Here is a 144,179-nt window from a genome sequence, read left to right on the forward strand (position 1 = left end):
AGGAGTGTGTGTGTGTGTGTGTGTGTGTGTGTGTGTGTGTGTGTGTGTGAAGGATTTTAAAGAATTGGCTCAGATGAGTAAAATTAAAAATGTTACTCTAGTGAGGAAAAAAATGTCCACTTTGAACTCAAGGGAGACTTTTTTCCCTCTGAACTGCAATTTCTGTTATAATTAGACTTTGGGACATTTGACCCATATGTATCAATAATTTCTTTTTAAAAAAATACTTTCATTGGGGCTCACACATCTCTTATCACAATCTAAACCTTCATCCATTGTGTCAAGCACATTTGTACATAGATTGCCATCATTTTCGAAGTATTTTCTTTCTATTTGAGCCCTTGATATCAGCTCCTCATCCCTCCCCTCCCCCGCCCTTTCTCCCTCATGAACCCTTGGTAAGTTATAGGGTTAGTAAACTGTTATACACTAATAATAACTGACAATATTTATCACTATTTAGAAGGCAGATTCCATTATCTTCTCAATGTTTCAGACGTATTTGTGTCATTGTTAAACATTAGTCAATTTGCAAAGCATTACCGTTTTATTTGCTAAAATTCTGTTGAGTTGCTATTAGAGACTTCTCTGAGTACTTAGGAAGTAAACATATACCAAGACATCTCGTACACATTCAACTGAAAAGCCCCACAACTTCCATCAGACATTGGATTGCATCTGAATGAAGAAGGGGGACCTGGGGGTCAGCATGTCTTTCCTAGATCTCTGAAAAGAAATTATTAGAACTTCAGAGTTAGAGTTAAACCAGAGAACATTAAAACAAGTATGTCCTTGTAGATATTAATGAGTATCCCATCTATTTTTCATTTTCACCATGAGTTATTCTACCTACTTCGGGTTTTCTACATGAGCTACTCTCTTGACCTTTAGGGTTTTGTTTGGTTTGTTCTTTTAATGAAATATTTATGAATTGAATTAACTGATGAAAGAAATATTTAATGAATTTCAAATGCCTTCAAATTTTTGAGCTTAACACTATAGAGATAATTAGCTTTTTAAAAAGCTTTACTGAAAAAAAAATAAAAATAAAAAAATAAAAAGCTTTACTGAAATACTATCAGTGGCCTACATATGACTATGATAACATTCTTATACCGACTGCCAACAATATTTGGATTTTTTTAGTTTGGGGCTTCTGAGTCAGGAGCCTGTTTATAGTTTTACTTCAGACTACTGAAACTGTGGCCTAAATAATAGTTGAGCCTAATCTGCAGCAGACCTGTGCAGAGAAACACTTTATTTGCTCACGAAGTTGGCAAGATAAGCATTGCCGTCTAAGACGCTGCTTTACCCTACCATCTATACCTGCACGATTTCTTGTTATCTGGGTGCAGGCCCACAGACTAAGGGGAGGACAGGTATGAGGAAAGTGAGGCTTTGCACGTGGAGTTTATGGCTATCCTGGCCAGCGTCAGAATTCCAGGATTGTAACTTGTGCTTCTCAGATTGCTCCTCCGCACTAATCACGAGTGTTTATTGCCAGCAAGGAGGTCCTGTTCTCGAGCACTCACATGTATTAGACCTATTTTCTCCTCATAAAAGCTGTATGAGGACGCCCCTGTGGTGGAGAGGAAACCGAGGTGCAGCTGGGCATGTCACACTGGGAAGTAGCAGGCAGAGCCAGAGTCACACCCTAGCAGTTTGGCAGCAGGTTCTGTGCGCTTGACAGCCATGCTGGAATCACCTCCTCCCACTGCAGCAGTGTCCGTTCTGACCGGTGACACGGTAGGACAAAGGAGAGCTGCCCACAGGGTTTGCAGGTCTAATCTCTACAGGAACGGAGAGCCTCGTGATTCTCCTGGTGCTTCCAACCACACACCTTGGAGTTGGCATCTGAGAGCTTGAATCACTGTGCCACCAGGGCTCCCTATAGGGTCCTCCGTGGTGCTAAAGTTCGTCTCCCACCTCCCACCGCTCCCACACCTTGACGGCTAGACTTTATGTTTTATTAATGCACTAAAATAAGATGAGCTTCAATGTCCATTTACTGAATTGATTCTATAATAAAATCAGTGATGTGAGTGGTGACTGAAATGCAGATGGGGCTTCGCCTCATGCGCTCCCTGCAGTCGGGAGACTGTCTGTATACCAGTGGAAAGGCGCTTGGTATGGACCTCTTGTCGTCCCTGCTATGCAAAAATGGCATATCTCGTCTTCGGGGCTGTTGGCAAGAATAAATTAGCCAGTAGTGCAAGAAAACGGATCATTTGGTTTTTAACCTGGGGACATTCTAGAGTCTTAAAGCTTGATTTTAGGAGGCAGCCAAAAAAGGCCGCTCACTTCCAACTTGGACGTTAGTGTTCCAACTGAACACAAAATGGGTGTGACAGGGCCACAAAAGTCTACAACCCCATCACGTTAGTGTGGGAGGTTTGGTGAGGCACAGATGAGGGCTGGCTGGCGCTGCTGCCATTCCTCCTAAGAATTCACCAGCAAGCCTGTGAGGAGTATCAGTGCTGCTTGCAGGCCAGCTGGACGGCAATCTACTGTGGTCTGCAAGATCCAAATCAGTGAGAAAACACAATGCCATTTCAGTTCGCAACTCTCTCACAGTCTTGATCTCTGAATGCTTCTGACTCATTGAAAGGCAGACATTAAGGTGTTAAATAAGAATGGGAACCGAGGGGCTCAGACCTTAAGAAACACTGATGCAAAAGGGGAAACATTGTTTTCTAAAATGACATCCTTTTAAAGGGAGAACATTGTTCTCTTCAGTATCTGCTAGCTCATGAGGGCAGATGTAAGCTCTCCTCTGTGGGGATACAGCTAGGACAACATGGATTACTTTCACTGTGGTAAAATTTTGTTTCTTTTGAATTTTAATTTGCTTCCCCAGAGAAGTTTGTTTAGAAATCCTTACAATGTAATTTTTAAATGGATAATATTCAGACTTAAAAAAAATCTAACAATTATAGAGAAGATACCTATTGAAAATTCTCTCTCTAACCCTGTACTCCATCATTCGTTTATTGTGTGTATCCTTCTAGAATTTACACAAATATTAATAATTAAAAACACATCAAACTCACTGTCATCGAGTGAATTTCGACTCAGCCACACTAATAGGACAGGGTAGAATTGACCCTGTAAGTTTCTGAGACCCCCTTTTTTTAAGAGTCATTTTATTAGGGTCTCATACAACTCATCACAATCCATACATACGTCAATTGTATAAAGCACATCTGTACATTCATTGCCCTCATCATTCTCAAAACATTTGCTCCCTACTTAAGCCCCTGGCATCAGCTGCTCATTTTTCCCTCTCCCTCCTCAATCCTCACTCCCTCATGAACACTTGATAATTTATAAATTATTATTTTGTCATATCTTGCCCTGTCTGACGTCTCCCTTCACTCACTTTTCTGTTGTCCGTCCCCCAGAGAGGAGGTCACATGTAGATCCTTATAATCGGTTCCCACCTTCCAACCCACCCACCCTCTACCCTCCCAGTATCACCACTCACACCACTGGTCCTGAAGACATCATCCGCCCTCTAGTCCCTGTGTTTCCAGTTCCTATCTGTACCAGTGTACATCCTCTGGTCTAGCCAGACTTGCAAGGTAGGATTGGGATCATGCTAGGGGGGTGGGAGGGAGGAAGTATTTAGGAATGAGGAAAGTTGTATTTTTCATTGTTGCTACATTGCACCCTGACTGGCTCATCTCCTCCCCGAGACCCTTCTGTAAGGGGGTGTCCAGTGGCCTCCAAATGGGCTTTGGGTCCCCACTCCGCACTCCCCGCCCCCCCCATTCACTATGGTAAATTTTTTCTGATGATGCCTGATACCTGATTCCTTTGACACCTCTTGATTGCACAGACTGCTGTGCTTCTTCCATGTGGGCTTTGTTGCTTCTGAATTAAGGGAAATAGAAAACCTCACCTTTCTCCCCTGAGCACCTGGTAGTTTTGAACATGAACCTGGCAGTTAGCAGGGCTCCTAGAGCAAATCACATGGTTTGATTCGTCTCACGACTGTTATACAAAGTTAGAACTGCATACACTACCTGTACCTTGACTTTCCTACCGAACATGTGTCCTTGAGGTCTATTATCATCTACAGGGAATCAGTTACTTATCCCATTTGACGGTCTAACAGCCAGCATTCCATTTCTAGATTACTTTGATTAGTGTGACGAAACATCTGAGCATTCGAGCTTCTCTCTTTTTTTTTAGCAGTTATAAAGAAAACAATGACCAATTTGCTTCCATAAGCAGGATATGTCCTATTATGTATGTAGAAATGGAGAATGCATTCCCCAAAATGATATGACTGGGTGAAAATATCACAGTATTTGCTATTGGGGCGTCTATTGCCAAATTTCTCTCTGTTGGCATTGTATTAAAAAGAGGACTTTTTTTCTTTGTGATTTTATTGTTTATCACATCTTTTCCAAGACAAAGACTACTAATTTCATGCTTGTTCTGTGATTCTTGGCTAATGCGACCAAGATTGCATTCTTCTCAATTAGCTATGCAAATCTAAGCACTCGAGATCTCAACACATTACAGTTTTGGCGATTCTCAGCTATCTTCTACTTTGTGTACCATCATTGCCTCTGACACCTGTCATTTTTAATCATCAATGAGATTTCATCTCTAGTAGGAAGCACATACTTATGTAATTTATCTTTAACAATATATGAGCAGTTGTTTCAGCTGATGCCCTTGAACACTGATGGATCGATAGCCCTAAGATCTTCTGTTTGTTTTCTCTGATAAGCTGTAGTCAGAACTTGTTCTTAGCTACCAGTGAAATCTCTCAGGAAAACCAGTTGGTAATACTAGGGAAGGCCTGCACTTCTAAAGTGCTAGATGTTACAGTAAGACCAATTGTGAATTGCTTGGTAATATCAGTCCCCTTGGAAGTAGCTATTGAAACTCATTGGCTGAAGATAATTCAGATGCTTTCAGAAAATATTTTTTAATCTTTATTTGAATTTAAGATATAAGCATCTTTTAAAAATAGATTTCTTAGATATAGCAAATCTTGCCAGTTAGTTAATAAGCAACAGCATGTCACTAAAATGTCAGTGCAGTTTTTCAAAGAGCCATAGCCATTGTACAACTAAGCTATATCATCGGAGAGATTTACAAAATGAAATAAATATGGAATTGTTTTCCAAGGGAAGGGGGGGTGCAAAACTTTCCTGAATAAAAATAAGAAATTTTTATTTCATCAAATGAGTTTTATTTCAACTTTCCTCAAAAAATATCCGCAAAGGATTAAAGGGTAAAACAGAGTGTGGTGGATAATTTTATGTGCCAACTTAACTAGCCCCAATCCAATTTCTAGAATAAAATCAGTACCAAAAGAAATCCAACTTAAAGGCAAGTGTTACAGTTTCTCTTTTTTTAAAAAAATAACATGACTTAGAAAATATTTGTTTTGCAGTTTAAATGCCTGATGCTTGCAGTTTGAATTAACATGACTGTCATGATATTAATAAATACAAGACACTTTCTAAATATTTTTGAAATCTCTTTAAGAAAGCGCACATAGCATTGTATGAAGACCTCATTTAATGAAAGTTAACCCAGATCACCAAGGACAAAGATTCCAAGGTAGTTGGTCAGGCACATTTCCAGATGGGGTGCACCTGAAACTCTTGTTAAAATACTTTACTGATCTTTTGATTAGAAGAAGTCTAAATCCTGCTTCGGATGAGTAGTGCCTGGGGTCTTCAAAGCTCATGAGCAGTCAGTCATCCAAGGTACAAACACTGCTGTCTCCCCATCCAGGGGAAAGAACAGTGATTAAATCAAAAGACATGAGAAAAGTCAATCCAACAGACTAACAGGCCACACAACCACCAGTAGCCACAAGACTGCCACCAGAAGAACTAGAGAGTACCTAGCCTTGTGACATTGGTTGCAACATGCATACAAATTGTTGGATGGAAAATTAATATGCGCTGTAAACTTTCACCCAAACTAAAACGCCTTTGTTGGGAAGTTCTGGATCTGTGTTCCCTTGTCTATTAGTCAAATGTTCTCTAACATGCCAGGAGCTATATTTCAGAAGGGAGAAGTTATTTGCTAGAGATGAAAAATAACCTTGCTCAAAATGATAGAGCCTTTTATTGTGGTTTCCCGCTGGTGTTTCTAGTAATCACCGTGTTTCATCTTTTCTCACTCCCAACATCTCCAACATCAGTGGGTCTGCTGAGCCCTTTGCAGCTGCTCTGGAGTTCTTTCATGTTGGTGGCCCAACTCAAAGCTGATCCCATATCATCTGAACTGTGGGCTGGAAAAGCTTTCCTAGATAGAGAATGTATTGCCTTTAGAAGTCAAAGGAGTCCTGCTAAGTGTTTTGCTCTCCCCTGTAGTAGAGGACTTTTACTTTGGAGGAGACGTCCCAGCATTCACAGACCCTAGACCCCTGAAAACATTACCAAAGCCTCTAGCCCCAAACCCTTTGAGGAATTTACCTACCGCCTTCTGAAGCACATATATTGTGTCAAGGCCTCTAGCATGCTAGTCATCCCATGCTTATCCTGCCCAGTCAGCATGATGCCATCCTTGTAATGAATCACTGTGATGCTCTGTGGGATGTCCAGATGGTCTGGGTTTATTTGCATTACATTACAGAAGATGGTAGGAGAGTTATCATAGCTCTAGGGCAAAGCTATAAATGTATATTGCTATCTGTTTCATGTAAATGTGAACTCTTTAAGTTGTTCATAATTACATAGAAAAAATAATGGGTTTCTCAAACAAATGGGCACATATCATGTACCTGAAACTATGTTAATTTGCTCAAGCAAAGATGCAAAATCAGCATAGCGGCAGCAATTGGTCCGTGGTTCACAATTGACAGCCTTCCCCGAGCGAGCACCTATCCTGGCCAACTAAATAGAGAGATGATAGACAGTGACACTCCTGCTCTTTAAGAATAATCTTTACATTGTTTCCCACCTCGAGGTGCAAAATTCCTTTTTATCTATCTACTACCTTGGTTAGTAATTATAAGGCAGGAAAGACTGAAGAGACCAAAATGGATGTCAGAAGGGACTCTGAAAAGATATCAAATCATGTATTGTATTGAGCAAACCCGCTGGGGAAGATGTCTTTAAGGATTTAATGAAACAAAGCTGTCGCTTTGATGACTGAGGGGTGGGCCTGGCCCAAGCTGTGGTCTTTTGAATCTCCTGCTGTGCATGTGAAATCTGGCAGAGCAAAGGGCAGAGAAGAATGGCTGACTTGAATGCTGGTGAACAATATGGAAGATACCATGGACTTTCAGAGGAACCAGCGAAAATGTCTTGGAAGAAGTACTGCCATAATGCTCCTTAGAAGTGAAGATAGCAAGAGCTGATCTCACTTTAAGGTGCCATCCGAAGGGACTAATCCCTGGGGAAAAAGAGGGTCAGCAAAAACAATCAAAGTAAGCCCCTCCATGAGATCGATTGGCAGAGTGTCTGAAACATTGAACTCAGACAGGCCCACTATTGGAAGATGGCACAGCGCCTCTCCTGTTACAGAGCATCACTGTGAGTCGGAGCTGACGGCCCAGTATGTCATGTCTTAGCTGGAGTGGAGGCAGTTTTAGAGGTCTGCACACTCCAAGCCGTCACTCAGCCAGGCAAGTCTGCCGATTTCAATTACTTATTTGGGACTGGGTACAATGGCATCCGTGTGCATTTGCACACCCTAATTGGGGTCAGGGCCCCTTTCATTTCCTGCCCGCTCTCTGCTTCCCTCTAACAGGGCCTTAGGGTACCAGTGTTAACTCAGACCCCTTAGCCAACTCTTCGCCATTTGAATGAATGACTCTCCATCTTTTCAGGGAGGCACTGAAAGAATCATTGCCAGACATAGCAACTATGGTATTGTGGGGACTTGGCCACCTCCGGGGTCTAGAGCAGTGGTTCTCAACCTTCCCTAATGCCATGACCCTTTAATATAGGTCCTCATGTTGTGGTGACCCCCAACCATGAAATTATTCTCCTTGCTACTTCATAACTGTCAGTTTGCTGCTGTTATGAGTCATAATGTAAATATCTCCTATGCAGGATGTATTAGGTGACCGCTGTGAAAGGGTCATTTGATCCCCAAAGGGGTCACGACCCACAGGTTGAGAACTGCTGGTCTAGAGAGTCCAGATTTGACAACTGGTTTGAATCCGAAACCGAGCAAGCAATCTGACTTTGCATTGGCACGGCTGCCCTCGCTTGCTTGTCCTTTTATTATATGTGTGAGCACTTCCCCTGGGGGCTACCCGCCTTCTTTGGCCCTAACGATACCATGCTCTGGAAACAGTTCCACACCTCTCTGTGGCTGCAGCTGCCACCCTGACCCTGCTGGTTCTGGAAATGATGGTCCCCCTCCCTTCCTGGCAGGAGAGTGCTGCCACCTGCCCGCTGTTGCTTCAGAGGCCTCATGCTCACTGTCACCAGCGAACCCAGTTCTGTGATGGCATCCTGCCGTCCGTCCTTCCTGGTGTGCAGCAAAGAACCGTTACTGGATTTCTCAGGGAAGCTGCCGCTCTCTTTCCTGCTGGCCTCTGGGAATGCTGTGTCTTCTGGCTCCCCGTGGAACACGCTCCTTGATTCCAGAATGTCTGCCATGTTCTCATCCCGGAGAAGTCTGATCCCATAGTCTACCTTTTGCCATGGGAATGCAGGCTTTTCAACTCCACTCAAGGTGGCCCAGCACTTTCCCAGGCTTCTGGTTGCTGCCTTACCAGAGAGTATGCACTACCCCCAGAGGGCATTAAAGCTGATCCCAAATAGAGTCTCCAGGTCTGTGTTATATCCTAGCCTCGTTGAGCCAATCAAAGCCCAATTTCATGGGCAGTTGCTCTTCTTCCCGTCCCATGCCAGTATGCACTGGCTCGGTCTTGAGCTCCTATGGTGTTTAATCCCTGTGCTCTTTGCTTAGGCCCAGTGTCTGGCTGGGTTCTGCTGCAGTCAGCCCTGGGTATGAGCACCACGGTGAGAGAAGAGAGGAGTTCAGCTGTTACCAAGAGGGGCAACCCCTCTCTGTCGTCTGTCTGCCCCAGCTCCTCATGGTATCTGTCGTCTGTCTGCCCTAGCTCGTCATGGTATGGAGTGGCATGGGTGTAAGGGCTCGGAAGGTTCTAGAAGTTTTTTTGGGGGGGGGTCACATTTCAGAGAGCATTGGCCTAGCTATCATCACCATGAGTCAGAGCCCTTGGCTGTTCCTCCTGGCCCCTGATTTTGGCATAGCAGAACTGCTCTAGTTGAGAAGTCTGTCAGCTTCTCAGGACTCTCCAGAGCAAAGTTCGCCCCTCACGGGAGTCCTGACAAGCTCAGTGGACCACCTTCTCCGTTAGTCTCTGGCTGTGGCTGCCCTGGAAGACAGTGAGAGACCTCGGCTCAAGTGCTGAGGCCAGTCCTGCAGCAGCTGCACCTGCAGCTTGAACCAACTGCTCATCGCCCATGTGACTGGAAGGGTCTGAGTGTCACAAAGCCGTGGCTGCCACCGCCAGTACCTGCCCCCTTCCCACCAGCTCTGGTGGAATGACCTGTCACAGACAAGGCTACAAAACCTGCAGCCAATCAAGCTGTTTTTAGGAAATGATACTTTTCTTCTGTTTGAAGAGGGAGTATCTTTGCAAAGCACAGACCTTGGCTCACTAGCTCCAGGCTGCCTCCTCCTCCTCCTCAGGCCTGGTCTAAGCTTGCCAGTCATCTGGGCCACAGCTCACACCTTGAACAGATAGGCCCTCCCACCCGCCAGCCAGGCAGGAGGAAAGACTCCTGCCATTTGTCTGTCTGTGATCACTGTGTGTGCCCCGAGCTCACACCCACTTCACAGCCCAGTGAGTGACAAGGCACACCAGCCCCGCCCCCCGCGCCCCCGCCTGCACCTGCCCCCTCACACAGTCACGTGCACCACCGTCTGTGGTTCAGTTATGGCCGGCGACAGCCCCACGCCAGCAGGCCAGCCTCGAAGGGAGGCGGCGGCATCAAATATGGACCAAAAACAATTACCATGCCTTTGGTGGGCGTGGTTTGTTGGTGGTGTTTTAATAAAATCAACTATCTTGCTTCAAGATATTTAGGTTAATAGTAGGACTAAAACTTTCACCAACCGAGCAAAGCGGAGACAAATGCTCGTGTGGGGAGCTGTGGGTTTGCGCTGCCTGTTCCTTTCCGCGGGCTCCGCATCTCCGTTCTCTGCTGGGTGATAGGTAGCCCCCCTCTGGCTCGCCAGGTCAGCAGGGAGCCCACGGTGCCCCCGGCCGCCGCCGGGAGAAACTGGACGGGCAGCCCACTGAATTGTCGCAGGCTGCTCCCGTACGGAAAGGGCAAAGGCGAGAGGATGGACGTGTGTTCTTCATACTCTGGGCTCTCAGAGGGGACTGCGCGCCTCAAGAGCGGAATCCCCTGTTTTATTTGTGCACCGTCAGCACTTACAGAAAGATGGGGGGGATTTCCGAGTTCCCATATGGATTTATGGGGGAATGTTTTGTTTCGGGTTTTCTTTCCTGCTGCTTCTCAATGATTTCGTTATAAAATGGCTTTCCTTTCGAACATTTTGAATAGGAGATTTCACTCGCATGCCTTTGTCCGGTTTTCTCCTTCCACGGCCCCTGGCTGCCAGGGGGAAATGGGGAGGTCACACCTTATTCCCAAACCTTTGAAATGATTGGCTTACTACAAGCTTTAATCAGGGGGTCTCTCTGCCACCCCTGCCCCGCCCATCCGTACTCTCTGAAGACCCTCAGTGGCGCTCAGGATGACACATGGGGTGAAAGCATCAGGCTGTCTCCGGCTGTGCCTGGAAAGCGCACTGGGCGGTGTGTGGGGGAGACGGGCGGTGTGGACCCCCAAGAAGAGACATTCTGGAAAAGCACTTCATGCATGCATGACTTGTGAAAAGGCAAAGCAGGGCCTGTCCGCGGCAGCTGTTCACAAGCCGATAAACAAACAAAAAGACTTGAGTGGAAACCAGTTTCATTTCAATGTTGGAGGCAGCCGCTTTGTGAAGAGTTTTAATCCCATGCTGGGGATGCTAATTCTGTAACATTAGACCATGGCCTTTGGGGGGAACAAAGGTAGAAAGGGGGGAGCTTCTTTTGTGCTTTTCAGTGCAATGCGATTCTAATCAGAAAAGACCAGGGTTTCAGCTCCAACTATCTGACATTTCCATCCGAATCTACTTTTTTTTAAGGGGGGGTGGGGAGGATCTAGTTTTTCAGGAAAAGAGCCTCTTTGCACAATCCTGAAACTGATCTTTAGATTTATTTTTCCTTAAAAAAAACTTGATTGCAACTCAACCCTTCCCGGAGCCTAGCACAGGGCGAGGTGAATTTTTGGTCTTGGGAGCAGGGGATGCAGACGTCATTTGAGGGATCAGAAATGATTGGCAGCAAGTAGGCGAGAACTGACATGAATTCCTGTCGTACCTAAATTTCGCCTGGTCTACTGAGATTGTATGTAGCCTTTCTGACTCACTTCCTCCCGTCTCTGCAGAACAGGTTAGTGACTTTTTTGGGTAAATACAGATATTTAAGCGTGTCCTCTGCTTTTCCTGCTTTCTGAAATGTTTTTCTGGGCTCAAGTCGTAAACTTGGGCTCAAGTTGTCTGTGGTCTCTGCTAAGGCCGCAGTACCGTTTTTTGCTTACCCCACCCCACCCCACCCAGCAAAACAGACTAATATTAACATGTGCTTGAAATGTCAATACGTGTGCTTAAAAATCGGAGGCTTCCCATAGAACTCTCACAGGCTCCACATGCACCAATCTTTCAGGAAAGCCCAGCTGAAGAATTATGGTCATTTGGAGAGCACGGGAGTGTTTATTTTTAAGAATGCTGCCAGGAGCGAACTATGGGGTCCATCCCCACACTTTGGTTCTTAGGTGCGCGCATGTAAAATCGAACGCTTGCACCAGTGGCCCCCAGAACAGATGGCAAAGTCCCCCGGGTCAACTGAATGTGTAACCCAGGATGAATAGTAGGGGCTGCAGATGCAGGTCTCAGTGCACCTGGAGGCTGCTGCTTCTTAATTTGGTGAGACTAGAAACTTGCTTGTGCCCTGCATTCTATTTTGATCATAACTCCAATGAGCAATTGTGCTGTGTGATTTTGCCTACCAATCTAGGGTCACTATGAGTTGGCATTTCACTATGAAAAAACAGTAGATGGGGTCTTCTACCATCCGGGAATGGTCCAGGCTTCCAAAGGATGGATGGGCTCCAGGGGTAAACAAAAGCGCCCTGCTGGTGGAAACACCTTGTGTTTTCATCAACCTTTCTCTGACCCTGAGGGAAAGATGTGAGGATTCGGAGAGCTGGGTCTCTCTGAGGACACATGACTGTGTCAGAGGCACAGTACAACCCACATCTGTTGAGACGGACCCCAGTGTGCGGCGGCAGTGGTTACAGGGTTGCTGCTTTGCTCCGGGCCGCTCTGGTTGATGAGATGTCATGACAGGCCCATTTGAATGCTCTCATTACCCTTTGTAGGTGGCTCATTCGCTGGGACGTGGTGAACTTCAGAGGACCTGCTAGCTTTCGGGGAATTGCCACCTGGCTCAGCACTGTTGATGTTATGTGAATTTGTTCTGTGGTAGTGGCGATGTGTCTTGGGATTCGCCACCAATCACACCTGCTGTTCTATTTACTCTGGCAAGCTGGGGATTTTTTTTCTTTTTCTTTTTAAAATTCCAGGATGAATTATTCATCATTACTTAGAATTTGGGTCTCTTTCATCTTCGCACTTGTATGGCACCAAGGTGAGTACTACAGAATTCCATACAGCTCTTCCTTAGCATGCTCTTGAATTGATAATGAGACACCTTTGTTGGAAGCATGATTGTAAGGGCAGGTGTACTTGTGTCAACCGAGACAACGGAAATGTAAATTAAATTCTGTTGTCAAGGGTAAAATACATGAACTTTGAATGATGTTCGCGCTCAACCTCCTCACTTTTCCTCATTTAGGTTTAGATGCAATTTGTACCAGGCTTCCCTGTTTTAATGGAGTAGTCCTTTAGAAGAACACCAATTATTTTCATTAAATGCATACAGGGTGGGTATGTGTGGACCCCGGGCCTGATCATAGATTCTCACTAAGGGATTTAATTTGTGGCAGAGAGTTTAAGGAATGTCGTTGCTTTCGCCCAAACTCGGGAAACGATAAAGGCACTGATGTGGAGACTTTGTGTATTACTGACCTTTTACATGGCGCCAAATTAAAACGCCACGTGAAATAAGAAAAGTATTCTTCTCTGAGATTCTTTCTTTTCCTCCCCTGCAGCATTGCCCTGGGCAGGGGAGGGGGCGCATGCTTGGTGTTGTTCCACTCCCCTTTAGCGTGTAGACAAGATTTTAGACATTCCGCGTGGATCCGAATTGCTTCCACTTGGGTGGCCAACATTCTAAAGCACCTTTCTTTTTCTTGTCTGACTGTTTTTTCTTTTTAGTTCACCTGGTACACGGTCACAGATTTGAGATGAAAAGGCATGTTAGAGATGTACATAGCCCCACTATTGTCCCCCAGTTGAGGATGCTTAAAGTTGTAAAGTCCGCCTATGTGGAACTCCACAGTAGTGGAAGAACCCCACTGACCACAGGCCTCGTCACACGCACGGCTTGTTTGGGAAAACAAACGGTGATGGCTATTGTGGGTTGACTCTAGTTACTAAAGCCCTTATGAACAGAGAGCATCTTTCTTCCAGGAACTCTGGTGCTACTGATAGGCCATGCTGTCAACAAGTTACGTCTTATATAGTAATCGTTTCTGCGGTGGAAATTATCCTCGTTTTTATTAAGCACAGATTTAAGAGTGCATGTAGTCATGGAACACAACTTCCATTATTGACCACACTCATTGCGAGGAGCCCTGGTGGTGTGGTGGGTCTGTGTTGGACTGGTAACCACCAGGGAGGTGGTTCAAACCTACCAGCTGCTCCATGGGGGAAGAAGGAGACTACCTACTTCTCTAGAGCTTTTGACAGCTTCGGAACCCTCTGGAAGCCCGCTTCTCTCTTACAGCCACGAGGAGCTGGAATCGACTCTCTCATTGAGGGGTTGGTTTATCTTTGTAATTTGCATTCTTCTTAGAATTGATCATTTTGAGCTATCCATTCTTTCCCATCCAAGGTCACGAGCTAATGGGGATCCGTCATGAACAGAGGATCTTGCAAACATGTTTAGAGCAGAGAGATACGAGGAGCCGTCTCCGTAGTCACTGGTTTTTGCCTCCTCCTTGAGAGGCTACCAGGGGGGCTTCCATTTCCTAATAAGCAGACCGGCCAACACTGCCCCAAACACTAATGAACCCTTCCATGACCATGATCAATACTCACTGTGGTTTTTAGCTCTTAGCCATATTCTTGAATCTCAGGGGGGCGGGGCGGGGCGGGGGGGGATCCCCATGAAGAAGAAAATTCTGGCAGGACGTGCTCTTTTATCATTTGAGAAAGTTCATCACCATACAAATTTAATAAATACCTACAGTGATGGGTTTATAAAGAGATTCTTGTTATCTCTGACTGGAGAGAACTGGTGTTTAAATACAGTGTTAGGACACGCTTCCTCACCTACTGGCTGCAATATGAAGCGAAGAACATCAGCAGCACGGTCCTGGAATGACACGCTGGACAGCTCTGCTCAAAGTCAAGACTCGGTCAGCAAGATTCTCTCTGCTTCCCTCTGAAATCAACCCTTACAACAGACTCGCTCTCCACCCCAGCAGCCTTTCTCTGGTGGAGACTGGAGAAGCTGGGCCTGGCCTGCTCTCTGGACACTCTGCCTTCTCATTAACTTTCCCCTTGCTTGAAAGCCGCCTAACAGGCTCCCCGCTCCCCGCAGAGCAAGACTGCTCTTGGCCAGGAGCTCAGCAGCCTATCTGCTCCCATCAGCACAAAGCAGGGCCTTTCCCAAGGAGAGCACCCCCCCGCCCCAAGAGGGGAGCCAGTCCTAGCATGCAGAGTGCAGCCAGCAGACCCCTCTAGAACTGTGACCAGAAGCCCGACCGGGACTGGCCACAAGTGGTCCTTCCCTGAAAGCTCTCCAGCACTTTGTTCTCCAAGGTTCTACTTTCATTCAGGAGAACAGAGAGTGCTACCCAAATGCACGTTATTTCGCTGGGTCTGAAACTCAACCAGGCAGACCTCTCCCCTCGCCTGCACCCCTGGGGAAATTGTCCACTTCCTCAGTCCAGACGGGGCCACCCTTTGCATGATTTTGTATGGGAAATTCTGAGAACCAGCTGGGCTGCCAGGAGAGTCAGTGATGCTGTGACAGGAGTGCTCTGTTAGGTCGTGTGATGACTCTCACCTTTGACCAGGGTGATGAGTGAAAACCTTCTCTCCAGAGAGGTCTCCAAGGCCCAGCCTCCCTCGGCCCAGAGGCATCCATGCCTGTCTTCTGTCAACAGGGCTTGGGCAGGGAGCCTTCTCCCAGGGCGAGCTCTCAATCAAGATCCTTCTCTGGCTGGCTGCGACACACCCTCCGACTTTTGTCCCAGCTCCCAGTGGGCTGCATGTCCCTCTTTTATCTGGTTGTCTTCGACAATGAGCAGCAGCAGCAGCAAGGGAACTCCTTCCAGGAAGGGACATGATGGGAGCATTCTTGAGCGGGAAGGATGTTCCCCAGCCCCAAGCTTTTCCCGTGCCCTTGCCTTCTGATGCAGCCTCCTCAGTCACAGCGGGTGAGCAGGCCCCTGTCAGTGCCCCCGAGCTCCTGGCCGGGGCGGGTGTTCTCACCACCCTCCAGCCCTGCTCTCCCTGAAATACAAGGGCCCCGAGAAATGCAGCAGGCATGAACTTTCCCCAAGGAGAAATGCCATCACACCCATCTCCCCATTCCCAGAAGCAGAAAATACTGCACGGTGCATGACTGAGGTTAGGATTCATGGAAAGGCCACCCAACCGGAGTTTAATTTGCCTGGGGTCCTGAAAGAAGTTGGCTCTTGGGCTGGGCGGGAAGCAGCTTTGGCAAGCGGAAGAGGGGCGGTCACCTATCTAACCACCATCTCTCTTGACAGTTCAGCCCAGGGAGCTCATGTATCCATTCTGGCAGAATGACACCAAAACCCCCAAAGTAGACGATGGAAGCTCATCTGAGATTAAGCTGGCCATCCCCGTTTTCTTCTTTGGCGTTCCTTACCGAACCGTCTATGTAAGTGGGGAAGCAGCCTGGCGGCTGCTCCATTGCTGGCTCTCTTTCTGCTGTCTGCTTGTCATACAGGAAAGCTTCCTCAATATCCTCTCCCCAGGCTCTGGGAATGGAGTATTAGCAGCCAAAACAACACGTTCTGAGATTTCACGAGCTGATAGGCTTTATGTTTAAGAAAGTCAAAGGTATGTTTAATGGCTAATGTTCATAGTAAAGGTGTTTCTGGGACAATAAATTGCTTTTTGTGGGTTATTGAACACTGAGGGGAAGCAGACAGTCCCCAGAGGCACAAGCATTCTATCTGCTTCCCGACAAGATACAATGATACAATGAGCCTCTGTTCTTTCCTTGTCCTTCTGGGGAGGAGTGTGTGTGTGTGTGTGTGTGTGTGTGTGTGTGTGTGTGTGTGTGTGTGTGTGTGAAAGGTTTAGGCATTTACATTTCTAGACTTCCTTTCAATTTGGAGCAGAGTCGTGGAACAACGGGGCAGGGGGTACTAAGATATCAAAGCTGTTTGCCGAATTGCCTACCCTCTTTGGGTCTGTAGAAATGCCAGAGGGTCGAGCTTGCATTACGAAATGATACCATTTGCTGTCAAAGGCCACCTGGGCCGCTGTGTTCTCAAATTAGTTCTTTGGGTCAGTGGATGGGCTGCTAGTGAGATTGTTGCATTTGGAGAGGATGGTTCAGAGCGACGGATTTGTCGTTGGCCTTAACCTGTTGTGAGAGGCATGTACCGACAATGACCTATCCGCCCTTACCCCATGCCCTGCCTGGAGGAAGAAACAGGCCTCCAAGCTCCTCTGCCTCTGGCCAGCTCCACAGCTGGGCACGCTATCTTCCCCAAGGTTTGAATTATAGCTCAGGAGTGAGTCTCATTAGGCAATGAGTCCCTCTTCCATTTTCTGAGTCTCTGAGCGGTGCCATTGGTTAATGTGCTCTGCTGCCAACCACAAGGTTGTAGTCCACCCAGAGGCACTGCAGAAGAAAAGACTGGCAATCTATATCTGAAAACTCAGTCCTGGAGCCTCGTTCTACTCTGACACCTATGGAGTTGCTGTGAGTCAGAACTGCCTCCACAGCCACTGGCTTGGTTTGGTCCATGACGCAGCCGGTGCCTCGCACAGCGTGGTCCCTGAGCCTGCAGCATCAGCATCACCTGGGAACTTGCTCTGAATGTCACAGCATAGGCCTCATCCTGAACCGCTGCATCAGAACCTCGGGGGGTGGGGTGGGAGCCCAGTAATCTGTGTCTAACAGACAAACGAACAAAAACCGGATGCTCACAAAAGTTTGGGTACAAGTGATGTTATTGATGTGAGTAGAATGGAATGAAAACACATGTGAGACACTGCCAGCTCCCTTTGCTCGGGTTTTCCTTACGCCTACTGTTGTTCCCTCGCAAACACATGGCTCTGGTATCCTGAGGTGCCCTGCATGCTGTGCTCACTGCAGACCCTCCCTAATCTCTGTTGGTAGTGAGTGGTTGGAAGGTTTGGAATGGGTCAGCCTGATTTTGGAGAGGAGAGGGGAGCCCAGGTCTTCCAAGCCAGCAGCTTTTTTGGTCTCCTAGGCCTTGTTTTACTGAGCGCTTCTTTTCCTACCGTCACACCGTGTGACATGGACTCGGAAGAGTTCCCCTTAGCCCGGGGCAGACTTGTGTGAGCATGCATGGCGTGTTCCCTGGGCTTCCAGTGCTTTGAGGAGTGTACGTTTTCCAAGACTCTGGATTGCTAGTGATTAGATGAAGACAATCGTCTTTTATTCTCGAAGCTCAATCTCCAGTTTCCTTTCCAACCCCATAGCCGTCCTTCCAAAATAGGCTGACATACCCTTGGCCCCGGTTACATACCAGTGAACTCTGGGACCTGGGCCGCTGGTAATGTCTGCGGTATTATTGGCAATGTAAATATAAAGGACAGTTGGAATGTAGAGGGAAACGGCACCCAGCTTTCTGCACTCAGGAATTGCAAGGATTCTTGGTATGAGAGTTTCTGTTCTTGGTATCATGTTAGCCATCTGGCTAGATCGGCCTTGTTGTTTGTGGTCATTTTCTGCCATTGAAACGGCCCCATGGGGCTGGACTGTTGGATCCATACGCTGATTTTTGGAAGTGGATTACCAGACCTCTCCTCCTAGTCCCTCTCGTTTTGGAAACCCTGCTGAAACCTGTCCCGCATCATAGCAACACGTCAGTCTCCATTGACAGATGGGTGGTGGCCGTACATGAGACACTTTGGCTGAGGATCAAACCCAGTGTCCTGAGAGATGGGGATTCTACTACCGACTCTCCCAAATGCCCTCCCATCAGCCTTATTCCAACACACACTTGAGGAGCTGTGGATGCAGGCAGAAACCCGCTTGGTTCCGGGTTCTGTGTAAGCAGAGTATGAATGTATTGGCTTGTGATTTGCAGTAAGTTTATGTAGCGATTGTACAAGGGAGTCCTCAAGCTGTGAGCGCAATCATGGAATCAGGCATCTGTAGGTCTAACCTTCTCCTCGTTCTGAACCCAGCTGTGGTGGTGACATCAGCAGCGATCTTTCCAGTGGTGTCTGCCCGAGTGGGCGCCGGCCGGCCTGTGACAGGAGGGTGTGTTTGATTTCGCGTTCTCTGACATTCCTTTTTGGTCATGTAACAGGGACCTGGCTTGAGTAGAGAGCTTCTGATGTGTAACTCTTGCTGTCACATTGTTCCTTTGTGTCTGATGACTCTACCTCCGTAATGCTGGCTCTCTCTTGACTGCCCAGTTTCCCAATCCCAACACCCCCTCCCACTATTGTCAGTGTGGGTGCGCATGCACACATACACACACACACACACTCCCACGGGCAGCCCAGTAGCAGTTGATGAGTGTAAATAAAGAGAGGCTGGGGGACATAAAAGGCAGGCTGATTATTAATAAGAAACAAAGCCGGCGACAAATTGAAAGTGAGAGAAAACCAATGCGTTTGTCTGGGAGCAAAGGAACCTTTCGGTGGGAGCTGGTGTCGGGGCTCCCCCTCAGCACTGGAAAAGCTGTCTTCATTTGTAAGGTTGCACACCGCCTGCCTCGGGCTGTGCTTCTGGAGCTGCCCCCCTGCGCACTCCCACTGTGCCAAGCCTCTCTTCTGTTTGCAGGTCAACAACAATGGAGTTGTTTCCTTCAACGTGCTGGTAAGCCAGTTCACACCGGAATCCTTTCCCCTGACGGATGGGCGGGCCTTCATTGCTCCATTCTGGGCCGACGTGCACAACGGAATCCGAGGCGAGATCTATTACAGAGAGACCATGGACCCCGTCATCTTGAAAAGGGCCACCAAGGACATCAGGAAGTACTTCAAAGACATGCCAGCCTTCTCTGCCACTTGGGTTTTCATTGTGACCTGGGAGGAAGTCACGTTTTATGGCGGGAGCAGCACCACACCTGTAATCATTCGAATTTCCCTTTCTTTCTGCTTCGTATGCTGGCATCTCATTCCTGTCCATCTTCACTCCCTTCCAGGAGGCTAATGGTTAGAGCCGAGGGCCCTCAGTTCCCTTGAGCTAAACAGCTGAGACTTGCAATCCACTCTCCCGAGAACAGAGGAACCCTCAGGCCTAGCCAGGGCAGTCGGTGGTAATATCTCAGATGTGTCATCCTATCCCAAATCATTATGGGCCTTTCCAAAGAACCCCTCCACAGTCCTCTCGCACGCAGTAGGAGCATTCCTCTTGGGCTGGAGGCACTGAGACCTGGCCTGGGCCTCACGGCCAGCCACCTGGTACCCAGGAACCCAAAGCTCCTTTCTTCTTGACAGGCCTACATGCCTCCTTCCATCCCCATTTTCCATCGCACCCGACATCTCCCCCACCCCCCAAAAAACAAGCCTGGTAGGAAAAGGAGAACAGGAGCCTGGGTTTGGGCACAAATGACCTGGCTCATTATATTATGTTCTGATACTATTTTTTTATTATGGCCAGGCTAAAATGATTCCTACTTGATGGTAATTAGAGTGGGCAGTTAGAACGTTTCATGAATAAAGTTTCAACATCTGCTCTGAAATCCCAAATGAGCAGTCAAATAAAAATCAAATAAGAAAGATTATCACTGGTATGATAGAGGTGATAATTTGCTTTCTACATAAAGCGGCCATGCACCATTTTCAGGTGAACCTGCGCTTCCTTGGGGGGGGGGGTCTTTGGTGGTGGAGATGTTTGAAGTTAATAGACGTATCTTCACCTATATAATTCCCAGTAAACAAAGGTGCACAAAATCTGCCGCCGCCCCCCCCCCCTTCACTTTCCATCTGTCTTTCAGTCTCCGTGGCAATGGGCAAGGGGCTGGGCTTGCAGTTCATAGCTGCAATCTAGCAAGCACATTGCGCTTTAGCATCTCTGGCCAAAGCCACAAGAAGCATTTGACTGCTAAGAGCTTTTGTGGAAGAGAAAGCCACAAGTTGAAAGAGTGGGCCCCTTGACTGGAAATAACCGCTCAAGAAGCCCCACGTTTCCGTCTGTCATGTTATGGACGACTAAGGCCTCGTCCGCTGATGTTTTATGTGCATTTAGCCTCACACCGTATGTGTCAGACGCAGGATGCCAGCAACCAATACATTTTAGCTTCAGGTTGTGAGGGAGGAAGAGAAGAAATGCCCCTTGAATGCTGACCAGCACTCTTTAAAAAACAGACCAAACCAACTTCCACCAGCAGGGAAAAATGGCCAGATAATTATCCTGTGGAGGCCATTTCTATGAGGGTGAATGGACGAGGCAACGGCTAAGTGATCTGAGCTCCTTGGAGAACAAGGCAAGGCGAGGCTCCAGGGCTCCAAGTGTCCCCTGTCCTCGAGTCCTTCGTTGGCCTGCCTCATCCATCTCCCATTCTCCCAGGTTTCCTCGTTTGTGCACGCAGAGGAAACCTACCCCAGATTTCCAGGGTCCTCCGAATGATATCAGGCAAAGGAAACGCTGTGCTTCAGGAATGGTGGGGGTGGGCTGCCGTCTAGTCGGCCCACACATCCTGGCACCCCCAGACATGGCGAGGTCAGACTGTTGAGATCTGAAGGGTTTCGATTGGCCTTTCCCCGCTAACCGTTCTCCACCTGGCAGTGTCCCACTGGCAGCTGCTCGGCATCATGGCAACACCTCCCTTCCACTGGCCACCAGGTGATGCCTGTGCATGAAGAACCCGCATGGAGAGCAAGAATCTACTCGTGAGACAGTGCCCAGGGAGGAACATCTCATAGAAGGCCAACGGAGCGACGAGGGAGGGGGGAGGGCTGCCCCGGAGCCCCGGTGGCATGGTGGATTACGCTGCTAACGGTAACCACAAGTTCAGCAGCTTGAAATCACCAGTCGCTCCACGTGAGAAATATGAGGCTCCCTGCTCCCATATAGATTTACAGGCTGGGAAGCCCGCAGGGGCCATTCTACTCTGTCCTGCAGGGTCCCTGTGAGTTGGCATGGACTTGAAGGCAGGGCGCTGGGCGCTGGGTTTTGCTAGGCGCTGGGTGCTGTGCAGGCGATGCTTGCTCATCGGGTATCCCTCACAGAAACATCCCACGATAAGCATCATCTCAACTTTAATAGGGAGGAAACAGACCCGTTTGGCACGCATTTTCAGGTAATTTAAATACAACCAGATCTAGAAGGAGAGGTTACATTGACCTTTCCCCATTCAAACCCAACACTTTCCCTAGCTGCCTGATACCATCCTGCTGGACGTTCTGCCAGACCCAGAGGAAGACCCAAATCCTTATCCTGTGTAATCAAACTGGGGCAGAGGATCTTGGAGGCCCCAAATCGCGCCATCCCAGACAGTCCCAGGGAGGGAGACGGGGTGCAAAGACAGAAAAGCCCTTTTTGTCCTGAGCTTTCTCCTCAAGCACTGTTCTGCCCACAGCTGATGGCGTTTGGGATACAGCTGCCCGGGTAGATGCTTTCCTTCTTTGGCCTGCTCAACCAAAGCAGAAGTGGGATGCAGGGACGAGGGAGCAAACAGCGCTGGATGGTTATCAGGTCATGAGCAGGGGCAGCTCCAAGGGGCAGCTGCAAAGTCACGGTCACACAGGACTAAAGCTAGACCTTCTTCAGACCAGGGTGCCCTCTGAGGCAGTGAACTGCCATCTTTGGTCCTGAAGCAGTTTAACATCTCCAGATGGTCTATAATGCCCGCACATTGAGACCATCTGGAAGCGCTGGGCCAGGCCCCACTTTCTGCTCCTGGGTCATGGAGGAATTTCCAGCAGCTCAAGTCCCTCAGAGCTCTTTGTTACAAGATGGGACCAGGACACGGACACACACACACACACACACACACACACACACACACACACACACACACACACGAGGCCTGTGTCTCAGAATTGGGTGGAACTACGGCTGAATGCCGAGAATTTTGCAGCTATAAAGTGATGCAATTATGCTCAATTAGAGGAGCAATTTCTCGCCATGAAGTGCTTTTAAAAAAAGCTTTCCAGCTCCCAGTCTCAAAGGGGGAGCCATCTCATCCAGATTAGCGGTGTTCTCCAGGCAGACACAATCCTTATCCCCACTTGAGCGACAGCAGCCCTAGCACAGGCTTGCTCTGGGAGCGGAGCTCCGGGGACAGGTGCTTGCCGCTTCCCATACTTATTCTCATGCTGCCATCTATAGGCACTCTGGCGCCATCGCAAGCCCCGAGCGCGCTGCGGTCGCAAAAGTCAGAGGCTCTAGGCGCTGAGTCAGACCCGAGGTTTCTTCGAGGCAATTTCTCTTAGATGCACAGCCCCGCGAGTTTTGCTTCTACCACTGGAAGCAAGAACAGAGCCAGAGAGAAGGCAGATCTGAGGGCTGGGAGGATCCGTTCTGAGCTGCTTGGGCGCTGGGAGGGGGCAGGCTGAGGGCAGCCACTGTTGGCAAGAGGGCCTCCTGGGAAGTTGAGTCAGGAGAACACCCGTCCCTGCCCCTTGTAGGTGAACACCTTCCAGGCCGTCCTGGTGTCCGATGGCTCCTACACATTCACGCTCTTCAATTATTACGAAATCAACTGGACCACTGGAACAGCGAGTGGCGGGGATCCTCTGACGGGTCTGGGCGGAGTGATGGCACAGGTAGGCGGTGCTCCCTCTCCCTCCTCCCCGCCTTCACAGCCGGGCACCCTGCGCTGATGTTGCTCAGCGTGATGCAGGGATGTCATCAGCTCCTAACTAGAGACGTTGTTCGTCTGCCCTTTAAGTGGGCCGAGAAGCCAGTCGTGCCTATTTGGGATACCTTGGCTAGGTTTGGCATGGACCGCGCAGGTTTTCTCACCCCCAGTGTTGGTTCGTCCCCAGTCACCCCGGGAAAAGGCAGTCTCTTGCCTCAGGGTGTGTGAGAGTCTGAAAGCTGGGCATGTGGGCTAGTGTGTGGGCTCAGAAGACTTGTCTTATCTTGTGCTCCAGGCTGGATTCAATGGCGGAAACCTAACCAATTTCTTCAGCCTCCCGGGGTCCAGAACCCCTGATATTGTGAATATCCAAGAGACCACAAACGTCAACGTTCCAGGTCGCTGGGCATTCAAAGTTGACGGGAAGGAAATTGACCCCGCCAATGGCTGCACCTCCAGAGGTAAAGGCATTTCCTTTTCTCTCCGGCAAAGCCGAGTTCGCCTGGTGGAGATTGACAGGCAGGCTTGTAAGCCCCGGGGGCGGACTTGTTCCGGATACCGTCTCTCAGCTGGGTAATGGAGATCAAGGTAATTTTAGCATGCAGATTCATCACACCAGGAGCTGAAACCCTGCACTTGCTACGCTGTGGGGTTCTAAGTTTTCGCCTGGGCTCTGCGCAGGGCGCCCTGTTCTGAACCTCTCCAAAGTCAACCAGGATCCTGAGTGATTTCTTAGCCGGAGGGACAGACGGAGGCCCTCCTGTTTAACATTATTTTGGTTGTTGTTGTTGCCATTTCTCCTCTTTAAATTTCTCTGCTCATCTTTCCTCTCACTCTGCCATCTGCACCTTGTAGATCCACAGGAGTGGGTGATCGGGACCGTTGCCAAGTCCCTGGGAGGGTAAATCAGCACAACTACAAAGGAAGAAAGAAAAGCACTATATTCTTTGGGGTAGCTTCTGGCCTAAAAGCCTCCCAGCAGCCTCAGAAGAGCTAAGCATTTGTGGCGAATCAAAGCTGGCGTCAGGACTCGAGTGAGCAAGCTGTCATTGAGTGACACGGCGCCGCCTCTGAACGAGCGAAACATCCTTGGTCGTGCAAAACCGCCCAGGACGCTCACAGGATCATGAGAGGTCTGGAAACGCCTATGGCTTTTGACTCCAAACCTATTCAGAAAACAGTTTCTATTACTATTTCTTCTTCCGAGGGTGGAAATGACTAAAATCAGGGAATCGTCAAATGCCCATCCATCCATCCATCCATCCATCCATCCATCCATCCATCCATCCATCCGTGCACCCATCCCAAGTGAATACTCTGAGAGCCCCAACTAGGTACCTTCTACTCTATTAGGTGCTGGAGATGAAGGTGCTTCAGTGTCTGATGGCACTACCATGGTAGGAGGACAGTTGCAGGAACAATGGTGACACAGCATGAGCTCTATCATAGTAGATAATAGTGCAGGGTAGGACCTCTGGTGGTTTCATGGTTACACATTGGGTTACTAAGCACAAGGTCAGTAGTTCAAAACCACCAGTCACTCCACAGGACAAAGACAGAACTTTCTACTGCCATAAAAAAAAAATCACTGGCTGTCTTGTAGGGTCGCTATGAGTCGGGATCGACTTCATGGCGGTGGATCATTTTGGTCTGTTTGCTGTGAGTGCAGGATGCTATGGAAAGACAGAGGAAGACTCTGGGCAAAGTCGTGGGCTGGGGGTTTCTAGGGTGAGCGTAAGTCTCTTTCCGGCATCTGACAGAAAGCCTGGCTTGCACACCTCGGCAGCCCGGGAAAGCTCCAGCATCACTCTGACCCAACTTCACTTTGTTGATTATGCCCCAAAGCCCACATTCTCCTGGTCTGAAGTGCCTCGGCTTTCTGCCACCATGCCATGCCCTGTGGTCAGACTTAACAGACACAGGCATTTGGGAAGACAGCCTGCCTGGGCACCCTTGCCGCGCAGACTCTGCAGTCCCTCGTGTTCAGAACAGCAAGTACAGGTCTTGGAGCTAAGCTGGTATCAAACCAAGGAGGAGAGGTTCAATTTCCAAAGCATATTGGGATATCGGAGATGGTACATCCCTCCAATGTAGCATCCCTTAAGGTCTGTGAATGATATCAACCGATGTGCCAGTATCCTTCTGGTCCAGACTAGGGGGCTGATACGTTAGACTCCTACAGGAACACCTCTCCTGCTGTGTGCCAGCATCGCAGAGCTGACAGGCTTGTGGCTCTGCAGTCTAAGTGCCTGCCTGGTGAGGCCCTCTCACCTGAGTCCTGAGAATGAAATGTTATGATAATGGGATTCATTGACAGGCAGAGCTGTGCAATTGGCCAGGGGCCAGCTGTGTACCAAGTCCCCCTCCCCCCACCCCCTTGACTTCATTCTTTGCTCCTGAGTTATGGGTTTGGGTTTCATAGACAGGAAAAATTCAATATCCTTATTCAGACGGCTGTGCATTTGTATGTGCCACTGGGCATATATCAATCTAATGAGATTGGGAGCTGGCCTGGGTTATAGCAGAAGTGTTGTATAAAGCTGGTTTATTATATTATCATTTCACAAACAAAATTATCTCAGAGAGTCTACCTTTTGGTCCAAACCTCTTCTATTGAAAGACATTTTCCTCTCAGTTATTGGAAGCCTGAAAAAAGGAGACTGGAAATTGTACCAAGTGGAGGTTGTTACACTATCTGCCGCTTCCCTGGCCCCGTGCCAGTGAGCGCTGAGGATGGAGGAGCTTGCTTTACGGATGGATGCATCCAGCCTATTAGGGATGTGAATAAACTGACTATCCCATTTGGGGACCCTATTCTCAATGCACTGGCTGTTGACACATAATCTCTCCTGTTGGACAGGTATAGAAAGGACTGGGGCGTGCGTTAACCTGCAGCGAGGGGCGGTTCACTAGGTACTTGGCTATACAAACACTTGAGAAATTTAAGCCAACTCTTTCCAGATAACTGTTAGTCCAGGACACAACCCTACTTACTGAGGGTCTGTGATACCCCTCTTCAGACTACACGTGCTTCCACCAGTACCAACATGTGCTAGCTTTTGATAGCTTCTCTGTTCCCCATGAGACAGGGAGAAGGGAAAGTGTGCTGTCCCCATTTTATAGAGAAGGGAAACTGAGGCACCTGGAAGTGAAGTCATTTACCTGCGAAGTTGATCACAGAATTGTGACTTTTGGCTCAGTTCTCTTGGGTCCAATCCCAACCAATAACTAGAACTCAGCCTTCAGCCTTGACACACGTCTGTTTCAACAGACAGTTGATATCAACTAGCAAGTTTTAAAATTCAGGGCAGTAGGGAAAGTGTCATTTATTTAGGAACATTAATATATTCAAGACCGAATGGCTATGGAATAAATCATAGCCAATTTTTAAAAATTAGCACATCCTTTAAAACCATTTTCCTATTTTCTGCATTCTCTTACTGTCCTATATTTGTCAAAGAATTCTGTCAAATGAATAAAGAGAGAGACTTGGACGGGGCCCAGGCTGAGAGAGGACAATGTGTGTGGTTTTTAAAGCAGCAGCGTCGTGAGCCCTTGAAGGAAGGGCCCCAGTGTAGAGGCGGAAGGTATTTCCGAAGGTTCCAAGTCAAAGGCTAGCTCTTCCTGAAATCTTTCAGGGGAACCTGCGATTTACACGTGTGTGTCTGACTCTTGACTCGTGCTATTGACCTTTTCTGGTACAAATGTTTGTTGGATGAATAAACAAATGGTTGAGCAAATGAATAAGCAGATGGTTTTGCTGCATTTCCTGGGTGAGCTTGGTCTTCTTTCTGAATCCCCTTCCTCCCATTCTTGGGATGGAAGCAATGACTCCTTTGTCATGGACTGAAGACCGTCTGTCTTTCATGGGGTGATAGTTTAATCACCAGTCGTACAAGCAATAATACAAGAGTTTATATTTGGCTTTCAAACAGCTCTGACTTTGAATCTTGGTCTCCCCATTGAGCTGCGGAGTGATCTTGGGTTTATTTCCCAACTTTCCTTAAGCCCCGGCTCCCTCATTTATAACACGGGGGTAGCCATACCTACCTGGCAGGCTTCTGGTGTGGATTAAAAGGCACGAGGAAACTTAAGCATCCAGCCCTATGGCTGGCACCGAGAGTAAGTGCTCAGTAAGTGTTGGCTCAATGTCATTATTCCCCAGGACAGTTCCTTCGGCGAGGAGATGTGTTCTGGGATGACCTGAACTGCACCATCAAGTGCCGCTGCCTGGACTTCAACAATGAGATCTACTGCCAGGAGGCCTCTTGCAGCCCCTATGAGTTATGTGAGCCCAGAGGCAAATTCTTCTACTGCAGCCCCGTGGAAACGAGCACGTGCGTGGTGTTCGGAGAGCCGCACTACCACACATTCGACGGCTTCCTCTTCCACTTCCAAGGGTCCTGTGCCTACCTGTTGGCCCGGCAGTGCTTGCAGACTTCTAGCCTGCCCTTTTTCAGCGTGGAGGCCAAGAACGAACACCGGGGGGGCTCGGCTGTCTCCTGGGTAAAGGAGCTCTCGGTGGAGGTGAATGGCTACAAGGTTCTCATCCCCAAAGGAAGCTTTGGGAAAGTCAAGGTGAGGCCCTCTGCATGGTTCCCGGGGAGATGGAGACACTGGAGACTGTGCAGCCCGGGAAAGATGCCCCCGGCCTCCTGTCTTGGCTGGTCAGGTCCCCAGATCTCCAAAGAGGCATGGGTCTCTTCCTGCCTTGCAATATCTTATACAATTTTTCTAGGTCAAATTTTATTTTCCTAAGAGCTAACCTAAGCAATCTCCTTGACATGCCTATCTTCTTTAAAACTTAAAAGTCCATTTACATTCTTGGTTACTTCATCAACACTGGGGGCACACATATGCACGCACACACATGAACACAAGTACATGAGCACCACACATGCGCACAGTTTAGAAGTAGCTGACAAGAGAGGTAAATTTACTTTCCCATAGACCTGGCTTAGTAGTAGTAGACCTGTGACCGTGGCCTGGAGATTAAAAAAACAAGGTTAACTGCCCTGTATCATGGTGACCCCATGGCCAACAACAGATTTTCTCACTCATGCCAGGAACCAGAGGGAACACATGTCTCTGCTGGCCTGGTTAGCATATGCAAATGATCTTTGTTGTTGAACCCGGCTTTCAAGCAAGGGCTTGAACAAAAGAGAGAGAGAGAGAGAAAAAGCCACTGGCAATTACTAAATTTGTGGAAGCTCCAATTTTTTTTATAATATTAACGAAAACTTCGTTGCAACCATGTATTAATTCCAGGAATAATAGCCCAGACCACAGGGGCTGATTGCTGCCACCCTGAGCCATCCATCATTCCCATGCAGGGAGGTCATTACGGAGACTACAGACCAGGATGGAAGCCCTTGCCGGGGGCTCTTTCTTTCTTGTTCAATAGGTGATACCGTTTTAATTGATGCAGGATATCCAACAAAAGGCAGGACCGAGAAACGCATACCACTTCCTCTGGCTCTGCTATTTCCTGGTCTGGGCAGCATATCAGTGTCATAATTAGAAGAGTGAGCTATTTATTACTGGGCTGGACATGCCACTTGGCTTTTTGTTTGGCTAGTCTCTCTAGAGACAGGGATGCATATCAAATCAAAGTTAGAGGTCGGGGTGCAATCCTTTGGAGCGTTGCCCTTTTAAATGTCCACTCACTAGGAGTCCTGGTGGCATAGTTAGGCTGCTAACAGCCAGGTCGGCAGTTCAAAATCACTCACCACTCGGAGGGCGAATGATGAGGCTTCTGCTCTTACAAAGAGCTCCAGCCTCGGAAATCCACAGGGGCAGTTCTGTGCCATCCTATAAGGTTGCCAAGAGTCTTAATTGACTCGATGGCAGTGAGTTTCCTTTTGAGTTGGTCACATACTAGGCTCGTCCTTGGAGAGAAAGCTCTCAAGTCAATTCCAACCGGCAGCAACCAGTGTACATCAAGGAGAACTGGGCTCCTTTGGGGTTTTAATGTTTGTGACCTTGGGAAACAGGTTTCCAGATCTTTCTTCCAAGGCACCTTGAGGAGGATTCAAACCACTGACCTTTTGCTTAGCAGAGGAGTAACTTGTTTGCACAGCTGGCAGCCTCCTTGTAGGTTGAGGCTAACATTTCCAGCTAGAAAGAGCTCCACTAGCTCTCCCCTACTTGTGGTATAGTGAGGTGATGTGCCTGGTACCTGCAGCTGAAAAAGAAAGCCTCATGCTTTAGTCCTATTTTCCGTTTCGATTAACAGTATTTTTCACTCACAGGCAGACACACACGCCCTCTCCTGCCAGGACAGGGCGCCGTCATTTCTTTCAGGCCCAGCAGCCCTGCTAATTTTGCGAGGCTCTGTTCCATCATCCAAGTACAGGGCACGGATCCCTCAATTGTCGGCAGCAGCAGGGAGATGTGGACGTGAATGCAAATGGTCCCCAAAGAAAAGATTGTGTGCCTCCGACTGCAAGCTAGCAATGGCTTCCTTTCCTTCCTGCCAAGCATCTTCCAAATGTCTCTGAGCACACCTGCTCTCTGCTGGGGTGGGGGTGGGGGCCAATGCAAGGGAGTGGCCTGGCCCAGGGCGGAGTGAGGGCGGGGCTGCGGGGAGCAGGAAGGAGTCAGGTAGGCCTGGGAGGCAGCTGACTTCTTCAGAGACTCCCTGCCAGGCTGGGCATGGCCACTAAGACCTGTTCTTCTACACTACAGACCCCCGCTCTCCACCCCTTCACCATTTGCTGGGCTCCGGCCTCCTCTGCAGTACACACATGTAGGACTGTACATGCCAATGGGGGTCAGCCTGAGCCTCCGACATCCATTCACGGCCCATGCTTCCTCCCAGCTGATGCTTCCCGGTTTTCACAGTTGCTCCTGGGCTCGTTGAGGGTGCCGAGTCGTCCGGCACATGGTGGAGGAGAGCTCCGACGCTGGGGTCAGAGCTGCAGCCACTTTAGGGGCGTCTGTAAGCACCACTTCATCGGTGGGTTGGGGGTGACGGCCTCTAAGAGGTGGGGTACTTGAGTGTAGTCTGGACTCGGGGCTGGGAGGGCTTTGGGGAGCCTGACCGTGGAGACAGGCCCTGCCACCTGCAAATCATCTAAGCCCGGGACTTGGCCTCCCTGTCCGTAAGACTGGGGGAGTGGTAAGGGGCTCATAAGAGAGGGCTACACAGGACAAGTGAGGGCACGGGGCCTGTCGTAAAGCCTGGCATGGTTGCACTCAATCCGCCCTGGCTTCCCTCGCACTCCCACCCCGCCTGTGCTTCAGTTGTAAACCCTGTCCCCCTGTGAGTCCCCTTCTCTGTCCGGACACCTGGGAGAGGAGGGAAATGACCAGAAGGCAGAGAAAAGAAGGGGACGCAGAGGTGAAGCTAGTCAGCTGATTTCTAATCAAGAACTGATGGTACGAATTAAGGACTGAAAGAAGGCTGTAGGACGGGGTGGCGGCGTCCACGTCCTCGCGGAGCGGCTGTCCTCCGAGTTCTGTGAGGGCAGTGACTGTGTAATTTGCCATTCAACTAGAAACAGGTACGAGTGAAGGGTGGTGGATAATTGTTAGCAGGTATGTCGGGAAGATAGGTTCCAACCAGGACATACCCACGTAGGGCAGCCCAGGTGTAAGTTGTTCGGTCGGAGTGGGATTGGATCAGAAAACCAGGTGGGGGTCGTTACAATGCCCAGATGCACTCGACCCTCTCGCTTCTGCTTTGAGATGCGCAAGGCAGTGCCCGGTTAGCTGGCGCACGGATGAGCGAAGGGGGCGCTGCACCTGGCATTTGAAATATCACCCAGGGGGTAAATTTTGCTTTCTATACCTCAGCAAAGATCCATATATAAATATTGTTCAGTATTCCTGCAGCTAGCTGACCTTCCTGAAAACTAAAAAGCCACTGCCGTTGAATTGATTCCAACTCACGGCCACTTTGTAGGACAGAGTGGAACTGCCCCTGTGGGTTGCGGAGGCACTAAAGCTTCCCGGAAGTCACCTCATTTCCCCCGCCGAAGTGACGAGTGTGATTGACCTGCTGACCTGTGGTTAGCAGCCCAACTCGTGACCTACTGGGCCACCGGGCTCCCGGCTGTCCCTTTTTGCCCATGATTTTTTGAATAATTCTCTACATTGGAGATGAAGATAAATTAGCCCCTTGGTTTTTTGTTCTTATTCCAGCTCTCTGAAGAACAATTTATCTTCCCAGCCTAGTTTTTTTCATCCTTGTCCCCTCAAAGTCTTACCAATCTCTGGAAGCAGAGACGTACACTTGACGCCTGCCATGGTGATTCTTGGGAGAGATGCTCAGACAATCTAGTGTCTCACCTTCTAGACAATTCAGAAAGTCGTAACCGTGGTGGCAAGTACGAGCCTTGTGCTCATATTCCAGAATCAGTCTGGGTCCAGGACAGTTTGAAGTAGCTGAAGGGGCTTCAAAAAGCTCGTGGGAAAACGCCATTCGTTAAAATTCCACTTTCCCACAAACTTTCTGAACCGCCCCTGTATATGTTGCTCATCAGCGTGCCCAGCTGGAATCATTCTGAACTCTCCATTCGACCTTAACCCGAAAAATGTGAGTCTCTCTTGCTATTAGAAAACAAACAAACAAAAATCCATCTTGGAGGAAGTACACCCGGAATGGCCCTTAGAAGCAAGGATGTTGCGATTTTGTCTGATGTACTTTAGACGTGTTCTCAGGAGACAGACCTCATGTCCCTGAAGAGGGCCATCGCACCTGGTCATGCGGCAGGTCCGTGAAAGCGTGGAAGACAAGATGAGCTGACACGTGTCTGAAACCATGGACTCAGTCCGGGTGGGCTGTAAGGCTAGTGCAGGCCCAGGCTGTGCTGCAGGCTGTTGTGTGCACGGTGCTGTGGGGGGAACCTACTTGCAGGCAACTCCCCACCACAAGTCGTAGCCCTGGTGGTGCCGTGGGCTGCGCCCTGAGCTGCCAACCAGAGTCAGCAGTTTGAACCCAGCTGCTCCACGGCAGAAAGATGAGACTGTCTACTCCTGTGAAGATTACAAGCCCCAGAAACCCCAGAAGGGTTGTTCTACCATGTCCTCTAAGCACTGCTATCCCTTGGAACGACTCGATGTCAGTGAGTGTGGCTTTGAGTTTGAAGCACAACAACAGCCTGGCGCTTGGCGTGCTAAGGGTGAAAAAGAAGAAAACTCACTCCTGTTATGGGCTTATCAAGCTACCTATCAACATGAACTAGGCTACCCGGGGCTCAGCCTGGATCATCATTAAGGCAAAAGGCTCCAGGTCCTGTGGAGCTTCCACTGCAGATGTGTCCCTCCCTCATTAGCTCTCACCTCGGTGTCTGGGTTCGTTTCTCCGCCTCCTTTGCCCAGCTGGACCTCTTGCAGCCACAACCTGTCTGCTTTCTCTGCTTCTAATCTTGCCGGTTTCCATACACGCGCGTGCTGTGTAGAATGGATGTTCTGAAATGCAAATGCGGCTATGCCATGCGTCTACTTAAAAACGTTCGGGGACGCTCCTCACAGACGAGAAATCCATGTTTTGTTTGCTTGGTGTTTAGCATGCTATAAAAGATCTATTCTCACTCCACACCGCGGGCAGGGCATTTCTGCTACAACAGAAGCCAGACTATGTTGATCCTTCGCCTTGACAATGGTCAACAAGGCCGCTGGGATCCCTCGGACACCACCCACTGTTGTCCTGCCCAGCTCCTGCTGCTCCCCTCGCGCTGTCCTTCTTGATGTCCTGGAACGCCCGGGCACACGCCTGCCACCCCCAGAGACCTGGCTGTCCATGTCGCTCTTCTCATCAGGCACACGCAAGACTGGCTGCCTCCTTGACATGCCCCTTTCCCAGGGATGCCGCCCCTCACCATGCCATTACATGCTAGAGACCCTCTTCCTCCACACTCCCTGCTTTATTGTTCTCCAGAACGCTTACATACTATGTGTTTTAAGTTGCTGGGAGGTGGATTGAAGCTCAGTGAGCCTGTGTGTGTCCGAGCAGCCTTGTGTTCGCTAGCGTTTTCAAGAGCCAGGCTTTTCAAACAGTCTGCTTCTCGGCAGACTTGAACCTCCAACCTCCCAGGAACTCCATGAGCTCATATGACTTGATGCATTTGACTTATCTATTTCATTTGTTACAGCTCTCTCCACTTAGAATAAGGCTCCACAAAAGGGAATTCTGTCCCTTCTCTTCCGGTCATGGCCAGTCCCCAGGTCCTAGAGCAGTCGGTGCTTGGCACAGAGAAAAAGGCTAGCTAAGTCTTTTTCACTTTGCTCATGTCTCCTGCTGTCTCTCTTGTCACCCTTCCTTCTACAGCTCAGTAGCACCCCGCTGACTATCAACATCCACAACAGCTATTTCAAATTATCGTGCTTTATTCCCTTGCCCTCGAGTTCCCTGACAAACTGACAGCCGAGTGGTGGAAAGCCCCATTTTCCTTCTTTAAAGTCGCAGGTCGCACTAACCTCTAAATTCTTCCCTGACTGTCCCCGCTGAACATCACTTACTGGTCTGCGCCCCCTCCCTAATCTCCCCCCACTCCCAGCAGCATCCATCAATTCATCTATAAAACAGCAGGTGATAAGTACCTATTCAGATCCACTCCCTCAATTGACCTACACCTCATCATAGACCAACAACTCCTCGAGAGGCAGAGACAGATATTTAAAAAAATCCTTTAGTTCTCAATACCGAAGAGAGTGTTTGATACCCGGTGGGTGTTCAAATATTTTTTGGTGGTTGAATGAAAGATGTTACGCCATCGCTCTGATGTCCAGGAAGCTGCAGAGCGAAACACTCGGAAAACAAAACCAGGGCCGCTGCCAATGTTAGCGGTGCCGAACAGCCCGTCCCCACATTTCAGCTGGGAAGAGGGTGAGGGTGAAGGAAAGGGGCCATGGAAAATGTGTGACTCAAGCAGGGAGGAAGGAATGCGTTTAGAGGAATACAGAGGGAAACCCTAGATGCCTAGGCGTCCAAGAAAATACTGGAAGCTAGCCCTGGAGTCATCCGGGAAGGGTTGACAACCACCTGGTCCCAGAGGACTCTCTGGGCTGGGCTGGGCTAGGCTGACCGATGGTGGCCCTAGAAATAAATGCCAAGTCCACCATGGCTCTAGTGCATAGTGTTCCGGCCCCTGCAACTGATCTCTAGGGATCTTCCCCAAGCCTTGGCCTCGGTAGGAGGCTGTCCACTGGCGTGGGCATTTGGGGGACTGCTCTCTGCAGCGTTGCGTTGCTTTGCCCCTCTCCTGACCTCTGCTGGAAACCATTACCCTGGCGCCTGCTCACCTGCCTTTCACTGTTACTGTTGTTGGCAGGTTAATGACCTAGTGACTTCTTTGCCCGTCACCTTAGAGTTGGGGGCGGTGAAAATCTACCAGAGTGGCATGTCTACTGCCGTGGAAACGGATTTTGGGCTCTTGGTGACGTTTGACGGCCGGCACTATGCCTCCATTTCCATCCCAGGCGCCTATGTAAACTCCACTTGTGGGCTCTGTGGGAACTACAACAAGAACCCGCTGGATGACTTCTTGCGGCCCGACGGCAGGCCGGCTATGTCCGTGCTGGACCTGGGAGAGAGCTGGCGGGTCTACCACCCTGACTGGAAGTGCGACTCTGGCTGCGTGGACAACTGCACCCAGTGTGACGCCGCCACCGAGGCCCTCTATTTTGGCTCCGACTATTGCGGCTTTCTCAACAAGACAGACGGCCCCCTGGGGGAGTGCGGCCCCGTGGTGGACCCCACGGCCTTCATCCACAGCTGTGTGTATGACCTGTGCAGCGTGCGGGACAATGGCACACTCCTTTGCCAAGCCATCCAGGCCTACGCGCTGGTGTGCCAAGCCCTCGGCATTCCCATCGGAGACTGGCGGATCCAGACTGGGTGTGGTAAGCTGGTGCCCCGTCCCAACAAAGGGCCTTGCTGCTGCGGGGTGGGGTGGGCAGGGTGGGGGTTCTGTGCTCTTCAGAAACGCCCTTACTAGGACCCATTGGCCAAGAGTGAGGCTAAGGTTGAAACCGGAACTGTGAGAGAGGATCCTTACTTTGTACCCCACCCAAGATCATAGCCAGATTCCCCTAAGGTCATAGCTGATTCCCTTAGCGGGTCTGGAAACAGGAATGCTTGGCAGGGGGCAGGCCCTGTGGCAGGGGGTGGAAGGGATGGCCGTCGCAAAGCTGAGAGGGGAGCGGGGTCTGGGGGTGGCTACCTTTGCAGCTGCTAAGCCACTGCAGAAGCCCGCCTGGGGGATCGCCACCAGCCTGTGGGAAAATACTTCAGCTCCCAAAGGGAGCCTGCAACATCGATTCTTTAAGGGTCTTCCTCTGCCCCGCCCCCAACTCCTCCTCCTACCAACTCTTAGGAACGTTCAAATCTGTTCCCTTGCTGGGAGCATTCTGCTGACCTGATCCTGGAAGGAGAAAGATCTACATGCAAACCCACCACCATCAAGTTGATTCGAACACAAAGTGACCCTATAGGACAGAGAAGAACTCCTCTTAGGGTTTCCTAGGCTGTAAATCTTTATAGGAGCGGCAAGTTTTATCTTACTCCTGTGGTGTCCAGTGGATTTGAACAGCTGACCTTGGATCTAGTAGTCGAGTCTTTAGAACCAACCATGCCCCCAGGACTTCTGAGGCATACCGTCCACCTGGAAGGCAGTCCTTCCTTGGCAATGCTCCGTGGTTAGGACAGTGAAAACCCACTTTCTTTTGAATTACACTTCTAGATAAATGCTTTTTATATAATAATTTTTATATAATTTTAGCTTAAATTTTTTCCCTTCTACCTCATTTAAATCTTTCTTTTTCTAGTAATGGAAACTTTAAAAAAAGAGCATATAACCAATAGTTTCCTTAAATTTTGTTCCCTTCCTGGTCATTGGTTTTTACCATCTAGGTGAACAGAAAATGCTCCCAGGCACATTATGCAGATGAGAAGATAGAAAGATTTCTTTAAGTTCCAAGGCCAGAGGACAGATTTTCCCCTTATCAGTAGGAGTCAGTGTGATGCATAAATCATCATGTATCAGATTTATGCTAATTCTCAGCTTATTGGTCGAACTATAAGGAAGCATGCATTTTTCTTGCTGGGTGACTGACAGCGTCCGTATTCTGCCCAGAGCATCCCCATCCCTGGGCCTGATAGAACCTGGCTTCTTTTAAATCCTTAGACAATCCACCAGCATCCACAAAGCTTAACGACATTTTAAATCTATAATCTCTCTACTTTTTCTCCTGGTAGTCCTTTCCATTTTCCACATTTTGTCCCACCTTAGCCTTTCTCCACACCCCGACCGTCTTTCCTGGGATGTTTGTTTCTGTTGGACAAATTTTACGTATTCCGATAGCTCGCCACTTGGGCCTCTGAGTCCCTGCATGTCCCATTCAACCATGGATTGGAACGTTTATGTGGGCTTGGCTATTCTTAAACTCAGAACCATGGGTTTCTCAGGCCTGAGGACAGCTAGCTCAGACCCCGCCTCCCCGGGGCAACTGGCACAAGCTTTGCTTCATATAGCAAAGGCATATTCTTATTTTATATCCCGGGGAATTCATTCCCAGTCTTCCTTGGCAAAATACACCCCGCCTCCACGCCCCCAAAATTCCACTGCCCTCAAGTTGATTCCAACTCATAGCAACCGCCTGGGGCCGAGCAGAACTGGTCCTTAAGGCTTCTGGGGCTGTCCGTTGCTATGGGAGCAGACTGCCACATCTTTGTGCCTAGCAGCTCTTGGTGGGCTTCCACGGCGGACCTTCGGTTAGTAGGCGATACACCTCCTTGCTAGACATTTCAGGTTTTGTAACTTCTGCTTTTAAATTTTGAATGTCCATTTCTTGCCAAAGCTGCTTTCTCTCCCTCCCTTCCCCTCCCCTCCTCCAGTCCCCTCCCTTCCCAGAAAGGCCCAGGCTCTGTAAAAGCAGATCAACTGATTATGCCCATCAGTTTTAAGTTTTTAAAATATCCTGACAGTTGTAGAATTCCCAACAAGGACTCTCCCTCTCAAAATCAGTCTAGTCTTTTTAGGATGGCAACTGTAAGGGCGATGTCAACCTATAACGGGGTCCCCCCACTTATTTGGCTTACCACTCCCTTAAAAAAAAAAAGACTCAGCGCCCACCCTCCGGCCCAATGACAAACGTTTGTCCGACAGCCCAGAATCCAGGATAAAGTGTGGGGGTCTGCTTATGCATTTGCAGCCCCCGCCCTCCCTTGTTCCCAAAGGAACCCTGGGGGGCGGAGGGGAGTGGGCGGTGATGACGTTTTGGGCGCGGACCTCCAGGCCCGCAGTTCGAAGCTCAGAGGGGGAACAGAGGAGATTAGAGGGACAAACTCGGAAACCCACGGGGGCAGGCCCAGCGCATGACTGTGGTGAGTCTCGTTTGTTCGTGTTTCCCTGGACCGTCCGGCGCCCCCACCCCCCCACTCTGGGAAACACGGGGCTAGGCTCCGATCGATGGAGGAACCAGTCTCACCGCGGTCGCTGCCTGCTCCGTAGTTTGCAGAGATGGGTGGAGCTCATTCCCTAGGCGCATCGGCACCCCTCCCACCTGAGGGGGGGCAGCTTGTTGCCCCCCCCACCCAGGAGAAGGGCCATTTTCCGCTGAGCCCTCTGCACGCGACAGCAGGCGGGCCCTCACGTGTCACCGTGCTCTCTCCCTCCCCCGCGCCCGCCAGTGTCCACGGTGCAGTGCCCGAGCGCCAGCCATTACTCGGTGTGCACCAGCAGCTGCCCGGACACCTGCTCCGACCTGACGGCCTCGCAGCGCTGCCCCAGCCCGTGCACGGAAGGCTGCCAGTGCGATGACGGCTTCGTCCTCAGCACCAGCCAGTGCGTGCCCCTGCACAAGTGTGGCTGCGACTTCGACGGCCACTACTACACCATGGGCGAGTTCTTCTGGGCCACGGCCAACTGCACGGTGCAGTGCTTGTGCGAGGAGGGCGGCGACGTGTACTGCTTCAACAAGACGTGCCGCGGCGGCGAGGTGTGCGCCGTGGAGGACGGCTACCAGGGCTGCTTCCCCAAGCGGGAGACCGTGTGCCTCCTCAACCAGGTCCAGGTGCTGCACACCTTCGACGGCGCCGCCTACGCCTTCCCGCAGGAGTTCTCCTACACGCTCCTGAAGACGTGCCCCGAGCGGCCCGACGCCTTGGAAATCGACATCAACAAGAGGAAGCCCGACGCCGGGCCCGCGTGGCTCCGCGGCCTGCGGATCCTCGTGGTGGACCAGGAGGTCAAGATCGGTGGCGTCGGGGCGACGGAGGTCAAGGTAAGATTCCGAGTTCCTGGATGATTCGCGACAAGCGGATGGGCTTCACTCGTGCTCACTCGCTCTCCAGTTTGCCTCTCCGCCTTTGACCGGCAGTGGATTCCAGGAAGGGGCTCGAAGCACCCACTGTCAGGTGGAGAAATGGAGCGAAGCTGGATCTCTCAGGAGATGGCTAGGGCAGCTGTTCGTCTGCAGAAGAGCAAGTGGTTCTAGCACATACACCGTGTGCCAAGCACTCTCCCAAGCCCTGATAGGTAGGGTTACCTTTGGTAAGGTAGAAAATATTATGATCGTCGCTTTTCCCATGAGCGGACAGAGGTGCCGACAGGTTATGTCGCGCCCAGGGGGCTGCACAGCTGTGCACTAGAATTCGAGACCAGGCAGGCTGACTCCACAGTATGTGGTGCCCACTGGCCCCTTGGGCTGGACGAGGGCCTTCAAAAAGTCCCAGGAATATGGAATGAAAACATCATCGATTTCCCCACAAACCTTTTGAAGTCCTCTTCTGTATAGTGCATATAGGACTCACTGCCACCAAGTCCCTGCCGATGCAAAGGGACCCTTTAGGACAGAATAGAATGTCCCCTGCGAATTTCTGAGTGTCTAACTCTCTTTAAAACTTTTAAAATGTAAAGATCATTTTATTGGGGGCTCTTACAGCCCTTATAACAATCCATACATCAGTGGTATCAAGCATGTTTGTACATATGTTGCCATCATTATTTTATAAACATTTACTTTCTATTGAGCCGAAATATTAGTTCCTCCTTTTTACCTCCCTCCCCCCACCCTCATGACCACTTGGTAACTTACAAATTATTATTATTTTCATATCTTATACTGAATGCTGCCTTCCTCCCCCATGGTTTCTGTTGTTTGTCCTCCTTGGCATGGGGAGGGGATGTCCTTATGTGTTGATTGTTGTGATTCGTTCCCTCTTCCTTCCATCATCTCCCCACCTTCCCCCTACCCTCCTGATATCTCTACTCCCATTCCAGTTCCTGGATTCCATGTGTCATAAGCTCTCATCTCTTATCTGTACCTGTTCTGTGTTCATGCTCTGGTCTAACTCACAGTTAAAGACAGGACTGGGATCATGCTACCAGGAAGTGAGGTAGCCACAAGGAACCAGAGGAATACTGTGTGTTTCATCAATGTTATACTGTGCCCTGGTTGACTTATCCCTTCCTTGTGATCTTCTGTAAAGGAATGTCCCATTGCCTACAAGTGGGTTTAGGGTCTCTACTCCGACCCTCTTCATTCTCAACAATATAGTTTTTGTTTGTTTGTTTGTTTGTTTGTTGGGTCTTTTGATATCTATTTCCCAATCCTGTCAACACCTCCTGAACACACAGGCTGGTGTGCTTCTTCCATGTGGGCTTGTTGCTTCTCTGCTAGATGTCTGCTTGTTTAACTTCAAGCTTTTAAGAGCCCAGATGCTATATCTTTTGATAGCCGGACACCATCCTCTTTCTTCACCACGTTTGGTTATGCACCCATTTTGTCTTCAGTGATTGTGGCGGGAGGGTCAGCATCACAGAATACCAGATTGTTAGAACAAAATGTTCTTGTGTTAGGCAGGTCTTGAGCAGAGGCCCAAAGACTGTTTTCAGGAGTTGAAAGCCTTGTCTTTCTCCCGCAGAGCTGCTAGTGGCTTTGAACTTTGGACCTTGTGGATCACAGCCCAATGCTTAACCACTAGGGCGTCTCCTATATGTATACATGTGTGTACACACGTGCACACACTGAGTCCCAGTGGTATAAACATTGGGTAGCTAACCAGAGTCAGCAGTTGAAAACCACCAGCCACTCCATGGGAGAAAGATGAGGCTTGCTCCTCGCATAAAGAGTTACAGCCTCAGAAACCCACAGGGATAATTCTGCTCGGTCCTGTAGGGTCACCATGCGTTGGAATTGACTTGATGACAGATATCTATCTATCTATTTCCTATCCTACCCATAAATGGAAACATGTCAGGTGCTATAAGAGGCTTCTGCCACAATGCCACCTGCTCCTCTGATGTGGTCTAAAATCCCCATTACTGGGCATCCAAACTCACAGACAAGCGGTGATAGACAGAATCTCAGACATTGCCTAGTGCAACTCCTTGTTTTTCTATGAAGCTCTCAAAGGCCAAATGAAGTGGAGCTAGGTAGTCAAGGAGCTGGGGTGAGGTGGGCAGGTTCCCGCTCCCAGCCAAACATGCATTCCATCATATCACATCCATTCTGACTTGTTGTCGTTAGGTGTCACTGAGGCACTTCCACCTCATAGTGACCCTGTCTGTGGACAACAGGATGAATCACTGCTGGGTCCTGCACCTCCCTCCCCATTGTTCTGGTGTTTGGGTCCATTGTTGCAGCCTCTGGGTGAATGCGTCTAGTGGAGGGCCTTCCTCTTTCTTGCTTCCCCTCCACTCGACCAGGCGTGCTGCCCTTCTCCCCAGCACTGGTCTCTCCTGACAATATATCGGAAGTACAGGAGGCAAAGTCGCCATCCTTGTTCTAAAGTACAGCATCTGGCTGTACTTCCAAGACAGATTTGCCTGTTCTCTTGGCAGTCCATGGTGCTTTCAGTATTCTTCTCCAGCGCCATCTTTCAAACACATTGATTCCTCTTTGGTCTTCCTTATACAATATCCAATTTGTGCATGCAGTTGAGGCAATTGAAAATTCCATGCCTTCAGTCAAGGACACCTTCATCCTCAAAATAACCTCTTGCTTTTCAATATGAAGTATTTCAATATAAAGGGGGCATGTGCACAGGAGCAAACTAAGAGGGACGGAGAGTGAGTGGAACACATCCTGGCCCACCAAGCCCTGAGGCAATATTCCTGCTCAGAGCAGCCAGTACATAGAGAAGACCATAGGGCCAGCCCCACCACGAGACTCGTCATCCCTCACTGACCCCCCAATAGCACTACGGGGGACAACACTGGAGACACAGTGGGGGAATTATGCCCGATCTGACCCCATCACACAGGGGCAAAACACTAAGGGCATGCAACAGAGCAGCAAGGGGAGCAGAGCAATGAAGGCCCTGGGGAATGCCAAAAATAGACTTTGGGGACAGAGTGTGGCACCCACTCCTAAAGGTCAGAAAACAGACTTGGAACTATTTATAGGCTTTTCCTTTTTTTTTTTGACATTGGTTTACTTATTTCTGCTTTGTCTTCCTTTGTTGTCGTGTCTGGCTTTGTCTTATTTTTGCATTTATTATTGGCTCTGCGGGTCTGTCTAGATAAGATAAGCAAGATAAACAATTTGGAGGAGAAAACAATGAGACCGATCATTCCTGGGGGACATGGGAGAAGGGGAGGTGGGAGAAATGAAGGGGGGTGTCAACCAATCCAGGGAACAACAAGTGAACCAAAATCGATGGAGAGAAGGGTGTAGGGTGCCTGGTGGGGCTTAATCAAGAACAGTGTAACCTCAAGGAATTACTCAAACCTGAATGATGGCCGACATAATGGTGGGACAAGAGGAAAGCAAAAGGAAATAGAGGAAAGAACTAGGAGGCAAAGGGCATTTATAGAGGTCTCAATACAGGCATGGACCCATGTAAATATAGTTATATATGAGGATGGGGAACTAGGTCTATGTGCATGTATTTGTAGGTTTAGTATTAAGGTAGCAGATGGACATTGGGCCTCAACTCAAGCACTCCCTCAATGCCAGAACACTTTGTTCTAATAACCCGGCATTCTGTGGTGCTCGCCTTCCTGACACAATCGCTGAAGACAAAATGGGTGCATAAGCAAATGTGGTGAAGAAAGTTGATGGTGCCCAGCTATCAAAAGCGATACTGTCTGGGATCTTAAAGGCTTGAAGATAAACAAGTGGCTATCTAGCTGAGAGCAACAAAGCCCACATGGAAGAAGCAACCCGCCTATGTGAGATCACAAGATATCAATGGGATCAGGTATCAGACATCAAAGACCCAGATCCAAAAAATCATATCAATGTGAATGAGGGGGAGGGAGTTCAGAGTGGAGACCCAAAGCCCATCTGTAGACAGTTGGACATCCCCTTACAAAAGGGTCACAAGGAAGAGACTAGCCAGTCAGAGTGCAGTATAGCACTGATGAAACATATAATTTTCCTCTAGTTCTTTAATGCTTCCTCCCCCACCCCTCCCACCATCATAACCTCTATTCTACCTTTAAAATCTGACTAGACCAGAGCATGTACACTGCTACAGATAAGAGCTCGCAACACAGGGAATCCAGGACAGATAAACCCCTCAGGACCTATAATGAGAATAGAGATATCAGGAGAGTAAGGGGAAGGTGGGGGGAGAAAGGGGAAACCATCACAATGATCTACATATAACCCCCTCCCAGGGGGGATGTACAACAGAAAAGTGGGTGAAGGGAGACAGTGGTCAGTGTGAGACATGGGGGGTGGAGATTATAAATGTATACATTATCAAGGGCTCTTGAGCGCGGGGAGGGTGGGGGATGGGAAAATGAGGAACTGATACCAAGGGCTTATGTAGAAAGAAAATGCTTTGAAAATGATGGCAACATATATACAAATGTGCTTCACACGATGGATGGATGGATGGTGATAAGAGGTGTAATGGCCCCTAATAAAATGATTATTTTAAAAAGAGAACGTGTGCAGCAGTTACCCAATGGAATGTGCTATTTGATCTCTTGATTGTTGCTCCTGTGATCGTTGATTGTGGAGCCAAGCAAGATGAATCGAGAACACAAAAACCACAGGTGTGAGGAAAACCATATAGCCCCCACCCACCAACGGACAGGGCTTGGTTCTGGTTCCCACGGACATGGCAGAGACACTCTATGGAAAGAACAGGTGGGGGGGGCGGAGACTGCTAGCTGGAGAATCAAACACCCACCACGTGCATTCTGGGGCGGGGCAAGGGGAAAAACCAGAAAGGTTGGGAATGTGGGCCTAGTCTGTGAAAGGTCCCCAATCGAAGGGCCCAGGCAGCAGGGAAAAGCCACAGATCGAAGACCATTTTTCTCACGCGTCAGTTTTGTGTGGGGCTCACTTTGGGTCTCGCACACGCATAAATAGACGGCAGATGTGTTGACTCGGGGCCGTTGGTCAGAGAGAAACAAAGATGCCCACTCGGATATGGCTGGTGTTTATCTGTGAAGCTTGCGTAGACCTTCACCAGCTTCTTGCCATTTCAGCCAGGGAAGGCCCAGGAGAAGAACCAGCTCTGTCCCGGCTGCCTGGGGGTGCGGGTCCTCTCTGTGTATCTGCCCCCTCATCATAGTGATTTGACTTTGCAGTTGAATGGTCAAGAAGTGGAATTACCCTTTTTCCATCCCTCCGGGAAGCTGGAAATCTATCGAAACAAAAACAGCACCACGGTGGAATCCAAGGGTATTGTGACAGTGCAGTACGTCGACACAGGCCTCTTGTACATCCGGCTGTCCACTGCCTACTTCAATTGTACCGGGGGGCTGTGTGGCTTCTTCAATGCAAACGCCAGTGACGAGTTCTGCCTCCCCAACGGCAAGTGCACGGACAACCTGGCGGTGTTTCTGGAAAGCTGGACCACCTTTGAGGAGATCTGCAACGGCGAGTGCGGGGACCTGCTGAAAGCTTGCAACAACGACTCGGAGCTGCTCAAGTTTTATCGGAGCCGCTCCAGGTGCGGCATCATCAACGACCCCTCCAACAGCTCCTTTCTGGAGTGCCACGGTGTCGTCAATGTCACCGCCTACTACCGCACCTGCCTCTACCGCCTGTGCCAGAGTGGGGGCAACGAGTCTGAGCTGTGTGACTCCGTGGCGCGCTATGCCAGCGCCTGCAAGAATGCGGATGTGGAGGTGGGCCCCTGGAGAACCTATGACTTCTGCCGTAAGTTGGGTCATGGGCCTATGTGGGGGTGGCCAGGGAGGGGGGTAGGAGCATGGATTTTCTTCCTCAGGGCTGCCTTTCCTGCGGGACTGAGCTCAGGACAATCTGCTGACTGCGTACCTTTCCCAGGCTGCGGTGTCCTCCAGAAGACTCACTCCCCAAACCGCATCATTTCTTTGTTTTTATTTTGCAATTTCACCGTGCCCCCTTTTGGCAGAACAATTAGCCCTCTTATTGACTTGTGGTTTATCTAGCATAGGGGAGAGCAGCCTTTTCCATGTCAAAGGAGTAGGGTGGCCAGCCCCCCAGAATGCATGGAGCTCTTTATAGGAGCTCCCTTCACGCGTTCGCCTTGGTGAAGGGTGATAGATCAGTCATGCGCTTTCACTGTCCACCAGTTAGCACCACTCCTCAGGGCACACCTGGCAGAGGCTGCTGAGAGAGCCCCGTGCTGCTGGGTCTGGGTTTCCATTGTGTCCCCACGGTTTCTGACCTCTCAGCCAGGCTGTGGCCATAGTGACCAGCGTCATTGCTTGGAGGATTGACGCCCTTGATTATCAGGGAACCTGCCGGGAGGAGGAGTTTGGAGGTCAGAAGACGCGCCCTGGCTGAGTGGGCAGACTTGGGCCTGGATGCCAGCCAAATCCTCTCCCACCGAAAGGTGGGGCCACTACCGCCACCATGCAGATTCCCAGCTCCACACCTGCTTGTCTGCCGTCCTTTACATTTACCTGCTTATGATTGCTTTTTAACATCTCTCATTTGAAATGCTTCAATGTTACAGAAGCAATTCAAGCACACCTGTATACCCTTCACTCTGATTAACCCATTGTTAGCATTCCCCACCTTTGGCTTAATCACTGGTTGTTGCTTTTGGTCTGGGTCTTTCTGTCTCTCTGTCTCTGGGTTTGTCTCTGCCTCTGGAAACACTTATACTGAAAGTTCCGAAGCTTATTTGGCTTACCCCGCGTGTCCCCCTTTCAGAAACACAAAGTACTCAGCGTCCCCGTGCCACTCCTGACAAAACATTTGCACTCCAATCCAGATAAAGTATAGCCCCCTCCCCCACGGCCCCCTGGATCATTCCAGTGGCCCACTTTGGGAAACACTGGTGTGTGTACACAGAGAGACATATACGTGAACCATAGGTTGTAGAAATACTATCCCTTTATCCCTAAATATTTCAGGGTGTATGTCTTCAGAATAAGGACATTCTCTTACATAATCATAGTATTGTGATCTCCCTTAGGAATTTAACATTAGTAATTTAGTAATTTAACATCCATATTCTATTTTTTTTCAATTGACTCAGTAATGCCCTTTATTTTATATACACACATATACATGTGTATATATATTCCATGATCTTTTACGTCCATTTGTCCATGAACTTTTGAAACTTCCTTGTATATGTGTACATAGTCCTTGTATATGTATATTTATAGTTGTTTGCTTGTTTTTAATCTCAGTATCAGAGCTAGTCTGAGATCACATGTTGCTTTGTCATGTCTCGTTAGTCATGTCTCATTAGTCTCCTGAATTCTGAAACAGCTCCTTCACTCTATGTTTTATGACTTTGACATTTTGGAAGACTACAGCCTGCCCCGCCCCCTCTGCTTGTGAACTGTCAGACAACTTCTTGCTTACTGCAGGCTTACAGTTTGCTCATGATTAGAATCAGGCCGTGTATCTCTAGTCAGTATCCTGCCTCAGGGTGTGTCTTTGTCTCTTGTGTCCTGTCATGTGTGGAAGCACCCTCTCTCTCTCTCTCTCTCTGTCCCTCACTGGCTGTGTTCATTTTGATCCCCTGGTCAGGGAATTATGTCCACTCTTTAGTCACTATTTTTTCCTCACAATCAATAAGCAGTCCGTGGAGGAAATACGCAAATGTCTTGCTCCTCATCCAAATTATCCCCTTCTTGCATTTTGCCTGAGTCAACTTTTACCATGATGTTGGTAAAGTGCTGGTTTCTGAATGGTGGTCTCTCCATTTTACCAGTTAGCAGTTGCCATTCTCCTGTCAGCAAGCGTCTCAGTCTCTCTCTCTCTCTCTCTCTCTCTCTCTCTCTCTCTCTCTCTCTCTCTCTCTCTCTCTCTCTCTCTCTCTGTCTTCCCACCCACCCCCTATCCCTTCCTCCAGCTATCATCTGCCCAATTTTTGTCACGATTCTCACTACATTTGTTGGTTATGTGGATGTTACAGTCGAGGTCCCTGGAAGCAGACTTCTCCGTCCTCTGTCATGCTCCTGTCATTTAGGAGCCCTTAGACTTTCTGGAATAACAAGATGCTCCACACGCACAGCCTGTCCTCCCTGCCCCGGACTAGAACCAGCCACCTCTCCAAAGAGCTCTGTTCTTTTTGGTGAGGAAGGTTATTAGAAAACGAGGCTTGGGTGAGGTGTGCTCCTTGATATGAGAGTGCCTTTGCTTTGCTTCTAGGATGTTCTGACAGACATAGCTAAGACACACGTGCGCGTGCGCGCACACACACACATTTGTCTTCCATTGATTTGATTGGTTTTCATTTACTTTATACAAATATTTAATTGCCTTTACTTGGGGTGGGGGCGAAGTCTTAGGTTTATAGAATGTTTGTGGAGAAAGTATTGAGTGTCCATATACCACCGTCTTCCTGTATACAGTTCTCCTGTTATGACAGCCTTGTTAAATCGAAGAACCAATGTTCAGACAGCGGAATTCACTAAAGCCTGTGGTCTACGTGAGGCCTTTGACAAATACGTGATGCCATGTGGCCACCACACAGTGGTACTCGCTGGCTTCTGAGCTCGACACTCAGAGAAGCACGTGGAGAGTAGGCCGTGGTCAGCTCAGCGAGGGTGGTTACATCCCCAGCAAGTCTTAACCATCTCACTGCTGTTGAGTTGATTCTGGCTCACAGTGACCCAACAGCACAGAGTGGAACTGCTTCTTAGGGTTTCCAAGAGTGTTAGTCTCTATGGGAGTAGAGAGCCTCATCTTTCTCCCATGGAGTGGCTGATGGCTTTGAACCGCCAACCTGGTGGTTAGCTGCATAACTCTTATCCCACTTTTCCACCAGAGCTCCTTGGTGAAGGACTAATCGCAGATGCTATTCATCCTAAAGCTGGAATTCTGGGAGCATACAGGAACCGAGAGGGCCTAAGGCTTCCCTCGTTTGCTACTCCTGGTGGAGCCTGCTCACACATTTGCAAAGCCTTCTTTTAAACCCTCTCCCAGCATCCTCTTCTGTCCTTTCGCCAGCTTGTCGAGCCTGATTTCTGTCCCTGCTCCCACACTCGCCTTTCTGGATGTCTTTACATCTCTGCGGGATTGCCAAGTCTCCCTGGAGCAGGCCAGGGCAGTGCCCTCCTTCTTGACCATTAACCTCACCAGCCCGGGGGACTCTGGGTTGTTTTGTACTGTTCTGGCACAGTTTGGTGGCACTGTGCACCGCAAGCACAGGCCCTCACTCTCTGTGCCCAGTGGCCACAGGGAAGCCCAGAACACCATCCCTCAGCCGGGCTAGCAGAGTTGGTGGGAGCGCTGGCCATTAGAGAGAGGTGTGGATAGAAGCAGCTGCCAGAAGCGTGGCAATCTCAGGCAGAGGGCCCGGGCTCCGGCTGGAGATGGCCGCAGGAGGGCTCATCTGGACCTTCCAGATGTGAGTCTGCAGGGAAGGTCTAGGAACATGCCCACTTGGCTCATCGGCGTTCCTGTTCGAAGGGGTTAGTGGGGTTGGGCTCTTCCTGAGGGAGGACTGGAAGGGGCGGCAGCTGCCCAGCAGGAAGGCCATCTTCTTTGAACTTGGAGCGAGAGGACCACTGCTTCCACGTTCAGGTATTTTTAACCAGCCCTCTCCTCTCCTGACTGAGCCAGGCTGCCCAATTAGATAATAGCACAGAGGCATTCCAGGGGACGGGGGAAGTTTTATTACTGCTCCAGACTTTCAGACACATTCCGGCAACACAGTGAGTCATAAAGCGGGAGCCATTTAAATAAGTCATGTTATTTGCTATCACCATAAACCCGCAGTCAGTGTTCTAACATTCATAATTTAGAGAGAAATGAGAAAATCCCTCTACACAGACATATTTAATTAGTGCCGAACTAGCCTTCAGCTCCAAAGCCTGTTGTCAGTGAGGAGGGCAGTGGGAAGTAGAGACAGTTCTTCAGCCTAGAGAACACACACACACACACACATACACACACACACACGCACTTGCTTCTAGTACACAGTGCAGAACTATTGAGTTGATACTTGTGAGCAGAACTATAATTGGCCTGCGATTTATTTCTTTGTAGTGCCCTCATGTCCTTGGGTTGTAAAACACCATTGAGGCATGAGAGTATGTATGAGAGCCAAACAAACATTTAGCAGGCAAGATCTTATTCTCCCAGGAGACTGGAGTGGGGAGGGGCAGAGGAGAGGGGTCCCTCCACAGTATCTCGAGATTTCACGGCCTTGAGGGTAGATATTTTCTGGGCTTCTGGATTTTTTTCTTCTACGCTTCTTGTTTGACAAAACCACCTGACAGAGAGATGGGACAGTGACCTACAACTGCACGGTGCATGTGCTGTGTGATGTTTGATGGAGAGGTTTGCCCGAGCAAGAAAGGCTTCTCAGTAGATATGCAAATAGCAATGAAATGGGGGTGGGGGTAGGCAGGGTTTGGTTGGTGGGAGGGTATTTTAGGCAGGGAAAGAGTGGGTGGGAGTGGACCTGGTACAGAGGGTGAGAAGATGACAGAGATCTCCCAGAGGACACCAGGAGCAGAGAACTGAAAGGCAAGAGACAATGAGCCAATTTCTAGCATAAAAACATTCCCTCTGTGTAATAAAGAGGCAAGAGGCATAGTATTGATTACGACTCTAGTATGGGTTCAATGCATGAGAACATGAATCTTCATAGCAACCCTTCCAGGTAAGGATTGTTCTTATTTTGTAAAAGAAGAAACCGCAGCCCCAAGGTATGCTCAGATCTCTGACCCCCACTACCTCACATGTTTTCTCCAGTACAACATGTGGCCTCTGCAGAATGTCCCGACAGGAGGTTGGGGTTCAAATCCCAACTCTGGATCTTTACCTTACCCTCGGCACTTCAAGTTCTTCTTCTAGAAAATAGGGATAAGAAAGTGACCCTTACTTTTCAGGTTGTTGAAATAAAGCACACGAGGATCCTGGGGACAGCGCCTGGCATTAGCACGTGGTCGGCACATATCCATTGAATTAGATGCCTCTACCGGGCACTTGGGGTGCACTAAAGGAGCATGTGAATAGGGGGATCTCTGAACCTTTGATCACCCCAACTGAGGAGGCCAGTGGTGCTGATCACATGACAATCACTGGCCTCCCTGACCTGTACAAAAAGGAGTACACACACACACACACACACACACACACACACACACACACATCTCTGATTGGTTTTCCTTTCTCACACCTATTTTCTCCTCCCTCAGCTCTGGACTGCCCAGAGAACAGCCACTTTGAAGAATGCGTGACGTGTACGGAGACCTGCGAGACCCTGGCCCTGGGCCCCATTTGTGTGGACAGCTGCTCGGAGGGATGCCAGTGTGATGAGGGCTATGCCCTGCAGGGCAGCCAGTGTGTTGCCAGGAGCGAATGTGGCTGCAACTTCGAGGGGCAGCAACTGGCCACCAATGAGACCTTCTGGGTGGACCTAGACTGCCAGATCTTCTGCTACTGCAACGGCTCCGACAACAGCGTCCACTGTGAGAGCGTCCCCTGCAAGGAAGACGAGTACTGCATGGGGGAGGGCGGCCTGTACTACTGCCAGGCCCGCACAGACGCCTCCTGCATCGTCTCCGGCTACGGCCACTATCTGACCTTTGATGGCTACCCCTTTGACTTCCAGACCAGCTGCCCACTCATCTTGTGCACCACAGGAAACAGGGCCGGCCCCGACACTTTCCCCAAATTCATCGTCACAGCCAAGAATGAAGACCGGGACCCATCCCTGGCCTTGTGGGTCAAGCAAGTGGATATGGTTATGTTTGGCTACAACATTGTAATCCACCGGGCCTACAAGCACACTGTGCTGGTGAGTAGTCACAGGGACAGGGGTCCAAGGACACCGCGAGCTGAATCAGGCTAGGCCAGAATCCAAAGAACATCACGAAGATTTGAGCAGAGAAGAGTCGGAGATTTTATGTCACTTAATTTTATAGGAAACTGAGGCACAGAGATAAACACTATTTGCCCCAATCAAAGAAACCTAATTAGAAACAGAGCCAGCATCAGTCGTGGTGGCTTTTGTGTCGCAGCTGAGTATGCTACGGAGATCACAGACTGCGGAGTCACCATGTCTAGAATCCAATTCTAGCAAGGCTCCTTCCTTGGGAACGGTGTTAGTCTGGGTAGACTAGAGAAACAAGTTCATAGACACTCATGTGTGTGTAAGAAAGAGCTTTTGATAAAGAGTAATTGTCCATTAAGAAAACATCCCAGCCCAATCCAGATCAAGTCCATCAATCCAATATCATCAAGCCCATGTGTCCGATACCAGACTATAAAGTCCTCTTCAGACTCACAGAACACATGCAATGATGCCAAATGCAGGAAGATCACAGACCAGTGGGTGAGAAGGCTTATGGATCCAGTGGCGTTGTAAGCATCTCGGCGCTGGCAGGGGTTGCTATGTGACTCCTCCAGCTCCGGGCATTAGCGTAGCTCCATGTGTCTTGTCAGCTGCAATGTCTCCCAGGGAGTGAGCGAGTGTCCTGCCTCCAGCTAGCTATTTATCTCCTTAGTGCCTCCAAATGAGGTCATTAAGCTGTGATCTGATTGACATGTAAACTCCACCCCTTCGCTCTTCATGTGTAAGTTTCAAATCAACAATAGATCATGTGACTACTACAGGAACCAAGCCAGCCACTTACCTGCCAGCCTCAGTCACTTCACCTGTAAAAGCTGAGCAGGACTAGTGTCCTAGTTACCTGCCAGCCTCAGTCACTTCACCTGTGAAAGCTGAGCAGGACTAGTGTCCTAGTTACCTGCTTCCCTCTTTTGATAGCAGAATTATACACACCTGTTTATGCCCCTTTTGTGACGTCTCAGGGGAGGGGGAGGGGGAGGAGGAAGGGGGGAAGACTCCTAACCAAAAGGTTGGTGGTTTGAATCCATTCAGAGTCACAATCAAAGAACGATCTATTTCACACGCAAAAACAAACAAACAAAAAACAAACCAGCCATTGAAAACCGTGTGGATTTCTATTCTAAGATACATGGCATGAACCAGAAAAGACCAATTGAGGGCAATTGGGTAGTTATGCTTTTATTATTTGGCCTTCCTCTACTTCTTTCCATCCCACAGTTGGTTCCCACAGAATCCCCGAAGTTCAAGAATCTTGCCTTCATTTGGAACAGTTATGAGCTCTCTATGGTCTGACCCTGACCACCCAAAGCGCATGACCTTTGTTCATGAACACAGATGCAAAGTAGGGATGGGGAAATTCCATGGGCTCTTTGCCATCCAACCAGACAGGATCAGCCCAGAAACTCAAATCTGTAAACCAGCAGTCTCTCGTCAGCATTTTGGATGAGTTGATTAGGGTGTTGGCCATGCAACCGGTATTGTCATAGGGCTGTGTCATCCTCCAAGGAGCTTCCTTTTCAACTTGTATATTCTCTATTGGAGTTACCTGGGCAACAATATTGATTTCTACCTTGGGATTTCTGTGCACCCCATCTAAAAGATTAAAGCCTAGAAAATGTTAGGGAGTGTTTCTGTGACAGTAGCATGGGGTCATTATGAATCAAAGCTGGACTCCGCAGTACCCAACAACACCAACTTTTATGACAAAGAGAACTCACCAAGATTCTAGAACCATCTTCCCTTTGACATCTATTGGAAAATCTGCCTTCTGAGCATCTAAGGTGATACCTTATGATGCTCATTCGGGGCTTTATAAATGTATATAACAAGAACGTAAACCCCTGATTTAAGGAACGCTGGTAATGTAGCGGGTTAGTAGCTGGGCTGGCAACCATAAGGTTAATGGTTCAAACATACCGGCTGCTCTTCAGGAGAAAACAATGAGACTTTTGGCTCCTGTAAAGATTTACAGAGCACCCACAAGAGTAGTACGGCTCTGTCCTATAGGGTCGCTATGAGTGAGAATTGGCTCAGTGGCAGAGAGTTTTTTCAAAGCCCTGATTCTTTCCCTCTGTCTTCTCCTTGGAGTGTGTCCCTGTCGCCAGCATCTTCGTTAGGTTGTCTTTCATCGTGATGGATGCCTGACTGCCTCGATATTAATCACTGGCTTCTTGCGGGAGGTGAGAAAGAATGCACGTTCAGTGATTTGCACATAGGGACACTAAACACATCTTGTCACCTGGGTGAATGAGGTGATAAGACAGCCCCATTCTCCCAAGGTTCCTGTCCCCTTTGTCTGCACTGGTCACTTCAGTAATTGGGGAAATGAAATGGCCATTCAGGCGAGTTAGCGACGGCCTGGGGGCTTTGCTTTGGGCCACATCTCATGTCCAGCAGGTGTCCGGACAGGTGCAGTGCCCATCACCATCGCGGTCCTCGATTGCATTTGTACCATTAGTGTCCGGACAAATGACTCAGTCCCGCACTGTCCACGTGGCTTCACGCCATGTCTGTCTGTTTCTTCTCATTTGATGTCTTTGGACTCTTAGATTTGAAGATTTTCTTGCATTCCTTGACATGATCTCCTTGACATTTCGCACTTGTTGGCCTTTCTACCTTACAGACTTTGTTTCCTTGAACAATTCCGTCTCTTCATAGACCTTGTCCCATGATATTAACATGCAGTCACATTTTCTGCCATGTGTGTAGACAATGTAAGTACATGGAAGTCCCGGGGTGGTTCGGACCACCCGCTGTCGTGTTGGCTGCTAGGCCACTGGGCTCTCCCGCACACTTCCTGTCCTACCACTCCCTTCCTTCTCTGTCCTTCATCCATGCCAGTGTTGCCCCACCCTCTGCCGCCATCAGCCTCTAGTGCAGTGTTTCTCAACCTGTGGGTCATGATCCCTTTGGGGGATGAATGACCCTTTTACAGGGGTTGCCCAATTCATAACAGTAGCAAAATGACACTTAAATGAAGTAGCAACAAAAATAATGTTACGGTTGGGGGGTCACCACCACATGAGCAACTGTATGAAAGGGTTGCGGCCTGAGGAAGGTTCAGGACCAGTGCTCTAGCTGGTGGGCTCATCTTGCAGGCATATATCCTACTCCGGCCTCAGGAGAGGCGCCCATGGCTGGAGTCAATCGCCGTGAACCACATGAAGAGGGGAGAGGGGTGGGGTAGCAAGAAGGGACCCATGAACGAGGTGGAGATGCTTGCAGCGATTCTTCTTTCCGAGCCGCCCTAACAGCCTCAGGGCCCCAGCTGGGAGCAGGACATGTCACCTTCAAATCCTTGACCAGAAGGCCAAGTCCAGATGCACTGGAGGCTCTTCTTGTTTGGGGCCTGGGAGGTAGATTTAGCAGTTACTTTGAAATATCAATATGCATTAGAAGATCTGCGTATTCAATGATTTGCATTTGTTTTTTTCCATGATGTTCTTATTAGTCACCATCCATCTCTCTCTGAGACAGAAGAATAATAGCAATGATAATAACAGTGTGAAATTAAGTGCAGGCTGAACACAGCCCAGGGCCCCTGGTCACTGCCTGTGAGCTCAGCAGCAGAGGGTGACAAGGAAATGACGCTCTGGGACATGGTGTCCCCTGTGGCTCTGCCCATTCTCTGCGCTAAGCAGCACTGCAGTGTGAGAAGTGCACAGACCCGAACAGGATGGTGAGAGAAGAGGAGTCCCCCGTGGGGGCACTGTGGTGCCCGCAGCTCTGCTGTCTGCCGTCAAAGCTCAGGAGCTTCTCTCCTGCCGTTTGGCTTCAGTACAGCCAAGAACCTCATGACTTAAGCCCAGGGGCAGGCCTCCAGCCTCCGCGTCTTCATGGTACATCAGAGCCGTGTGGAAGTTCGAGCAGCCCTGTCTGGTTCTACAAGCTGCACTGACTTCTACTCTGTGTCGAGCCCTGGGCCACAAAAACGAATCGATCATGGCATCTGGCAAGAGACCTCAGAGTTCAGTGGGAGGGAAGACCATGCTCACAGGTAGTATCCCTGCAGTGTGAAGGGCTGCCCAGGTGTCACCCACAGGAACCACACCCTGGGTGCTGTCTGAGCCAGGCTGCGAGGCTTCAGGGAAGGCATCCTGGAAGAGATGATCCAGAGCTGGGCCCCGAAGTAGGGCCTGAGCCAGGCAGAGGATGAAGCCAGGGCACTCAGGAAAGTGAGACCGAGGGAGCACACGAGGCTCAGGGTAGGAGGGGGCCATCAGACCATGAAGTCAAAGGGTGGAGAAGTGACCAAAGAGGTCATAGAAGTAGACCAGGATGAGTTTCGTCCAGGGAAGAAGCAAACCTGTACTAAAATTGAATCCATGGAACTGCCTCTCCGCACATGGCCCCTCCCCGTGTCTTCCCTTTCTGCAGGCAGGTCCTCCTCTCCCTATCCAGCTCCGTTTCCATACCAACCTCTTTCTTTTGCTCTGACCTCCTCTCCCTCAGCTCCCTCTGTTCCTGCCTCTCGCACTCACAAAGAGAACCAGGCTGGGGCTGTGGGGATGGAAGCTGCTGCGTGGGGCTTCAGAGACCCAGGAACGGAGCCAGCCTGGGGAGGGGGGGGGGGTCCTTCCTTTTGCAGGCTTCTCGCTAGCAATGGCAAAACGGGCCAGCCTTTTAGCGTTAATCCAATTATGCTGGCCTCCCCAAAGCATTGCTTCCTGCCTGATACCCGGTAGCGAAGAATACAGCCTGTCGGGACTCCGTGAAAGAGCAGGCTGGCACGCACCTTCCGTTGCGCACAGCACGTTCAGTGGATTAGCTGTGAGAGTCCCCTGGGCCTTCCCTTCTCAGGAACCTGCTGCCTCTGTGGCCTATTCTGATAGAAATGTCCACATCACTTGTCGCCGGGCCTCCTGGGTGAGGCATTGTGCTCTCCAGGGACCGTCTGGCTCCTCTGCCCACCCTCCCCACTCCGGATGCCTGGATGACTGGATGGCAACATCGTTTCCCGTCCAGACCCAGAGAGGGGGGTCCTCTTTGCCCCAAGGCCATGCTCCTCCTCTACTGGAGCACTACTGCTTCTGCCTTCTTGTCGTCACCTTGTTCTCCCTGGTGTTCCAAACGGTCCCTCTTAGGGTGTCCCTCTGCTGTGCTCATTCTGAAGCATTTTTAGAAACTTCGACCTTGATTTTCCATGAACTCTGGTCCAATCTCTCTCCACTTCCTCCTCTTCAAATCTCCCTGAACGAATGGGCCCTGCTTCCTTAGCTCCTCTTTCCCACGAGACCGCTGCAATCTGCTCTCTGCTCTCAACAGTCCGCCGAAATCCTTCCTTTGGCGAAATGAGTTGGGGGTTGCCAGGCTTTCAGGGAGACGCTCTGCCCTGGGTGGCATTGTAGAGGCCCTGCCCATGTTTCTATCTCCATCTCTGAGATTCCCAAACTTACACTTTCTGCTCTAAGCAGCGCTGAGTGCCTGAAAGTTTTTGAAGTCATCTTTAGTCCCTCTTTAGGCCTTTCCTGTGCCCTCTTATTGGAATTCCCTTCTTCATTCCTCTTCTTTGATTGGTCCACACCAACTCATCCTTTAAGACCAGGTGTGGGCGTCACCTTCTGCAGAAATCCCTGTGCGCGTGTTCATCTGCTTTTCACAGGTAGACTAGAGTCAGTGCTACTGAGCCCATGCTGCCTCATAGCGACCCTCATAGCACAGGGGAGACCCGTCCCTATGAGTTTCTGAGACGGGAACTCGTTACAAGAGTAGGAAGCTCTGTATTTTTCCTGCAGAGCAGCTGGTGGTTTTGAACTGCTTACCTTGCAGTCCACAGCCCAATGTGTAACCACTACACCACCAGGGCGCCTCTTTTCACAGATGGCGCCGTTCATTTCCGTTTATGGACTTGTCTCTGGCCCTGTGCTTTCTCCCAGCACTTGGTCTCTGGTGCACAGTCGTACCAACTTCCTGTCTACTGGACAGAGACAGTTCTGCCTAGGAGAACGTCCATGCACGAGGAGATAGTTGAGTTTTGAAAGCTAAGTTTTGCCCAGTGGGAACGGCAGCAGGCAGGGCATCCTTTCTATTCTCAGAGTCATTTTGAGGAAACTGACGGAGACAGTGCAGGAGAGGGGATTAGAGACCTCCTCCTCCACATCATATTATTATTGACTACACATAAGAGGACTTGGCTGAGACAGCCAGAGCATCCACCACGTGGAGGACAGCCTTAGAAACCACGGGGTGAAAGATGCGGCCCTGGCCATTCCAGGGCTGTAAATGGTGGGGAATGGTGGGAGTGGAGGGTCCCCGAGGCGTGGCTGGCTGCTGGAGAGCCCTGTGTGATGCTGAGTGTGTCAGCCAGGGAGAACGTTTGCATTTTAAAAGATTGAAGTAGCACAGTGAGAGAACACAGAAGGGTTTGGAAGCCAGGATGATAAAGGAGGGATTATTCACTTGTCAAAGTCAAAGGTGATGAGAGCCTTGCAGCAGCAGCAGCAGCAGCAGCAGCAGCAGCAGCAGCAGCAGCAGCGGCGGCGTGAAGGAAGGCAGGAGAGAGAATCAGGAGGTCAGGAGAGAAGCCATGTCTGGCCAGAGAGCAGCAGCATGAAGACACCCTACCTCTCTCTCGGGGAGACCAGCTCCCCTCGTAGCTCTTCCTGCAGTTCTCAAGCGGGGAGCAAGCAGTCTTTGCGGTGCACATGCACTTCCCAGCCAGCAACTACGTTCATGTGACTCAAAGTAGTTCAAGGGCATTGCAGTTCTGAAGTTTAACAGTAACCCATAGCCTGGCTAATAGAATAAAAAAATAACATGGGAGGAACAAAGTTCCAGCGCCTTCTGTGGGTGAGCCACCGAGCTGGGCTGGGGTGGGGGGTGGGAGGGGAGTAAGGGAAGGGTGCATGTAGAGGTCAATAGAGTGGGCTCCGGCACTCACATCGCTCCTCAACTTGTAGGTAAGTTAGAAAGGCACACAGCCAACCAGGGTCTACGCAGGTGTGAGACGGGCTTCAAGAGCATCGTATGCACGTTTGGACGCCGCCAAAGGGGGGAGGAACAGAAGAGCAGTATAAATAGCCTGTCCCGGGCGTCCAGACGAGGGCGTGATTAATTCCGACCACGGGCTTGGGAAGGCAAGCTTTGCACACGAGGCAGCGTTCGAGCAGGAGCTGGAAATTGAGCGGGATGATGATGGGTGAGCAAGGGCATCCTAAGGAGAAGGAGAAGCAAAGTCAGCTCACGCTTTCAGGGTACAGAAGAGGCCTTCAAGAATTAATACATCGAGGCTTGCCTAAAATAACTCCACAGCGGAGCTGAAAATAGAAACACAGGCATTGTAGGTTGTGGTAATTTTAGTCTAAACTTTGATTGAATTCTTATTGCCCTTTCATTACCTTGGAGAGGACTTATTGGAGCGCTTGCTATGTAAACAGAAGGCATTGGAATAAGTAAGTGTATTCGTGTACAAAAGATAGCTATTTAAGTCTGTTCAAATCCTAGTGCTCACAGTCATCTGACACACGTGACACTCAATGCATGACACTACATTCAACCTGCTCACAGCCCCCTCTGGGATTCCTCTCTAGCAGTGATTCATTAGGAGACGAACTGGGGAGTGTTTGGACCAACTGCCTCTCTCCCCCTCCCTCTTTTTGTCTTACAGGTCAACAACGAACGACTGTATTTGCCCCTGAAGCTGGGACACGGGAAAATAAACATCTTTTCCTTCGGCTTCCACGTGGTGGTGGAAACGGACTTTGGCCTGAAGGTGGTGTATGACTGGAAGACCTTCCTGTCCATCACGGTCCCGCGGAGCATGCGGAACAGCACGTCGGGCCTCTGCGGCCGCTATAACGGCAATCCCGACGATGACCTGGAGTTGCCCATGGGGCTGCTGGCATCTAGTGTCAATGAGTTTGGGCAGAGTTGGGTGAAGAGGGACACCTTCTGCCAGGTTGGCTGTGGGGACCGCTGCCCTTCCTGTGCCAAGGTGGAAGGGTTCTCCAAGGTCCAGCAGCTGTGCAGCCTGATCCCCAATCAGAACGTTGGCTTTGCTAAGTGTCACAGCAAAGTCAACCCCACCTTCTTCTACAAGAACTGCCTGTTTGACTCATGCATCGACGGCGGCGCAGTGCAGACGGCCTGCAGCTGGCTACAGAACTATGCGAGCACCTGCCAGACTCAAGGCATCGCCGTGACCGGCTGGAGGAACTACACGTCTTGCTGTGAGTTCTTCTGGTTACCGCTCCTTCGAGCTTTTCCTGATTCTTGATGGGTGGGGAGGCCAGCTTTTCAACTCCATAGAAGAGAGACAAGTTGAGCAAGGGCAAGGATATGCACTTCAGAATTGTTTGCTATGTCATATAACAAACCTAAACTCCCAGAGCCTCAATTTCCTTATCTATAAAATGAGTGAAGACCACGTTATCCCATGAGATAAAATGAGAGCTCATCTATAAAGCAGGAGGCCTTGGTGGCTCAGTGATAAAAAAAAAATCTTGCCTTCCAGGTGGGAGTTCTGGGTTCAACTCCCAGCGAATCCACCTGCTGCACAGCTGTCTGTCAGTGGGTGCCTCTGTGTTGCTCTAATAATGAACTGATTTCAGTGGAACTCCCACATGGAGACAAACTAGAAAGGAAAACCTGCTGAGTGACTTCCAAAGACCCTCCTGTGAACACACCGTGGGTCACAATGGGGCAGCGTGGTGTCTGGAGTTGCCAACTCACTGGCCGCGAAAAGCCCAAACAACCTTCAGAGCACATGGCGTTTGGGCTCCACTAGTGAAGGACACAGCGCTAGCAAGCGACAAAGGGGGAGAGGGGATGTGGGGCACTTGGTTCAGGAAGGTCACGAGCCCATCCTGGTGCTGATCGGAGTGTGTGACGCAGTCTCAGTCACGCAGGCCTCACGAATGGGAAGAGCATTCAGGACACCTGCATTCTAGCTGTGGTCTTGTCTGAAAGGTCTGCGTGACCTTGGAGCAATTCCGTTTCAGGCCCAGGTCTCAGTTCCCCTCTGGAGAAGAGTGCTAACGCTGCCTACGCCATGTATGGTACAGACACTTCAGGAGGGTGGACTTAGGTCGCGGAAAGCAGAGCTCTGTCCACGCATGCTGAGTGGTGTCGTCATGCTCGTGGCTTGCTCTGAGCCAAGCCACTGTGAAGCACTTGATCTTGTCGATTCTTCTCCGGAGCCCAATCAGTCTGGGGGAAACACTCACGGGAGCTAAGTGAGTCGCCCCATGCCATGCAACCTCAGGGCAAAGTCGGGATTTGATCTTCTAACCTTCAAGTCCATGCTCTCGATCCATTAACTACACGGGGTCCCAGAGCATCACAGAGCAATTTGCCTGCACATCAGACCAGGGGAGGTTGGGAGGAGAAACCACTGCTGGTCTTTGGCCAGCCTGCTTTGGTCTAGTTCCCCATCTCAATCTCATTCAGCAGAGCAAATTTCCTTAAGAAGACCTGACTGTAGACAAAGGCTACAAATTGATGCTGAACGCATAGATCTCAGAATGAAAGATTCAGCACATTCCCAGAGAATAAATTCCACTTTCATGCCGGAAATGGGAAGTTTGGATGAACAGCCCGAAAGAGTGTTGGGGTTTAATGTTCGCAGTCAGTTTACATTCCACATCATTGGATTCCTATAGATCAAAGCAGGGTGGGGGGAAGTGGGGGTCAGGGGAGAGAAGCCAGCACGATGGTCCAGGCCAGGGGTTGGGAGGGAGGGAGGAGGCCAGCAGAAGTGACCATCCAGACTAGTTGGCCTCCGTTGGTCACAGAAACGCAAACATGCCTTTAAAAGTCGGGGACTTGATGGAGTCCGTGTCCCTTTGGATTTAGGGGGTCAGCACAGGGAGGCTAGAAAGTAGGCCTCCCCGTACATCAGAAACCCAGGCTCCACAACCGGAGGCTTGCAAATGGCGCAGGATGAGGAAACAGCTTTGGCAAGGGAAGCCTGAGCCCTGTTACAGGGACGTCTGCCTCTATACCCGTGGCTTCACACTGTCTCAGAGGCGGCTGGGATTGGGAGTGGAAGGGTAGGAAGGAGGCGGCCAGAGGGGACAGACCTCGGATGTATCCAAACCATTGTTTCTCTCTGAAGTGCCCCAGAGGGAAAGACATAGGGAGGAGCCATCTCAGATTATGGGTCTCAACTCCTGTCAGCCAGGAGAGAGTTGGCAGGTCCCACAGCCTGACCTCTGAGGTAGAAGGTCCTCCGACAGCTCCGGAACTTGGCCAGGCTTAAGGAACTGAGGGTGATCTTCCTGTCCTCCTGCCGGAACCTCAGGGAGACCTCTTCCTCAAAGTTCTGTCCAGATGTTGGTTGTATCCTCTCTCCATGACCTCCCACCTCTTCAGGTGGCTTTGGGCATTCGGGACAGGGCCAAAAATACAGAGAGCACCTGAAGAGGCTGTGGATATGATTGGGAAAAGTTAAAGGTAAAATCACTGAACAGCAGATCTTCTTTAAAGATGGCTCATGAGTGTGGATGGGGAACAGGGCACCGCTGGAAGTGGCTTAGTTCCCCCCCTGGGATTTTAGACATAGGAAAAAAGCCACGAGACACCAAATCCGAAGGCAACCAGCCAGTCACCTGAGAGACCGGAGAACACAGAAAGCCCGGCTTGAGTGTGGTTGCCTGTAATTGTGTCTGAGGTGACTTTAACCTCTGAGAATTGAGGGCAGGATGAACACCCTTCCCCCCGTTCTACAAAGAACTAATCCAATTCAAGGTCCACAGGCCCAGATATGAAAAATGGTCCTTTCGAGAGAAAAGGGCTCAACCGGAATTGCCCATTAAACTTGTGCTTTATTGGTTACAAAGTAGAATGTTGTTCTTTTTGAAGATATTGGCTGTTCCTATCAATGAGATAATGTATTACTCAGTTGCCTTATTTGTAAATGCATTGGAAAGCCTCTGCACCAAGTTGAGCAAATAGGCTGAGAGGGGAGAGAAAATGAGTTGTCTTAATTGCTGACTGCTCCTTAAGCTTTGTTCATCGAGTCCCTCAGCCTCCAGTCTCTTATTGGGGGCCGTCAGTGGGAGAAATAGATGTGGAGAATACAGTAAGAGGAAGAAACGATAAACAGCAGGTGCTTTGCTCCTAACTGATCCGCACATCGACCTGTAAAGCAGGTTTTGTTCACAGGTCCATTTTATGGATGAGGAAACTCAAGCTCACAGAACCTGAGCGGTTTTTCGACAGATACGGCCCCCGGCTCCAGAAACAGATGCTGTGCCTCGGGGCGATGCGGCCTCACTGCTCCTGCTCAGGCAGCGTGCCCAGGAAGTTGGGAAGTGCCCACCTCGTGCTGTGGGGGACACACAGTTCTATGAACCTTCTATCCTTGCCAGGCCCTGTGGGAAGTGAACTTTGACAATGTTTCATAAACCAGGCCACCCTGAACCTGGCGTGTGGGGACGAGGTAGTCAGAGTTGGTCATCGTGGACATCCTTGTCCCGTTTCTTTTGATCAGAGCTGGTTCTTGGCCGAGTCCTGGCTCTAAAGTCTGGGAATGCCTGCTTTTCTTACAGATGCTTCTGAAATGTCAACAGATACTGGTAACTAAATGTAGACTCCTCCATTCATCTTCCCGTTCACGTGGAGTACAGTGCTGTCGGTCCACAGGACACTCAGTCGTGACCACGGGAGAAATGAATCCCGGGGCAGCGCCCATGCCGCTCCCTAACTCTCAGCATTCCATCGGGGAGATGCGCATGTAAAAATATCTTTCTTTGGGATATAAAGTTTGTTTGCATAATTCGAATGTTTCATTACTGCCTGCCACATGCTCAGCGCTGGGCTGCATGACATGGACTTCCCACTGAAGTGGGAAATGAAGTTGTCCTCTAGTCCAGGAGAGGGCCCGCACACCTGAGACCACCGCACCACGCTAAACCAGAGCAAACCCACTGCCATGGAGGTGACGCCGCAGGTAGGACAGAGGAGAGCTGCTCCCTAGGGATTCCAAGGCTGCAAATCCTTGGTGTTAGGTGCCGATATGTCAGTGCCGGCTCATAGGAACGTCACACCAACTGTCCACGACGGAGCCATCCTCCCAATGCTTCTCTTTTAGCCCAGTGGTGCGGTCACTGTGGCAATCCATCCAAGCAGCATGTCCTCTTCCCCCGACGGGTCTCCCCTGATAACATGGCCAAAGTACATGAAATGAGTCTTGCCCCTTAAGGATCAGTGAACAAGGTGTTGCTACAAGATCGCAGGATCCTTTATGAAACAAAACTCTGAAGCTATTGTTCCTCATTACATCCTCCATCTAGGTCTCAACAAGTTTGAAGGCAACATTTCCATTTCTGACCCTTCCCAGAAGAATTCTTTGTTCTTCCCGTGATACCACATCTACATGGCAGTTGAATCCCCAAGGGGCCCCGATCATGATCCTGTGACTATTCTTTGAGTTTGGGGAACAAAAGGAAGTCTGAAGGGGTGAGATCGGGCTCGAGGGTGGATGGGCTCAGGCTGGACAGTGACATTCCTGTGGAACAGCCCTGTTGCCCTGGAAGGACGAGCAGGGACGTTGCCGCAGTGGGGACACATTCCGTAGCACAGTTCTCCCTAAGCTTTTCTCACCAAGGAAGTCTCACATCTCTTAAAGCTTCTTCCTGATAGGCCCACGTGGTCATCCTGGGTCCTGCAAGAAAATCTATCAAGATAACCCCTCTGGAATAATAATATTAATAGTACTTAAACAGTAGCTATAAACATTCTGAGCTGACGTCTCCGACTTGAATTTAGCTGGCTCAGGAGACCCCCTTGGAAGCCCCTGTGTTGATTGGACCTTGCTCGCTATATCATATTGGAAGGTACAAGACTTGTTCCTAATTAGGATTCCTTCCATAAAATCACTCTCATTACTTTTGCTCTTGCTTAAAAACCATGATTTTTTTCCCATAAACTTTTAATTTTTTATTATTTTAAAAAACATTTTATTAGGGGCTCATACAACTCTTATCACAATCCATACATACATAAGTTATGTAAAGCACATCTGTACATTCTTTGCCCTCATCATTTTCAAAGCATTTGTTCTCCACACTCAAGAGAAGTGTGGTACAAAGATCAGCGAACTCAAAGAGATGACATATTCATGGGAGACGTCGGACAGAGCAAGACATGACAAAATAATAATTTATAAATTATCAAGGGCTCGTGAGGGAGAGGGGAGTGGGGAGGGAGGGGGAAAATGAGGACCTGATGCCAGGGGTTTAAGTGGAGAGCAAATGTTTTGAGAATGATGAGGGCAATGAATGTACAGATGTGCTTTACACAAGTGATGTAAGTATGGATTGTGATAAGAGTTGTATGAGCCCCTAATAAAACAATTTTAAAAATTTTTATAAAGAGTTGTATGAGCCCCCAATAAAACGATTAAAAACAACAGCAACAAAAAATGAAAGAAAGATGGGTAGACTCTCTCCACACACATACACCCGCGGAGTAGGTGAGCAGAGGCTGGGAACAAAATCACTTGTGGTGACTTGTGATCGTTCAAGCCTCGATCTGTCCCTTCTGTTCCAGCTGTCACCTGCCCTCCCAACAGCCATTACGAGAGCTGCGTGAGTGTCTGTCAGCCGCGCTGTGCAGCCATCCGCCTGAAGAGTGACTGCAACCACTACTGCGTGGAGGGCTGTCAGTGCGACGCGGGCTACGTCCTGAACGGCAAGAGCTGCATCCTGCCCCACAGCTGCGGCTGCTATGCAGATGGCAAGTACTACGAGGTATGCCAGGCAAGCCTCGCCTGTCCTCCGGGCTAGAGAGGCAGGCCAGAGTCACTTAATCTCTCCACCTCATCACGAAGGTCGTGGTGCTCGTTCACTGGGAGCAAGGAAGATGCGTCGGGACCAGATGAGGCTCTTACTCAGGGCACATCAGATTTAGGGCAGTCTGGAGTCTAGCCTTTGTCCCTCCCTGGTGTCTGCACGGTCTCAGGATGTCACGCCTCTCCTCCTCATTCCTATTGTGTTTGTCTCTCTGCCGTGCTTGTCCCAAGAGCCTTCATGGTCAGTTACTGTGGTGTTGGCACCCAACTCATGGCACACCCATGCACTTCAGAACGAAACCCTGCCCACGTCCTGTGCCAGCCAATGCCCAGTTGAGGATCACGTTGTTGTGATTCATAGAATTCTCATTTCTTCCTATCCTTCTTAGTATAGAAATTCCACTGAAACCTGTTTAGCACCTTAGCAACCAACGTGTAAGCCTGCATTGACAGACAGGTGATGGCTGTACACAAGGAGCACTGGGCGGGAATCGAACTGAGCCTCCTTGACTAAAGGTGAGAATTTGACCGCTGACTCACCATTTCCCACCACTAGAGGCTCGGCCCCTCCTACTTCTCCTGTGGTAAATCCTAACTTGGGAGGCATCCGGTGTGGTTAGTTTGGAAGTGGGGTGGCTGTGAATCTGGCATTTTTGGCTGCCTTTAGCTCAGGTCATTCTTAACCAGGAAATATGAGGCCGAGAGGGGTGGCCTTTCCTCTCCTGGCTACTGAAGCTCTGTGAGATTGAGCTAAAGCTGCCATCTCTCTCCACATCTGCCCTTTGTCACTCCAGCATTGTCCCCAGAGAGTTCTGTCTGGACAGCTTACTGCAGTGCCCTTGTCCTGTGCGGTGCTTCCTTCTCACTCTGGAGGGGCTTAGCATAGAGCTAGCGAAAGTGCCTTTCTAGACGTCCTTGCCAGTAGAGCAAAAGGCTCACAGGTCACTTTACTGTCGGAGGTTGTGATTTTTCTCTATGTACCATACTACCAAACTAGAAAAACATCTTGCCTGAAGAAGGCATTGAATCCATGGCGCTGACTCATTGTCTGCCCAAGCCACATCAAAGCCCCTTGTTGTTAACAACTACAGATACCAAGCATCTGATAGTGGCACATCACGGCTCTGGCAGGCTTGTGGGGAGATGAAAAAGAAGTCTCCCTGCCCTAAGGAACTTTAGAAATCTATGGGAAAGCAAAACCCAACCCCGTGCATTTTAAAGAACAAGGGTGCATCTACAAAGTAACATCAACAACTGAAAAAATCATACCCTAGAGAACTAATCAATCTTAAATGGGAGCAGCACAGCAGTATTTGGCGACGGGTGGGGGGAGTCTAATTGAAATATCTGACTTGGAAGTGAATGAGGCAAAAATAAATAACGCCTTTCTTTGCAAAGAACCATTGACTTATTCAAGAACGATGACGTCACCCTTACTTGGAAGGTTATATGAGAGAAAGTGAACGTGGAAGTTAACTTCAATTTAATTTCCCGTGGCGAGTGTAATTCAATTTTATAAGAAAGCCAGGGAAGAAGTTGAGTAAAATAGTGGAGCTAATCAAAGGAGACTTCTTGGAAGAGGTGGGTTTGGGAGGCAGCTCCTAAACTTCATGAGTTGAAAGGGAAAGCGGAGCATGTGGGGGGGGGGGGAGCACCGAGCCAATTGTCTCATGTGCTCGTGTGCAAGTTTCAGCGTCACTCTCTTTATAATATAGATAGTAACACTACCTGGGAGGGTTGTTACGTAAGTAATCGATGCCCAGCCTGGCACCTAGCCTGGGGCAATTGCTCCATAGCTGGTAGCCACTATTAGCTTATACTGGTAACATACTGGGCTGCTAACTGCAAAGTCAGTGGTTCTAAAGCACCAGCCAGTCCTTGGAAGAAAGATGAGGCTTTCTGTTCCCACCAAGAGTTACAGTTGTGAGTCACTCTTGGCTTGATGGAAGTGAGGTTTGGGGGGGGGGGGGTTTGGCTACTAGTTTGCTCACCAGAAGATTGGTGGTTTGACTCCACCAGCTACTCTGAGGGAGAGAGCCAGGGCAGTCTGCTTCTATAAAGAGTACAGCTTTGGAAACCCTCAAAACAAAATAAAACAACAAAACCCAACTCACTACCATGGAGTCAGTTCTGATTCCTAGCAAGCCTGTGGGAGTGAGTAGAATGTCCCTGTGGGTTTCTGAAACGGTACCTCTTTATGGGAAAAGAGAGCCACCCCCCCCCTAGAAACCCCAGAGAACAGTTGTATGTTCTCCTACAGGGGTGTGGTGATTCAGAATCAACTTGCTGGCAATGGGTTGTTGTTATTGTTTGGTTTATTGTTCTGAAAATGGCTTGTGCCAGACCACTAACCTAAAGGCTGGCAATCGACACTCACCCTGCAGTACTGTGGAAGAAAGATCTGGAGCTCTGCTTCTAAAAATAGTTCAACCAAGAAAACCCTAAGGAGCAGTTCTACTCTGTAAGACGTGAGGGCGCCATCCGTCGGAATCGACTCGCTGGCTATGCTGCTGTTGCTTTTCATTATTGCTGTTCTGTTCTCTTGAGAAACATTTGGCTGAAAAACAACAACAACAAAACACACAACCAAACCCAGGCGTGTTAATGGAACGATGCGTATAAAAGCCCTTGGAGCCCTCAGAGAAAGCACGCAACTGCTCTCTGTAGCCATCAGTACCACAGACATGATCATCCCGTGTTCATCAGAAAGTCAGTGGGTTTTAACAACAGCTTATGGCTGGGAAATAGCACACTCACAGAACAAATAATCCACATCCACTTGCCGCCGTTCCAACTGGCTTGGGGGCTTGCTTGCACAACACATTTCTTTGAATCAAGAGAGAGAACCTCTCTATCCATTAGCACGCAGGGTAATCACCCAGCTGTCGCTGTCATAGCTAATGAAGGCAGAGACAGGGGTATCGGGCAAGGCACTTTCCTGTGATCAAGTTCTCCTATGAGATGAGTTATTTATCCTTGATCGTTGTACATCAGGTTATTTTTCTGATTCCACCAATGTAATGTCTGACTTCTTATCAGAGAGAGGCCAGACCATCCACTCAATTATTCTGTAAATCTGATAAGGGGAATGAAGTCAATTTGTGAGTCTGCTGGCACCAAGAATATTTTATAGGCTGGAAAGAAAGAAGACTTCGTTCCAAAGAGTACTTCACTTGGGCATGAAGAGTCAGCAGTGGGTTGAGAAAGCATTTCCTGGAAGATCCCCCTTTTATCTCTTTATCCTTGTGTCTGAGTCATGGCTGTACTTGATATCCAGGCGTTCCAAAGGCTATAGTTATAAGTGCAAACAGTGACCAGATGGAAGGGGGAGGCTAACTCTTAGTGTCAGGAAAATGCTTTTTCCAGAAAGCTTGGGCTGGCACGGTGAATGAATGCAGTGGGCGTGCACATCCTAAAAATGTAGTCTGCTTCTTAGGGTCATGACCCAACTGGATCATCATGACCGATTTCCCAGAGTCCCCCAGGATTCTTGGCCAAGAGCCAGTCAGCAAAAGGCAGCGAGTGGTGTTGTGTCTGCAGAGAGAGTAGAGAACAAATAGGTGCTGCCAGTCGAGGGTAGGAGTCCTGGGGGCTGCAAAGGCTGAAGATGCTTGACTATTAACTGATCAGTCGTCAGTGCCAATTTACCCAGTACACTTCAGAAGATAGTTCTAGCAGTTCACTTTTTAAAAATCAGCCATTGATAACCCTGTGGTGGCGTACAGCGGTACTCTAATATCCATTAAGTCACCATGAGTTAGAATTGGCTTGATAGAAGCTGAAATTTTTTATTATTACTTTACTATCCGAAAGACCACAAGTGGTTGTTCTGAAATAATAGCAGCAACTAGGGACGAATTCTCACCTTCCACACTGGAGACCGTGGTTCAGTTCCTGGCCAATGTTCCGCAAGCCCAGTCACCACCCATCTGCCGCTGCATGTGGCAATGGTGTTCAACAGGTCCCAGCCGAGCTTCCAGACTGAGACAGACTAAGAAGAAAGGCTTAGTGATCTCCTTGGAAAACCGACCAATGAAAACTCTATGGCTTCACAAAGAGCCAGTCCTGCCATGCATGGGGTTGCCAGGGGCTGGGAGCCAATCTGATGGTGGCTGACACCACCACCACCACCTGTCTCTTGAGAACCTACTCTGTGCCATAATATAGACTTTATGCACTTTATTTAGTATTTGCAACTGCCTTGAACTCCATTATTATTATTATTGATTTATTGATGAACACACTGAGACTGGGAGGTTAGGCAAAGCTCCTCAAGATCACACAGTTAAGGTTGGGATTAGAGCCCCAGCTTCCTTTGAGCATAACCTCACTGTCCCCTGGATCCTTCGTGTTCAAGACCTATAGGAATGGACGGACCTGCCATACAGTGTCCTGGTAAGGAAGCTGCCCGGTCTTCATTGGTACAAACCCACCAGCTCTCAGCGGGAGAGAGCTGGGCTAGCTACTCCCATACAGTCAGAGCCTGGGAGGCCCTGGGTAGGGTGCTGTGAGTCGGAATGGACTTGGTGGCTGTGGTCTAATCTTTGTGGTTTGGCACACCAGGGGGAGAACATGGAACGGTGAGTTTGTGATGCGTCACAATGGTTCATCTTAAGACTTGATGATGCTTTCAGGCTTCACAGACCCCATTGGTCATGCAGAAATGAATCTAAATGTAGTCTTTGAAGTGGAAGTGGTCCCTATAGCAGAGTGAGTCCTCTGGAAAAACCACACATCGACCAAACGGTTCTCTCCTTGTCACCTAGTTCCCCCAACAGCTGCCTGTGCAGGCTGTCTGTGACTAGCTCTACAGACCACTGGACCCCAATTGCATATTGTCGGGCCATATCAGTTGCATGGAACTGTGCCCTTCTGCCCGGGTGCAGCCTTCCTACCACTCCCTGTTACAGATTCCAGCCCCATAAAACCAGCTAGCCTAGCCTGGCAGAAGAGGCCATATGGGCTGGGCTTTGGGTCCCCCATCCCTCTCCCCAGCCCGAGTTTAATGTAACCCGGTCTCTTCCAGCCCAAGCAGCTGTTCTGGAACAGCGACTGCACCCGGCGCTGTCGCTGTTTCCGCCGCAACCTGATCCAGTGCGACCCGCGCCAATGCAAGTCAGACGAGGAGTGCGCCCTGCGCAACGGCGTGCGCGGCTGCTTCAGCACCAAGACTTCCTACTGCCTGGCGGCTGGCGGCGGCGTCTTCCGCACCTTCGACGGCGCCTTCCTCCGCTTCCCCGCCAACTGCGCCTTCGTGCTCTCCACCATCTGCCAGAAACTGCCCGACGTCTCCTTCCAGCTCATCATCAACTTCGACAAGTGGTCGTCCCCCAACCTCACCGTCATCTCGCCCGTCTATTTCTACATCAACGAAGAGCAGATCCTCATCAACGACCGGAACACGGTCAAGGTAAGGACCCTGCCCTTGACTCTGCGCCCCACCAGGCCCCATCTTAAGACAGGTGCCTGGACCGAGGGCTGGCTACTAGACTGTGCCCTGTGGCGTTTCCCTGGTCACGTCACACACACACACACACACACACACACACACACACACACACACACACACACACACAATCTTGAAAGGATGTCCACATGCCCGTGCCCCTGCCTGCAGGAAATTTACTAAGGGCCAGGCCAGCAGATAAAAGTAGTTCTTCTTAGATTCATTTCCAGAATGCATTTCCTCGTCCATATTGTTCAGAATCTTTGAAGTTGTGCTTAGTTCTGCCCATTTGTACCCCTTCATCCTCTGCCATCTTTTCTGGTTGCATTAACCTTTCAGCTCAGAAGATGCCTGGATTTGCCAGTAAAAGGAGTGCCCGCCACCGTCAGCGGCCCGAGCCCCAGGGTGACATGTCAGGGGAAAGAAAAGGAGAGGCCACACGTGGCAAAGTCCTCGTAGGTCTGACCTTCCCTATGCTGTTGCCTGGTTTCTGTGAGTCTGGTTAGCTGCCGGGAGTCACACTGGCTCCGACTCACGGGGACACAGGGTAGCAGAGGCAGGCATGAGCGTGGGTCTGCTCGGTCCTTTGTTCCGCTCACTGTAGTTTGAGCGCCTGACAACCTACGGCCTCATCCTACAACATTGTCTTGGGTGATGGTCTGTTCCGATCCATGATGTGTTCATTGGCTAATGATTTGGAAATAGATCACCAGGCATCTTTCTTCCTAGTCTTTAGTCCACTGCAACCTGTCTTTTATGGGTGACTCTGCTGGTATTTAAAATAGTCCAAAAAACCAAAATCACTCCCATTGAGTCAATGCTGACTCATAGTGACCCCCTGCGAGTTTTCGAGACGCGAACCAATTACAAGAGTGGAAAGCCCAGACCTTCTCCCAAGGAGCTACGGGTGGTTTTGAACTGCCAACCATTCAGATTGCAGCCCAACGTGTAACCACTCTACCATCAGAAATACTTTTGGAGCCAATAAAAGTGCCCGATAGATAGAGAGATAAAATAAAATATTCGTGGCCTAGCTTCTAGCATCTTAGCAACACACAAGTGACCACAGACAACAAACTGACGGGTGCGTGATAGTTGAGGCTCTTACACGTGTACATCAAAAATGTATGCATGTCAGGTTCAGCCCTCGTGGCCACTGTGGTTTGTGGACTTGGATTTCTATTGTCCTCTCCATTTAAAATTATCTGTGCGGGGGTGGGGGGGGGTCAAACTGGGCTGCGATGCTCCGAAATAAAATGAAAACAGAAAAAATTGTTATCAAGAAAATGGCACCTAGAGGAGATCGAGGCAATGCCGTGCACAAAATTCCCTCGTCAACCCTTTAACCACTGAAGACGAGTCTACACGTGGCCCAGTGCCTTTCCTGGGGGCCTGTGGACGTGTATAAACGCGCTGACTCAGTTCCAGCGACGTTTGGAAGTGATATGTCTGCCACTCTCAGTGTCATGTAATATAAGCAGATCTCCATAGAAAAAAGGTTAAAAAGAGCACTCTGGGTTGTGCTGTTATGAATCATACCTGGCGGCAGCGCTAGCTAACAGTTTTAGAGGGAAGCCATTATTATTGTGCATCACGTTTGTCAGCTGTCCAACATTTTGTGCTTTTTATGAATTACTTTGTTATAATTTCCGGTCACAACATAAGAGGTAAGTGAAAACTCGTAGGGGAAAGGCACTGGCAAGTTTCGGATAAAAGAGAATAATTTTAGTTTAATAAATACATTAAATAAAATAAATGTTCACTTAAAGGCAATTATATAGTATTTTAATTATCCATATTCCTGAATCCTCACTTCAAAATATAAATTTAAGAAAATCTGTAAGTATGATGTGGCCCGCGTGCATCTTGCCTGTTGCACCAAATGGCCCGCGTTGTAATTGAGTTCGACCCCACCCCCGGTCTACACTGATATCCTGAGCTCTGTAGCTAAAGCAGACATCTCAGAGCCAGTAGGATGGAGCTGGCCCTCCGTGCTGGGAGCCCAGGGAGGAAAGGACAGAGCACAAGGACGTGCCGTGAGCATTGTTTGGAATTGAGTGTCATTGTGAATGTCTGCTTTCCACCATGAGCTGAGATCACCAGTGACTGAAGGCCTATGTGCAGAATCAGCAAACAGCTCAGTAATATGGGTCAGGCAAAAAAGTGGCAGCATTTTGCAAACTTAAAAAGAGGAATCTGGATTTTAATACTAATTTTAAATGTTGATGAAAGCTTCTGTGGTTCTTGATGGTCCCCTTCCTTTTGCACATTGGTCCACAAAGACAACCACATGGGTCCAGGGTCCAGGCACTTGAGAAAAAATGCCTACCTGAGAGAGGAAAACCGAGAAATGGATGAAATGGATGTTGCAGCTGAATCGCAAACACACACACACACACTCCTTCCCGAATAGTCAATAAAATGTTTCCTCCTTATTTCCCCCTCCTCTTCTTAAGAAACAAAAGTTTCTAATAACCTGGGAGGCAAAAATGAAATCTGTTTTTTAAATACAGGAAAAGCATGTTATATTCTTTCCCAAGAGCTAAGAAAAGAAAATGTCAAACAGGAAAATGACAAATGCAGAAAATACGGAGCCTATAGGCCCTCTGGGGGAGGGAACTCGGGCTGAACATCCTAAGAAAAACGGTAAACATGACAGTGATCCCTTGATTTGCTTTACATCGCGTTCGATTCCTTAGCCCAGCATGGGGATTTCATTTTTGGCAATTGGCTTATACTGTCATTTGTTGTGGGTTATGTTTTCTGAATTCCCCACCACGCTCGCCCCCATTCTGCTTCCATCTTGTGCCTCCTTTGGGGAACGATGGACAGCAAGACAAGGGGGTGCCCTTACACTCTAGGGCGGGGGCGGACACGCTGTGGCCTGCTGCCAGATTCACTGACTGCCGGTTTTTTTGTATCTAAAGCTTTGTTGGAAGATAACCACACTTGTTGGTTTCTGTCTTGTCTCCGGCGGCCTTCTTGCTTCAAGGGCAGAGTGGAGTGGTGGCAACACTTGGCCCACAAAGCCTAAAATATGTACTTGGGACCCTTTCAGGAAACGTGTGCTGACCCCCTGGCTCTAATGGTGATTTCTTCCCTCCCCACTGCCCCTCCCGGCCCCCACCAGGTGAACGGCACACAAGTCAGTGTTCCGTTTATAACTGGCTTAGCCACCAAAATCTACAGCAGTGAAGGGTTCCTGGTGATTGACACGAGCCCCGACATCCAGATCTACTACAACGGCCTCAACGTCATTAAGATCAGCATCGGCGAGAGGCTGCAGAACAAAGTGTGTGGGATCTGCGGCAACTTCAACGGGGACCTGACCGATGACTACGTGACCTTGCGGGGCAAGCCGGTGGTGAGCAGCGTGGTGCTGGCCCAAAGCTGGAAAACGAACGGCATGCAGAAGAGGTGAGGGTGTCCACGTGGCTCAGGCCACTGGGCTCGGGGGGCCCAGCCCTCCCAAGTGCCCAGGAGGCGCAAATGAGGAAGGTGCCTTCCACAGTACAGCCCCCGCTTTCCTACAAAGAGTTCAACGGCAGGGCTTTGGAGTTTGGATGCTACAAATGGGGACACCAGAGGCCCCCGGAATTTGCAAAGGGAGGAACTGGGCTTGGTTGATATGGTCCTAAACATTCGGGCTCCCCCGCCCTTAGAGAATCTGAAGCGTAAGACTGGGGTTAGAACTCGGAAACCTGGGCCAGCTGCCCGCCTGGGACACAGGCATCCCTGCTGGTAGTGGGAGGAAGAATGGATCCGGAGAAGAAGGGCAGTCCTGGGTCTCACTGGGGGTCCTCGGCTCTTACTGAAGGCCTGACTGTGGAGGTACAGGTGGAGGGAATTAGAGGGGCCTCCACAGATGTTATGGAGCCTATTATCAGCCCCATGGCAGCCAGAGGAGAGAGTGAACTAGTTACTCCAAAGGGTTTCAGTTCAGTGTAGCACCCTCTAACCCAAATCCGAAACCCACTGCCACAGCGTGGATCTGACTCATAGTGACCCTCTCGAGGGTGTCGCAGACTGTGAATCTTTACAGGAGCAGGTCTTCTCTTCCCCCCGAGGGTAGTTGGTGGGTTTGAACCAGTGAACTTGGAGTTAGCAGCCCAATGCCTAACCCATAGTGCGGTCAAGACCCCTCTATGCTAATGTTTTTCTGGATCTGCGGCCTGGTTTTCCTTTGTTAATCTCGAGTAAGTCTGCTGTCCTCTAATGTGCCAAGCATCAGCTAAATACCCCGACTTGGGAATGATGCCCTGAATGCCCTTCCACCCTTCTGCAGATGGCACCGGAAGAGACACGGGGGGTTACGGGAGCCAGAGCTAGAAAGAGCCTCGGGGAATACTTAGTGCAGTCTCTGAGCGCTGAGACCGGAGCAGTAAATTATCCGCTTGAGGCCCAGTGAGTGGCAAAGCCAAGGCTGAATTCCAGGACTCCGAATTTCATATGATCAAGTGTCATAATTTGTAAAAGGACAACTTTGGTCACATAAAACTTTCAAGGGTTTCCAAAGATAAGGAACGGTGCCGTTTCCGCTGACAAATTGTCTTTCACCTAAACTGACTTCCTCTGCCTCTTTCTTCTGTCCTCCCTCTTTTCTCCTCTCCCTCTCTCCTTCCTTCTCAAATTAGCAACGGCATGCCCACGAACTTTTTAATTTGGTTTCTGGAAGGTAAACTGGACTAGTTTGCAAGGCTTCTGGGTTTCCCTATGAATCTTTAATTGTACCATTACTACTGAGACTGCCATGCCGCTGCTGAATGGCTATCCCATCCACCTCTGCGTCCGCTGCTGAATGGCTATCCCATCCACCTCTGCGTCCGCAGCTGAATGGCTATCCCATCCACCTCTGTCTGCTGCTGAATGGTTATCCCGTCCACCTCTGCGTCCGCTGCTGAATGGTTATCCCATCCACCTCTGCGTCTGCGGGGCGCGTTGGCTGCAGCTGTTGGAACTCAATCATGGCACTATAAAGGATTGCTGCACCCCTGTCTCCTGGAGAGATTGGGCCAAGAGAAGCTGACTGCCCTAGGGTTACGTAGCTCATGAACCCTGGGTCCAGCCTGCCAGGCTCACTTCTCAGAGCCCAACAGGTGGCAGCAGGGCCTGGTTCGTGTCCCTGGCGATCTCAGCGAGCGCTTTGGCTCTGCTTTGCACCACTGACCACTCTTCTTGTCCCCAGCTGCAATGAGCTGCAGTTTTCGCAGTACGCGGCCATGTGTGACAACGTGCACATCCAGAAGATGCAGGGCGATGGCTACTGCCTGAAGCTCACGGACATGAAAGGCTTCTTCCAGCCCTGCTACGGGCTGCTCGACCCGCTCCCGTTCTATGAGTCCTGCTACCTGGACGGCTGCTACAACCATCCGAAGCACCAGCTGTGCGGCTCCCTGTCCGCCTATGGGGAGGCCTGCCGCTCGTTTGGGATCCTCAGCACAGAGTGGATCGAGAAGGAGAATTGCTGTAAGAGACCTAGTTTACTTCTGCGGGTCTTCCTCGAGGAAGAGAACAGCTCTTCGGGGAGCAGTGCGTGGTCTTCAGGAAGACTGGCCGTGCCCATCTTTGCTCCTAGATCTGCTTCCACTGTTGGGGAAGTGGGGGATGAGGTTCTCTGCGTTGGGGGAGCTCTGCTTTAGGAACTCACCAGATAGAGAGGCCCAGGGTGGACCCCTGGAGGATTTCAGTTCCCAAACTCTCATCTCCTGTAACATGGTCAGAGCACACCTCAAAAGAAGGGCAGGGGTGGTGGGCACCAGAGCAAGTGAGTTGCAATTTAGCTGATTACCTCTGCCTGGATTGAATGAAGCTACATTGGACTTGCAAGGTGGTGATGGTGGTGGTGGTGGTGGTGGTGGTTATAGGTGGTGATGGTGTTGATAGTGGTAGTGGATGGTGATGTTGGTGGTGGTGTTGGTGGTGGTGATAGTAGTGGGTGGTGATGCTGGTGGTGGTGGTTATAGGTGGTGATAGTGGTTATGATAGTGGAGGTGGTGGTGGGTGGTGGGTGGTGATAGTGGTATTGCTGGTGATGGTGGTTGTGGTAGTAGTGGTGATGGTGGAAGTGGTAGTAGTGGTGATGATGGTGCTGGTGGTGCTGGTCGTGGTGGTGGTGATGCTCATGGTGGTGATGGTGATAGCGATGGTGATGGTGGCTAGTTGCTGTTAAATTAACCTGGACTCATTGACCCCAGGTACAATGAAATGATTTGATGACCACCCTGTGCCATACCATGATTGTTTTCTGATCACAAAGTTACGGTCCATAGGGTTTTCACTGATGAGTTTTCTGATTTTCTGAAATTGATCACCAGGCCTTTCTTCCTAGTATTTATAGTCTAGAAGCTCCACTGAAACCTGTTAAGAATCATAAATCACATCAAGTAATTGCATAGATGTAAAATAGTTGATTACATAAGGCTCTATAGATGGCTACATTTTTTTCCTGTGGTAAGAAAATCATTTTAACTTATTTTTCCATTATTCTAGTTGTTCATTGCCTCACTGGTAATCAAAGAGATGAGAAATATATATATATATATATATATATATATTCAGATATAAATGTATCATGCATCTCTGTGCATCAGTATACATAACTGGTCAGTCTGTTCCCTGAACAGCAGAATGCTTTGGCCAGCAGAATATGTGTGTGTTAGGAACCCACAACCTCAGGGCCACACAATGTAACTCAATATGTATATAGATACCATTGTGGACATGGGCCCATTTCAAGACTGTGAACTTTGATACATTTGCAAACTGGATCTGAAAAAGTTAGGAATGTATTTAATTCAGAGTCTAAAAACAATGTAGTTTATTAAAATGTGCATTCGATGGGTTTGGAAATAGCAAGCAAATTACTCTTTTCTGTTGGAAATTAACAGGAGTGGTTTGTTTTATAACTTTAATATTTTTTACCCCCTGTGCTAATTAGGAATACTTTAAAAAACTTCAAAATTAACTGTTTTGAACATTACAAGTTGCTCGGAATTGAAAAATAGAGAAACATACGCATGCACATCAGTTTTATTGATCTCCTTAACCTCAGAAACTTTCCTGGGTTGCCAGTTGGCAGGTAGGCCCACCTGTTTGTAAATGTGGCTTCTCCCCCAGGGGGGTCTTCCTCGAGGTCTCTGTTGTTGGCTGCTGTGGAGTCAGTCTGCCTCACAGTAACCCTCATACTCGACAGAAAGAAATACTGGTAGGTCTTGGGCCATCTCCCCATCAGTGGCAGATCTGACTATTGTGATCCATAAGGTTTCCATTGGCTGATTATTGGTAATAGATCACCTGGTCTCTTTTTCCTAGTCTGTTAGCTCCACTGAAACTTCATAAGAACACACACGTCTCTAGATCTGTTCCTTTGCACGAGGTGCAGTGGCCAAGAATGGATGAACGTAAATGTGAAAACCACCTACGAGACTAATAAGAGATATTGGTGGTTTGGGGCTAGGAGTCTCCCCTTCTCTACAGGAGACCCACGGGTGACTCCCGGCCAATGCTCCACAGTGCAGTCAGAGGAGGCTAGTGTGCTGAACAAATTTCAACCGAACCTCCAGACGGAAATGGACTAGGAAAGACCTGTTAATTTACTTCCAACAAGCAGACAACGAAAACCTAATGGATCATGACAGTCAGACCCACAACCAGCCACAGGGGTGGTGCAGGACCAGGCAGCATTCATTTGTGTTGTGTGTGGGGTGGCCATGAGTGGGGGCCAACTCGCAGGCAGCTAACAACATTAACACATGGTGACTGGGTGCTGGGAATTCAACATCAACTGCCAGCTCTCTGCCACGGAGTCCACTGTGACTCACGATGCCCTTGCAGGACGGAGTCGGACCATTCCTCTGGTTTTCTGAGGCTGTACATCCTTTACGGGAACAGAAAACTTCAACTTTCTCCCTTGGAGAAACAGGTGGCTTTGAACTGCTGATCTTGTGGTTAGCCGTCACACTTGTAACCCACTCCACCTCTGGGGCTCCTTGGGCGCTGGGAACAGAAAGAGTTTGGACCCTTCTCTTGCTATAATATATAAATACAAGGAGGTTTTTGTAGTAAACAAATAACCGTGGTTCCTCTCGGTAGGTAAGGGGACCTGGGTACCTGTTCATACCTGTGACCTTGGGCAAGTGTCTGATATGCAACAGGGATCCAAATTACCTCCCTCTCTGAGCATTTTTTTTCTCTTTTCTTTTTTTTTTTTTTACATTTTATTAGGGGCTCATACAACTCTTACCACAATCCATACATATCCATACATCAATTGTATAAAGCACATCTGTACATTCCCTGTCCCAATCATTCTCAAAGCATTTGCTCTCCACTTAAGCCCTTTGCATCAGGTCCTCTTTTTCCCCCCCTCCCTCCCTGCTCCCCCCTCCCTCGCGTGCCCTTGGTAATTTATACATTGTTATTTTGTCATATCTTGCCCTATCCGGGGTGTCCCCTTCTCTGTCGTCCATCTCCCAGGGAGGAGGTCACATGTGGATCCTTGTAATCAGTTCCCCCTTTCCAACCCACTCACCCTCCAGCATCGCCCCTCCCACCCTTGGTCCTGAAGGTATCATCCACCCTGGATTCCCTGTGCCTCCAGCCCCCATATGTACCAGTGTACAACCTCTGCCTTATCCATTCCTGCAAGGTAGAATTCGGATCATGGTAGTTGGGGGGAGGAAGCATCCAGGATCTGGGGGAAAGCTGTGTTCTTCATCGGTACTACATCGCACCCTGACTGACCCATCTCCTCTCCTAAACCCCTCTATGAGGGGATCTCCAGTGGCCGACACTTGGGCCTTGGGTCTCCACTCTGCACTTTCCCCTTCATTCAATATGGTATATATATATATATATATATATACACACACACATATATACATATATATACATATATACACACACACACATATATATACATATATATATCTTGGTTTTTTTTGCATGATGCCTTATACCTGTTCCCTTTGGCATCTCGTGATCGCACTGGCTGGTGTGCTTCTTCCATGTGGACTTTGTTGCTTCTGAGCTAGATGGCCGCTTGTTCACCTTCAAGCCTTTAAGGCCCCAGACACTATCTCTTTTGATAGCCGGGCACCATCAGCTTTCTTCACCACATTTACTTGTTCACCCACTTTGGCTTCAGCAGTTGTTCTCTGAGTATTTTTGTGGGTGAAATAACATAACCAAAGGAGCAGCACAGGGCCTGCCCAAAGCAAGTACCCGCAGCTAGCTCATGCCTTTGTTTCCTGGATGGTTGCTCATCTGTCGCCTAGCCCTGCCCCTCTCCAAGGCGGCTAGACTGGCACATCTGGGCCGGAAGCAGATGCTCCCGTGCATTGGTGTGAAAATCAAGTTGTGTTTGTTTCTGTTTGTTTTCCTTTTTAGCAGGAGTGGTTGAAGATCCCTGTGTGGGGGCGGACTGTCCCAACCGCACCTGTGAGCTGGAGAACGGAGGGGAGCTGTGTGGTTGCATCGAGCCCCCTCCCTATGGAAATAGTGAGTGACGGCTGCCACGCCCACCCCCGACGGACCCTGACAAAGGGCAGGACCAGGCCGCACAGGGCTTTGGAAACCCAAACTTGGCTTTCAGGAGCCAAATCGGTAGAAGCAGAAGCAACCCAAGCCCTTCACAGGCGGCTGATGCTCACGCCCTTGTAACCACCTCCTTGTCTTCTGTGAATTACCACCACCCCCGCATGTGTCCCTGAGTAGAGTCCAGTTCCATCTGATACCGCACTTCACATCTGAGAGGTCTCAGTCGGTCTTTGGGACTCACTGTGATGAAGTAAGGTGGAGGAGACAGGTTGGCCCAAAGCTTATGAGCTCTGAAGATACAACTAAAAGGTTTGAAACAAGCAGAAAATTACCAGACTCCGGCCCATGCTCCTAATGCTCCCTTAGGGTCCCAATGACCTTGGCTGCTGGAGCAGGCCCCTGGTGACAGTGAGTGGGAGAGGGAGTGGGAGAGGGGGCTGCCCTTCCTGCTGCAAGACTCCTGGAAAGCAGGTGCTAAGTTTAGCACCATTGGACAATGAAAGCCTAATTGAGGGCGAGGCTCTGGAGACTCAGTCATGTGTCATGAGTCATGCGCTGTAAGAGCTTCACCTGAGCAGGCGAGACCACTCTCTTCCTCTAGTGCTTACTCGCTGGAGTTTACGTGCTCAGAGCCACGCTCAGGTGTGTCATCCCATGACAAAACAAGCTAGCGATCCTGGGACACACACAGGGTTCTTGCAGAGTTGGCTCAGCGGGGCCGTGGTGTGGCCTGGCCGGTGATGTTCTCCCTTGGGAACATATTCTTTAAAGACTCTCCCAAGAGCTACAGAATTTCCTTTACTAAATGCATAGCCTCATTCGGAGGGGCCAGAGCTGCATCAGGAATACCACAATCTTGGAGCAAAGGCCATTAGTCTCTTCTAAAGGAGAGTGGAAATGGGTTGTCTCCACCCCTGCCCCCGCCCCTGTGCCCCATCCCCGAAGCACCAACTCCCATTGACCTGCTGTCTGTCATCGCTGTTCCCCACAGACTCACATGACATCATCGATGCCGAGGTGACCTGCAAGGCGGCCCAGATGGAAGTGTCCATCTCTAAGTGCAAGCTCTTCCAGCTCGGCTTTGAGAGGGAGGGCGTGAGGATCAATGACAGGCAGTGCTCCGGCATCGAAGGCGAAGATTTCATCTCCTTCCAGATCAACAACACCAAAGGGAATTGTGGCAACATTGTGCAGGTGAGGATCGTGGTGAGGGCTCCTGGTGTTGGCACACTTCCTGTCCAGAAAGCCACTTCCAAGGTCATCTAGTTGGAAACGTGCTCTTGGAAGCTCAGCAAGGTTTGCTGGAGACGGAAGCCGGGAGGGCAGTGCTCACTGGGCGCTGAGTGGCGGCTGCGTTGGCAGGGAGTAAGTGGAGTGTTTCTCCTTGGTTTGTTTTGCACGCTGCCCCGATTTGTGTAAGTACTTTGTTTCCACGGTTTTCTTCTTTGTGTGTACATATTTTTTTTTATTCAAATGCTTGCTGGCAGCTCTAAACCTGGTGCTTGAACCTGACCTTGTCCCAGTTAGGTCCTGTTTAGCTCGCTTGACAATACTTCTGGTTCCGTCTCTTTTCTGTTTTGATTGCTCTTCTAGGTAAATAGGTGCCCCTCGGGATGGGATTCCACTCCGCAGAAGGGCAGCAAGGTCCCACGGGCAGTCATCTTCCTTTCCAAAGTCTTTAATTCATGACTGTTCATTCACTCTTTTATCAGAGGGCGGAGGGAGGAAGGGGGTGAAGCATGCATCTGCTTATCTTGGTACTTGTAGGCCCATCTGATAACATATCTGGTGGAAGAATGGCTTTGAATTCAGGCTTGACCAGGGCTTCTCGCCCCTTCTGCTGGCAGTATGTCCCAAGCTGTGCCCTGGCTCATGGGCTCACAGACCGCTGGGGGCTGGATGTACTAGTATCCAGGGACTGATGAAACCACCCCCCACGTGCATTCAAGGGGGTCCGCCTGAAGGGTGCTGTTGGCATCTATTATAATACTACCCACCCTCGCGGCCCCAGCTCCGACGTAAATGCTGAGACTAGCGCTCTAGTGATTTATATTGGCCTCTGGGTTATGTGTGGAATGAAGCCATTTCTCCTCTTCCAGCGCTGTGGGATTGACATGCAAACCATACACAGACTTAATGACTTCTGACCTCCCTTCGCTCCACAGTCCAATGGCACTCACATCATGTATAAAAACACAATCTGGATTGAAAGTGCCAACAACACTGGCAACATCATCACCAGGGACCGGACGATCAATGTGGAATTTTCCTGTGCTTATGAGCTGGATATCAAGATCTCCTTAGATTCGGTTGTGAAACCTATGCTAAGGTAAAAGATCTCGTGGGCCTCGCACGCTGCTTTGTCTTGCCCTTGACAGGTCAGGTTAACATAATACAATCTGCTAGCATTTGTCTTTCTTTGAAGTAGTAGGCCAAAACAAGAAACCATTTTTCTTGAACTTGAATGCCTTACAACAGCACAGTTCAATCGAACTTTCCATGATGAGAGAACTGATCGATGGACACATTACCCAATACAATGGCTGCATGTGGTTATTGAGCTCTTGAACTGCGAGTGCTGGGACCGAGGACTTCAGTTTTTCATTTCATTTCAGCTCATTTCAATTTAAATGGCCACATGTAGTTAATGGACAAGGCGACCTTAGAGTGCACCCCTTTCTCGGTGGCCTTCCCTCTGCGTTTTCAACACAACGGGCAGAGAGTCGATGAAGATACTTGTTTGGGGTCCCTGCCTTATGCTGTTTTTCCTTGTAGCGTCATTAACCTGACGGTGCCAACACAAGAAGGCAGCTTCACCACCAAGATGGCGCTCTACAAAAACGCCTCCTACAAGCACCCTTACCGCCAGGGCGAGGTGGTGCTGACCACCCGGGACGTGCTGTACGTAGGCGTCTTTGTGGTGGGTGCTGACTCCACGCATTTGATCCTAACGCTGAACAAGTGCTATGCCACTCCTTCCCGGGACAGCAACGATAAGCTCCGATACTTCATCATCGAAGGCGGGTGAGTAGTCTGCCGTGCGGAGGCAGTCTCAGTACCTTTAGCGTCTTATTCATGTACATCACTCTTTAGGGAAAGGAATGGGACGCAGTACCTGTCAGTCACCTAACATGCCAGCATTATACACGCACGGACCCATCTAATCTCAGAACCATGTATGAGGTCGATATCATAAACCCCAGGATCCAGAGGAGCAGGCTGGGGCTTCCTGAGACTAAGGAACTTGCTTAAAGTCACAGTCTGGTGGCAGACCCCAAGTCCCTGTGGGGACAACTATGTTTCCTTCTCAGTGTGACCTGAGGGGAGTCTGCTCACTGAATCGCAATTGAGAAGAGCATGTGCAAAAGAAACAATGCAAGAGAATAACTAGCAGTTGATGAATAAGATACCTATCTATAGAGATGCACATGTATACGTATACACACACACACACGCTGGACTACTAGCTGAAAGGTTGGCCATTTGAGTATCTTAAAGAAAGACCTGGAGATCTATTTGTAAAGCACCAGCCACCAGAAGCCCCGTGGAGCACAATTCTCTGTGACACACAATGCACAGGGTCACCGGGAGCCCTGATTGACTCGATGGCAACAATTGTGGTTAATAGTATATTGTATAAGTGGAGGATAGAGAAGAAAAAGAGCAATGACCTCTCGGTAAACCTTCCCTGATTGTGCCAGGTAGTTTACACGTACTGTCACAGATTTTACAATACTTGTTTTTGAGAGCTTTGTTGGGGCATGATTTACATATGAGGGGACTCCAAAACATTCTCAGGTGGGGAAATGGGATTAAAAGAGAATGGCATTTTCCATGAACTCTTGGAAGCTCCTTTGTATAATGTAACTCACTTGCTTGCAATTCATTTTTCATAAATTTGCCGAGGAAAGCAACCATCGCTGTAAGCTAGTTTTAGAACGTTTCCATCACCCCGGTACAATAATTCTTAAAGCAGGTGGCTGTGTTCATCAGAATTCTTTCTATTGTAAGTGGTAGAGACCACGCCAAGTGAACTTCAGCAAAATCAAGGCATGTAATGTTCACAAACCAAATCATCAAAGTAACGGCCCCCACTGCCGGGGGCCTAGGACATGCTGCACCCGCTGTGATCAGCAGCCTCCAGCTGAGCCTTAGGAACCACTGGGTGACACACATGGTTACGTGCTGGACTGCTAGCTGCAAGGTGGGCGGTTCCGACCCACCCAGAGAAGTAAAGCCTGATGATCTGCTTCTAAGAGGTTCTGAAAGGTCACGACCTTGAGACCCTGTGGAGGGGGTTGTACTCACACTGGGTATGTCCATGAGCCGACAGGAAACAGCACCGCCTGGGCTTTATGGCGGGGAGAGCAAGACTAGATGTCCCCAGGTCTAGGCAGGCAAACCGGTGACGTTCCCTGTTTATAGATGAAACAGGCAAGGAGAGGTTAGGCGCACCACTCCCCCAAGACCATTGGTCTAGCAAAGGCCAGAGAAAGAAAGGATGCCTAGCTGAGCAGACAGCGCACATGTAGCTGAGGTGAAGTCATCTTGCTCTTTCTGACTCGGCAAGGGGAAGGGCTGGAGGGCTCCTGAGGTATCTTAGGAGCTGAGATGTAGTCAGTCAGCACCGCCCTTCTAGCCCTGTACCTTATGTGAGGTTTACAATTCTGGCCTCTGTGTCTGTGGTTGTAATCCCACTCTGAAGGCAGTTCTCTGCTATGATAATAGGCAAGGTGAAAGTGGGATTACGGCTCTCTTCCTTAGTTGAAGGTGTAAGACAAGTCATGACCCTTTGTTTCTTTGGGGGTGTGGCCTGCTGAAAGACAAAAACCACACCTCCTTTATTAAAGCCAATCCTCTGTGTACTAAAGCCATCTTGGAAACAAACAACCAAACTCTATCCCAGGACCTATGGAAGGAAAGCGGCCAGTGGAACACGTTTGGGATCTCTGATGTGCTGGAGGCTGAGGCATGGAGACCTTGAGCCAGAGCACAGGAGCCATGCTGAGACCAGAGGAGGAGGCAAGGAGACCGCAAGGCAGGACAGAGGAGCAGTGTTCAGATTATGAGACCGTGTGGCAAAGCAGCAGGCTGGCTTCCTGGCCGATGGAAGAAGATGCCAAGGGACTACATGGCTGAGAGGCGGAGGAATGGAGAGGGACTTGGCTGTTGACTGAGGACAGGCGTTGCCGTAGACCAATGACTTACTGGTGCTGACTTATGATAACCCGTTAACTTCCCTAATAAACCCCCTTGATTGTGTGTGTTGTCGGTGCATGCACTGTGGCCACTGCAATGCATTACCGACCCCCCAAATGAAGTGTCTTAGCAACCCCAGATTTTAGGACTTTGGACTCCTTTGAAGGACGCCATGGCATTTTGCATTTTTTAAGTGGCATTTAATAGACTTGACCGAGAGAAGAGGGCGGGTCAGCAAGCATGTTCCTGAGCCTCAGCTCCCCTCAGGGACTGGATAAAGGCCAGCCGGGGAAGGGAGCTATTGTTGAGTGTGATGTGATTTCACCTAGTGGGAGAATTTTAATGTATCCGTCCTCCTGACCTTTCGTGGTTTTGTTTTCCCAGTGCAGGGAGACCCTCTGTGAAAGTCCTCGTGGCCAAGCAGGTCCCCTTAGTATTTCTTGGAGAGAGGGGGCTGCTGTCATTGTTGCTCCCCAGCTAGGAAAGGACACACATGACACCAACTTCCACAGTGGTTCAGAAGTCGGGGGGGCACGTGTGTCGCTCCTGTTGTTTCTTCATGTGCCGAGACCAGAGGAGGGGACTCTTAGCGGGCCAAGTGCTTGGCTTGTTGGCTCCCTGCCCGGCAGGTACCCGGCAACACGTCTGTGCTCCCAAGATCCCGCCTTTCTTCCTCTGCTCCCTCCCCTCTTCCCTCTCTGTCTCCTGCTTTTCTCAAATCTAAACCTCGTCATCTCAGAGAGAGAGGTGATAGTTCGATTGAGAGACAAGCTCTGTGAAGGTCAAAAGGCTCCAAACATTTCAGAATCCTTGGACCAATGTCGATTATCCAAAAGACTAGCAAGAGCAAAGAAAAGTAAGATGTGTGAGGTGTTGTTCCAAAGCATTTAAGAGAGAAAATCAACTTTTTGCCAAGAAGACTAAATGACAAATCTTAATAGAAGTGAGAATGCTGAAGGATATCTTGTTTTTAATGTTCCTCATCACTAAGTTATTTAATCCTGTGGATTAGGGAAAGGAAATAAGAAAAAGAGACACCCTTTTTTGTCTTTTTCATTTTAAAGAGCTTCTTGGTTCCAATGGGCCAATCATGGGCCATGGGCAATTCCTTCCTTCCTTCACTCACTAACTTATCTGCCCAGCAAAGACTTCTAGATACCTGCTATGTACTGTGGAACTACTGGAAGCATAGTGGGGATTGCAACTTGACTCATGCTCTCAAGGGGTTCAGTAGGGTGCTGCTGGCACGCTCAGGAGAAGACCCCCGCTCCTTCCTGGGAAGGGCATCTTATCATTGTTATCACCTTGGATGGTGAGCACTTTGAACAGGACACAATGTTGCCCAATCCTGTACTGTCTCCATGACTGCTGGTAGAACTGACTACATTATTTTGGCTACTGTGCCAGTCTGTCTTATAGAGGGGTCTCCATTTTCCATCCATCTGTTTTGCCATATTGTGGTGGCTTTTTGTTTCTGTGATGCTGGAAGCTAAGCCACGGGTCTTTCAGATACCAGCAGGGTCCCCTACAGTGAACAGGTTTCAGCAGAGCCTCCAGACTAAGACTATGAAGAAAGGTCTGGCAATCTGCTTCTAAAGTTAGCCAATTTATGAGAACCTTAGAGCGAGGCTCATTAATAATCTGCATGTGATTTGCAGATGATACAACCTTGTCTGTTGAAAATGAAGAGGGCGTGAAGCATTTAATTTAAAAGACAGCCCGTAGTACAGATTATGCTTCAAGGTAACAAAGAAATTCTCAAAACTGGACTCAGAGTCGGCTTGATGGTAATTGGAAAGAAAACTGAAGCTGTCAGTGATTTCATTTTACTTTGATCCGCAATCAACACTCATGAAAGCAGCTGTTAAGCCATCAGATGAGGTATTGCATGGGGCGCATCTGCTGCCAAAGACCTTTTAAAGGTGTTAAGAAGCAAAGATGTCACATGGAGGCCTAAGATGTGCCTGACCCAACCCAGGTGTTTTCAGTTGCCTCACATGCCTGTGAAGGCTAAACAAATAAAGAAGATCAAAGAAAAACCACTGCATTTGAATGTTGGTGTGATCAAACCAGATTGAAAGTACTGTGGACTTCCAGAAAGTGTACAATTCTGTCTTGGAAGAAGTACAACCAGAATATTCTTTAGAGGAGATGGTGGTCAAACCAGCAATAACATGGACAATGCAAAAGGAAAGCAAAAGATTGAATAAAGAGAGAAAAGGGAAAAATTATATATATATAATAACTAGTGAAAAGAAAATGAAAACCCAAAGATAATTCTAGGTCTATCCACTGACCATTGGCTTGCCTAACTATAGGGAAGCAAGCCTGAGGAAAAAGCAGTGGACTGATGGCTCCAGAGGGACTTAGGGGGAGGAGGAGGCGTGGGGTGGGGGGTGGGAGGGGAAAGTGAGCGGTGAGCAAACAAAGCCATAGGGGAACAACTAGGGATTAAAAGCAACAACAAGAAAGATGTAGAGATCCTGGGGGTGTTGGAGCAACAGCACTCTAGCTGAGAGGAATTACTAAGAGGCAGAAGAAGGACAAGCATGATGGTGGGGCAAGAGGAAGGTAAAAGGAAACAGGAGAGATTTAGGAAGCAAAACTATGGATAGAGGTATAAACATCGGTGTGCACTTATATAAATATATTAATTCATAAAGATAGAGGTATTGGCCTGTGTACATATATTTATATGACAATACACTGAGAAAGTGGATGGACTTTGGGCCTCTGCTCAAGCCCCGCCTCAACACAAGAACACTTTGTTCTAACAACCTGGCATTCTATGATGTTCACCCTCCCAACACAATCACCGAAGACAGAATGGGTGCACAGCAATTGTGGTAAAGAAAGCTGATGGTGTCCAGCTATCAAAAGATGTAACATCTGGGGTTTTAAAGGCTTGAAGTTACACAAGTGGCCATCTAGCAGAGAAGCAATCAGCTCACACAGAAGAGGCATGCCAGCCTGGGTGACCACAAGGTGTCGATGGGATCAAGTAACAGGCATCAGAAGACCCAAAACAAATGAACAAACACAAAACATATTGTTGAGAATGAGGGAGCCCAGAGCAGATACCCCCAAACCATCTGTAGACAATGGGACTTCCCCTCACAGAAGGGTCACATGAAAAGATGAGTCACACGGCACAGTTTAACACTGATGAAACACACAATAGTTCTCTGGTTCCCTGAAGGCTTCCTCACCCCCCACCCTGCGGCCCTGCCTCTCACTGTGGGGTAAGCCAGAACATACACACAGGTACAGATAAGAACGCAGGACACACGGAATCCAGGTCGGATAAACCCCTCAGGAATGGAAATGGGAGTAGCGATACCAGGAGGGTAGAGGGGAGGTGGGGGGAAGAGCAGGGGAAGAAACCATGGGAATAAGGGAGACTGCGGTCAGTATAAGAAATGAATATAGCTTATAATTTATCAAGGGTTCATGTGGAGCAGGGGGGGCGGAGAGGAGAGGGAGGGAATAAAGAGCTGATACCAAGGGCTCAAATGGAAAGTAAATGTTTAGAAAATGATGATGGCAACATGTATACAAATTGTCTTGAAACAATGTATATGGATTGTTGTAAGAGCTGTAAGAGCCCCCAATACAATGATCTTAAAAAAAGAAGAAGAGGAGAAGGTGGTGAGACTTCTCATTTACTCTGGACTTGATTCCAGGAGGGGCCGGTCCTTAGAGAAGAACACCAGGCTTAGGAATGTGGAGGGCTAGCGAAAAGACGTTCACTGGTACGGTGGCTGCAGCGGGTCCAAACTCAGCCCCACCTGTGGAGATAGCGCAGGGCCAGAAAGTGCTTCAATCTGTTGCACAGCGTCACTGGGAGTCATACCTGACGGACGGTCCCTGACAACAGTGACAACATGAAGACTTCACAGAGACCAGGGACACTGTCAAGGAGGATAAACTGGGGCCGATGTTGAAAGAAAAGGCGCTATGCATGGGGACAAAAGCAGCAAGGTGTGTGGGTGGGTATGTTGGGTTGGGTCGTCTACAGCAAAATCAACGACACTCAGATGTGTATGAGAAAGAGCTCTATATCAAGAAGTAATTCTGTGTCAAGAAGGCACCCCTGCCCAGTCCACTCAAGTCCACAAGCCCGGTGCTTGCCAGGTCCTCTTCAGATTGACGCAGCTGTGGGCTGATGGCGCAGAGAGGTGAAGCAGGATGCAGGGAGAGCACAGCTGATGGGTGAGAGTCATGTGGATCCAAGGTCCGTGGAGATGGGGCAGGCACCCACAGCTCTCAAGGTCAGGCAGCCCACCTGAGGCCACTCTGGGAGGCAAGCAGAGAGGCAGAGAGAGCCAGCAGAGTTCCCAGTGTCTCCCTTATAAGAGGCCACACCCCAGGGAGGCGTCATCAGGCTGTAACCTGACTGTGACCTGCCTCCACCCCTACATTTAATATGCATTTAAGTTGACATAAAATCATCCATCTACCACGATGGAGGAGATAGGATGCCTGGCATGTGCCAGTGACACATCTGGGAAGCTGCATGTAGCTGAGGGAAGACACCCACATTTGAGGAGGAGCTGCCATGACCTGTTGGCTTCATACCACCAGGAAGAGAGGGGACCACAGAGAGAGGCCTGTCACCTTCCTCAGACGGACCCCACAGCCCCTCCTCCGGGCCCTTTCTCCTGCTCCAGCTCCGACCTGCTTGAATGCGTGGGAAGACTTCCCACGCGGGCATGACTCAGCGGCCCTCCTCAAATTGATAATTCACTGAAGAAAGTCCTGAAGAAGTGAGCACTCATCTCGTGTTTGTTAAACTGATGTCAGTAAAACACAGCATTTTGAGGGGGCGGAAGGAGAAGCTAAAGCGGTAGGGAAATGGAGCGTAGTCCCTGCATTGTGTCGGGCTGGCAGGGAGGAGACTGATTGGAGGTAGTGTTTGCTGCTTTCAAGCCAACTCTGATAAGATGAGGGAGTGATCATAAATGACGAAGCCAAGCAGACCAGAGGTTATTTTCCAGCGTGGATGTCTTTATCCGAGGATGTCTATCCTGCTTTGATACCAAATAGGACAACATTCTGAAATGAAGGCGAGGATTAAAGGGTAAGAGGGAGCAAAGGGAAGCCAATATCACACCTTTCTTTCCCCCGAGTAGGTGTCAGAACATTAAAGATAACACCATCGGCATCGAGGAGAACGGTGTCTCCCTAACCTGCCGCTTTCACGTCACTGTCTTCAAGTTCATCGGGGATTACGACGAGGTCCATCTCCACTGCGCCGTGTCGCTCTGTGACTCAGAAAAATACTCCTGCAAAATCGTAAGTCCGAGTATGAAAATGAAATCCTCTCCTTCGCTCCCAGCTCCGACCTTTCTAACAGGGACATCACGAAGGCCTGGATGCGGATGCTCCCCAGGCCCTAGTGACTACTCATTGAGCTGCCACCTGCCAGGCCAGGAGTTCGATCCCACCAGCAGCTCTGGGAGAGCAAGATGAGGTTTTTCACTCGCATAAAGACTTACAGTCTTAGACTAGCAACATGGGGTAGTTCAATCCTGTCTGACGGGGGTGCTATGACTCCGAATTGCCTCGGGGGCAGTGAATTGGGTTTAGTTTGGGTTTTGGAGAGCACTTAGATCCACAGTTCAAAGCCATCAGCCGCTCCAAGGCTCCGCTCCGTGGGGGAGGGTGGAAGTTGCTCTCAAGAGAGATTTACCACTAAGTAGGGCGCCACGAGTCAGAGCAGAAGCGATGGCAGTGGGCTTGCTGGGCTGTGGCGAAGTGGGCATTGTTCTCAGGGACTGAGGAATGTGGAGTCTGCTTTTGTGGAACAGCAAGAGAGAGAAAGGGGATGGCGTGACAGTGGGAGGCTCCTTCCTTGCAAGTGGGAGACCAGGATTCAGTTCCCAGCTAGCACATCTCACTTGCACCCCCACCCACTTGCCACTGGTGGTTTGCATTGCTCTCCTGCACAGGCCTCAGTGGGGTTCCAGACTAAGTCAGTGCGGGAGGAGAGGCCCGGGGGGCTGTTTCTGAGACTCACTCAGTGTGGATCCCAGCCGTCGGGGTCACGCAGGACCCGCAGCGCTGCGTTCCGTTCAGTTTGGAGTTGCCAACATGACCGCAACTAACAAGCGAGAAAGAAAACATGTTGGGATGAGGTCCGCTGACGCCCCTGAGATGGCACTCAGTCATCACCTCTACGTCATGGTTCCACATTGTCATCGCTGTTGACATTTTGGACCAAACAGTTAGTTCTGTGTGTGGGACTCTTTTCTGCATGATGGGATGTTTTGCAGAATCCTTGGTCTCTCCAGTGAGGTCATGGTTCCACCTCCAACCTCAGAAACACTTGGCTCCAGAGGGTGAAAGAATCCCTAGGGTCGGGGAGGGGTGGAGCAGACCCGCCCCAATCACGAACCATTGCCTTAGAGTAGTGTTCCCCAAAATGGGCAATACCGCTTCTGGGACGCTGTGTAGAGGCGTCTGACCTACTGGTGCAGGCTGTCCTACCATGCAGCGTCAAACAGAACTAGGCAGTCCAGAACCCCTGGTCAGAGCACTGTTCACCTTGACACGGAGGAGGTGGGGAAGGCATCAGAATGTGCCTGGGGCGCGTGCCCAGGCCACTTCGAGGGGCCCGCGCTGTGATGGAAAGTTCTCTGAGGTTGTCCACAGCAAAGAGCCTGCCAGCAGGGCCTGTGGGGGTTCCGTGTGTGCCAGCCGTGTCCAGGCGGGATCCAGCATGCGTTCCCGACTGAGGAGCAGAGCGGCCTTGGGAAAGAGCAGAAAGCACCAGCACAGGGTCAGAAAGCTACATAATGACAAAGGATGCTTTTTGAATAAGAAACAAATCAAATGACATAAAAAAAAAAAGGTTAATACTGCCTCCTGGGGGGTGCTGGAAGGATCCTAAACAAAAATAGCAAAAACCCAGAAGCTCATTGTTATTCAGTTGATTCTAACTCAGAGTGACCCTGTAGGACAGAGCAGCACTACCCCTAACTTTATAGGACAAGGTCCCAAGATTGTAACACTCAACAGGAATGGAAGTCTCATCTTTTTCCCGCGGAGCAGCTGGTGGTGTTGAACTGCCGACCTTGCAATTAGCAGTCCAACAATAACCCACTATGCCACCAGGGCTCCAGAGTGATGGGGGCGGGGGTGAGGGCAGCACATGTTAACAACTACACTTTATCCTGAATTATGGACAGTTGTACACAAGTTTTAATTGCCAGGGGTGGGGGCTCTGAGTAATTTTTTTTTCTGAAAAAGTGCAGTGGCCAAATAAGTTTGGGAACTTTTGCACTAGAAGTTCAAGGTGTGTCCTGAGCCGCCAGGTCCCAGCAATCTGAACCAATCCGTTGGACCAAGCCCTACTTCATGATAGAACCAGGGTCCTGTACCCAGAATACTGATTCTCCAGGTGGCCTTCAGGTAAAGCTCTCCTGCTGCTCACCCAGATGCCCTGGTAGGATAAAGGGACAAATTTGCCACCTCTTCCAGGCCAGGCTCGCATTGCCACGATGCCGGACTCTCTTTAAGATTTAATTCCATGGCCATCTATGCTCTAACCTTAAACATTTCTGCAGAATCTCCTGGTGAATTATGGCCAGAACGCCTTCCAGCTAAGGCTGCCTTCCAGCTAAGGCTGCCTGCACTTGTGTCTGAGGAGAGCAAATCATCCTCATTGCCAGGCCGAGATGCCCTTTGCATTGAATTGCAGGGTGGAGAATATATTTAATTCTGTTCAACATACGTCCCTGAGCCCCAGTGGGCTCAGTGATCAAGAATGCATTGGTTCTAATTAATCTGAGCAGCGATAGTGCTTGAGGCTGGATCCACTGTCTCGTTTGGAGGTGGAAATATGGTGGTGAATAAGTTATCAGCTTAATTGTGTGAAAAATTTCCCTCCGGTGTTCTGTCTTTCAGAATTGCCCACAGAATTCCAGGATTGCCACAGATTATACGAAAGAGCCCAAAGAGCAGATCATTTCTGTGGGACCTATTAGGAGAAAAAGTACGTATGTTCCCTAAGACACACCATCAATTATTAAAGCCATGGGATTGGAACGGGGTAGCTGACTCCTCAGTGAGCCTCACCTATCCTGGGAATCTGGTCCTTGCAGAGGCTGATGTTGGGGAGCTGGTCTGCTTCCTTCGGGACATCTTTTTATTGCCACCCCATATAACCCCCCTGCCCACTATCACCTTTATTCTGACTCCCTTACCTTTTGTTTGTGTTGGTTTTATTGTGGCAAAAATGGTCCATAACAAAACATTTGGCGGGTTCGACAGTTTGTGCTTCAGTGACATTAACCGCATTCATGATGTGGCACTATCACCAAGGGTGACCAGTAGGTTTCCAACCAACAGCCACTCTCCTTTCTTCCTCCCTCCTACCCTCCTATCACAGATAAAATGTAACTGCCGGCTTGAAACGACAGGGGATCACACGGTATTTGTCTTATTTCACTCAGCGTAGCACTTTCAAGGTTCATCTGTGCTGTGATAAGGATCGGGGCTTTATTGCTCTTCGTAACTGATTAATAATCTGTGGTGTGGAGGAGGGTAGTCCAAGAATATTCCTTGTAGGGCGCTAGTTCATGGGCTAACCCAAACCTGCTTTAAAAGGTCTCCGGGATACGTGGGTGACCGCGCACATAGCTTAGTCTTCTTAGGGTCCCTTCAAAAAGAAAAGATGCCCCTTGGGTCCTGCAAAAAAATAATAAAACTCAAGTGGGCCTCTTCTCGAATCACTGAAGCTTTGCAGTGAGTTTTCCAGAGTGGCAGCCCTCATCCAACAAGAGTTTTTAGATGGACCAAGTGCCTTAGAGAAGCCAGGAAGACCTCAAAGATGAACTCAAGGCGAGAGGTCAGCTCAGAAGGTTATGCAACTGTGGCGGAGGTTCCCAAAGAGCAATCTTGATAGATTTTTTTGAAGGACATAAGACAATTATGAAGAAGTTGTAAGAAAATGGAAGGCTGTGCTGGTGGGGAAAAAGCCGGGCACTTTGCCTGGAGGACTGTTTTTTTTCCATCACAGCCATGCACCTGGCTGTTCATCGAGAGTAAGGAGGCTGTTCTGTGAGCATTTCATTCAGAAACCTGCAGGCATTCTCTAGCCCTGGTCTCCCCCCTGCAGGCTCCCTTTTGTTCCCCAAAGTCAGCATTGGAAAGGGACGTGATGGGATCCCCAGAGGAAGTCAAAGCTGCAGTCTTGGTGTGTTGTCAATCAAGGCGTAGGGAATTATTTGGGGGAAGAATTGGAGAACTAGAATGGAAACACCCCTCCAGAAGGACAGAGACCCAGACAGAGGATGTGTCGAGACATACAAATGCCGAGAACCATTTGCTGCTGTAGCTAGTAAAGGTGACGTCTATAGTTTCGTTGCCATGCTTGCTGGCTGGCCTCATACAGATCACATGGTCTTTTCCCGCTCTGGTCATTGTGGGAGAGCTGCAAGGAGTGTGGGTGTCCAAAGGATGATTTGTGTTCCCATTTTCACTCCACGCAGGCATTTACCTGGGGGTGGGGATGCTGGGTCCTATGACCACGGGGAATCAGTCACGTGTGAAACGTCTGTACTGTTTTGCATTTCCACCAGTGAATTCCTTTCTCTGGCTTTGAAGCGTGTCCATGAGCACTGGGTGCTTGGCTTCCCCCCACCCCGACCCCCATCTGTGTGTTGATGAGTTGGGTAACGGACTGCCTGCTCTCCGTAGGGCTGGACTGGTGCGAGGACAACGGGGGGTGCGAGCAGATCTGCACGAGCCGGGTGGACGGGCCGCTGTGCAGCTGTGTCACAGGAACCCTGCAGGACGACGGCAAGAGCTGCCGAGGTAGACACCCCCCCACTGCTGGGAGAGGTCCCCTCTCCAAGCAGACCCCTTTCTCTCTACGCAGAGAAAGAAAAGCTCATATTTGAGACCCACCCATACGGAAACTTGCTTATGAACACCATAGGCCAGAAATTAGGGAGGAAACGTGGAGAAAACATCCCAGTCACTCTAGCATCTTTTTTTTGTCTTCCCGCTTTTGAGTCCCTTCTCTTTTATGTAGAAGAAGAAGGTGGATTTTAAAAAAGAGAAAAGCATTATTTGGCCAACGATGGGTCATATATTGGCCTTCACTTGGGCCAGGTGATTCGGGTTGGGATGGCATAAATCTGACAAATCCCATTTCCTCCCACAGGGCTTCGTGGGTGCCCTCTGAGGTTAGCAGGCTCTCCTCGGGGTTGGCTCCCTTCTGTGGCTTTGCTGTTGAGTCGGTGCTTTGGGACTAGACTGGGATCTTGGCCATTCATTTAGAGATGCCCCGGTAGTTGACGACTGCAAAGATGTCTGATTCTTGTTGAATGGGTTTGTGTTTGTCCCCACCCCCACCCCCCCTGCCCCCCGCCCCGCCCCGCCCCGCGACTTACTCTTTCCTCTCTGTTCACAGCCTCTAATTCTTCCATGGAGCTTCAGATTTGGATGATTCTGCTCATCATGACCCAGATTTCGTTATGGCATTTTGTCTATAAATCAGGCATGACCTCATAACTCAAGGTTGCTATACAAAGTACTGTCATTTTCTTACTCCGGCTCCCTATAGGATAAAAAGTGTGTGCCCTTCAGTGTGAACCTGTTTGAAAGTGTGCAGCATCTCAAAGTGATGCCACCTGCCCCAAGATCAGAGATCTGGAAATGGGTGAGATTCCCCCGCTATGTTTCCCAAGTACCCAATTGGGCTTCCCCCCAAAAAATTGGTTGTGAAAAGCATCTCTCTTTGGCCTAAGATTTCCAAACAGTTATCACTAGCAACTTTGGTTCACATGAAAACCCAGTAAAGAAAACCAAAAAATTCTGGTAGGAGAGGCCTGAGCAGAGACATCCGTCCAGGCAGAGCTGTTTGTGGATTCAGTGTTTGCAGAGAGAGGGCTGCTGGAACATGTCCAAGAGCAACAGCAGGAAAGTCGGCTTCCTCGATGCAGCCTTGATGGTGTCTGCAAGTGTCTGATCTATGACACCCTGTGTTCTCCACTTCTGCTCCTGGCGGCCTCCTGTCCCCATGCCCGGGCAGCTCTGGCCACCGAGTATAATGTTTGCAAGCCTGGGGACCCCCCCACCATCCCGTCCCCTCACGCCCAATCCTTCCTCTTTGACAAATCGACCAAATACTTTTTCATGTATTTTATGCTTAAATAAACTTTGTGTTCAAGTATTCTCATTATTTGGTGACAGCAGCCTGATCATTCGTACTGAGGTGAAGCTCTGTGCAGTAAATGGAAAGCCATGATTCTTTTTTCAAAAAAGGAGCAGCAATTGGACCTGGTCAGCATGGTGGGGCCAGAGCATTACTGCATTTTGCTGTATTTTCACTCCTGTGTACTTACAGAGCAACACAAAGGCATTAAGTACCGTGGACACACACACGCACACACACACACACACACACACATGTTTACTATAGTTAACAAAAGGGAATATATTTCTTGAGTGCTTCTTTTTTAAAAAACAAAGCAAGAGCCAGATATTTTTAAGTTGTTTTGGGTTGAAGCTTATGGACATTTTCCTGTTTGTCTGGGAATTCATGGGAAACTGAGCAGAAATCCATGTCATGCATGTGTGTGGTGGTGGACGCCGTCACTGTCGTCTTCTGTGTCATGGTTGCTAGCTTCACACTGTCACCGGGCTGGAGGTTCAGGCTGCAGTGAGTGCCTCCCTCTTTGGGTTCTGGTGCGGTGGGGTCAACAAGGGCTTGCCACACGTGCCATATGACTAAGAGGACAATTGGTATGAACTCAAAAAAATTCACTGCCATTGAGTTGATTCCAACCCGTACAACCCTACGGGGCTTGGCAGAACTCTTTGTTCGTTTGTTTCCCTTCAAAACAGTTTTATTGACATGTAATTCACATATCTTACAATGTAATGGTTTAATCATATTAAGAAGAATTGTACAATTACCACAATCCATTTTAGAACATTTTTTTCTTTTGTGTAGTCATTGTTACTAGCTCCCCATTCCCTGTCCCCCACCCCAACCTTCTCCACCACGCCCAAAGAAACCATTAATCCAGTTACTTACTCTATCCTTGTCTCTCTGTGTTTACATCTCCTGAATTTCATATACAGAAAAAATACGGAGAAGAAAAATCAGCAAAAAAAAAAAACCAACCACAATAACAAAGTAAAACAGAGTAACCTGAATTAAGAAAGCAGAACTGTTCTTGTGGGTTTCCGAGACTGTAACTCTGTACTGGTCCAATCTTGCTTCTAAGGAGAGATGGTGGTTTTGAACTATTGACCTTTTGGTTAGCAGTCCAATGTGCAACCACTCCACCACCAGGGTTCCTCTGCAAATTGGTCTAGAGTGGTGCTTCTCAGCCTTGCTCAGGCCGCGACCCTTTCATACAATTCCTCATGTTGTGGTGACCCCCTCCCCCCCGAACCATAACATTATTTTCATTGCTATGTCATCACTATAATTTTGCTACTGTTATGAATCGGGTGACCCCTGTGAAAGGATCATTCTACCCCCAAAGGGGTCACGACCTACAGGTTGAGAACCGCTGGTTTAGAGGGTGACAGGTTGTCGCGTGCTTCTGTTTATGAGGAACCAGCTGAACATGGAGATGTTTGAGATCAGCCACGTATTCGAGGTGAGACACAGCCGGTCTTCTTTCTCACTAGAATAGATGTTGGTGCTATGTACAAGGCTCTTCTCTTACCTCGATTCCAGAATATGCCACGCTTGGTGACCAGTGTGCTGTTTCTGTGTTCATAGGCGAAGGGCTGGATTTGACCATCACTCAGTCGAGTTCTGAGTTCATCACAATGTGCCGCATCTCTCTGCTTTGACTTCATTTCCTTGGCTAAGTTTTAACCCAACATATAAAAGGAGAAAATGATATTTTGCCTATTCCTTTTGATTGATTCTCATATCAAAGTCATTAAACATTGCTCAACCAAAGTCCAGAGATTTATTTTAAAGTCCAGAGATTTATTTTAAAGTCCTTTAGGGGCACACTTCATTCTTGCCAGTTTTCACACAGGTTGACAGTCTCACATTGTCTGTTCAGGCTATGCTAGGCTCCAGCACCAGGGAAGCAAAGCCCACTTGCGCAGTGACTAAGCAACCAAGGCTTCTTTGTTGCTTACCCCAGGGCCTCTGCATCTCGCTGTCTCCCAGGGATGGAGGTGGATGGAGGCTTCCTATCCTTTGATGCTGTTGGCCCACCAAGAGGCTTCAAGTTCACACCAGCATGGAAACACACACCCAGCTCTTACTTCCATGACAGAAGTAAACATATCATTCCACCGGCCAAAGCAAGTCACAAGGCTGTGACTAACTTCCCGGGAAAGGGGGAGCTTACCAGCTGTCCCGAGAGAGAATAGTTGAATTGTTGGTGACAGGTGGCAGCTACCCCATTGCCGTTTAGGACCGGGCCACATTTCGCTCATTGCCCACAGGTTGCCGTGGGTCGGTGCCAACTTGAAAGCCACTAGCAGCCTCCATGTGGAGGAGTAATGTTTCCACCGAACTAAACAGAAGCTTCGTGCTTACCTAGAAGGCAGAGGAACCGGGAGAGGGTCCTGAATCTCTTACTTAATTCACTGCTTCAAATGTTTGTCCTGTTGTCCCAGTACCTTGATTTCCCTGGTTGTCAAATGAGAACGTTACGCTGATTTCAAACCTAATCTCTGCCCCGTATGGGTTCCTCGGGGACCAATGCCAGACAAGTGTGAACCGGAGAACAGGTCTCCCCGTCCTACATTGCCCTCGTGATCGTGGAGATGCTGAGTCACCGTTTGGCTATTGAGTCACCATTTGGCTTTACCACCGAGGGGCCCATGTGCCAGCACTGTCAGGCAGCAGTCTATTGTGATGGCTGATTTTCAGGAGTTGATCGCCTGGCTAGTCTTCCTAGTCTAAGTTTGACACCAGACCACCACTGATGGCCTTGCTGGTACGTGGAACACTGGCGGCATAGTTACCAGCATGATGGCCACACACGAGTCACTGCAATATGACAAACTGACAGATGGGAGATGGCAACCACGTGATGCATCCAGGTGGGAGGAGGCAAGGGGTGAAAAGAAAGTGAAGTTGATTGGAAATCTTGTTGACTTGATATTTGTCTGCTATCAAAAGAAACATCTTGGAGTCTTGCAATTCTGACAATGGGGGATTAAGAAATGAGTCTCTTAAGTAGTAGGTATGCGAGGTACTCCAATTCCTCGTGGCAAAACTTGAGTGCGCTAATTGTCTAACATTGTCTAACATTCTTGCTATTTTTAGAGTCATTTGTCATTTAGTGAGAGCTTGAAATCTAAAAGAAAGATATCTTTTAACCAAAGGAATTAAGCAATCATCAAAAGATGACAATCCTGCTGGACTCAAATCATAGAGAATTACCTCTTCACTCATTCTGACTAAATGAAGCGCCTACTCCGTGCCCAACCCTCCCTCCTTTCCCCCCTGAACTCAGGGGAGTTCAAAACCGTGCCCCATTGCACTATGGGCCCCGGTACAGCAGCCGGGTGGGGTCTTTCAGCGGCGGACGCTGCGGCGCGCAGGGAAAAGGAAGCGAGCAGCACCCTCTAGCGTCCTGTGTTCATCTTCGCGTGAAGCGCAAACATGGTGAAGCACGACCAATCCAAAGATGAGCCCCGCCCCCCAACACCTTACACGCAGAACGTCACCAGCACAGAGCGCTAGTAAACACGTCAACTGCCAAGGACGTCCAGGAACGGTGGGGGTTGGGAGTGGGGGTTATTTTCAGGGCGCAGTTAGCAGCGTTGCAGGTTAACAGTGACTCTTGGCATCCCGTGCAAATTCTGCCCTGAATATCTGTTTCTTTAACGTGTTGACAAAAATAGCAGTCGAAAAAAAAATTTTAAGTATTTCTTTAAGATCTCGAGACACAAACCATCTGACCAAGAAAAACCCATGCAATATTTCGTGGCGTGTTGTTTTTGTCCCTCCTCCTCCCTGCTTCCCCGCAGCAGAATGTGAAATACTTCCTCCTGCTTGCAAAGCGCTCCAGCGACGCTCCCGTCTGGGTAATAGCAGGCTCTGTTCGTGCTCGCTGAAATACGCTCTCCTGTAAGACAGCGCGGCCATGGCAGGGGGACAGAGCTGTGTTTGGACAGACAGCCGGGGATCACATTCTACTTGCTGGTGCAGGCAGGGTCCCCGATGCGCATGCTGCGGGGGGAAGGGGGTTTCCGTTTGGATGGCCCACTGATTGTCAAACAGGATTGACAAGGAGATCTCCCATCAGGTGAAGTGGTATCTTATGCTAATATCACATCTGTCATAGCGAATGGCCTGGCACCTGTATTGAAAGTTGTTCAGCTGTAAATGATGCTGCGTTTTTGACAGAGAAATTAGAGGGAAAGTTCAAACGCTCACGTGAGGAAAACCACAAGGGCACTCCCATTTTGTGCCTGCATGTGAGTGTGTGTGCATGGGTGTGTGTGTGTATTGAATAATCCCCGGTGTCTAAGAGAACCATGTAAATGGTAGCCAGTTGCTCTCAGGGCTCTTCCAGCTTACAGTGGCCTCGCTCCTGTCGGAAGGGAAAAGTGCTCCAGAGGGATTCTGGATAACTGCTTTCTTGGGAATTAGACCGCCAGACCTCTCTTCCGCATGCTTCTGGGTGACCAAGCCCTCTTCTTTCTGTGAGCAGTTGAGGGTGCTGGCCATTTGTACCTCTTCATTAGCACGATAGTAGCTTCCTAATTAAGAACGAAGACTCTTTGAGACCAAATTTGGCTATATTTGTCTCTAACACTGAATTCCTTTGTGGAATGAAACTGGAGCACAAACTTCCACAGTTAGTACCCTAATTTAGGTGGGCAAAAATACATCATTTTACTGAAGGAGATGACAGATCTGCCGAGTTTTGCAGTCTCTAAAACCTTTTCAGTCTATCTCTCCAGAATTAGCGATTTAAAATTTTGTATTTAAAGACAATATTCACATACAAATTTGTGAGTAAGTGAATAATCTGTCAATTAAAGGCAGAAACTGCCAGGTTCCATAGTAGTTTTCCCCTGACTTGTCCCAAACAATTTTAGTGGAACAGGCCTCCCGGGTCCTGCATGGGTCATTTAAATCCAGGAGTTGCCCAGGGCCTACCCTGTCCCACTTTCCAGGAGCCGTCGCCTGGATGACTACAGAATACTGTGAGCACACCTGCGTCCACGTGGAGAAGAGGGTCTGCTCTCCAGAAGAGTCTCCCAATCAGACAGATATTTGGCAAACACATTTCACACGAGGAACGCGATTTAATCTACAATGTAAGAGCGTCTAGGTGTTAGACCGGGATACTTGAGGCAGAAATTGGAAACAGCCGTGGATAGCACAGAGCAGAATTGTTGCTCCTCAAAGGGGGCCCAGATTTGAAATGCTTGCTCTGAATCTTCAAGCAACCAAACAAAACTCACTGCCACCAACCCTCTAGGACTGAGCAGAACCCCAATCAAACCCACTGTCGTGGAAACCCTATAGGACAGGGTAGAATTGCTCCCTGGGGTTTCCAAAGCTATAGATTTTTGCCAGACACCCTATCGGTTAACGGTTGGTTACAAGTTGGGCTGCTAACTGCAAGGTCAACAGTTCAAAACCACCAGCCACTCCTCAGGAGAAAAATGGGGCTTTCTACTCCCATAAAAGAGTTATAGACTGGGAAGCTCACAGGGACATTCTGCTCTGTCCTATAGGGTAACCATGAGTCAGCATCCGTGGGATGGCAGTGAGTTTGGAATTTTGGTGACTTTTTGTGGAGACAAATAAGTCATGTTTCTCCCTTGGAATGGCTGCTTTGGGTTCAAACTGCTGACCTTGTAGTTAGCAGCATAAGGTGTAATTCACTAGACCACTGGGGCACCCTAAGAGAGAAGAGTGGAAATCTTCTGAATATTCCTTCAAGACAAGAAGCACAGGGAGTCTAGAACTGTTTGACCTCTGAAGTTATTAGTCCAGTCTCCCAAACGGCAGCCCTTTCTGGGTGTACTTTTAACCTTTCATTTGTTTGTTGTTCCATACGTGATTACCATCAGTAGTTAATCCAAAGTGACACCCAAACACTAAGTAAGAGAAATCTGACTACCTTTGTCTTGAACTCAAGTCCCCTGGGTGCTGCAAACAGCGATGACGTTGACTGCTAATTAAAAGACTGGGAGGTCCAAGTTGATCCAGAGGCCGCTCTGAAGGTCTGGTGACCTACTTCCAAAAAAAACCAAAAGCCATTAAAAGCGATATGGGGTATAGTTCTATTCTGACACACATGGGCTTGCCAGGTCTCCAAAGCAACTCCAGGGCAACATTTTCTCCCCTTCTCTTAAACATTCCCCAGAACCGCACCAATTGGAAGCAAAGGGGAAGAAAGAGTAGTTGGAAAGTGTGGCATTGGTGATAGAAACGATGCTGGAGATCTTATGACAGAATTTTGCAAAACCGATGACTTTTCCATTGCAGGTAGCATTTTCCCAATAACAGCAACTGTGCACGTGGGCTTTGCCAAGTGGAACGCACAGGAATCAAACTGACTATACCTGTGGTCAGAGAGGAGCCAGGTGGTATAATATATTACGCTTTGGGCTGCTAACCGTTCAAACTCACCAACTGCTCCATGGGAGAAAGATGAGACTTTTCTACTCCAGTAAAAATGTGCAATCTTAAAAACCCAAAGAGGCTATCCTACTGTGCTGCATAGGACTGCTAGGGGTCCAAATTGCCTCAAGGGCCCTGAGGTTGGCGTGTGTGTGCGTGTGAGGAGAGATAACAAAGTTCCATAGCAGCAGCCCAAAGAAGGCCAAGAGCTGACTGTAGAACAGACCAGTGTTCAGATGAAAGTTCAGAATGCATTATAATAAGAACAGTCAGTGCCCCCAGTAAAATGATTTTTAAAAAGAAAAAGGTTCAGATTGAAGTTGAAGAAAGTTAAAAGAACTCCACAAGAGCAAAATACAACCTTTTAGTGTGTCTCATCTGAATTTTGAGAACATATCAAGAATAGACTTGACTCCTTGAATGTTAATACAGAAGGCCTGAGGAGCTGTGGGGCACCATCAAGAACAGCATTCATGAAAGCAACAGGTAATTAAAAAAAAAAAAGGGAAATGTTCAAAGTAGATGTCAGTAGAGATTTCAACTTGCTCTTGCATGTAGAGTCGCTGAAGCAAATGGAAGAAATGATGAAGCAAAAGAGGCAGACAGAAAATTTCAAAGGGCAGCTCAAAAAAACCAAACCGAAGCAAAATATGACGACGAACTATGCAACAACCTGGGGTTAGGAAAGCCGAAAGGAAGAGCACACACAGCACACCTGCAGCTGAAGTAGTCGAAGACTACAGTCAAGTCTCCACTTGTCATTAGGAAGGATTCTGTGGACTGAATACTGAATGATGGCAGGGAACATCAAAAGAAGATGGAAGTAGTTCCCAGAGTCACTGTATCCAAAAGAACTGGTAGACATTCAACCGGTCCAAGAGATGGCATACGACCAAGAACTGACGGTACTGAAGGGGGACGCCCAAGCTGCACTGAAAGCATCAGCTAAAAACAAGCCTCCAGGAACGACAGACAGCCACTTGAAATGTTTCAACAAGGACGTGAAGCTTTGGGAAGCTCATCGATGCCAAGAAATTTGGATGACAGCAACTGACCAGAAGAGATCCATATTTCTACCCATACCAAAGAAAAGTAATCCAGGAATACAGAAATCATCTAATAATATCATTAACATTACATGCAAATAAACTTTTGCTAAAGATCATTCAACTATGGTGGCAAAATGCATTGACAGGAAGCGGCCTGAAATTCAAGTCCGATTCAGCAGAGCATGTGGAATGAAGATATCATTGTTGGTGTCAGATGGATCTTGGCTCAAAGCAGGGACTACCAGAAAGATGTTTACTTGTGTTGTATTGCCTATACAAAGGATTCGACTGTGTGGATCGTAACAAACTAAGGCTAGCCTTGAGAAAAGTAGGAATTCCAGAATACCTCATTGTGCTCATGTGCAACCTGGACCTGGACCAAGAGGCAGCTGTTTGAACCAACAAGGAAATATTAAATGGCTTAAATCAAGAAAGATGTTCATAGGGGTTGTATCCCCTTCCCATACTTATTCAGTCTGTATGTTGAGCAAATCATCAGAGAAGCCGAACTGACTGAGGAAGGACACTGCATCTGGATTGGAGGAAGGCTTCTTAACAACCAGTGAGATGCAGATGACAGAGCCTTGTTTGCTGAAGTGAATAGGACTTGAAGCACTTGCTGATGGAGATCCAGGGCTTCAGTACGGATTCCAATGCAATGGAAAGAAAACCCAAATCTTCACACCTGGACCAGTCGATAACAGTCATGATAAGCAGAAAAGATTGAAGTGGGCAAGGATTTCATCTTGCTTGGATCCACAATCAATGCTCTTGGAGGCTGTCGTAGGAAATCAAAGGACACACTGCATTTGGCAAATCTGCTGGACTCGTCTTCGTTAAGATCTTGGAGAGCCAAGATGTGAGGCTTGAGGACTAAGGGGTGCCTAACCCACACCATGGTATTTTTCAATAGCCTGATACATAGGAAACTTGGACATTAAATAAGGAAGACCCAAGAAGAGATGAGTTTGGATTATGGTGCTGCCCAAGACTATCGAAAGTAACACAGACAGCCATAAACACAAACAAATCAACCTTGGAACAAGCACAGCCAGAATGTTTCTTAGAAACAAGGATGGCCGGACTTCCTCTCACATAGCTTGGATGTGTTATCAGGAGATTCCAGTCCTTAGAAAAAGGATATCCTGCTAAGTAACACAGAAGGGCAGCCAACAAATAAAGACCCTCGATGAGACGGATTGACACAGAGTCTGAGCATAGGCTCAAACATGACACGCATTTTGCTGATGGAACAGGACCAGGCGGTGTTTCATTCTGTTACACACAGGGTCGCTATGGGTCAGAACCATCTCAACAGCACCTAGTGACAAGAACTTAAGCAAATTGCTCAGAAAGCACTGGCTGTCAAAATTATAAGGAAGCACACATCCATGCTATAGCCTTGAACTATTGGAAACTAGCTTCCAACAGTCACAGCTCACGAAGACTTTACTGCCCTTGTTTAGGCATTAAATCCTAGAAACACAAATTCAGCACAAGTCCATTTTCAAGACTCTCACAAAGAAAACTCAAAACTACATCAGCCCAAGCTGATACTATTTTAATTGCCTTAGATTTCCCACACTTTATTAGGAGGATGAAAGTATAAAACCTCAAATTCCACAGTGATTTGAAATTTTCATAATAAAACATAAAACGCATGGATCCATTTCTAAGTCTTCTACAAAGAGGGGTCGTTCTTGGGGTACTCTCGTGTTACAGAATTGACAACAACCAGAACAAATCACTCATCTTTCGGTCAAATCTTAGAAGTGGCTTCTTTAAATTCCACAATCGAAAAAATTTGAACTTGAGTTTCTGGTCATTGACAAAGTCTGCGGCTGTGTTATAGAAACAATTTAAAATGCAGCAGCATGGCCAATTTCCACATGATATATCCAATCCTATTCTGGGGTTCACCCTCTCATTGGAAGAATATAAACCTGTGTGAGAAAAAATGATGGTGCTTGAACATTTTAGCTTTGTGGAGCTAGACCAGGCATATTTTCAGGAGGTCAAATGCGTGAGGAAGCGAGGGCTGGTAGCAGAGTGAGTGGGCTTGTGCGTGGCCCTCACTTCTTCTGGCCCTTGAGTGAGCGTCCCTCCCTGGGGTGCAACTGGCAGGCCTCTCAGATCTCTTCCTCCTCCAGACTATCGAGTGAAGAAAGGGCATGTCCATCGAAACTCCAAAAACTGTTTCTGTTCAACGGTAGGGAAATTTATGTTAATTCTCATTCTGAAATAATTAGGAATATATTAAGAAAGAAAAGAATGACCCCTTCCATTTTAATCCACTGAGATAAAATCTGCTGGAACCAAGAACCAAGAAATGAAATATGAAAACAAGAGTACCCTGAGGAAGAAAGAATTCACTTTAATAAAACAATTCTTTGTAGATACTAAAATAAAATAAAAGAACAAAAGGTCTTAGTATTATTACCTTTGGAAGGAACACATGGTTTCATAAATAAAAACACTAAACAAATTACCTCAGACACTGAAAATATACATTGCAACTGAAACCTTATCTGTAAGATATGTAAACATGCCAACACCCAATCCTAAGCGACTGAGCATTATTTCCTTGGCCATCCTCTTGCCTAAGCCTCACTCACTCAGTAAGGGCAGCAGAGAACTTCGGAGGCATCATGAGTTGCACGTTGGGCTGCTAACCACAAGGTCAGTAGTTCAACACGACCAGCCACTCTGTTGGAGAAGGATGAGGCTTTCGACTCCTGTAAAGAGTGGCAGTCTCAGAAACCCACGGGGGAGCTCTGCTCTTCCTGTGGGGTCACTAGGAGTTGAAATGACTTTGGCCGGGTTTGGGGTGGGTTTGTATGCGTAGCCCTATGGCCTCAGGTGAGTTGCAAGGGAAGACTCTCATGATTCCTCTTAACGTTTGTCATATTTAGTTTTAAGCTTTTGTTCTACAAAGCACATAAATAGGAGAGTTTAAAAGTGTTTCTACAAAATCCCTTTGGCCCTGACTTCAGTAATGTTCTATAATTTACCTCTAGGTTCTAATATCCATTGCCATGACTACACAGAACTCACAGACAAAATTTATGACCAAAGGGTTTATTAAGGAAGCTAACACATTGTAATGCCAGTGAGACATGCTCAGGGTAGTTGTTTACCAAAACTGTTACAAGGTTTCAGGTTCCCTAATAAATGCCCAAAGTGGTATATCACTGTGCTGAAAGCCTCAACCCGAAGGCATTCAGCTCCACTTCCATGGGTCAGCAAGCTCATCATTCTGCAAGCCAGCCTCCTACACAGAAACACTCAACTTCCTTGTGGGTTGGGAAAGAGGTTCCATTGTCTGACATGGCTCTGATGCTGCTCCTCTGATGGTACAGCTATATATCTTCTGGACCCAGGAGTCACTGTGCAGGGACCTCAGGTCCAGAGGACATGCTCCACTCCTGGCTCTTGCTCCTCCTGTTTCTCAGAGGGCTCATTTTACACACACACACACACACACACAGCAAGGAGGGTACTCCTGGGAATCCTGTTTGGAATTAGTCACAGGTGAATATCAGTATCTTCCCCTGACCTTTTTAATATACCCATGCATGGAAAAGTCGTTTGGTGGGAGTTAGAGACTTTGGCCAGAAGGGCCACATCCAATATTTCCCTGTCCTGGCACCTTCGTTATGCAAAAACATCCAAATGTGAAGCTCTTGTTTCTTGACGGATCTATCGCCTGGGTCTAAACATCTGCATCACTCTAACCCTTCCCAGAATTCCGCACTCCTCTGGGGATTCTTGAGGGCTTCAAATCCTGTTCTTTGAATTTGGGAACAAGAAAAAGTCTAAAAGGGCAAGATCAGGATCATAGGGTGGGTGGAGTAAGATGTCTCAATGAAATTCTCATCGAGCAGCCATCGGTAGCCTTGAATAATGAGCTCATCCACTGCCATGATGAAAAATTCCATCGTATAACTTTCCTGGCTTTTACCCCTCAGCAATATAGTTTTCAATTTTCTTAAAATGCCTTTATATGGTCTGGGAAATACCAAGGTCAATTGGCATTACATCGTCGACAAAAGCAATGTTCTACATTCTGTTTTGATGAGCAGTGACCAATTTTAAACGCTCATGATAAATCATCTAAAGTGAAACTATTTCTCCAATGGACCAATACATCTGGCAGGCATTGGCCTCCATGACCCCGAAACCAGAGAACTGGATGGTGCCCGGCCACCGTGACCACATGCTCTGAAAGGGACAACAGCAGGAGGTCAAAGACAGAATGAGAGAAAAATGTGAAATCATAAAAAAGACCAAGCTTATTGGTTGAATAGAGACTGATGGAACACCAATACTTAGTCACCCTTCAGACCTGGATATTAGCTTACCTAATGGCTCAGTTTCAGTCAAACAAATCACATGAGAATAATCATCCATTTTTAATCAAAAGGGCAGCATTTACCAAGGACAAATTTCAGAAGGGTTCGGAAGGAAGAGTGAATAAAAACAGTAAGTACATCGAGGAAGCAGTTTGTTACATTGGTGGAGATCATAATCAGTGAGGTTGAACAAAATGTCTGTGAATTGAACAGAAAACGAATGTTCTCTGTAAACCTTCAGCTAAGTCACAATAAAAAGTTTAAAAATCAAGCAAGCAAAGAAGGAACACCTTTATAATAAGGCCCCACCATCTTCTTGTGTCCTTCAAGGCTATCTGTCAATTACCCCGCTGGGTCATAATGCCTTGTCTTCAAACAAGCAGCCATCTAAGTGAGGCATCCACAAGGTCCACATGGAAGAAGCGCGCCAGCCTGTGTGATCTAGGGATTGTAAGTAAGGAAATCCAAATCTAAGGGAGGGAACCATATCAGAGCTATCTGAAAACCCAGCTTGCAGGAGGCTACGGATCACAGTGTCAGCACAACCTCCATTTACAGGGTCCCCACATGGATTAAACCTCCCTTGAGTCCCATGTGACCGTAGCCCAGAGACATGAACAGCCTTGCGATCAGAGAGCGTTGTAAAGTCACATATGGCAGATGTAGTTAGGTTACAATGTTATTTTAGCCTTCTTATTTGATCTCCATTTTAAAGTTGCTTCAGTTTTTAATAGTTACAGCTTTATTTTTGGTTGAGGTTTTTCTCTTTTGCCTTTGTTGTTATTTTTGCTTGTTTGTTTCTTGTTTGTGTGTGTGTGTTTATATTATTCATTTCTTTTTCTTTTTTTAAGCATTTTATTGGGGGCCATGCAACTCATCACAATCCATACGTACATCCATTGTGTCAAGGACATTTGTACATTTATTACCCTCACCATTCTGAAAACATTTACTTTCTACTTTAGCCCTTGGTATCAGCTCCTCATTTTCCCCTCCCTCCCCACCCCTACCTCATGAACCCTTGATAATTTATAAATTATTATAATTTTGTCATGTCTTATACTGTCCAATGTCTCCCTTTGTGTTAGTCTGAGTACTTTAGAGAAAGAAATCCATAGAAACTCATATGTATAAGAGAGTTTTAAATAAAGGGTGAGCACACATCAAGAAAACACCCCAACCCAGTGATACCCAAGCCCACAAGTCCAATATTAACCCATATGTCTGACACCAATCCACAAAGTCCTCCTCCATCTCACAAAACACACACTATGACACCAACTGCAGGAGGAAAGCCAAAGCAGTGAACGTGTAAGCATCTCAGTGCTGGCAGGGGTCTCCACACGGCTGCTCCAGCACCCAAGACTACATCAGGGTAGGCCCATGAGGCTTCTCCTTGGGGATGTCTTGCAGGAAGTGAACTTTGCCAGCTAAATCAGGGAACTGGCTAAGGCAGCTGCACCCTGGTCCGACCATCATAAAGCAAGAGATCCGAGAACTAGAAAGGCGAGGCTCACTGAGCCATTTATCTCTCCACCCTTCAATTAACTCCACATGTGTTTATCAGCCAGGCTGGCACAATAAACTTTAACTAAGTCACCCTTCACTCATTTTTCTTGTTTGTGTTTTGTGTGACTTTCTGTGTATGAAATCCAGGGTAGGTAACTTACTAGAGATAGTAACTAAGTTAATAGTTGCCTAGGGGTGTGGCGAGAGAGGTCAGGTGTTGGGAGAGAATGGGGAGCTAACAACAATGAGGACTAAAAGGGAGCAAATGCTCTGAAATTGATTGTGATGATGACTCCACAACTCTTCTTAATAGGACTGAACTCTTAAATTGTTTAATGTGTGAATTATTTGTCAATAAAACTATTTGAAATAACAAATATTTTAATCACCTCATCAGGATTCCAAAAAAACAACAGTCAGCATAACCTCTTCAACTACCTTTATGCTTTGAATTTAAGTAGCCCAGCACATCCCTCTGAAAGCTATTGTTTTAAATGGAATTTTTTAAGGTACTCTAATACCATTAAAACAAGTTTGTTGTTGAGAGAATTTGCCGAAATCAGCCCTTTGATGGCAGAGACATGTTTAAACAAGTTTTGTTTGTAATCAGCTCATACACGTACGAAAGTGAAACCTAGAAGCAAACGCCTTTGTGCACCCTCCTATTGAACACCATTGTATTTCATTTTCCCTACGTCAGATTACAGAAGAACACTACTGTTCGAAATCCACTAATCTCCATTTACCAAGCTTTCAGATTCTGAAAGAACTTCTGTGGCTCCCTCTGCCAAGCTGTCCAGTGTTTTTTGTTGTTGTTGTTGTTGTTTGTTTTTTAAATAACATCCCAAACCTAAGAGACAGAAAAGAAAGTCTGAGGGCTTTTCGTGTTGTTGTTTTTAATAATAAAAACAATCTTCTCAAAAATGGTTTCAAAGGAAAGTGGACATGAACTAGTACACTTGACAAAATCTGGGAAACAAGGTCCTTAGTACTTCTAGTCCTCAGCAGTCGTGACAGAGAGGCAGCCTCCTCCATTGTTCTTCCCGCAGTCAGGGAAGGAGCCCTAGTGCCCTCCCCACCCCACCCCACCCCCATTACACATTTAGACTTCCAGTGTGAGTTACCCCCAACCAGTGCAGATGAGGTGCCAAGTGCTGTCCCCCCTGGACCCCCCCAGTCAGAAGTCTACAATGGGGATTCCTCGGGGACTTACGGTTTTGCTCCCATGGCTGATCTGGAGAAATCCCTTAGTGGTTTGCCCCAATGAGTGGGGATCAGACTAGACACATTTCGTGCACCGTGTCTCCAGTGTTGTCCTCTGTAGCACTGGGGTCAGTGGGGGGATATTGTGTCTTGAGTTGGGGCCGGCCCAACAGTCCTGGACAGGACAGACCGGACACTCTCCCCAGCCTGCATCTTCAGTCTGTAGCACATTCGTGTGGGCAAGGGGTCAACATAGGCCAGGTGGGGACCACCTGTAGTCCCCTGCTCCATGTTGCCCTCAAGGCGTGGCAGTCCCCCTCTCTCTTTCCTGGGGAGACATGAGCATTACTCTCCCCGTGGGTGGATTAGTGCTCTCTTCCCCCACTGCCATCGTCTTTTTTTTTCTCCCTCTCTCCTCCCTCTGTGGGCCTCAAAGACATGGGAGAGGTGGGGAAGATGTCTTTCAGCCCTGATGCTGTCTTTATATTCTTCTTATTTTATTTTATATTTTTTACCTTTTAGTTGGGTGTCATATGCATCCCTGGATTGGGGCTGACTCCGGCCAGAGTGCCTGGACCTTGACCCAGAAATTATGAATTAAGTAACATTTCCCTCCTATGTCCATTGTGCTGTTTTGAACTTACCTCAGTGGACTCATGTTGCACTTGTCTTTTTGTGCTTGGCTAACTTCGCTTAGCATACGTTCCTCATACTCTTCCCATGAATCGATAAGCTTTATGCGTTCATCACTGCTTTTGAGGGATACGTAATACTCCATTGTGTATATACACCAGTTTTTTTTAATTCATTCATCAATTGTTGAAAATTTAGATTGTTTCCAATTCTTTGTGATTATGAGTTGCACTACAATGAACATTGGAGCACAAATGTCTGGTCGTGGTTAGTTTCTTTCTTCTTCTGGTATATGCCTAGAAGAGGATTTCTAGGTCAAATGGTAGCTTGATTTCCATTTGCTTTAGGTGTTGGCAAATCGCTTTCCCTAGTGGCTGTACGTACCTACAAGACCAGCAGCAGTGGATAAGAGTTACTATCTCACGATACCCCGCTAACAATTGTTGCTTTCTGGTTTTTTGGATTGGGCTATCTTTGAGGATATTGGGTGACATCTTATGGTTGTTTTCATTTGCTTTCCCTAATGGCTAATGGTCAGGAACATTTTCTCACATGCTTATTGGCCATTTGGGCTTCCAATTTTGTGAAATTTCTGTTCAGGTCTTTTGCTCACCTCCTCCGTGGGCTATTTGTTTTTTTTTCTTTCTTATTGTAGGCTTGCAGAGTATTGGAGATTTTAGTCATAAGCCCTTTGTCTGATTATTGCTGACGATGTTTTCCCAGTCTGTGGGCTATCTTATTACTCTCTTAGCGAAGTCTTTCAATATGCACGGGGGTTCAATGTTTAATATATCCCGCTTGGCAATGTGTGCTTTCTCTGTGTTTGTCTCCTCTCTGATTTCTGGTAGTCTATGATTCCCAGCACCAAGGTTCTCAGGTTTATCCCAATTCCCTTGTTGATGGCCCTAGGAGCTTTGGGTTTTACTTCAAGGTCTGTGATCCACCTTGAATTGATTCTTGTGCACGGAGTGAGGTAAGGATCTTGCTTCATTTTTCTCCAGGAAGATATCCATTTTTTCCAGCACCACTTGTTGAAGAGGGTGTCCACTTCCCATTGAATAACTTTTGGTCTTTATCAAAGTTCAGTTGTCTATATGTGGGTGATTCTATTTCTGGATTTTCTGTTCTTTTCCTTTGGTCTGAGAATCTGTAATTATACCAGTACCACACTGTGTTGACCACTGTGGCTGTAGAGTAGGTATTAAAATCCAGTAAAGCAAGCTCTCCAACTTTGGTCTTCTTCTTGAGGAGTTAATTCTGGGCTTCTTCCCTTTCCATATGAAGTTGGTAGTCAGTTTTACCAATTCTTTGGATTTTCTTTGATTCAATTCTGATTCATTGATCATTCAATGCACTATTTCTGAAATCTTAGTATCAATCTTCAGGATCTGTTTGCTGATTTTGTATCATTTCTCATTTTTCATTTAGTTTGTCAGTTTGTTCTTGTCTTGTGGCATTTTCCTAATTCTTGCTTTTGGGGTATGTTTTCTTTTTTTGTCTGTCTATACTATGTGATCTTTGTCTTGATTAATCCTCTGAATTCCTCATCAGGTAGTTCCAGTGTCTTTTTCTTCCTGAGAAAAGTCCTCTGGCCACTCTATCTTGTTTCTTTGTGTCCACTAAAATCATCTGTTGTCTCCAAGACATTGTGGAATGTTGTATTTGTATTAGTTTACGAATTCACACTGGCAAGGCCTTAGTGACTCAACACCTGCCTCCTGGAGGATGTAATACAGAATGTGACTGATGAGCACACCTCTCTCTCTATTGTTCATGAGAACAAGCAAGTTCATGAGAACAAACACAGTGAGGGTCGAGTTGACAAGTGTGTCTAGTGATCAGTTATCAGGTGGTAGAGGAGTGGCTAGTGGCTCTTGCTCAGTAGATGAGACAGTAGTAGGGACAGACAGGGTTGACCTTTATGGGCAATAGAGTAGTCTCATATCAGATGGCGGCAGGTGGGGGAATGAGAAACTTAAAAAAAAAGCATGGGAAAGCAAGAAAATGTCAGTAATAGTATCTTTAAAAAAGGGGAAAAAGTAGAAAAAGAAAATCAAATGTAAGAGAGAAGAGAAAAAAGGTAACAGCAAGAAAGAGAAATTAGTAAAGAAAATACTAAGAAAAAGGGAGGGAAAACTAGACAGAATAAGAGTATGGATAGACAGAGGGAAAAAGAAAAAATGAAAGCATAGGAAGAATTTTGGAAAACCAAGAGGAGGGACCTAAAAGTTAAAACAAATAACAACCAAGAAACAAAAGGCATAACGGAGAAAATGGGGCGGGGGAGGGGCAGAGTGCCCAGTCTGCATTGGCATTCTCTGCCGGACATAAAGCTCACAGAGAGGAGGTGGGACAGCAGTCCCAGATGGAGTGGCTGTGGCTTGGGGCCAGGACACCTGATCTGGAAGTACTTTGGGTCAGGTCAGACAGCAGCTAAGGTCAAGATTCTTATTCTCAGAAAAAAAAATTATTTTAGGCAGAAAAGGCAACTGGGGGCAGGGTAGTTGGTTATGGAAGGACGTCTTGCCTTTCCAGGGGTGGCCAGAAACTCAGTATTACAGAGTCTGCTAATCTGGTGATGGCGTCTGTGCCTAGCACAAGTGTTGCGAGGTCATATAGTATTCTGTTGTTTTAGGCATGGCTGTATCACAGTCCACAATGTTTGTTCATATTAACATGTCTGCCTTCAGGCTTTAAGAGTTCTAATCTCTCCACACCTCCGCTATAATTTTTTCAATTAGGCTTATCCTTGTGGGTGTAAGATGATATCTCATCATTGTTTTGATAGTGGTTGTGAGCATTTCCTCCTGTGTTTGTCAGCCATTCAAGTGTCCTCCTATGTGAATTGTCCATTCATGTCCTTTGCCCACCTTTTATTTGGGTTATTTGTCTTTTTCTTATTGAGATGTGGCAGAATTCTGGAGATTTTTGTCATGTGTCCTTTGTGTGTTACATCATGATTAGAGATTCTTTTCCCAGTCGGTGGGCTTTCTTCTGACTCTTTGATGAAGTCTTTTGATGTGCATACGTGTTTTATTATTATTTTTAGTGGGCACCTTCATCTATGTTGTCTTCCACTGTGTGAGCTTCCCTTCATTATATTTGTAAGTCCGTGTATCCCACACAACAGGGTCCTTTGATTTGTCCCAGTTTGTTCATTGATGATCCTAATAACTCTGGGGTTTACATGGAGGTCCCTAATTCATCTTGAGTTCATGTTTGTATATGGGTGAATTATGGGTCCTGTTTCAGTCTCCTACTGTTGGAGATTCAAGTGTCCCAGCACCATTTGCTGAAGAGGGTGTCTTTTTACAATGTAATGTTATTGTTTTTTTATAATCTTTGTTGAAAATCAATTGTCTATAGCTGGATACTTTTATTTCTGGGTTTTCCATCCATTTCTAGCTAGCATTAAACCAATACCAGACTGTTGGGACTGTGAAATACTTTGAGGAATGGAAGTGTAAGACTTCTTACTTTGTTTTCTTTTAGAGAAGTTCTTTGCTTATTCTCTCCATATGAAGTTGTTAATTCATTTAGTCATTTCTTTAAAGAATGATGTTGGAACTTGGATCACATTTGTGTAATATGTGTAGGTAACTTTAGGAAGTATTGATATTGGGTAAAGAATTGTTAATGGCAAAAATTTCCTTTCAATATTTTGTATATATTGTTCTATTACCTTGTGACCTCTAAAACTTTTGGCTTTTTGTTTTTTTAAACAAAGCAAAACACTTTTATTGCAACTTTGTCCACATATCATACATTTCAGTACTTCAACCATATCAAGAAGCGTTGTACAATCTTTACCACAGTCAATTGTAGAACATTTCCCTCTCCTCCTTAATCATTGTTCGTGTAACATGTTTCACAAATTTCCAAAAATGTTCAAAACATTCACCAATTCAACAACTTCTACATGTGTAATTCAGTGCAATTGACTATCCTTTTAAAAAATCTCATTTTATTGGGGGCTCTTACAACTCTTATCACAATCCATACATGCATCCATTGTGCCAAGCACATTTGTATATCTGTTGCATCATCCTTCTCAAAACATTTGCTGTCTACTTGAGCCCTTGGTATCATCGCCTCATTTTCACCCCTCCCTCCTCACTCTCCTCTCCCTAATGAGCCCTTGATAATTTATAAGTTATTATTATTTTGTAATATCTTACACTGTCCGACGTCTCCCTTCACCCACTTTTCTGTTGTCCATCCCCCAGGGAGGAGGTTATATGTAGATTCTTGTAATCAGTTCCCCTTTCCATCCCACCCTCCTTCCACCATCCCGGTATCGCTACACCCACCACTGGTCGTGAAGGGATCACCTGTCCTGGATTCCCTGAGTTTCCAGTTCCTATCTATACCAGTGTACATCATCTGGTCCAGCCAGATTTGTAAGGTAGAATTGGGATCATGATAGTGGGGGAGGGGGAAGCATTTAGGAGTTAGAAGAAAGTTGTATGTTTCATCATTGCTACACTGAACCCTGAGTGGCTCATCTTCTCCCCACAACCCTTCTGTAAGAGGATGTCCAGTTGCTTACAGATGGGTCTTGGGTCCCCGATCTATTCTATCCCTCATTCACAATGATAGGATTTTTTGTTCTTTGATGCCTGATATCTGATCCCTTCGACACCTCGTGATCACACAGGCTGGTATGTTTCTTCCATGTGGGTTTTGTTGCTTCTAAGTTATACAGCCACTTGTTTACCTTCAAGTCTGTAAGACCCTAGACACGATATCTTTTGAAAGCAGGGCACCATCAGCTTTCTTCACCACATTTGGTTATGCACCCTCTTTGTCTTCAGCATTCGTGTCAGGAAGGTGAACATCATAAAATGCCAGTTTAATAAAACAAAGTGTTCTTGCATTGAGGGAGTACTTGGGTGGAGGCCCAATGTCCATCTGCTACCTTAATCCTAAACCTATAAATATATGCACATAGATCTATTTCCCCATCCTCATATATAAATATATTTACATATGGTCATGCCTTTATTTAGACCTCTATAAATGCCCTTTGCCTGCTAGTTCTCGCCTCTATTTCCTTTTACTTTCCTCTTTTCCAACTATCATGCTCAGTCTTCATTTGGGTTTCAGTAATCACTCTCGGTTACATTACCCTTGATCACACCCTACCAGGCTTCCAACACCCTCCTCACCACCGCTTTGGATGATTTGTTGTTCCCTTGTCCCTGGGTTTCTTAACACCACTTCCTTTCCCCCTACCTCCCCCTCTCCCATGTCCCCCAGGAACTGTCTGTCCCCTTGTTTTCTCCTCCAGAGGGTTCATCCAGCCTATCTTATTTAGACATACCTGCAGAGATAATAACGTACACAAAAACAAGACAGAGCAAAACCAAGCAACAAAAAACCAAGGACAAAAAACACACAACACAACAGCAACAAAAAAGAAAAGCTGTAGTTAGTTCAAGGACTGTTTTTTGGCATTTAGAAGTGTTTTCCCATCGAGTCTGATGTGGTGCCAAGCCCTGGCCCCAAAGTCTATTTTTGGTATTCCCTGTAGACTTCTTTGCTCTGTTCCCCTTGCTGTTTTGTTGCACGCCCTTAGTGTTTTTCCTCGGTATGGTGGGATCAGTTTGGGCACAATTCCCACACTCTGTCTCCAGTGTTGTCCCCTGTAGGGCTATGGGTCAATGAGGGATACCGTGTCATATAGTGGGGCCAGCCATATGGTCTTCTCTGTGGATTGGTTGCCCTGAGCCAGAATATCGTCCTAAAGGCTTGGTGGGCCAGGATATGCTCCACTCTCTCTTCCTTCCCCTTCATTTGCTCCTATGTGCTCTGATCACACATGTCCCTTTCCCGTAGCTGCAGATTCAGTGCTGTCCTCTGAAATAAGTTCTTCTTGGAGGAGGGGCTGTCCAGGTAGTTGGAATTGAAGCTGGCCCCTAAGATCTCTCCACTGGTTCCCTACTCCATACCGGCTGTTGCATTCACATCTTGGAGCACTGGGTTGAAGTTTGGGCCCTCTTACCCTGTGGAGATATAAACAATACCCTCCCCTTGGGTGGATTAGTGCCCTGTTCCCTGGCTACCCATTTCTTTTTCATTTTTTTCCTTTCCCCCCTCCTTTTTAGTTGGCCACCATATGAATCCCTGGATTTGATCTGGCCCCTGCAATACTACCTGGTCTTCACCCCAGGAATGTTTGTATACAGTAGCTGTTTCCTTATGCCCCTTTTGAGTTGTTTTTTTTTTAAGCTTACCTCAGCGGGCTCATGTTGTACTTGTCCTTTTGTGCTTGGCTTACTTCGCTGAGCATGATTTCCTCCAGTTTTTCCCATGTAGTGATGTTTTTTTATACATTCATCACTGCTTTTTAGTGATGCATAGTAATCCATTGTATATATATACCAGAGTTTTTTAACCCACTCATCTGTTGATAGAAGTTTGGGTTGTTTCCAACTCCTTGCAATTGTGAACTGTGCTACAATGAATATTAGAGCAGAGATGTCTGACCATGGTTTGTTTCTTGCCTCTTCTGGGTATATGCCCAATAGGGGGAAGACTGGGTCGTATGGTAGCTAAATCTCCATCTGTTTTAGATATCACCTAATCGATTTCCATAGTGACTGTACATACCTACAGGTCCACTAGCAGTGGATGAGAGTTCCTGTCTCCCCACAGCTCTTCCAACACTTGTTGCTTTCTGATTTTTAGAATTGGGCTATCTTTGAGGGTGTTAAGTGGTATCTCTCTTTTTAAAAAAAATTTACATTTATCTATGGCTAAAGGTCGAGAACATTTTCTCATATGCTTATTGGCCACTCAGATTTCTGTCCCTGTGAAACTTCTGTTCAGGTCCTTTGCCCACCTCCTCAGTGGGAAATTAGTTTTTATCTTTTTGGAAGCTAGCAGAATATTGTAGTTTTTAGTAATAAGGCCTTTGTCCTTTAGCAATAAGGCCATCTTTCCTAAAGATGTTTCTCAGTCCATGGGCTCTCTTATTACTCTCTTGGTTAATTCTTTTGATGTACACAAGTGTTTTATCTTCAGTACATCCCTCTTGTCAATTTGTGTCTCCTCTGTGTTTCTATCCGTCTCTATTTCTGATAGCCTATGCATTTCATTCCTGCACCAAAGTTCTCAAGCTGGTCCCAATTCCCTCATGGATGGCTCTAATAGTTTGGGGTTTAACGTCAAGGTCTGTGATCCACCTTGAGTTTATTCTTGTGCATGGAGTGAGATAAGGGTCTTGCTTCATTTTTGTGTCGGTAGATATCCATTTTTTTCCAGCACAACTTTTGAAGAGGGCATCTGCTTTCCATTGGATATATTTGGGCCCTTATCAAGGATCAGTTGTCCGTATGCTGATGATTTTATTTCTGGGTTTTCAGTTCTTTTCCATTGGTCTGAGTATCTGTCATTAGACCAATACCATGCAGTTTTGACCACTGTGGCTGTATAATATCTGCTAAAGTCAGGTAAAGCAAGCCCTCCACTGTATCCTTCTTCTTGAGGAATTCTCTGCTAATTCTGGGCTTTGTCCCTCTCCATATGAAGTTGGGAATCAGTTTTTCCATTTCCTTGAAGAAATATGAGAGTAATTGTATAGGGATTGAATTAAATTTATATAGTGCCTTCGGCAGAACCGACAACTTTACTATATTGAGCCTTCAATCCACGAAAATGGGATATGCTTCCATTTGTTGAGATTACTCTTGGTTTCTTGTAATTGTGTTCTGTAGTTTTCCTCATATAGATCTTTTGTTCTTTTAGTCAGGTATATCCCTAGATATTTCAATTTGTGTTTGGCTATTGTGAAGGGTACCACCTTTTTGATCTCTTCTCCTGTGGTCTTATCTGATGTGTATAACAGTCCGATGGGCTTCTGTGTGTTGATCTTGTATCCTGTCACTCTGCCAAACTCCCCTATTGCTTCCAGTACTCCCCTTGTGGAGCTTTTGAGGTTTTCCATATATAAAATCATCTGAAAATACTGATATTTTCACCTCTTCCTTCCCCAGATGAATACCTTTGATGTCTTTTCTTTACAGTATGCTGTTAGCTAAAACCTCGAGTACGATGTTAAATAATAGTGGGGCCAAGGGGCATCCTTGTCTGGTCCCCCTTTTCAGTCAGATTGTGTACATCTTTTCTCAATTGATTACCATATTGGCTGTTGGTTTCTCATATATAACTTGTATTGTCTTGAGGAATTTTCCTCCCATTTCATCTTCTCAAGTGTCTTAAACAGGAATTGGTGTTGGATGTTGTCAAATGCTTTTTTTGCATCTATCGATATTATTATGTGGTCCTTATAGATCTTCATATCTATGTGGCGAATAATATAAACGGACTTTTGTATGTTGAACCATCCCAGTACCCCTGGTATGAATTCCACCTAGTCATGGTGAATTATTCGTTTTATATACTATTATATTCTATTGGCCAGTATTTTGTTAAGGATTTTTGCATCAGTGTTTATTAGGGATATTGGTCTGTAGTTCTCGATTCTTGTGGGATCTTTGCCCGGTTTTGGTATCAGAGTTATACTAGCTAAATAGGAGTTTGGAAGTTTGCCATCTTTTTCTATGTAATGGAAGAGTTTGTGTAGGATTGGTGTCAATTCTTCCCTAAATGCTTGGTAGAATTCTCCAGTGAAGCCATGGGGTCCAGGGGATTTTTTTATTGGTAGTCCCTTGATAACCTTGTCTATTTCTTCTAATGCTATGGGTCTGTTGAGATTCTTATTGTCCATCAAGGATAGTCTAGGGAGGGATTGTTTTTCCAAGAATTTATCTCTATCTTCCAAGTTGTTGAATTCACTGGAGTACAATCCTTCATAGTACTGTGTAATTATCCTTCTGATTAATTAGGGTCTGTTGCAATGTCCTCTCTTTCATCCCTCATTCTTGCTATTGAAATTTGTTCCCTCCTTTCTTTGGTTAGGTTTGCCAGTGGTCTGTCGATTCTGTTTATCCTCTCAAAGAACCAACTTTTAGCAGCATTAATTTTCCCCATAGTTTTCTTATATTCCCTCTCCTGAATCTCAGCCCTGACTTTTACTATTTCCTTTCTTTTGCTATTAGTGGGATTGTCCTGCTGACTCTGCTCTAGTTGTTGTAATTTTGTGCCAGCATAGCAATCATGAGTCTCTCTTCCTTTTTTCAGGTGTGACTATATTGCTATGAAACTTCTTCTGATAACTGTCTTGCTGTTCCCCATAAGTTTTGGTATGTCATGTTCTTATTTTCATTGGTTTCTAGAAATTCCCTAATTTTATTTCTGATCTGAGCCAGTACACACTCCTTTTGTAATAGCAAGTTATTCATTCTCTAGTTGTTTGCTCTTGTTTTTTTTCATCTTCCTTTTGTTGATTTTCAGCCTTATGGCACAGTGGTCAGAGAGAGAGGGTCTGTGTGATATCGATGTGCTTAAATTTATGTAGATTTTCTTTATGCCCCAGCACGTGGTCTTTCTTTGAATATGTGCCATGCTGGCACGAAAAGAATGTGAATTTTTTTGTATTTGGATGAAAAGCCATGTAAATATCTATCAGATCAAATTGTATAATTGTAGTATTCATATCTCTAGCCTCCTTGTTGAGTTTCTTTCCTTGTAATTGGTCTTTCTCAGATAACAGTGTATTGAAGTCACCCACTATAGTTGTTGAGGCAGTGATTTCTTTTTTCATCTTTTGCAATGTTTGGTTGATGTATTCAGCGGGTCTCATTCAGGGAATATATGTTTACAATGTTGAATAGTTCTTTATCTACCGTTCCCTTGAACATAGTATACTGTCCCTCCTTATCTCTTTTTATGGTTTGCACTTTGAGGTCAATTTTTTTCTGAGATTAGGATTGCAACATCTACTTTTTAAAATTGCTATTTGCTTGGTATGCCTTTCTCCAGCCTTTTATTCTCAGCCTGTTTTTGTCTGTAGCCTTGAAATGTGTCTCCTGTGGGCAGCAGATTGATGGATTGTGTTTTCTAAGCCAGTCTGCTAGCCCCAGTCTTTTAATGCCTGAGTTCAGTACATTTATATTCAGGGTTATTATCTCCATCTGCATACTCTGTGATGTCATCTTATACCTTTTGTGTTGGATGTTTTCCTACCTTCCTTTCTTATTAGTATGTTATGCATGTGTATTTGTGTGTATCATTCTTGACTTCTTTCCATCCCTAATCCAATTCTATCTTGAGGTCTATTTTCTTTGTTTCCCTCTGGGTGAAGTTGTTCTATGTGGTGGTCTCTTATTTATGCTTGGTGAGTGTTGTTCTTCTGCCCATACTGGGTTGGCAATAATCTTTTGTAGGGCTGGGTTTCTTCTAATGTATTTGATTTTTTCCTTGTGTGGGAAGACTTTTACTTCTCCATCTATCTTGATCGATAATTTGACTGGGTAGAGTATTCTTGGGTTTGCATTATTTTCCTGAAATTTTTGGGATATGTTACTCCACTCTCTCCTCTTCTTCAGAATTTCTGCTGGTAGGTCTGAGAATATTCTTATTTGGGAACCTTTATATGTGATTGCCCCCCCCCCCCCAGCTGCTTTCATGATTTTCTCTTTTTCCTCAAAGTTCGGTAGTTTAACTATGATGTGCCTTGGTGACTTCTTGGGATTCAGTCTAGCTGGTGTTCTTTCAACCTCCTGAATGGTTGCCTGGTTTTCATTCATTTAGCAGGGGAAGTGTTCCTCCAAGAATCCTCTCACAATTGTTCAGATGACTTCTTTTTTTTTTTTAATCTTTTTATTGGGGCTCATAAGGCTCTAATCACAGTCTGTACATACATCAATTGAGCAAAGCACCCTTATACATTTGTTGCACTCGTAATTCACATAATTCACCTTCTACTTGGGTTCCTGGAATCAGCTCAGTTTCCCTTTTTTTCCCCTGTCCCCCTCCCTCCCCGATCCTGCCCCTTCTTTGTTGTGTCTTCCTCCTGTAATCCAATAATTCTAATGCTGTTCCTCCTTATAGCTTCAGATATAGCTTGTAGGTTTTCTTCAGCTTCTCTGATGATCTTATTAGATTTTTGTTCATGCTTGTTAATGTCTGTTTGGCTGGCCTCCGAGTCACTGGTGTGGTTCTCTGCTTCCTCCAGTCAATTCTCCAGTCTGTGAGTTGGCTACTGGTGTTTGTTATCTCCTCCCTAAGCTCATGTATTTCCCTTTGGTATATGGACTTTGTCTCCTCTATCGTTTCATCCTTTTTCTATTGTTTCCCTCATGTCTTGCATGACTCCAAGCAGCATTCTGAAAATTTCTTCCTGTGACAGATCAATGTCTGTTTCTTCTATGCATGTCATTAGGTTCAGGACATCTTCTTCCATTGCCTTTTGTTTCTCTTGTTTTTTTTGCTGAGGTGGTTGTGGCTATTTGCTTTTTGCCTCGCATTGCTTTAGAGGAGCCAGGTACCATTTTCCAGGGAGTCAAAGAGCACTGACTCTCTCTGGGAGATTTGTAGGAATGCTTCTTTGAACTGCCTACAGCTAATTTCACTATGGAATTAGCCTACCACTTTATCCTCCAGTGCCTTCACTCTTTCCCTAGACAACTACTATTCTGTTATTTGTAGGGCAAGTTGGATGGTCCTCTCAGGAGCCATTGGTTCTGTTATTATGGACCCACAAGTTTGGTTTTGTACTGGGTGATCTCACAAGAAGCTGTGATGGTGTGGCCAATGGCAGCTTGGGGTGCCATAGAGGGCATGAGAGGGTGCCCGTTGCAAGGGGACTGCCACAGAAGGCTGATGGTCTTCCTGCTTTGGTGTAGAACACAGCGAATGTTAGGTGGAATTGTTGTGGTCAGGTAGATCACTGCGGAGGTTGGGCTAAGGTTCCCGCAACAGCATTGAATGTTGTAAATTGTTAGCCGAGCTGCCTTAGGTCATGTGAGGCACTAAGGCAGGCTGGAGGAAGTTCCCTCAGTCACATGGGACCACAGAGGACAGATAGGAGCTTCCCCAGCCACACAGGCAAGAATTCCCAGGGAAGAAGTTCGGCAGAATATCCTCTGGTGGAGGGCACGTAGGCTTTCCCCAGCCTTGGGCTATGCTGCACAGGGTGCTGCTCTACCAGCTGGGTGGAGTGCAGGCCTAAAAGCCCTAGGTTAAGAGGAGTGGTCTGGAGGTGGCAATGGCATGAGAGCAAATGGAAGAGACAAAGAGGGGAAAAACTAAGCCTGCTGAGACTGTGGGGTGATAGAAAAAAAGGAGGGAAAAAAGTAACAATATAGCTGAGTCCAGATCCCTAACTGTGGGACTGCAGGGGTTTAATCCCTTCCCCGAGGCTGTGGCAAGCTGTGGTTGTGTTGAGATAAAACCCCTGTGCTTGCCCCAAATGATCCCAGCTTCGGCTGAGACAGTGGTGGGACTAAGGTCAAACCCTACTCGACCTCCACTGTGGTAAGCCAAAAGTCCGCAGCCCCTCAAAACCTATGGATCTGTGCCTGGTTATCTTTAAGATGCTCCTCCTGTGATCCAGCAGTGTTGAATTTCCCTCTTAGTAACTCTCCTGGGCTGATTTCTGTGGAGTCCCTCTGGTATGTGTTACTCATTCGCCATCTTCCTGTAAGTCCGAGCTTTTGGTTCTTATGAAAGGTCTTGGTATGTTGTATTTTTTTTCTCTTTTGATTTCAGAATTCCTTCTTGTTTTAGGCTTGAAAGAATTTTATTACAATATGCCCTGGAGTTGATAATTTTCTATCTCTTTTAGTTGATGTTTATATAGCTTCCTGCGTTTGCAGACTTAATTCTTTGCTCCTATAAAGGAAATCCTCTTGGAAAATCATTTCTATGCCTTTATTGTTCTCTGGGATTCCAATATATTTTATTTCATACTTTATTCTGGCTTCCATTTGTTCAACTCTATTGGTGAGTAAGTATGTTGGTTTTTAAAAATTCATTTGTATTCTTTAATTTCTAGGAGTTCTCTTTGTTTTTGTTATTTTTATGATTTTAGTTTCCACATTGAGCCTATAATTTTGTTACTCCATTTGTTTCCTGCTATCTGTTACTTGTTTTTTGATGTGCTTTTTGCTTTCTTTAAGGATATTTAGTCTCATAGTCTGAAAATAATCAATTCTTTGCAATATTCTGACCTCCACAGAAAAAAAATTTTCTTATAATTTTGTGTTTTACTAATTTTTTTGTTGTTGAACTTAAGCCACTTATTTTCTTCTTTAAAATTGTAATTCCTCTTTATTTTGGGATTTATTTCTGTTTGGACTCCTCATGGTGCAGGGCCCAAGTACCCAGCTCTCAACTGGAAGACTTGGACTCACATCCACAAACTGCTCTGCAGGACAAAGATGTTGCAGCCCACCTCTATAAAATTCACTTCCTGGGGACCACTTCGAAGCTCCACTCATCCTCACAGATTCTCAGTTATTATTAACTCAGAAGCAGTAGCTCCTCTGAGAAACACCAGAGTGCGCTGTTTTTCTTAGGTATCTAATTGCTCATTCTGGTGTCTCATCACTGGAATTCAATGCACATGCACAGGAGGGGAGGTTTAGCTGTTCAGAGGTGCTGACATATATGGTGGGGCTCCCCCTTTTCTCTGGTGATGTTTGGGAGCTCTCTATGTCTTTCCCCAGAGGTCCACTTCCTCAGCTCACCTACAGCATCCCGCAGTGGATCATTTTTCCTCTGCATCAATCTGACTGCTTCCCTTGATGCTCCTCCTGGTCCTCTTTCCCATCTGTCTCAGAATCCAGTGAGATTTAGTGGCACTCTTGTGCAATATCACTGTCTCCATTTCCACCTCCCAATTGACAATCCACAAACTCCCACAACCATTTGTACTGCTTAAGAAAAATCAGGTTACAGCTTCCTCTGATCAGTTCCTTTTCTTTGTTCCCTGTGTGTCATGTGACCCAGTTCCTTCTCAATATGGCTGCCATACAGAGCCCCTGATGTGACTGAGGAGGATCTGCCAGCGTTTGTGTTGGCCACGTTCCTCCTCCCAGTCCTTCTGGACTTTCACTGACTCGGCAGTACCTCAGCTGCTGTCCAGACATATAACAACTTTGCATAGGCCTTCGTGTTCTTTGTCAGGGAGTCTATTTAATAAATCTTTATTATATCTCAGTCAATATTTGTTTACATTCATTGTTCAATGGGTCAGTTGTTCAGCAAAGGAGGGAGTGCAGGTATGGAGTAAATAGAAGCCTTCATGCACTTTGCCATCTCTTTCCGAAAATGGTTTTGAGATAAGAAGGGAAACCAGGTGCCCTTACCAATTTAGAAAGCATCCAAAGGAACATTACAAGCAAGTATAAAAGCTAAAAATCACACAGAATTGCTAGAAACCTCATCCCATGTTCCTTATCCTCTTTTGAATCTGGCCTAAATTTCTGAAAGCATCCTGTTGATGTACTGCTGCAACCATTGATGGGCGATCTTCAGCAAAAGTTTGCATGTAGATGGTATCAGCAATATTGTTTGGGCATTCTGTTGGGTCACCTTTCTTTGGAATGGGCACAAATATATACCTCTTCCAGTCAGTTGGCCAAGTAGTTGCCTTCCAAATTTTCTAGTAGAGATGAGTAGGTGCTTCATCGGGTTTTAGAAACATGTTAAGCCATTTAAATGATGACTCTGCTTTCTTTCCTTAGAATACTCAGATTCAGTATGTCATAGGCAACTGTCTAACTTAAATCAAGAGACAGTGTCATAAGTAATTATTAATAAAGTTTAATATTTTCCTTTGTTCACTGAAAATAAATATAAATAAACATTTGATGTTTCCTCCACACTCTTCAGTATATTTGGAAGCCACTCATTTAGTACAGTAGTTCTCACACAGGGATGGCAGTGGTGCTCTACCAGCCCCTATTCTGATACATTCATTTCTTAGAGAAAGGAACCATGTACAAGGGTGCAATGCAGTGAATTATTGAATGTGGGAATGATAGTAATTTTCTTTCGTCCTTGATTACCTGGCTGAGGTCAGACATGCCCCTACCCCACAACATCATTCTTTTTTATAGATGGTAAGTCGAAAGTATTGTTACAAAAATCATGGAAAACTGTGTTGCTTCTCAGCTAGATGGCCGCTTGTTTGTCTCCCGGCCTTTAAGACCCCAGATGCTATATCTTTTGATAGCCAGGCACAATCAGCTTTCTTCACCACATCTGTCTTCAGCGATCATGTCGGGAAGGTGAGCATCTTGGAATGCCAGGTTAACAGAACAAAGTGTTCTTGCATTGAGGGAGTACTTGAGTAGAGGCCCAATGTCCATCTACTACCTTAATATTAATCCTATAAATATATTCACATAGATCTATTTCCCCATTAGCATATATAAATATATTTCCATGTGTACATATCTGTATTTAGACCTCTATAAATGTCTTTTGGCCCTAGTCCTTTCCTCTATTTCCTTTTACTTTCCTATTGTCCCACTATCATGTTCAACCTTCATTTGGGTTTCAGAAATTCCTCTCAGTTCCATTGCCCTCGATCAAGCCTCCTAGACCCTCCTTGCCATAAATTGTAGATCACTTGTTGTTCCCTTGTCCTTGGGTTTGTTAACACCCACCTCCTTTCCCCCACCTCTCCCTCTCCCATGTTCCCCCAGAACCATTGGTCCCATTGTTGGCACACACACCTGTGGGATCATGGGGTGTGGTGTTGATAGGATCAGGTATCAGGCTTCAAAGACCCAGAATAAAAGATCATATCATTGTGAATGAAGGAGAGAGCAAAGTTGAGACCCAAAATCCATCTGTAGGCAACTGGATATCCCCTTACAGAACGGTGGCAGGGAGGAGATTAGCCAGTCAGGGTGCAGTATAGCACCAACGAAACAGACAGCTTTTCTCTAGTCTTTAATGTCCCCCCAGCCCCACTATCATGACCCCAATTCTACCTTACAAATCTGGTTAGACCAGGGCATGTGCACAGGTACAGATACGAACTGGAAACACAGGGAGTCCAGGACAGATAAACCCCTCATGATCAATATTGAGCGTAGCCATACCAAGAGGGTAAGGGGAAGGTGGGGGGAGAAAGGGGGAACCTATCACAATGATCTACATATAACCCCCTCCCAGGGGTATGGACAACATAAAAGTGGGTAAAGGGAGACAATGATCAGTGTAAGACATGACAAAATAATAATTTCTAAATTATCAAGGGATTGGGTGGGGGAGGGAGGGAAAAATGAGAAGCTGATACCAAGGGCTCAAGTAGAAGCACATGTTTTGAAAATGATAATGGCAACAAATGTACAAATGTACTTGACACAATGGATGGATTCTGATAAGAGTTATATGAGCCCCCCAATAAAAAACAAAACTCCTGGAGGCCTCTATTAAACAAAGTAACTTCACATTTTGATGTTATTTCTTAACATATCCTCAATGTAGACCTGCACTCTTATGATGGTGGTGTTTCCATCTCTAGCCGCAACTACCCCCACCCCTCACCCCCACTCCCAAATTTGTGATTTTATTTACACCATGTCAAAATGGCAGCTTTGGAATCCACTTGGGACTGAAATTACCTTTGTTTTGAACATTCTTTAGTTTTAGGAATGGACATCTGAAGGAGTCAGATCAGGCTGACAGGTAGGTGCAGTAAGATTTCTCAGTGAAATTCCATAGAACAGCCCCAGCTAACCTTGAAGGATAAGCAGGTGCATTGTCGTGATGGAAAAATATTCCTCAGCACAACTTTCCTGACCTTTTTCTCATCAATGTCTTTTTTAATTCTCATAAAACTTCTTCATATTAATGCCTCTGTGAGCATGCTCTGTCCTATAAGAAAATCTGTCAGGATTAGTCCTTTAAAACTCTCACTGCCGCTGAGTCATACTGACTCATTGTGACCTCATAGGACAGGGTAGAACTTCCCCCTTGAGTCTCTGAAGCTGTAACTCTTAATGGGAGTAGAAAGCCTGCCTGTCTCCTGAAGAAGAGCGGTTGATTTCAGACTGCTGACCTAAGTTTAGCAGCCCCATGCACAACCAAAATCAGCTGCTATAACCTTCTGAGCCAAGGTTTCCATCTTGGATGAATTGGCCCAGGAGATCACGCCCCCACCCTCCCACCCCCAGAGACATCTTTCACTCGACCCTCTTTTGAAGGCACCCTAACAAGATTACAGCAAGTATATTGTGGAGAAAACTCATCCCCAACACGCACAGAGACTTGTTTAAACACATTTTAATTGGAACAGATTAGTGCATATATGAATGAGAACTCCAGTATCAACACATTCGGACACCCTCATATTTGTAGAGAAACTGTTATAATTATAGGTTTAGAAAACAACAAAGTAATTTTTGTCACAAAATTACTCAAAAATACGGGCATCTTAGAATTTTGCTAAGGATTTTCAAGAAGAGTACATATCATGATCTCCTGGAGAGAGAAAAGATTTTTAAATTTATAGGAGACCTTAGTATTTAAAAAAAAGATGGTAAAAGCCATTGATCTAGGTTGAAAAATGACTGGACCACATGTCTTTCAACTTACACAGTGAAAGCCACTGATCTCCACAGCACTGTCGATAAAAACTGTGTAATCTATAATTTGTTACTATCCTTTCCTGATTAACAATAAAAGACAGGCTACAGAGAAACAGAGGGTAGATGATATGTAATATGATATCATGTGATACTGCAACTGAATGACTTGGTTTTCCAGAACCTAGGAGCGAGGTGGGCAACAATGTATCTTATGTGGAAATTTCCAAATGTGTCAACACAGTCCAGATAGCTTGGTCTGGATAGCCTTCAGATTTGGGGACAATAAATCTATCCATAGAAGCCACCCAAGTTGTGGGATTTTCTTACAATAGCTCTAGGCAACAAAAACATACCTGGAGGTCAAATAGCATCTGTTACCAGGCAGAAAGAGACCCATCACTATCTCACACACTTGAACTGAGGGTAAGCCTTACAATATAAGTTCTTAGTACATTTCCCTTCTCTACCATAGTGCCCAAATCTTCTAAGTCAAAAATCGAGAAAACAGGTGAGGCACCAAGGGTCCAAGGAAACACCAAGATGTGACAAAAATGTCTGTCAAAATGACTTCCCTACCCTCCACTTTTATATTCTAATTTTCAAAAAATATTTTAGGTAAAAATAACTTAAATTATTAATGGTGGAAAATTAGTCCATTGACAAGCATTCTCTTCTACTTAAATTCAGTTTGCAAAACTGCCTTGAAGAGCCCCTTAAGTTTATTTATGATATGCTCATCTTCATTCTTCGAATTCACTGCTCACTATCTAAAATAATGCTCAGATGATTCATCCCAGAAAACATAGTCTTGTGCATTTTATCTTGTGCATTTTAAGTAGTGCTATCAAGAGTTTCGAATGAAACATATCATGAAATTGTTTACCCACAAATATTATAACCTACACGATACACCAGTCATTCTAATTACACTTTCAAAGGAACAGAAAAGAAAACCGTTTACAGGAACTTCTATTACTGTTCTTGCTGCTCAAGCATAGAAGTAAGAATTCCTTTTTCCACATCAGAGTTGCCAGAAACTAGGCTTAGTTTATAGCAAAGCAAATATTAAAAGATAGAACTGAAATATAGATACAATGCCAGTTTATTTCAACAAACAACAACCTAAAGTATTCTTTTGGAAAAACCAACACTTTGTTGTGATTGATGTAGCAAATCAGCAGTATTACGTCAACAAGTCACACACATTCATTTCATCTCATTCACTGGAGTCCCCTCAATGTAACATCATTTATTCTGCCTCCTCCCTGTGTCTCCTGTTTTCATTCCTCACTTTTTCTTAACTCTTCTCAACTTAGTAGGTTGAACCTGTTTCTTCTTTGGTTCCACCACTCAGCTGTCAGTTTGTCACACTGCGTTGGCTTGCATGCTGCTGTGGTTCTGGAAGCTATGTCACAAGCATTTCAAATACCAGAAGGGTCATTCAAAGTGGACAGGTTTCAGTGGAGCTTCCAGACTGTCGACATTTGAGAGTAGCCATTTATAACTCTATGAATAGCAGGGAGACATTGTCAGATATACTGTCAAAAGATGGAATAAGCCGTCCACTCTGACAACTACAGTGATACATCTACAGGGAGCTGCCAGAAATTCAAGCCAGGTTAAGAGGAAGTTGCATGTTGGATATACTTGCTGGTATCAGATGGATCTTGACTGAAAGCAGGCTACTGCAAAGATGTTGTGATAGGCAGGTTTATTGTGCCAAACTGGCCAATAGAAACATGTGGGATTAACCACGTCACAGTTTGATTGGAGGGCAAAGAGATAAATAGCTTGGCAAGCCCTGCCCATTTTTTTCTCTTGCCCTCTGGTGATCAGATCAGTGTGCAGCTGCTTTAGCTAGTTCTCTGCCTTAACTTGTGAGCTACACTACCCATGGGACAAGCCAACCCATTGATCATGTTGCTAGGGCTTGATGTTCCTTTCAGACCTGCTTCACTACACTACTGGTGTGTATATCGCTTAAGCTTCAGGCTGGTGGAACCTGTCGTTGTGCATTGCTTGATTCAATATCCCATCCAGGCCTGCTTCGCTAAGCTCCTGAACTGCTGACTGTGGGTGACCAGCCTTGCTGTTTGATGCCTGGGGGTGGACTCTGCCTGCATTGCCTGAGGGGAAACTCAGCTCTCTGCTTCCTTGACCGTGGATCCAGCAACCCTGTCAGTTGAAGGACTTCCAGTATATTAACTGTGCCACAGAAGTGAGTTGAACTGAGCTGAACTGCTGTACTGTGTGTGGACTAATTTCGGTAGCTGTTATATTCCTTCGTGCTGTATAAGCCTATCCTATGATTTTATATACATTGACTGCACATGGTATTTGACTATGTATGGCATTGAGAAGAATGGATACTCCAAAGTACTTCATTGTGCTCATGTGGAATCTGTAGGTAGAGCAAGAGACAGTCATTCATATAGAAAAAGGAATATAGCATAGTTTAACATCATGGAAAGTGTGGGTCAGGGTTTATCCTCAGGATAAATACTTATCAGTCTGTATTCAGAGAAAGTAATCCAAGAAGCTGGATTATATGAAGAAGAACATGACTCCAGATTTGAAGGAAGGCTGATTAACAATCTATGATATACAGATGACTCAAACTTGCTTGCTGAAGCACTTGTTGATCTTATCAAGACTGCAGCCTTTCATATGGATCACAACTCAATGACAAGAGAACTAAAATCCTCACAACTAGACTAATAGGTAATATTATGATAAATGGAGAAAATATTGAAATTGTCAAGGATTTCATTTTGCTTGGATCTGGAAGCAATTCTCATGGAAGCAGCAGTCAAGAAATCAAACAATACTGAATTTCTTTGGTCTTTGATCTTCATCAGCAAGTTCTTCATGTCTTTTCTTTCAGCAATCAAGGTTATGTCATCTGCATATTGTTAATAAACCTTCCTCCAATTCTGATTCCCAATTCTTAATTTAGTGCGATTTCTCAAATTCTCAAATTGTTCAGCATACAAACTACATAAGTATGGTGAAAGGATACAATCTGGACATGCACTGGTCTGACTTTGACCCATGCAGTATCCCCGTGTTCTATTCGGATACCTGCCTCCAGTCTTCACAATGCTGTCCACAATTTAAAATCCATACAATCAAGTGTCTTTGTATAGTAATGAGACACAAGTAAACACTTTCTGGATTCTCTGCTTTTAATCAAGATCCATTTGGCATCTGCAAACATATCCTCCAAGTCACATCCTCTTCTGAAGCTGGCTTCAATTTTTGACAGTTTCTTGTAGATGTAATTCTGCAAACTTTATTGAACAACAATGGTATTTCCAGATTAGTCATGTTTATTAAGTTATTAAGAAAAGCCACATGCTTAGCAACTAATCTCTGGGAATTTTTTCCTCCTCTAAGGCTCTCCTGGGTTGTATATCGGTCTAAGGAGAAAAACTGTATCAAACCCCCATGTTTTCCCCTGCCACTCCATCAATAAAATTTCAGATCAGGTGTTAGCTCCTGATAGTTTTCCCAGATCCCCAAGCTGGCTGTTCTCCCTGTGACTAAAGCTCCTGTCACGATGGTAGCCACTGATGCACACAGCACATCATCCTGCTCCCTGACTTCCCAGCCCCCTGGGAGATATCCTGGACAAGCCTAGCCAGAGCCTAAACCAAACTGCCACCAAGTCAATTCCGACCCATAGCAAGCTGATATAGGGGTTCTGAAACTATACGTGTTTACAGAAACCAACAGACTTCTTGTTCTCTCATGGAGCAACCAAGAGAGTATGAAGTGCTGATCATGTGGTTAGTGGCCCAACACCTAATCCACAGTGCCTGAGTTCAGCAATGATATCCTTCACGAGATGTCTTTTCTGAATTCAGTTTGAGTTTCTGGAACCTCCTTGGAGACACACTGCTGTGGTTGTTTTTGAATTATCTTCAGGGAAATTTTACTTGCATGTGTTATTAATAGTCTTAATCAAGAATCCCTGCTTTCTACTGGGGCATCTTGCTTTGAAACGAACACACATCTGGGTCTCTTCCAGTTGCGCCAGAGAGCTGTCTTCAAACTTTCTTGGCATAAACAAGCAAGTGCTTTCAATGCTTCGTTGGCTTGTTGAAAATGTCAATTTGTATTCTGTCAATTCCTGGAGCCTTGCTTTCCTGCTTCTTCCCTCAGTTTAGCTTGGACTTCTTCCCCCAACACCATTGGGTGTTCATATGGTGGATCATACTTCGCTTCTTGAAATGGTTGACTGTCAACAACTCCCGTGCATTTAGATATTTTCTGTATTCTTAAATATTTTGTCTCTAGAATCCTTAAGTATTCTAACTCAGGACTAGATTTTTTGTCTTCAACTATTTCAGTGTTTCATATTCTTCCTTCTTGGCTTTCTCACTCCATGTCTTTGTACATTTCACTAAAATACTTCATCTTCTCAAGCTGCCCTTTGGCATTTTCTGTTCGGCCCTTTTACTTCATAATTTCTTCCATTTGCTTTACCTGCTCTACCACAGGAGCAAACTGCAGATTGTCTTCTGCCATCCACTTTGATAGTTACATTCCTCCTGACTTTTTAATGACCTTTTGCTTTCTTCATGTATGATGTTCTTAATGTCATTTCGCAGTTCACCAAGTTTTCTATCATTAGTGTCCAATCTGTCAAATATGTTCTTGAGATGTTTTCTCAATTCAGGTGGAATATCCTCAAGGTTGTATTTTGACTCTCAATTACTAGGTTTAATTTTCTTCCATTTCAACCTCAGCTTAGATGTGGACCATTGATGGTCTGTTCCACAGTAAGCCCCAACTTTGTTTGGACTGCTGATATTGAGCTTCTCTGCATTCTCTTTTCACCAATGTAGTCAATTTGATTCCTAAGTATTTTTTTAATCTTTTTATTGGGGCTCATAAGGCTCTTATCACAATCTGTACATACATCAATTGAGCAAAGCACCCTTATACATTCGTTGCACTCGTCACTCTCATAAATCACCTTCCACTTGGGTTCCTGGAATCAGCTCGGTTTCCCTTTTTTCCCCCATCCCCCTCCCTCCCCGATCCCACCCCTGGTCCCTTGATAGTTTATAAATAGTTATTATATCTTATCTTACACTCCCCGGCGTCTCCCCTCACCTGCCTCCCCCTTGCCAATCTCCCAGAGAGGAGGTTACACATAGATCTCCGAGATCAGTTCTCCCTTTCTACATGCCCTTCCCTCCTGGTGTTGCCACTCTCACCGCTGGTGTTGAGGGGTTCGTCTGTCCTAGATTCCCTGTGCCTCCAGATCCCCACTGCACCGCTGTACATCCTCTGGTATAACCAGGTCCACAAGGCAAGGTAGGATTGGGGTCATGATGATTGGGAGGGGAGGAAGCGTTCAGGAACTAGAGGAAGGTTTTGAGTTTCATTGTTGCTACACTGAACCCTGAGTGGCCCATCTCCTCCTCACTACCCCTCTGGAAGGGGTGTCCAGCTGTCTACAGGTGGGCATTGGGTCCCCATCATGCACTCCCCCTCTTTCACGGTGATGTGATTCTCACCACCACCCCACCTTTGATGTTGGAGACCTGGTCTCCTATGTCCTTCATGGTCACCTATGTTGGTGTGCTGCTTCCGTGTGGGCTCGGTTGCTTCTGGGCTAGATGACCGCTTGTTTGCTTTCAAGCCTTTAAGTCCCCAGACGCTATCTCTCTCAGTAGCTGGGCACTATACGCCTTCTTCACCACACTTGCTTATGCACACTTTCGTCTTCAGCCATTATGTGAGGAAGGTGATCACACAATGATTGTTTTTGATTCCTAAGTATTATAACACGCAAACCACCACAGTCCCACAAACTGATAGACAAGGTGGGGGTAGTTAGAAATTGTATGTCAACTTGAAGATTCATAAAAGTATAGAAGTAGTTTCCAACTTGTCAATAAGGTGACAGCCTGATGGTACCTCCTTGGGTGAGGTGGGGTGGCCTTCTCATAAAAGGGACTTGGGAACATCTACCTCCTTCTCCATCACTCTGCCTTCCAGTTTGCTGAGACTCTGGTGGCCACCCTGTGCATTGCCAGTGCCTTGCCATGTTTCCACGAACCTTAGATCTATGTGACTCTGCACTCAGTGGTCTGTGAGCTTCCTATGTTCTGCATCGTTGCATGTGACTTCATTAATCTAAAGAGGGACTTGTGGACTAGTATTGGACTTATGGACATGAGTTGGACTAGGTTGTGATGCTTTCTTGATATATAACTACTTCTTGATATAAAACTCTTTCTTATACATAGGATTGTCACTGAATTTGTTTCTCTAGTCAACCCAGCCTAATATACAGGGTAAATAGATACATATTATCTTGGGTAAAGTGGAAAGCAATATAGAATGAGGTAAGCAAGGCAACATAAGGTACTATGAGGAGTTGAAGAGTTAAAAGCAACAAAGATTAATGACATTTTATATATAATCTTGCCACAACAGTACTAATACTAATTATAAAGGGATACACAGAGACGCATGCAAGCTAACCAGAGAAGGGAAGGACAAAGGGACTGCCAAACCAAAACCAAACTTGCTGACTTTGAGTCTATTTTGAGTCACAGAATGGGTCTGCACCTATGACTATATATAGTCTGACAGAGGATGTTACTGTGTAGGTGTATTTACACATGCTGCACATATATCCATTGATATATTGAGCTTATATAGGGCAATGCTATGAAAACTTCTTAGCCATAATCAATGAGTCACTGGGTCTGGAGGCTTAGGATCATAGTTTCAGGGGATATCAAGGTGCACAGCATAGTAAGAGAGAGAAGGCTCTACATCTTGCTGTGGTGAATTGCAGCTAGGTTCTTCAAAGCTTGTGAGCAGCCACTACAGATGCAAATGCCAGTTTCTCCCTGAGATCATTAGTTTATTGTGCCAGCCTGGTGCATAAACACGAGTGGGATTAATTGAAGGGCAGAGAGATAAATGGCTCGGTGAGCCTCGCCTTTCTTGTTTCTCGCTCTTTGATCATCGGACCAGTGTGTGGCTGCCTTGCTTGTTCTGTGCCTCAGTTTACAGGCTACACTTCCTATGGGATGCCTAGTCTGTGGACTGTGTCGCTGTAAGTTGAGGTCCCTTTAAGACCACACGATTGGAATGTACATCTCTGGAGCTGGGGACCGACGGTTGGTGACCTGGCTGACAGTTAGTTGGTGACCTGCCTTGCTGTTTGCTGCCTGTGCTGGGATAGCCTAGCTCTCTCTATGGAGGACTGACTGGTGGCCCTCAAGACTTAAAGGACTGCCAGTGTCTCACAACTCTCTCACGGGAGTGAGTTGCACTGAGCCATTTGTACTGCTTTATAATTTAACTGTTCATTTCTTATATTATATATCTATCTATCTGTATATAATTTAACAGTTCATTTCTATATATATATATATACTAGCAATCTGGTTTTGTCTCTCTAGAGAACCCTGTCTAACACACTCCCTCTTTAGAGAATAAGAGTGAGGGGGAAACAACCTGGAAACGATTAGTCTAAAGGACTAATGGACCACATGAACACCAGCCTCCCTTACCCTGACACCAGAAGAACAAGGCGGAGCCTGTCTACCACTACCAACAGCTATGAAAGGGATCTGTGTTACAGCAGTGACACGCATAAGTGTAAGATAGAGCTGTATCTCAAGAATTATATATCAGGAAAGCATCCCAACCCAGTCCTACTCGAGTCATAAGTTTGATACTAGTCCACAAGTCCTTCAGATTCATAGAGTCACATTCAATAATGAAACATGCAGGGAGCTCACACAGGCCAATGCATGCAAATTGATGGATCCAAGGTCAATAGAAACATTCCAAGTCTCCAGCAGCTCTCAGGGTTGCCAGCAAGCAGGAGGAAAAAGGCAGAGAGAGAGGGAGGGTCCTCGGGTCCTCCTTACGTAAGAAGGCTATACCCGCAAGGTGACACCATCAGGATGTGACCTTTTTGACAGGTTGGATGGCACCTGGCATCTTCATATATCTTCAAGTTGACATAAAATTATCCATCATAGGATCACATTAGATTCTAGTGATCCTCAACCTGTGGGTCGTTACCCCTTCAGGAGTTGAACAACCCTTTCCCAGGGGTTGCCCAATTCATAACAGTAGCAAAATTACATTTATGAAGTAGCAGCGAAAATAATTTTATGGGCGGTGGGGTCACCACAACATGGGAAGCTGTATTAAAAGGTCACGGCATTAGGACGGTTGAGAACCACTGTATTGGAAGGACCTCCTGTATTAAATGGGAGAAAAATGTGAACTAAAACTCAAAATTAAAAAAACAACCAAGCTTACTTGTTGGATGGAGATCAGTGGAATCTCAGAGGCTACGGCTCCCAATTACCCTTCAGGTCTGGAAATGAACTCACCTATCCATGGCTCAGTTAGTGGCCAAAGAATTAGCCTATAATGTGAATAATAACATTAGGAGCAATCGACAGATTAGAACTCAAATAGAGAAGAATATTTGCTCAAGAGTGAAGTGAGCAAGGCATGCGAGTTAGCAAGGAAAGACGGTGAATGGTGAAGGCGCGCCAGTGGAGGATGGGTGCAATGCTGCACAGCAGGGATGGCCACCAGGGACAGGAAACTAGTGTGTGCATTTTTGAACAAAATAAAATGTAGCTGCATTACTGAAGAGAAAATGGAGTTTCTTTTTAAACCTTTACCCAATTCACAATGAAAAGATTCTTAATGTGTATTCTTGAGCCCAACCCTAGGCCTACTCCAATCAGAAACACTGGGCTGGAGTCCAGCAATCATAGCTTAACAAATCCTACACGTGAATCTGATGCACTTAATAGAACAATTTCTCTAAAAGATTTTACCACTCAAATAATTTTACCGCATTTACAACACAAAAAAATATCCCAAGTATGACACTGGTGGCTTCTCTAATTGAATGCTCAGTCTTTGCAAAAAGCAAAGGGGACATGTTGATTTTGCCCTGTGTGTATAAAGGTTAGCTTGGACATCAAACTTAAGTTTACATGCCAGTAGCTTAATAGCACAGTAAGTAGATATTGGTATAGTAATGCTTTGTTGCTGTTAGGTGGTAATTCATATCTACCCTACGTACAACTGGAGTAACCCACCATATAGTAACCCAGTGTAACCATAATGTAGTAGTTAACTTAATTGTAGCCATGTGAACAGTGTAATCATACTGTATTAAATAGCTTGAGTGTAGCCATTTTGTATTGACCCAAGTGTGGCCACTTTGTCACTACTAAGATTCCTTTTGTAACGTCTATAACGGCTGACCCATTGCGTTTCTTTTTGAAATGGCTGCTGTTGCTTGCAAACCCCTATTTTTTTTACCATTAAAAAATAATTTATTGGGGGCTCATACAATTCTTATCACAATCCATACACCCATCCATTGTGTCAAGCACATTTGTACATTTGTTGCCCTCATCATTTTCAAAACATTTGTTTTCTACTTGAACCCTTGGTATCAGCTCCTCATTTCCCCCCTCCCTCCCTGCTCCCCCTCCTCCATAAACCCTTGATAATTTATAAATCATTATTGTTTTGTCATATCTTACACCATGCAACATCTCCCTTCACCCATTTCTCCACTGTCTGTCCCCCAGGGAGGAGGTTATATGTAGATCCTTGTAATCTGTTCCCCCTTTCTCCATCACCTTCCCTCTACCCTCCCAGTATTGCCACTCTCACCACTGGTCCTGAAGGGATCATCTGTTCCGGGTTCCCTGTGTTTCCAGTTTCTGTCTGTACCAGTGTGCATCCTCTGCAAACCCCTATTTTATGTTCCTCCTTTTCCGTATAGCATGTGCCTGCCTTTGTGTCTTGTTCATTTCACAGTATAAAAACTAACCTGCTTAAGCACTCAGGGTTGAGAGAGAATTAGGCTCTAGTGGCCCCTTGACTGTCAGCTAATAAAGGCTTACTGGCTTTAATTGAAGTTCTGCATAGGTTACTTGATATCATCTGGGCATGTGACAAAACATTGCTCGGTCCTGTGCCATCTTCACAATTAGAGTAGGGTTTCCCTCCAGCCACAGGATTCCTCAGATCTCCGCAAGCAATGGTGTGAACTGAACAAACGGGCTGCAGATTCTCTCCCCTTCCCTGCAGACAACACATTTGCCATTTGTCTCTGTTTCCCACTTAGGGTTGTATATGTAGTTTTGTGTGAATAGGTTGTGTGAACAGAATTCAACCTTTGAAAGAAAAATTTCAAAATCGCTGGCACTGCCCTGAACCAGGACAGTGGTCTCCTCAGCTATCAGTGCATTTATTTGGTGCCTTTCAAGGCATAGGGCATACGAGTCACAACGTTATGTCCCAAATAAATGAATACGAACTGTGAAGACGAATTCTTTATATACACCAGTTCAGGCGTCTCAGTAGCAGCCTATGACAGAGGCACATTAGCTCTACTTTGTCGATGTGAAACCAAACGCAGATGTTACAGCAACTTGCCAGATGGCACATAGTGAGTGAGCTCAAATTATGTCCCATCAATCTAGCCCCGCAGACTTTGCACCAAAAGCAAACAAGTTGATCCCTAATGAATGTGGTAAGGTCCCCAAATACATATGTTGGGATCCCTGTAACACCAGCATCACTGAGCAGCATTCTGGCGATAAGGGACCATAGCTATTGACACCGAGCTCAAGTTTATCTCTGCAGTAGATCACGGAGTCACCCCAAAGGTGGGAAGTTAACTGCCCTGATAATTACAAATAATTTCAGTGGATGACTTCCAAATTTGGGTGATGTTTGTTAAAATATGAATGCATCCTTAAAAGTGTTTCACACATAAAATAATCATTTATCAAGTATGTCATGACACAAAAAGCTAAGAACTGTCTGATGCCTTAGAAACATGTACTGCTATTGTGTGTGACTTGAATTATCTATCAAGCAGCGTGACCCAAAGCCAAACCCATTCCATGGGCAGTGAGTTGATTCCCACACATAGTAACCCTGTAGGACAGGGTAGAACTAACTGCCCCATAGGGTATTATGACAATGTGTTAAATTACTCTCTTCAAAACCCTATTTCTAAACAAGGTGCAGGTATTCAGATTAGAATTTCAAATTATTTTGTTGAGGGGACAAAAGTTAATCCATAGCGATCTTAAATATTCTATTTTGGATACATTCAAATGAATATAGGAAGCCATGTCTAACAAACTAAAAGAAAATATGAGAATGATGCCTTCCCCACAAATAACATCAATAAAGGGAAAAGACAAAAATTATATGGAGCCAATTAAAAATCGTGGAGTTGAATAATAATTGAAATGAAAACTTCATTAGAGAAGCTGAAAAGCATATTTGATTAGGAAGGGACAAAAAAAGTACTCTTAAAGTTAGGTTAGAGATCATGCAGTGGGACAGAACAAAGAAGAATGCGGTTTCAGGAACCTGGGTAAGGCCAGCGTCTACGTCAGAGGAGGCCCAGAGGGAGAAGAGCAAGAGACCTCCAGAGACTACAGTGAAAGAAACCGCTGCACATTCGCGGAAAGACACGCATCTGCATCTGTAAGCTGAACAAGTGCCAACTAAGATACATTCAAAGTGTTTCATATCTAAACACTTCATAATCAAGCTGCCCCAAACAGGACACCAGAGAAGCTTTAAAGCACCAGGAGAGAAACTACTGATCACGTGCAAGGTACTTATTCATAATAACATTAACAGCTGACTTCACGTCAGACACCAAATAGGCCCAAAGCAATCATTTTTATGCAGCAAAAAGTATACTTCCAAAATGAAGGGAAAATTAAGATATTCCTAGATAAACAAAATTTAGAGAATACATACTAACAGGTACATCACATTGAATGAAAGAACACTAGATAGCAAGCAAAATCCATATAAAACGTAAACTTCAAGGGTAAAGATTACTATAGAAGTATATGTAAAAGACAACATGGAATTATTTTTTGTTTGTAACTCTTTTATACTTGATTTAATATATTGTTTTTACAATCCATCTTTATCAGACCACAATGCTAAAAAATTAGAAATCGACAATAGGAAGAGCGATGGAAAGATCAAGTACATCGAAACTGAATAACAAACTGCTTAAAAACTGCTAGGTAATCGATGGAATCAGGAATGAATTTAAGAATTCTTTGAAACAAATGAGAACAAAAACAACATGTGAAAACCTCTGGGACACAGCAACAGCAGGGCAGCTTATAAAATCGACGCACACATGAACAAAGAAGGCAACTCGAGGGGACCAAGCAACAGAATTGTACGGGAATGCATGTGTCGGATGTGTGAGACCCGGCAAAACCAAACACAACTATTATAGGAAAAAGAAGGAGGAGAAGGGTCATGTGGGAGGATAAGGGGGAGCAGATATCAAGGAGTTCAAGAAGAAAGAAAATGTTTTCTAAATGACTGTGGTAGCACTTGTACAAAGCACTGTGATTGAACTATGAAATGTTATGATATCTGTAAGAACTCCCAATAAAACGATTAAAAATGTTTTTTTAATAAAAGGCCAAAAAATGGGAGAACCAAGATTGAAACTTTAACTCTGCATCTTCAATAACTGGAACAAAAACAACAAAATAGACTTTCAATCACCAGGAAAAAGAATTCATAAAGATTAGAACAGAAATAATTATATTGGAAAGTGAATAGAAAAATCTCAACAAGAAAGTCATTCTTTGAAAGGTTTAACAAAATCAAACTACTGACAAACTTAAAGAAAAAGAAAGAGAAGATTCAAATATGAAGAGTCAGAGGTAAAAGGAGTGACATCACAACAGATCAAATTTAAATATACAATATATGTTAATTGTTACATTTTCATAACAAGTTCATTGTTATATTCTTAGAAACATTGACCCCTTTTCACGAAGATGGCGCCGAAGGCAAAGAAGGAAGCTCCTGCCCCTCCCAAAACGGAAGCCAAAGCAAAGGCTTTAAAAGCCAAGAAGGCCATGCTGATAGGCGTCCACAGCCACAAAAAAAAGAAGATCCGCACGTCACCCACCTTCCGGCGGCCCAAGACCTTGAGACTAAGAAGGCAGCCCAAATACCCTCGGAAGAGCGCCCCCAGGAGAAATAAGCTGGACCATTATGCCATCATCAAGTTCCCCTTGACTACAGAGTCTGCCATGAAGAAGATAACAACACACTTGTGTTCATTGTGGATGTCAAAGCCAACAAACACCAGGTCAAACAGGCTGTGAAGAAGCTCTATGACATTGATGTAGCCAAGGTCAGCACCTTGATCAGGCCTGACGGGGAGAAGAAGGCATATGTTCGACTGGCTCCTGGCTATGACGCTTTAGATGTTGCCAACAAAATTGGAATCATCTAAAGTGAGCCCAGCTGGCTAATGCTAAATATAAACTTTTTCAATATAAAAAAAAACCATTGACATGTTAAATGTTATATTCTATATTTTAAACTCATATAACACATTATTACAAAAAACTTTGCAATAAATTTGAAAATCTAGATGAAATGACCAATTTTTTAGAAACACATTATCTACCCGAACTAGCACAGACTGAAGTAGAAAACTTTGACAAACCCAAAACAAAAGAGGAAATAGAACATGCACTCACCGCCATTAAGTTGCTTCCCATTTACATGGACCCTAAGGACAGGGTAGAACTGCCCCTGTGGGTTTCTGAGATGGCATTGACATATACTTCACATATTGTACAATTTAATTTTCTACCATATTAAGAAGATTTGTGCAATCATTATCACAATCAATTTCAGAATATTTTCTTCTCCTACTCATTTTTGTTAGCTCTTTATTTCCCCATATCATCCCTTTCCATGCCACTAACCATCCATCAATCAAATTGCTGTCCAGATAGATTTAGCTATTCTAGATTTCATATACAGAAAATCATACATAATACAAAGAGGACTCAAACAAACAAGGAAATCACAACAATGGCTACTCAAAACAGGAAAACCTCAATAGAAAAGAAAGCAGAAAATATTAAAAATGAGTGACTTTAAAATGGATCAAAAAGGAGATCAGATGATAAAGTATTGCATTCTAACCTAACTACATCTGCCACGATTGACTTTACAATGCTCTCTGTAACTTTTGACATGAGTGAAAAGCCCAGTTCTCCCTGAGAGTAGTTGGTGGTTGTGCACTGACCTTGCATTTAGCTGCCCAACACTTACCTTTACACCACCAGGGCTCCCAGACATAAGCCAGGCCATTTAAAAACTCCCAGCAAAGAGGGGATCAGGGCCAAATGGCTTCACTGGGGAATTCTAACAAGCCTTCAAAGAAGAGCTGATAAAGATTCGACACAAACTATTTAAGAATATAAAAAAGGAACCAAACTCCTCTACTGATTTTATGAAGCGAATATAACCCTGACATCTCAGCCAGGCAAAAGCATCATCAGACAGAACCTGCAGACCAATATCCCTCCTCTGCACGGATGCAAAAATTCTCAACACAATACCCATGAGTACATTCCAACAATGTATCAAAACCCAAAACAAGACACAATAATCAAGCAGTGTTCATGTTATGCATACAAGGATGGCTCAACAATAGCAAAACAATGTAATACACTCCATAAGTAAAGGAGAATTTCATAAAGCAACAATTGTACATCTCAGCTGAATGTCACTCACAGTGTAGCTATATAATTTGTATGACAATAATGGCATATGGGATGGGAGAGAAAATTGAGTTATGTAGGAATCGAGTCTTGTACCTTATTATACTTAAGTTGGCATTAATTCAAATGAGTTGTTACAAGTTAAGATGTGAACTGTAATCTTTATGTCAATCCCTCAGAAAATGCTCATCACCATCCCGCTCGCTTGTCTGTCCCCTACAATCCTTTGTTTTAGTCATTACATTCCAACCATTCCAAATTACATGCCTTCTGTACACATCTTATAACTCTACATCTGGGACCCTTACCTCTTGTCTACCACGTGTCTGCCAGGTTGTTGTACTGTGGTGACCTATGCATTGCTGTGATGCTGGCAGCGGTGCCACTGGTATTTAACATACCAGCTGGGGCAGCCGAAGTGAACAGCTTTCGGTGGAGTTTCTAGAATAAGAACAGACTCCGAAGAAGGAATAGGCTGTCCACTTCTGAAAGCTCGATGGACAGAATTGAAACATTGTCAGTTACTGAACACTGCATGAGCAGAAGCAGAACATTGTAAGACATAGTGTCAAAAGATGAGCCCCTCTGACCCAGACTAGAACTGCCCCTGTGAGTTGTTGAGAGTAATTACTTATGGAGTAGGAAGCCCTGTGTTACTCCCATGGAGTGCCTGGTGTTTTCAAAATTCTGACCTTGAGGACCCCAACCTAACATGTAACTCCTATAGCACCTTCAGGTAGAAGGTTCTCAAAATATGACCAAGTATGAGCTGCCTTCGCAATGGAGAGTCAATCAACATGACCTCTTGTGTCTGCTAATTTATTATTCCAAATCATGTTCAAGTGCGACCATTTTTCTGACTCTTTTTTTTGTTATTCAGAGATTTCAGATTTTGTATTATTAATCATTTTATTGGGGGGCTCTTACAGATTTTATAACATCCATAATTCAATTTTATTAAGCAGACTTGACTTTTATCTGAGGTAATTGCTCTCCCCTAACATCTCTGCTAATGATCCCTGGTGGTGTAGTGGGTTACTCTTGTTTTGTTTTTTAAATCATTTTATTGGGAGCTGTTACAGATATTCTAACAATCCATAATTCAATTAGATCTAGCGTACTTGTACAGTCGCTGCCACCATCAGTTGCGAATCTTTTTATTTTTCCTTAAACTCTTTGATATCAGCTCCCCTGTCCCCATCCCCACCCCAAAGGAACTATCTATCTATCTATCTATCTATCTATCTATCATCTATCTATCTATCTATCTATAGTGTGTGTGTGTGCCCTATCTTACACCCTCCAATATATCTGTTCACCTACAAGTCTGTTATTCCTCCCCCTCAAGGGGGGTTATATATGCATCATTGCTATCAGTTCCCCCTTCTCCCCTTTCCCCATCCCTCTCCATACCCTCAGGGAATCATTTTTCCTATTACTATTACTGAAGGTTTATCTATCTTGGAATCCATGCATCAAATGATCTTAATTATCTAAATGAACATA

The 144,179-nt window shown here is 46.9% G+C and overlaps 1 protein-coding gene across 1 annotated transcript; it reads left to right on the top strand.

Annotated features, from left to right (window-relative positions):
• Positions 1 to 12,660: 12,660 nt before the first annotated feature.
• On the top strand, positions 12,661 to 95,214 carry TECTA (tectorin alpha). Its single transcript, XM_075546725.1, has 23 exons — positions 12,661 to 12,724; positions 15,981 to 16,114; positions 19,232 to 19,519; positions 23,026 to 23,163; positions 23,494 to 23,659; positions 27,364 to 27,776; positions 34,475 to 35,045; positions 37,834 to 38,426; positions 43,694 to 44,267; positions 49,706 to 50,307; positions 57,968 to 58,529; positions 63,853 to 64,052; positions 69,120 to 69,503; positions 72,670 to 72,957; positions 74,711 to 75,005; positions 78,927 to 79,037; positions 80,068 to 80,270; positions 81,242 to 81,405; positions 81,852 to 82,100; positions 89,408 to 89,570; positions 92,184 to 92,271; positions 93,978 to 94,094; positions 94,696 to 95,214. The coding sequence occupies exons 1-23, from the start codon at positions 12,661 to 12,663 to the stop codon at positions 94,794 to 94,796; spliced, it is 6,468 nt and encodes a 2,155-aa protein (XP_075402840.1). The 3' UTR covers positions 94,797 to 95,214.
• The last annotated feature ends 48,965 nt before the right edge of the window (positions 95,215 to 144,179 follow it).

The sequence above is a fragment of the Tenrec ecaudatus genome, chromosome 4 (assembly GCF_050624435.1).
Source record: "Tenrec ecaudatus isolate mTenEca1 chromosome 4, mTenEca1.hap1, whole genome shotgun sequence".
NCBI lineage: Eukaryota > Metazoa > Chordata > Mammalia > Afrosoricida > Tenrecidae > Tenrec > Tenrec ecaudatus.

Coding starts and splice junctions, on each gene's coding strand:
- TECTA (XM_075546725.1), top strand. CDS start 12,661: ATGAATTATTCATCATTACTTAGAATTTGGGTCTCTTTCATCTTCGCA. Junction 35,046..37,833: donor GCGGATCCAGACTGGGTGTG/GTAAGCTGGTGC, acceptor CGCGCCCGCCAG/TGTCCACGGTGCAGTGCCCG. Junction 75,006..78,926: donor GATCGAGAAGGAGAATTGCT/GTAAGAGACCTA, acceptor TTTCCTTTTTAG/CAGGAGTGGTTGAAGATCCC.